The 144,179-nt window shown below is 41.2% G+C and overlaps 1 protein-coding gene across 2 annotated transcripts; it reads left to right on the forward strand.

Moving 5' to 3' along the window:
* Positions 1–26,293: 26,293 nt before the first annotated feature.
* GRB10 (growth factor receptor bound protein 10) lies at positions 26,294–114,416 on the forward strand. 2 transcript variants are annotated; one of them, XM_074146223.1, is made up of 15 exons: positions 26,294–26,381; positions 54,474–54,690; positions 57,482–57,623; positions 87,814–87,970; positions 93,665–93,780; positions 96,580–96,654; positions 99,715–99,852; positions 100,464–100,574; positions 101,650–101,748; positions 104,827–104,904; positions 105,575–105,691; positions 106,579–106,645; positions 107,627–107,714; positions 110,369–110,462; positions 111,257–114,416. In XM_074146223.1, the coding sequence occupies exons 2-15, from the start codon at positions 54,509–54,511 to the stop codon at positions 111,401–111,403; spliced, it is 1,611 nt and encodes a 536-aa protein (XP_074002324.1). In that variant the 5' UTR covers positions 26,294–26,381; positions 54,474–54,508; the 3' UTR covers positions 111,404–114,416. The 2 variants fall into 2 exon arrangements, with proteins under 2 accessions (XP_074002324.1, XP_074002325.1); XM_074146224.1 differs by lacking the exons at positions 26,294–26,381; positions 99,715–99,852 and having other exon boundaries at positions 54,482–54,690.
* The last annotated feature ends 29,763 nt before the right edge of the window (positions 114,417–144,179 follow it).

Genomic DNA, 144,179 nt, shown 5'->3' on the forward strand with positions numbered 1-144,179 from the left:
TGTTGAAAGCCCCAACCAGCCTGGTCTTGAACACCTCCAGGGATGGGGCTTTACTTTCTTTGCTTTCTTTTCAGAAAAATTCTTTACTTTCTTCAGTAAAGAATTTCTTCTTAATATGTAATCTAAATCTCTCCTCTTTCAGTTTAAAACCATTACCCCTCATCCTATTGCTACACTCCCTGATAAAGAGTCCCTCCCCAGCTCTCCTGTAGGCTCCCTTTAGGTACTGAAAGGCTCCTATAAGGTCTCCCCGGAGCCTTCTCTTCTCCAGGCTGAACAACTCCAACTCTCTCAGCCTGTCCTCATAGGAGAGGTGCTCCAGCCCTCTGATCATCTTCGTGGCCACTCCACTGGACTTGCTCCAATAGTAAAGCTTCCTTGATAAGCGCATGGTTTACATGGACTGTGGGCTGCAGCTGTTCCAGGAGCAGTCTTCCCAAGATGTCTTTTACCCTTGTCCCTGAATTAATTGACATAAATCTTGCTGGGAGCTTTGGTTTGGTGACAGTTCATGTCTACTAGAGAGCAGTGGGTAGCCTGTTCAAAACTCAGACTTTTATTTTGAATACATAGTTGATAATTAATAGTGAACAAGACAGAAGCTTGCTTGTGGCAGGAATAAAAGTTTTGGCTCTACTTTGCAGTCTGCTCTCTCTCTCCCACTTGCCCTTTTTTCATCTGCTCACAGGTGGTATCACTTGTCTTATACGGCAGGGATGTTTCCAGATGAACGCCACTGGTTGAGAGAAATGCTGGGACCAGCAAATAGTGCTTTATGTGTTTATATGCTTCTGTTTAGTGTTGTTTCCTTTGTTATGAAGGAGCGGTTAAAATCACTTTCTTGACACTGGCTTAATACTGGTTTCTCTCTTGCATTTGTAATTCTTTTAGCCATATGCACCTCTAAATATGTTTGCAGTAGATTTCTTTCACCTTGCAAAGTTGCTGCTAATAATTACTCACAAGAGGAAATACAAGACTTGAATGCGGATTTGTATGGGACACCCTATTTGATATATTGCATGAGAATAAAGCCATGAGATAAAAGGAAGGCGTGGAAAGGGTAAAGGGAAGAAAGCATTGTGTAACTAGGTGTTGAAGGCTAATGATGCATAATGACCTTGATGATCTTATCAGTCTTTTCCAACCTAAATGATTCTGTGTTAAGTGACTGTTATCTGAATTAGCTCCCAAATTTTAGTGTTTTCTTAGAATCATAGAATAGTTTTGGTTGGAAAAGACCTTCAAGATAATAAAGTCCAGCCATTAACCTAACACTGCCAAATCCACCACTAGACCATGTCCCTAAGCACCACATCTACAGGTCTTTTAAATACCACCAGGGATGGTGACTCTACCACTTCCCTGGGCAGCCTTTTTTAGGGCTTGATGACCCTTTCAGTGAAGAAATTTTTCCTAATACCCGATCTAAACCTCCCCTGGCACAACTTGAGGCCATTTCCTCTTGTCCTATCATCTGTTACTTTGGAGAAAAGACCAACCCCCAACTCACTACAACCTCCTTTCAGGTTGGTGTAGAGGGCTACAAGGTCTCACCTCAGCCTTCTTTTCTCCAGGTTAAACAACCCCGCTTCCCTCAGCTTCTCCTCATAAGACTTGTGCCTTAGACCCCTCACCAGCTTTGTTGCCCTTCTCTGGACACACTGCAGCACCTCAATGTCTGTCTTGTAGTGAGAGGCCCAAAACTGAAAACAGTGTTCGAGATGTGGCCTCACCAGTGTCAAGTACAGGGGGACAATCACTTCTCTAGACCCGCTGGCCACACTATTTCTGATACAAGCCTCGGTTGGTGAAAGTCAATCTTCAAATGGTTAGGGTCTAGGTGTGAAGAGAGGCTTTGCCTGGACTGGGGAAATAATGGAGGAGCCATCCAGCCTGAGAATAGTTATGCTGGCCTTTTGAATGAAATGTCAGGTTGAATGTGTTTTCTACGCTACAGACAGCAAATGTGCAGATTTGCTACTCCAAGTTGATGCAAATCCTCATCACCTCATCTTGCTCTTCTCGGTCTTCCCCCTCCAACTGTTTTCAATAATAAGTTGATGAAATGTCTTCAGTATGGTTTCTGACAGTTTGTTTGTACTCTGCAGGTCCTGTGAAGCAGTAGATGTAATTTGAAGAAAATTTGAAGGAACAAATGGCTTTAGCTGGCTGCCCAGACTCCTTTTTACATCTTCCTTATCGGATAGTAAGTTATGAAACTGCATGTTCCTGTCAGCTTGTAGCATCATATTGCTGTGTGCCAGTGATTGATTGTGCATTCAGACTTTTCATCGAACTGCTAATGGCTGTCTGGCAATTCTCTGGGTTTTGCTAATGTTTGGGAACATAGCATCTGTTACCTTCTTGTATTCAAGACCTGCTGCTGAAAAAATTGGGTCACTAATATATACTAATTAAGATTTGATACCTGTCCTCAAAATAGTCAGTTCGTATTTGGGAGAAGGCACTTGCATCCAAAATAAATGGCAAGCTATGGTACCAGTGAAATGCCTTGCACCAAAAAGTATCACTGTTTGCTGAATGCTATGTTTGTAGGGACAATGGCAGAGACTTTTACAGTGGGTTAAGTCCTATGTTTGTTGAGTCATTATGCTGTATCTAAGCAGCCAATATGGCATATTACGAAGAATATATCAAAAAAAACCCACCCTCAGCTCAATTCAAAGGTGCTAGGCAAAAATGAACTTAGAAGTTCTGTTGTGGTTTTTTTTTTTTTTTTCCCTCCAGGCAGTTGTGGTTGGCATAATGCATGCTTTGTATTTTTTATGGAACTGCAAATTTGTTATTTTGGGCATGACCTGTTTTTTGCCCTTTTTTCTTTTTGTTTTCATAGTTTGCTTACCACTCTAATGATTCAGTTATGATTTTGGGCCCTGCAGATATACAGATGATTAAACAGAGGATCATATGACATTGAAACCTTTTTCTCTTTCTCCCAAGAGAAACATTACTAGTAGCGATTACTACAATTGTGCTACTCATTTGAAAGCAATACAAACAAACCCAACAACAACAAAAATCCCCAACAAACCTCTATAGGATTTATAGATTTTTTTGTAATACTCCAATTTACACTCTTTTTTTCCCCAACAGGAAACTTCAAATTAGTTATAAGACTAAAGTTAGTATATGCTGAGTTTTCAGTTGAATGTACCTGAATGCTTTTCCTGATAACAGGAAAAACATAACAGTTCCTTTCCAACTGGTTTTGCAGCTATAAAAATAGAATGCACTTTGAGAAATCGGGTGTCCTGAAGATCTGTTGCTGTGCTTGGATCTATGATTTTAAAAGAATATGTGAATAGATGTGCCTGGACTTCATAATTTTGATGCACTCTGAAATTATGCTTCCAATTCATTTAGAGCATCATCTGAGTCGTGGTGCGAAGCTGAGGGAGAGGAGAGCTGTGTAAGAGAAACTTGACATTGTAGGCAGTCATTTTTGAGTTGCAAATTCTTCACTGGATGTCAAACTCTCTCATGAAAACAGTGTCTTTAGTGGTTCATAAGCAGTAAGACTGGATTTTTCTTGGTACTTCCCTTTGGTCTTACAAATCCTGTAGTTAATATGCTTTAGTGTCACTAAAGTGACACTAGAAGTGTCAAGGCAACATGAATGACTTAAGACAGTGGGAAAGTGACTCCCTGTTAATTAAGTATTTTTGGTCATAGCTTACTGTGTGTTAACTATCCTAAGTGCTTGTAACTGGTTTAAAGACTAGCTTTGGAAGTCCATTCACAACTACTCTGCCTTCTGTCAGAAGTGAAGTTTGCATTAAAAAACCCTGAACATCTATTTTTCCACCCCTACTAAATCTGACTTAGAAGCTTTCATCACCTTGTCTTTCAAATTTGGCTACGGTGCCAGTATTGTGTTGGTAAAGGGCTGAAAGAAGGTTAAACTAAATATGCTCTAGATTAGAGTGTGAAGAAGTATTCTATTTTTTTTCAGTACATATTCTGACTTAATAAGAATGGAAGGCTATAGAGAACATTCCTCCAGAGTCTCCAAGGTTGGGAACTTAATGCCATGACTTCTGTGTTCAGAATAAATTGACGCGTTGGAGTTTGGGACTATGTTCAAAGCAGACAGCAAGAGAAATGAGAACCTGGATAAGTGAATATGTACTACAGAATATCCTTCAGGATGCCTCATTGCCAACTCTCCTCTACCCTTCCTTTTTCTGTTTGTGGGGAGATGGGCAAGGTGTAGATATATGACTTTTTTACTGGGCTCTTTGTTTGCAGTGTTTGCTGCTTTCAGAAGCTTTTGGGTCTTGTTTAAGAGCCTTTTTAAAAAAAAAAAAAAAGAAAAAAAAAAGAAAAAAACTTTCTCAGGAGTTAGCACATAAACCAGTCACACTGAGTGCATTCTCCTAGAAACAATCTCTAGCTTTGTGGAAAAAAATCAATACTACCTTTTAGTGGCTTTCAGGAGCCCTTTCCAAATTCTCGAACTCTTCAATAAAAATCCAGCAGTGAGAATTGGCAGTGTTTGTCTTCTGTTCCTGGAAATTCAGAACATAGTCCCAGAATTTCTCAGAAAAAATGGGATGATTTACTGTGTTTCCGTTCTTTTGCAATGTGTAGTCACAACAGTATTTATGTGCAGTGACTTGAACTCTTGGGGAAGATTTAGTTCTTTAACCCTTTGATGCATGAATTGTACAATTCTCAGTGACATAAATAACAAAAGGATGGGTGTTTTTCTCAGTTTCTGAAGATAGAATTCTGGGCATGTTGGAATGTTCTGTTCATATTCTGTTTTCTGCTTTCCGTTTATTTTCTCATAACCAAGATGCAGGCATGACTTTATTAATAATTAATAGAGTTTGTTTTTAGCTGAATTCTTGTTAGAGAAAGAACTTGTTCACAGCGTACTCATCCTCTAACTTGGCATAAAATGCTGTACAAGCACTTGGTCTCAAAATAGGGAGAAAATGGAAATTGCTTTCTCCTACGTGTACAGAGCTGTGGATTTCAGGACTGCTGGTAGTCCTCTTGACCAGATAAAAGGAAGAGAATATTGTACATCACACTTGAGAAGCTCTGTGTGCTTCAGGAGTAGAGAAGTAAACACCTAAGAGAATTAATCAGTTAGAGGCTAGCTGCTGTAACAAAAGTCTCCTTTAATGATGTCAGACTTGTGGATGTGAAGATGATGTACTGCTGTTACAGCAACAGTCACATTTCTTTGCCTTCAGCTGGAGGAACAACTAGGCACAAGTTCTTCAGGTGTTAGTGTGGCAGCTTTGATTTGATCCTTGTTTTCCATAAAATGGTTAAATAAGTTAGAAGACACCTTTGGAGGTTGTCTGATCCAAGTCCATGGCATATTGAGATTATTCTTGTTTTCCTAGGGTGCTTTGTCTTGGTAAGTGTGGGTTTTTGGGAGACTTGCTTTTTACATTTTCAGGGGTTGTTTGCTTTGATTGGGTGGTTAGAGAGGGCTTCTGTTCTAGCAGGAAAAAAAAAAGAAAGATGCTGTATCTTAATTCAGAGTTATCTTAGTTTATGTCATAATTCTTATCCCTGTGAAATTCAGATGCCTTTTATTTGACGTAGTCTTATCTCTGCGACTTTAGAGTTGAACAATCCGACATGGGTATACATCCTGCTGTCTGTGTTTGCTTGAATAAAATGCTCAACTTTTAGCACGGCCTGTTGTGATAGGACAAGGGGTAATGGTTTTAAACTGAAAGAGGGTATATTTAGACTAGATATAAGGAAGAAATTTTTTACAATGAGGGTAGTGAAACACCCTCATTGCCCAGAGAGGTGGTAGATGCCTCATGCCTGGAAACATTCAAGGTCAGGTTGGACCGGGGCTCTGAGCAACCTGATCTAGTTGAAGATGTCCTAACTCATTGCAGGGGGATTGGACTAGATGAACTTTGAAGGTCCCTTCCAACCCAAACTATTCTATGATTCTAACTTCACTCCTGAATTCTCTACCTCCTCGCCATGAGTGGCGCAGCGCGATGGGGAGTGGGAGCTGTGGTGAGTTCATCACATGTTGTCTCTGCTGCTCCTTCCTCCTCAGGAGAACTCCTGATGCTCTTCCCCTACTCAGCGTGGGGTCCCTCCCATCGGAGACAGTCCTGCATGAACTTGTCCAATGTGAGCCCTTCCCATGGGAGACAGTTCTTCATGAACTGCTCCAGCTTGGGTCCCTTCCATGGTGTACAGACTTCTTCAAGAACAGACTGCTCCATCGTGGGTCCCTTGCAGAGTCACAAGTCCTGCCAGCAAACCTGCTCCAGAGTGGGCCCCTCTTTCCACAGGGTCACAGGTCCTGCCAGAAGCCTGGTCAAGCATGGGCTTCGTATAGGTTCACAGCCTCCTTGGAGCATATACACCTACTCTGGCATGGGGTCCTCCACGGGCTGCAGGTGGATATCTGCTTCGCTGTTAACCTCTATGGGCTGCAGGGGGACAGCCTGCCTCACCATTGTCTTCAGCACGGGCTGCTGGGGGAATCTCTGCTCTAGCACCTGGAGCATCTCCTCCCCCTCCTTCAGTCACCTCAGTGTCTGCAGAGTTGTTGCTCTTACATATTCTCACTCTTCTCTCCTGCAGTTGTGCAGGATTCTACGCCGCTCCCCCCTCTTCCTTAAATATGTTATCACAGAGGTGCTACCAGCATCACTGACGGGCTTGGCCTTGGCAAGTGGCAGGTCTGTCTTGGAGCCAGCTGGCTTTGGCTCTATCGGACACCGGGGAAACTTGTAGCAGCTTCTCACAGAGGCCACCCCTGTACCAAAGGTAGCCACCTGGCTACCAAAACCTTGCCACACAAACCGAATACATGATTTTTAAGATTAAAAATAAATGACAGCTTAATTTATCTCATTAGGTTTAAACGTACAAGGATGGTCCTTGTATAGAATTCAACCCAGAGTTTGGGTTTTCATGCTAATGGGGCAATATTGAAGGACCAGAGTGCAGAAGCAGGCTTTCAAGGTCCTGGGGCATAGCTGAGTAAAAAAACACCAGAGGCATTATTGCATTGCGTCATTCTTCTACATATTGTATGAAGAAATGAAGCTGAAATGTTGCTACTGCCAATGCAGAAAGTCATCAGATTTGTGAAATATGGTGTCAGTCAACAGATACTTTGTTAACGATGCTCTTGTTTTAACAGTTTACATGTATATGGTGTAGAGGGTTGACGGACTGCAGTAGACATAAAGTATGAAGCAGTGAGAGCATTAGTGAATGTTTTTACAAGACATGTTGCCTCCAGTATGAAGTTATGAAATCTGTCTCTCGTTGTGCAGACTGCAAATGTTTTTCACAGATAGTATTGATGCTGCTTGGTGGTTTTTGTTGAAGCGCAACTGGAGCTGGATTTCTAGCCTCTGTCTATTTTTCTTGGAAAGAAATTTGTTTAAAAATTGTCCCAAAAGCAGTTGGTTTCACTAACATTGAGATAAAAGTGTGGTGCTTACCTCTTAGCGGGGCCATTGGAAGTGCACTTGCCCCTACTATCGCATGTCATCAGAATATTGTATATAAAGCAAACTAATGTCAAAGAAATTTGTATCTCACACTAAGGTTTTATGCAATTGATTACAGTTTCCCTTCTTACAAGAAATGCCCATTACTTACTCTTTTTTTTGCTGTACTGGTTTACCTTTCTACAATTCCAATTGAAAGTCTTTACTTAACTGTTTGCACTTCTGCTTTTGTATTCTAATACACATAGAAGTTGGTTGGCAAAACATGAAGTCTTTTTTGAAATTTCAAGTGGCTAGGTCTGCATTTTTCAATTACATAAGATTTTTCAATGCACCAAAAAGGAAAAAAAGAAGAGAAAAAAGAAAAAAGACTCAAAGCACTCTAATGGTCAATCATACTGTTTACTACTTAGATTACTACTAACAGTTGTGAGGAAACAATATAGGTGTTGCAAATCAAGTGAGGAAATGACAAGTAAAGAAGCTTAATTTTACATCTTCCTGTTAATGGCTTGATGCTCATGTTTGAACAGTGGACTGAACTTATCTTTTAATCTTGTTAGGTCATTATATACAAGCAGTCTCTTAAATTTGTCCCTTGATTTAGTCCTAGTTTTCATACACGTTTAAATCTACAGTTTGCTACTTTTTTACTTAAGAGAAGGCTGAGGGCTGATCTTACACATCTATGTAAATACTTGAAAGGAGGTTGCAAAGAAGACAGTGAGGCTCTTTACAGTGGTGCACAGTGACAGGACCAGAGGCAGTGGGCACAAACTGAAACACAGGAGGTTCCCTCTGAACATCAGGCAACGCTTCCACCATGAGGGTGACCAAGCGCTGGCACGGGTTGCCCAGAGAGGTGGTGGAATCTCCATCCTTGCAGATGCTCCCAAGCTGGTGACTGGCTCTAGGTGGCCCTGCTTGAGCAGGGGGTGGACCAGATGACTTCCAGAGGTCCCTCCCGACCTCAATCATTGTGAGCCTGTGAAAATAAAAACAATGGATCTCTTTAGGTTCTGACTTGTGTACAGCTTTTAAGATGCCACTTCCAGATTGTAAGAACACCCACGCTGATAAAATCAGGCCGTTTTTGTTTTTTTATCTCAACAAAACTTCATGAGACCGTTCTGAAGTAATGGTAACAATCAGTTTAGCAGGCTATATCGCCAAACTAAATCCTGTATATTTTTTTCTTATGAGTGGGATCTTTTCCAACTGAGTAAATATTTAACAAGCTGTTTACCAACTGGTTATTTTGGAGAACTACCAGTATGAGTGTTTTCATGTTAGTAACAGCTCTCACTTAATGGAAGAGAGAAGTTGATGTACGAGTCCTAAGACGGCTTCATACTTCAAACATCTGTGTAAATATAAGAGAATAGAAACCTGAAATGTAAGAAAGCTGAAGTTTCCTTTTTTTTTTTTTTAATTGGCTTTGTTATAGTCAACTGGAATTATGTTAGTGATGGTTTGGGATGTGTGTGTGTTTTTAATGAACCTTCCTCCTACAGATGTTCTGTGCTTTACATATGAGTAAATAATAACCATTGGAGAAGATAATTATTACCATTTTTAAGAGTAAGATAAGATTGCTGTGCATTTGGAGCTGTCACTTTTCAAGAAAGTGCTGTGGCTCCAATAATTCTTAGTCTTGCTGCCCGTGCCAGTTGGCTCAGACAGGCTTTTTCTATCCTTGGAAAAGACTGGAGATACAATGTTGTGTTATACTTAAGTATTTCCAAGACACATATCTAGATACAGACCTTGCTAAAAGTTATACCCAGTAGATTTTCTTGCCTTATGCAGTCTAAAGGGAGACTGTTTGATCAAAGGAAGGACAGTATTTCATAAGTGCTTATGATTTCTTCTTTTTTTGAGTTAAAAAAGGAGGTGGTGGTGGGGAAACCCAAACAACAGCCCCACAACCAAAACCTAGTAATTCTGCATGAAGTTGTTTAAGTGTGATCAACTCTGAGAGCAGAGTTTTTCTGTTTCGAAAAAGGAACTGTGGGTACAGTTTCCAAACACTATTGTTAATGTGATGTGTCATGGTGGGGATCATTTTGTTTCTACACTTGCAGACTGTCTAGTCGTAATGCTGCAACTGAGTCCTGAACTGAAGCTGCTGATTCTAACAACAACAGGTAGCCTAAACTTACCATGGCTTCAGTGGTAGATGTGCCACTTACTTTGTAAAGCCAGGGATGAATGTGTCAAGTCCACGTAGCGCTAGGTATGACTGAAAAGTGTCTTTGCCTGCTACTTTTGCATCCTCTAAGAATTTTTCTTTCAGTTGCTAGTATAATGCAGTCCAAAATACTCTTTCAAAAGTTCTCCCTAGGTTCCCACAAAACTCTGCCTTTTTTCAGGTGTGTTTCTTGTGTGGCAGGTACATTCCCTTCTCAGAGTTGTGGCATGGAGAGCATGGAATAGAACAAGGACTTTGTTCTTGATGAATTGGCTTTGCTTTTTCAGAATGGAATTTTACCAGATTGATCAGCCTTCAGGAATCCTTCATGTAGAATGGGCCAGATTATTGGTATTAATGGCCTTTTATGCTAGACAGTATTGATATTTTAATCTCAGGCATTAAGATACAGTGTTTTTCTTTCTGGTTTTGAAAGAACAACAAGCAGTCAAAGGTAGAACACAAATGCCCGGCAAAGCTCTCAGGCTTTACTGCTGTTTTAAGATAGCTTTGGCTTGGGTACTGGTAAGACCAGTGTGCATATTTGAAATTCTAGCCTCTACAATGAAAAGACAAGCTCTCGGAAACAGCCAGTGGTTTTGGAACATGCTTGTCCTTTGCAAGTTGAATGTTAAACAATGGCTGAGACTCTACTACACGCTGTCTGTAGCTCTTGATGTCTTACATACTGGCTCCATTTTTTGACATAATTTTGGCAAGTGGGGGAACCTGGCAATCCTTCGTGCTAGAGGCCTTAGCTCTAATAAAGCGCTTTAGTTATTAGCACAAGTAAATAGTTGTCCATTTGTGCTTCATTAATGCATATTAGTCATACAGTAAATACTGTCATGCTGGCAAGTTCCCCAGAATACTGAATACTTCTGCACAGTTCAGGAGGGGGTTTCTGACAAAGTGGTGTTGGCACCTTTCTTGAAGAAGTTCTTGAAGCTATTAGTGTAGGAGAGTGACAGACCATTATTTCAGCTCACGTGGGTTTTTGTAAAACTGATACTTCAGTGGAGGCAAAGAAGTACTTTTTTATGAGTTTTATGCTGTTGCAGTAGGTCCTTCTCAAGTTTGCAGTTAACTTTTCTACAGTCTTCAGCTATGTCTGAGGCAGATTGCTTTGGGTTGTGGGGAGTAAAAATGAGTTGCCTGCCTTTCTAATGAAAATAATTAGATATTCTAAAATCCCATAAGATTTTCCAGTAGCGTAAAATTTTAACTATATAACTGAAAAACCTAGCATGTGCAACAGTTTGAAGAAATCCAAAGGCAGTACAATGATCCATGATCAGTGTGTTTTGGTTTCGTGAGAGATAAGAGCCTTAATATAAATGGTATAAAATTGTGAGCTGAAATGTCAGGTATGACTTGTTCTTTGCAACAGCCAGCATAGATTTACCATTTGCTTTTTTGACTTCTAGGAGGACTTGCTCCATAGTCTTAACAGAAAGTGGGCAAGGCTGACCACTTTCTTGTTCCTCATACCCTCATCCTTGTCCATTTTGAAAATGAGTGTGATTTTTGTCTCTGCAGTCATCAGGATCCTCCCCTGCTCAGTGATTTATTTTTTGAAGGCAAGGGGGAGCAGCCTCACAGTGGTATTGGCCAGCTTCCCTAGCACCTTCTAACACATCCCATCTGGCCCCAGCAACTTGGTCCAGTCAGCTTGTGTGATCCATAACCTTCCTTTGCTGTGAGTAATGGTTTAGTCTCTGAGATGCTGATACTGTGCTCAAAGAACTGCGAGATGTGAGTTTAGTAGGAAAAACTGAGGCAAAGACATCATTGATCTGTTGTGTCCTTAGCTGCTGGGTCCCATGAACCAACTAGCATAATATTAGCTATCCTTTTGCCCTCGCTTACCTATAGAAGTATTCCTTGTTCTTGGAATCCTTTCTTTGCTCCAGCTCTTCTGCTTGGGCAGTATCTCCGTATTCTTTCTGTGTAACCTCTTCCTGCTTCCACCTTGCTTGCATTTAACATTTGAGCTGAGGCAGGAGTTGTCTGTCCATTCAACCTGTCTTTCTGCCATTCCCCTGTGACTTTCTGCATGCCATAATGGATCATTCTTGAGCTTTGACGAGGCTGTCCTGGGAAATCAGCTTGTTGTCCTGAGCCCCTTGGTCCTCCAAAGCAGTCTCCCATGGGAACCTGGCAAGCAGATCCTTGAGCAAGCCAAAAATCTGCTTTCCTGTAGTCCGGGACTGTATTTCAGCCAGGAGTCTTGCCCCTTTTGCTTAATCTTGTTCCCATCATCTCAGCATGGTATTGGGCTGCTATCAGCCTCTACCTTCCCAACTGTTCCTTCTTCGTCCGTGAGTTGGCTTTGCTAGCTTGTCGGTCAAGCAGTTTCCCCGATTGTCTCACTGATAACTTGTGATGTGAAGTTATTTTCAACTGACTCCAGAAATCTTTTTATTGTCCAGAGCTGGCTGTAGGTGGAAGTGCACTGTTTGCTTGTGAGTGGCTCAGAAATGTGATTTAGTTGATTTGTCTCCAGTTTCTTCCCGTCCTTTGCATGTGGCTGCAAAGATGGACTTGTTTGGGCTAGGCAAGACAAGGTACTCTGAGCTTTCATCTTCTCCAGGATGATGGGTGCCTTTTCTGGAAACAAGCACTCAGGTGGAAAATGAGACACTTGCCAGTATGACAGAAGCAAAGGAGAACCTAAGGGTGCTAGCCAATCGTCCAGGTGTTTCTTGGCCCACCTCAGTCCTTTGTGGCTTCCCAGCCAAGCTGTTGGCACTCAGTCTCCTGTTACGGCACCCTCCTGCCTTCCCTGGTGTTAACTTTTTCTCCCAAAGTTTACATTTAAGCAGGCTGTCTCCTGTGCTGCCTTCTCTGAGGACCTACTGCCAGCTATATCTCCCCAGAACCATCCTTGGGGCAGTGTGGGGAAGCTACCCCTCGTTAAGTGGCTTATGAGCTTCCACACTCAGGTCTGACTGGTGCTGCCATCCTTTGGTCACGTGTGCCCCTGGCTCCAAGTCATTTGGTAGGGATGAGCATGAGGCATGAGAAGTCCTGGCCAGAATGTTCCTCTTTCCTCTCTGTTGGGCTTCCATCACAGAAGAGTTGCTGGCCCCCATGCCTGGAGCGTGAAGAGGCAGTGCAGGGCAGGAAGCAAGCATGGGCTGACAGAAGCCTTGAAATGCGTGAACTGTTTTATTGATTGTAATGGGACTGTGCCTATCCTGGCAAGGCTAACATCTCACTTTCCTGCCCATGCGTTTTCTGTCTCCTCCATCCCTCTGGCAGGGACCTGAGCTGCCCAGGATTTCCTTGAGTGGTTGTGTGCAGGCTGATGAGAGCAGTGCCTGCAGGAGCTTGGAAGAAGACATCTTGGTGCTCCTGGAAGGAGATCACTGCCTCTTTCTGGAGGACATCTTGACAATGATGATGTCAGGAGGCAGCAACTGTGGCTGGTCTACCTCCATGGGCTCTTTTTCCCCCACAGTCCTTCTGTGTGCTCTTGTACTGTTCCCTTTCTCCATATCTTTCTTCTTCCAGAGCCGCTCTCTTGGGCTCATCCTTCCTTGACTAGCAGGGAAGCAGGAACCCCTTGCCAAGCCAGAAGCAGTTGCCATGGTCACACCACCATGATCACTTGTCATCACCTGTTGGAAAGATTTCTGCAGAAGGTAACTCTAGCATCATGTTACATACATGTTCTTCAGTGTTTCATGTGTTATTTGTACTCGTTAGATCACTTCAGTTACTTGATGTTTTCGATCCCTTGAATGTAGCAGATACTGTAATAAATGGGTAACTTACAGCATGTTTACCCGCCCACACATGCACACTCAATTCCTGTGAATTCTTTTTTGTTCCTTTTTAGATTCATGACGGACTGGGAATTTTTCAAACCAAGTATTAACAACAACGTTGGAGGTAGTTACTTTAAGCCTTTTGTAGCTGAAGGCACTCGTAGAGCCTGTTCTCTAAGGTGAATGTGACTTAAGACTTCAGAGTGCCCATTTCTCTACTTCTGACCATACAGAAGTATAGGGCAGTGTGTTTTAAGTTTGATGGGAAGAACGCCTTCCTATATGTGCGCTGATGAATTTTTCTGCATGATTTTTTTTTTTTTTCCCCTGACATGAGCAAATGGTTAACCAAGTGTGCTAGAAGTCTGTTCTGAAAAAGGCATCTCATGTGATCCTGTTTTTTCTGGAGTCCTTTATGTCCTCAAAATTATGACAAACTGCTGGCTGTTGAACATGAATTGGCTGGATGGTTTAGTTGCAAACCATAACTGCTATGCTGGATGAGAGCAGGTTGGAAAAATAGTTTTCTGACAGCATATCTTTTAAAGCATTACTTGCCCTGCAGATAATAATAAACCCAAACCCACAAGACCAGAAACTTCTCATCGACTGTCTCACTAGCATCTTCTGGAACAGGGCTATTGACACAATAATCCATGTTATTAGGATGCAGGATTACACATATGCTGTCAGTATTGTGGTGGTGTGCTGATGAACTCCCAGGTAATTTGCCACAGTTAACTTTCTTGTTTTAGCTAGATGTAATGGCCTTCACTTCAACTGTATCCAGAAGGTGGCTTGTTCCTCTCACCCACAGCTTGCTTCTGAAGCCTAGTTCAAAGTCTTTCTCTTTTCTTTCTCATCCTATGATTTCTTTGTTTTGATCTCTGGTTTGACTTTAATCTCAGCAGGAATCTTTTCCACCACCTTTATTCCATAGATCTGCATTTTTGGGTTAGAAAGAATAGGTCAAAACTAGGGGAAGCAGTATAATAAATACTGATTGTGCTGTAAAAGTTACCACCCTAAACCTCTGAGTTAATCACCATCTCCATTGAAGCACAGTAGCTGCTCATGTGCAAGCTGCTTGCCCCTTGAACTGCAAAGTAAACAAGTCGCATTCATTTTCCCCTCCCCATCTTCATCAGTGGTTTCAGGGAAGAGAAAAGAGGAGAAAGAAAGGTGTTTTAAAGCCACTTAATACTGATAGAACAGCAGCTCATCTGATTGCACCGCGTCCTATCTTCAGAGTGAACAGTAGAAATCCATTTGCAGAAACGTTCTCGTGCTTAGTAGCTGTAGCGTTTCAGCATTGCTAAAGCCAACATGATCAAAGGTTGCACGTGTGGTGGTATTATAACTTGGATTTCTTGAACTTTTCTTCTGGCTTTGCAATCATTGCTGTGAAATCTCTCCCGGTTTGGAGACCCTGTACCTGGGGAGGTCTCGTTTGGGGTGGTTTGTTTGTTTCGTTTCGTATGCTACCTTGGTAATTTTTGGCACACGAGACCTTCCTCCAGTAGCATGCTGGTAGTTACGAAAACTCTTTGAGCTGCTGAGGCCCTAACATAGCCCAGTGTTGAGGGGATTTGTGCAGAATTAAAGCAGTTGCTGTTGCTAACCGTGTTGAGGCATTGCAGTGTATGTGGTGATGTGCTGTGGGTAACGTTGTTGTATGTGTCCAGGAGGCGTTAGCAAGAAGTGGGGAGAAGCTGTATGAAAGAAGTGGTCAGTTGACACACTTATGTTGTGAACAACTAGTTAAACAGCAAAACAAAAACAAAACCTTCCAAGCGTGAAGAGGCGATTGACATGCTTGCTTTTAGCAAGCAGTTGTTTTTCTTTTTCTGACTGCCAGTTTGTGCAGAAACTCAAGAGTTACACTTTGTATTGGGGTTTTCCTGGGACAGCTTGCTGAGCTTTTGCAAATTTTCTTCTTTTAGAGAATGTTTAAGTCACTAAAGATTTTCTGATAAAGCCATCTTCTTGATGCAGGATAACTGGCATAGCTACCTGCAATTAGCTCACTTTCCTCAGGGAGGAGAAAACATGGCAACCACTATATTAAGAGAGATGGATATAAACTTATATATTTATTAATACTGGAACAAGTGTAGTAATTAAGCACCTTTCATATTGTACCTAGATTTTTTGAAAATCGACAGAGATAGGTAAAGTATCCAGAGCACTGAGAGAGGTTCGCAGGCTAAAAAGTACCTTTCAGCTGCTTGGATTTTACTAGAGTCAAACTGGTTAATACTTTTTCATATTCTGATAAGGACTCTGAAGATGAAAGAAACGAAGTATTTTCTGCATTTTGAGAAATGGGAATGAGACACTGGTGCACTAAACTATCCAGGATAATTTATCTTCTTACTCTTAGCTTAATTTTTGTTTTGTTTTCGTTCCAACTGTTGTGAATTGACAGTTTGTACATAGGAAACACCGCAGTGTAGTTTGTATTAGAAATGTTGACCAACTGTTGCTAACACTTGGGGGCAGTGACTTTATGAAGTCTAATAGAGCATCACTGTTGAGGATTGATTTATTTATTTTTAGAAAACTATTTTGAAAGGTGTGGTGATGTGATTCGTAAAATTGTGAAGGTCAAATGAGTTTCAAACATGACTAAAGAAAGAAATGCAGAAATACAGGCATCTTGTTTTATTGGTAATAGTTGTTGGATCGCTTTCATTTTTTTTTCTGAGGGCTTGCAAAGTAACCTATTACCGCAATGTAAGCAGTACAAAAGAACGATGATTTTTTTCTTTCCTTATACTCCACCATTGTCTTTGCATAAATTACAGTACTGATTTGCTCTGAGAGAGTGGAACTCTGCTGTTTGATTAGGGGAGAGCACAATGGTCTGTTCCAAAACAAGATCTGATGCTGGCTTGTTAATCATGAAAAGACATGATTGTTGTGCTTTACATACGTGTCTGTGATTTCTGTGGTTTTTGTTTTTATTTTAATAGGTTATAGAGCTGTCAACTGAGGTGTGTAAATCTTTACCCCATATCTGAGATTCTAAAATATTTTCTTTTTGTTAAGGCTTGCTGTTCTGCTGATATGTAAATAGTTCTGTATCTAACTGAAAGTAGCTCACCTGAACTACAAATGTCCTTGTCTGAGGTGGGCAGTTAGTTCTGGAGCAGATTGCACCAAGTAACAGGGAAATGGTTCTTTATCTAAGCAGAAGGGTGTGTGGTCAATATGATTAAGATCATAGGTTTGATCAGATGAGAGCCATTTCTAGTCCTAGTTAATTATGTAGAGGATCACTCTTCAGGGTAGGAGGGGAGGGGTATCAAGCACACCATAAATTGCAGCAATTGAGCAAATTGGCTAGGAAGTAGAGAGATAAGGTCCATATCGCTGATAGTTGAAGCTAGTAAGGGTAGCAAGGTAGCCTTGTATATGAAGTTGCTCAACATTACACTTGAGATTCATCAGGTTTTCAGTTTGAAGAAGTGAAGAACAATTTCATTAGCAATCTGAGAGTTACTTTGCTGACTGGTGTCGGTGAATTTAGTGGTCTGTGGGAGCACAGTGTCTATTGCCCCACAGGGGTTTTGTAATTTTATCAGCGCTATTGAGGGCAGCGAAGAATCATCTTCACCCTCAGTTTCAACATAAGCCATCAAGAAGACAAAAGGGGATAGCACTATTGCCTTTAGGAAAGCTGACACAGACGGGATAAGTTTCTTTGCTCTGTGTTTCATGCTACTTTCATTCCTTTTCTATAGTTTCATCAGTCTTGAGTTTTCAGGGATGCCTAGCTATAAGGGTACATGCACTTAAATGTAAGTCAGGTTATGTTGGGCTGGTGTTGCTGCTTCGCAAAGCATAAAGATTTGAATATCTATTCGTAAAGAGAATGCATTTATACGGATATAGTGGTTCCTACATCCTAGGTAGCATCTTCCTTCCCTGCTCTCTCCCCCGGCTCGAGGCACAGACATGTGTTGCTGCAGTGCCAGATCCCGGAGACTGCCAGGTCATCCTTTCAAGCATTGAGCCTTCCGAGGTTAATGCAGGGCATCGTTAGCCTGCGCTGGGACAGACTGTCCAAGGCAGTTCGCAGAACGTCTCCCGTCCACTTGGTGCAAGTGTGCTGTCAAAACCTGACCCCTGAAGCCAGTGTTCTTGGAAGCAGCTGGCCAGCAGCGCGGCTATAACCAGAGCCCTAGTAGGTTTGATGCCAAGTAGAACAGATGAGCTACCTGGTATTTCACAGGTCCGATGAGCATGAGGAGAACAGTGGGTTGGAAAGGATCAAATATCCTGTACCTTCTTTCTGTGTGCTACAGCTTCCGCCAAAAGAACATGTGAAGACTTTTATTTTTTTTTTAAATGCATGCTAAAAGGGAAAAATTTTCAAGGTTTTTTTCTCAGAATGGACAGGTGTGTTAGCAGGTGCATGGCATGCTGAAATTTTCCATAGTACCTGGGTACAAATATTTCCATTATGTTTCTTGTCATCTTTCTGATGAGGAAGGAATATAGTCTGACCACGCACTTCAGAAACTTGGACAAAACATAGAAAGTGACCCTGATAAGGATTCTTGAATAGGCTAAAGGTTTTTTGAGCAACAACACATTGTTATGGGTTGCATTACTCCCTTAAATTGCATGAGCACCATCCGGCATAGTAGTTAACATGTATGGATCGCTAAGTTTGTTATAGCCTTGCTGTGCTTTTAACTCAATTGAAGTAGTGTAGTCTATTAAGTATCAGTTCTTTGATAAGAGAATGATGCAAAATCTCACGGAAAAGTCTCTCTGAAAAGGTATATGACATACTACTTTAGTTTACTTTATACTTTCTCAGAGTAACAAAACAATTTTTCTGTTCAATTCCTATTGGTAAATACAGTTCTCTCTCACTGAAAACAGATTTTTCAGGGACTTTATTGGTCGAGTCGATACTGACTAAAACAAGCAACCTTGGAACATGTAGTAAATTAGGGTTTTGGTAGTTTTGTTAGTGACAGTCCCTTGCCAGTGACAGTGACTTGCTTTGGAAGTAAAGCTAACTTGTAATTAAGTACAAGCTAAGATACATTGTCAGGATCTATGGGCACCAGCAGAAGAAACAGAATTTCCATATAAGAATGTAATTTTCTACTGTGAAGAACTTCCTAATATGAACTTCATTTATTCAGTGGTGTTCTGTTAGAAATGAAAAGGAACTTGGTTTATGTTTTAAAAAGAAGAAGCAAAAAGGCATTTTATTAGGAAGTAACTGCTTCATTTTTTGTAAGTGCTTTCTAGCTGAAGACAGCTTCAAGAAGTGATTGCTTTCACTGAGAACCTTGTGCACTTGTTTCTTTTCTTTCAAGACTTTATTTTAGCTGTAAACTATGTAAACTGTCTCTAACAGCCACAGTGGTTTTAGTCTCATTAAAAATAGAACAAAGCTTTTAGCATTTCTGAGCCTGTCAGTTGGATTCCCTCTTTGCTAGCTGATTAAAAGACAGCAACCATGATGCATTGAATTTTCTTCCACCATAATAAATGGCAGTCTGGTCCAAAAAGTGCACACGGTGGAATATACTATCCATTTTCTCTGTGCACAGTACTGAGAGACCAGCTAAATTCTTGCAGAAGTGGTTAGTTTAGACTAAGAGAGGACTGCATCTCATGAGAGAAATTTAATTTGACGTAGTTCTTGCCAAATTCTAGGTGCACGAGTGTTGAAAACCCTGCTAATGCCAGTTTTGCAAAGACCAGCCTAGAGAAGCTGAATCTGTAATGCTGGTGTGTCTGTGGGCTGTAGGAGTGCATTGCTGAAGCTGTGAGCTAATGCTCTGCTGGCTCCTGCCTGCCTGGAGAGAAGCCTTTTACAAATAAACTGCTGCTACCAGATACTGTTGGAAGCAGCTAATCATGGTCCAGCTCTTTCCAGTTCAGATTTATCTATCTATTTATCTATCTGTTTATCTATCTGTTTATTTTTCGGGGTGGATGGGGGGCAAAGAGACACTTTTTTTTTCAGGAAAAGAAAGAAGAAACTGGCTAGTAGGTAACCACAGTTTTTGGTGTGAAACCATACTGCCCTGATAGCAGTTGCAATGCAGGTAATGGCAAGTCACGTAACTAGTAATACTGCTTAAAATAAAATAAATCTTGAAAACACCTTCAGAAAAATAACTTTCTGGCTCAGCTAAAGCAGTATATTGTATATCAGTCCATATATTTAAGAAAGCTTTTTTCTTTTTTTGGTGTAGGAGAAGAAATACTTTACTAATTTGGGGCAGACATGCTGTGGGGTTTCTGTGTTGACAGCAAGTTCCAAATGCCCAATTTTTTTGTTGAATTGAAGGACTTTCTGGTCAGTGGGTTGTTGAAACCCAGATGGGGGTCGGGAGGGAAGTTCCTCCAAGGTCAGACTGGCAAGCCTTTCTGCCTTCCCCTGTATCATGGGATGTAATATAATTCCTGTGATTCATTTAACAAATCCCTGGTGCTGCAGAGACATAGACCACGGACTCAAGACTGTTTTATCTCGCTTCGTTTTCCTTCTTTCTTTGCTAATTCCTGGTATGTTTTGTTTCTTGTAGCTATTGTATATGTTGCATGGTGGGCTGGTTAAGTTGTCTGAGGGTTGTATGAGTGCGTGGATAGCAATAGGTCTGTGCTCCCTGCCAGGTTATTGCATGTTTTCGGTGATTTGCTGCACGGAGGATCAGAGGTGCTGCGGTGCGTCGGGAGGAATGTACTGCTGCCTTTGCTACTCCCATAATCCCAAACTGGGCTTGTTTGTTCCTGGTCTCCAGGGTTATCGCTCTCAGCCCTGACAGCCGGTACTGTAAAATCAGAAGGATTCCTGCCGTTTGTGGCTTTGCTACTTCAGGAGAGAGAGCCCGACTTTTGACAAAGCTAAGTGGCTTTATTTTAAGCCCTTGTTTGTACAAGCTCTCTTAGCAATGGGAATGCTAAAATTCTGGGTTCATGGTTACTCTGTTGACTTACTGAGCCTTTCACTTGGCTCTTACCTAGTCAAATGACTATAGTTAAGAGGCAGGAAACCTAGTTACAGGTCTTTAATTATGTATTATGTGGGTTGTCTGAGAACGCGCTTTAAAGTTTTTTGCCTGGTGTTCTTCATTTCTGTGACATGTTAAGCACTGGCCCTGGGTAAATGTGATTGGAGCTCTAGGAGAAGACAGTAAAAATATGAACTCTGTTTGAGTAAATTTGAAATCATTTGCAAAGCAGTGACTTTGGACAAACCCAAGAGCCTCACTCTTCCCTCATGAGTGTACTTGGGACAAATTTCCTCAAGCTCTGGGGTGTCAGCAGGCTGAAAATATGTTGTACCAAACAGCTGTCTGGTAGGGGACTGTGCTGCTGTATTTAGCCACTAAGAAGCCCAGTGACTTAAATCTGTTAAGAAAGAAGCATCGTATACATTACTAATTGATCTAGACTGTGGAGTCTGGATTAGAGCTTGAACACTGGTCTGGATCTGTCAGGTGGATTATCTCCTGTAATAGCCTACGTGTTTGCCTTCACAGGGCTAAGAGTAAAATTGAGTGATGGAACAGAAACTCTATAGATGGCTGTGGACACCAGCAAGCTATAGGAAAGTTTGCTTAGGTGAATAGCTGGCTACTTGGCACTTACCATAATGGAGTCTATTCTCCTCCTTGTATGTTTGAACCTTTAAGTAAACCAAAGCTGCAAAATCATGGTGTAAAGAATCAATGCAGAAAGCTACTTTACATACATGCAAATAGTCTTTTGTTTGGGTAGTGAAGGATCATATGAAGTGGTCCTCAGAAGAAATGCTGCCTAATCTGTGTATTGCCTAAGGAAATTCCAGAAGCATGTTAAGAATGGCAGTACTGGGTCAGATAAGAAATGTTCATCTACCTCTGTATCCATTGTCTAAGAGTAACAAGTTGCAGATACAAATAGAGAGTGTAATTTCTCAAAGTATCTGTTTCCTGGTTCAGGAGCACTTGATCCACTCTTTCACAGCCTTTGGTGGACCCATCTTCAGTAAATTTTAAAAATTGCTTTTTTTTGGAAACCACTTACACTTGAACACTTTGCAGTAGTTTGTGCTAGCAGAAGGTACTTTATTTTGCATTACACAAGTTGCCGGAACAGAGTAAAGCTAAGGTGGCTCAAGTAATGACCTGGCTAATTTTGTTCTTACGCTCGACTAGTTTTGAGACATCTACCTCAGTGTGATAAAGCGGCACCACCAAGTAGGCAGCGAGCGCCTGGGGCAGCAGGGGTGCCTCTGTGCAAGCTGAGGCGTATCTGCCCCGATAGCCTCCTGAACTGCAGTGGGACCCGACAGCACGTCTGACTTGACGTTCTGTTGTGCTGGACGGTGTACAAACATCAGAAGTATGTCATGATCTTAATTTGTCGCTGTGGGACTGCTGGCATGGGTACGCGTGACTCTTGCTCAATTGAACCTTTTGTTCAGGGGCATGGCTGTGTGGGTTTGCAGACAGCTACAGTAAATCCAAAACCCAGGGTTTGTCGTCTTGGTGGTCTGGACGTCCTCGGTCTGGCCACGCTCCCAGGAACTTCCGAGAAGCCGTGCTGCCACTTGTAGCCTTCCTTCATCTCATAAGTGTCCAGTGACTGCTGAAGTTAGAAAAAAGTTGAAGCCTTCAGTAAAAGGGGATTTCCAGACCTCTAGAGAAAGCTGCTCTGTCTCTGCTAACGTCAGGTCCCTTTCTTCACAAAGAAAGGGGGAGAAGGGAAGTATAGATGGTACTTTATTATTTGTTCTTGCAGATCTGCTTCTTCCCTTTTCTAAGCCCTATTTACCTACAAGATTATCCTAAATGACTGACGGGATAACCTTTGTTGAAGGAACCAGGATGAGAGAAGCAGCAATAGATGGGTAGCAACATGCTGGTCAGGGTAACAATGCTGTCTCATACTGATAAATACTCTTCTGAGCTAACCTGCAGGTGGGAACAGTAGCACTTGGAGCCGAAGAAGTGATTAAAGAGCAAGTGTGCAGACATCAGAGCTCCCATGGTATATGGCTGTCTGATTCTCTGATTAAAACACCAGATTTAATGTTTTCTTTGATAACTGAAATGCTTATCATGCTAGCACAAACAGCAGCAAACATTGCATGTCATAGTTGAGGGAGTGCAACTTGAAAGGCTTGGTTATAGATTGAAAAAATAAATCCAGATTGTCCTGGTTACTGATACGTAGAGATAACACTGCCTGTGAGTGGACTTTGGCTCTTAATGCGATGCAAGCATGTTGCTTTTTGCGTCGTGCAATGTAGGTTTGCAAAAGGACACGGAGATCTAACCTGTAATGGTGGTGTGTTTGGCTATATGAAATGCTAATGCTTCAAAGGACTCTAAAAAAAAAAAAAAAATCCTGCTTCAGATCCTTCTAGCACTCTTGCTAGTCACTCTGTTAAATCATCCTTGGTCGCAGATGCTGACTGATGGAGAAAATAGTACATGCAAACAAGTCAGTGAGGGCTAATGCTTAGCTGGCTTCTAAAAATACTACAATAGCTGGATGGTACAGTAAGTTAAGTAACATGCTTTAATTTCATATTGAGAGCATTTATTGGAAGAGGAGGGAGAGCTGGGGATTAAAACATGGAGCAAACGCATGGCTTACCGGGAGCCCGGTTTCAGCAGTGGTGGGGGGATGCTGATGGACCAAAGCAGGTGCCCACCTTGCTGAGGGCCTCAACCCTGAGCAGGAGCCCAACAGCAAGACTGCTGGCATGGAGCAGTTCTAGAACTTCTTTTTTTTTTTTTTTTTTTTTTTTCCCTCCCCTCGCCCTTTCTTCTTTTAACCTTGTTCCAGTGTCTGTCTGATCCCTGCTGCAGCTGGCCAAGTGCCACTGTTTGCCTGTGCACAACGGACACAAACAGCTTCTGGAGGGTCATGTGAAACTACCCTGAGCTCTTTAAATCGCACCGCCCTTACCTTTTCTCTTCTGCTGCCAGCATTGCTTTAGCAGGTGTGGCTTTGTTTATGCACGTCTGCCGCTTTACTTTCACACCTGGGTTCTGCTAGCCCTCCGTGCCCAGAGGAAACCTTTGGATCCACACTTTGCTCAAGCCGCGGGAGAAGTCTGCAGGACCTTCTGGGCAGGGGTTTGGGCCTAACAAAATGGGCAGGGGCATCAGCTTTGTAAGGGCAGCACCAGCAATCGTTAGGTATTGAAACCCCTGCTTCTGAAAACTTTGATATATCTTACCATGACTTTGGCTTAAGCTTTGTGAATAAGGCCTGTGATTCTCAGCATTTTCTTGGGAGAGCTGTAAGGTGATTCCAGAGAGGGGACATCCTATTCCTGTCAATTATTGGTAATTGATAGTTAAAAAAAAATCTGGTTTGATTGAGGAGTTATGGGCTTGCAGCCAGCTGTAAGCCTGAAATAAGGTCTTCTCAGTTAAGTATTTGAGTGTTACTGCTGTGGGAAACCCAAAGGTAAAAAGATGCATCTCAGCCCCATCTCACCTCTGTTACTACATAGTACTGCATGAACCTTTCCTTCCAGTAGGGACTTTTATGTGTTGGGACCACTGAAAAAAACATTTAGGTGTGTAACAAATATCTTATAACTGGTTTTCTTGTTCCACCTTTCATTTCTGTTGGGATGCCCTGTTGCTCTTCCCAGCCAAGAGGCAATATGCAACTGCATCCATGCGTTGGATGTCTGGACTTGTTCCAGGGAGGTGGAACTTATTCTGCTGAACTGCATCTGTGGAGTTTTAGCTGCCTGATAAAAATACATGATGTTGAATTGCATGGAGGGAAATGCACAAAGAAAAGCTCTGTGCTAGGAGGAAGGATGTTCTGCTGTATTCTCCCTGCCTGCGATGCTCACCTCTTGGCCTTTGTACTGCCAGCTATCAGCTTCAGCTTTAAGTTTTGACTGGAACTTTTCCTACATAAGCATCTCCTCCCCCTTGTTGTCCTTGGAGCCTTTGAAAGAATTGTGCTGAACTTTCTGGGGAACAGACTCTTAATTTTGTATGTGCTTTCTGCAGTTGCCTTCTCTTGCTGCAAGTCCCAAATTTCCTGCCTGAAATTTAAAATTGAAATGATGTGGGCCAGGTTGGTGCCAGCTGTGTGGTATCCCAGAGAAAATGGAATACATCCAGTGAAAAAGAACTAGCGCTGCAAAAGTGGTAATAACGTTAGGATGCAATACCCTGTGGTTGCAAGGGATTTGACAGAGACAGGAGTTCATGAGTTGCTTGTTCCTAATACGTGTTCAGTTAGCTCCAGTGAAGGAGCTAACAAATATTGATACATTTCAAGAAAGAACAAATCCAGTTGTGCTGACAGGTAGTCTGATTTTTTAATTTTTATTTTTTAATTCCTAAGAAGCAACTACAAAAATTTGTGAGATGAGCTAGATGTGGCTCATGAAACAGCAGCCAATGTCATGAAAATCACTGGCAAGGATGTGAAGAACTATAAGGGAAGGTAGCTGATAGAGAGGCAGAAGCCTGAGTGGTCCCAGTTGTATCTGGCATAGATAGATGGATGCCATATGTATCTTATCATATATTGTTTACCTGTAAAAACCTCCCTTAGTCATACCACTGTTGGCAGTTCTTGTCTTATAAACGCCTGCGGGCTCCTGAATTGAACCCTGATGGTGAAGGCGCTCAAGAGCGGTGCTTGAGTACTTGAATCCAAAGCTCAAGTATCTGCTGTTTGAGACTCTGAAGAAGAGATAATGTAATTTATTTCATACCCTGTATAACCAGATACAGTTCTTATCCCCAAACAGTATATCCATTATGCTTTTGAGCATTAGCTTATATACTGTAAACTGGAAATGTTGGGCTGAGAGCTTGCGGTTGCGCATAGTTGAATTGCCACTTACTGTGTGCGTGTTATTGCTCTGCTGTAATTACAACGTCATTTGCTGTGAAGGTGGTGCCTATGTTTTGACATAAATGCAGGTCATACCACTGTGTATTTATCCCACACTTTGGGCACAGCAGGAACATGTATACAGTCACGTATATCACTGCAACAGAGTTTATGGTTGGTGATATATCAGTGCAGTCAACTTTATGCACTTGCTTCTAGTTTTCCATACCCACCCTTAACTGGTGTATGCAAAGGTATGCCGACTTTGTAAAACTATGTACCTGATGTAAATTTCCTTCTTATACTTCCAAAATGCAACATGACTTATCTTGCTTTTCTTATTTTTTGTTTATATTTCAATTTCCCTACTTTTTCCTAGTAATCGTCTTTGGCAAGATCTGTGAGAAACCATGATAGTTTAGACTTAGCCAAATTCAGTCTGTGTTAAAACTTCTTGAAACCTGATCTTGTGAGAGTTCTAGTATGAAAAAAAAAAACAAACCAACCAACAACAAAAAAAACAGGTTGGCATCCAGAGCCGTGGATGTTTATCTAAACTGAACTTCTGATTCCTCTTGAGGTTTAGTAGTTCACTACTGAATCTGTTTCAGTCCAGTTAATTAGTTACAAACCCCTAAGTCACAGACTTGGAATTAAAGAAAACAAAGCCCCAAGCCATCGCATAATTTGATGCAAGAAGAAACTTTTGTTAAACTAGGAAGTGCATTTACATCACGATATCCCAGTTTGAAACGCAAACTGGTGTACAGATGAGCCAACGACATAGTAATTGGTTCTGGATTCATGCCACATGTTAATGTGACAGTCTAGTGTCCCCTTATAATCTCTCCCCCCTCTCTCTGATATTGGTTCCTCCTTTCAGAGTTACGGTAGGGATTGTTTTTTGTATCTGTGGTTTGGCTCTGTAATGTAGCTTACAGGGAGTACAGAATGCCTGGTTTTGATAAGATTTTCTGCTCTTCTGTTTTTAGGACAATGTAGATCAGGCTTCGGCTCATGGTCGACGGGATCTGGTGGAACCAGGTTTCCAAGAACCATCTAATCGCATCTCCCTGAATCACCAAGGTAAGGAACAGTGAGTGGGAATCCATTCCTCGGGGGGGAATGCAGAGATGATTTTGCCTCCATGTTGCTGTTTCTCCTTCTCATTAAAAAAAAAAAAGTTCTGGATGGTTGGAGGAGGAGAGCTGAAGAAATATTTTTTTGTCACAACTGTCCTTTAAGCTATGGATGAAGATGACTAAGAACGTGCGGTGCGTCTCAAGCCTTGTAAACCAAACTAGGTTAGCTAGCCTGGGTGGCAGGGAGGTTTCAGGAGGGGGGAGGAGGGATGTGCTGAAATTGAATTAAACGTTTGCAATGTTAAAGTTGCATTTATAAAATCTTTGACAGCCATAAGGGTTCAGGGTTCTGGCTCAACTTTTGCAGTAGCAGAAAAGTATGTTAACTTGCTTTGGATGACAGAAATCAGCTTATTCAGGGAAAGAAAGTCCTGAACTAGACGTTGTAATGCTGGTGCAATAGTCTAGGTTCTGTAATTCAACAGGACCATATATAAAAAGTTAAAATAAATCTTAAAAGTCTTTATTTACCGGTTTCTGTCTTTTTAGATACCTAAAAAAGACTGTTGTTATTATAGCAGAGACTTTTTAGCTCAGCTTTATTTTTTTGGCTTTGAAATAATTAATAGTAGAAAGTCCCATCTCAACCAGTGAGCCCCCTTGCCCTCAGGGTTTCTGAGGGCTTAATTTGGAACCAAGTCCTTGAAGGTCATCTTCAAATGTTGTTCTTCAGTGCAACAGCTAGTAGTACTGCAGTCAGCACAAGGCTAATTAAACAAATAAGATCACGAATATATTACTTAAAATATTTGCCAAATATGATGTGCTTAACTTTTCCTTTAAAAATCTGGCTGCTTTCATTTGCCAAAGGCAGCAAGACTGGAATTCCAAACTTGTAGATCCTCAAGATTATTTAAGTTTCACAAACAATTCCCAGAGTGTAATGAGGATTGTTTTTTAATTTACTCCCCTGTCTGCGCACCATGTCTTCAAGATTTTTAAAGCTTTGCTTTCAATTGAAAATAGAAGATAGCAGGTTGCCATCTTACCCAATCTAAAACTTCTGGTGGCACAGGCGGTGTGTTGCGGCATGCTTGCATGCATACAGCACAGAGTCTATAAATTCCATTTTTCGTTTGTATTAGAATGGTACTATGACATTAATTTCTCCTATCCTGGGATCTGTAAATCCTGGAGTAGATCTATGTAGGTGACTTCTGAAGCTATTTATAAATATCCCCCTTTATTTGAGGGATTTTTTGGGGAAACACATCCTGCATGGACAAAGTTCATGCATTAAAGTATGTGTGGCTGCTGCTTATGAAGTCTGATCATTTATTGAAAAGACAGGTAATGCTGTGTGTGTTTTGATGGCAAAATGCCAGCTTTGCAGCCTGACGTCTTCCTGCTTCTTTTTCAGATCCTTCTTTTTCCTCTATTGATATTGTAGTACTGCAGAATGATCCATACAGTGTCACCTGATGTGTGGCTCTGCCTCAGCCACTTTGAGACAAGCGTCTGTATGTGAACTGGCCCAAATTAATTTATGAAACAGCTATCTTTACCCGCTATGCGAAGCATTCTCTTTACTGGCAGTTTGGTGCCTGTTCATAAAGCAAGACCCAGTTAATGTTTTTCCCAATACTTTCTGAAGTAAAGATAACTTTAGCACCCACAAATTTTTCCTGTCAGCTGACTGACAGCAATCAAATCCGGTACTTCTAAAATCGTCCTGATTTTGTTGCTGAAGTAGGTATTTAGAACATTATTAATCTTCCCTATCCCCGTGACCATGAAACGCTGTTATGCAAGTGGTGTGGATTAAGAACTGAAACCTGAGTGCCCAGTGGTGGCCTCTGATGTGGTGCTGGGCTGTAGCACTTCTGCCTTTTTGCAGTGTCGGAGGAAAGCAATGTGCCCTGCAGGCACAGTACCTGCTACTTCAGTATTTTTTTGGAAGTGGAAGTGGCTGTAAGCACGATGTTATGTCACGTCTTGTGTGTTTGTTCTGTCCAATGTGAGCATCTACAGTCTTTCATAGCATATGAAACTGACATTCTTGTCCAATAACTTGAAAGTACAAGTATTTTAAGAGCTGCCACATATTCCAGTAACTGATGAATGAATAGTACGTAGGAAAATAAACATGAAGAGCTTCAGAGGGAGCTCTGACATGGTCTGAACGAGCTCTCATGCAGTCCTATTAGTCATACAATAAATAGGAAGACTAGGTTATTAACATAAAGTGGGTTTTTAAGTTCTGTGGCAGCTGTTTGCTTTGATTTTTTTTTTAATTTTTTTTTTTTATCCTTACACTAACATTACTTTAAGTTTTACTTTCTGTTAAAGTTTTGCTGGCATTGACTTCAATTAAAACCTTAAGTGTGAACCTGTACCCAGAAGTAACTTGCAGGACCACTGCTTGCATTTAATAAATTAATCTCTTTGGTGGTATGTCTTTATTATGCTGATGATAAAGATATTTGCAACAGACTATGGCAAATTTGGCTTTGTGTTATATATAACATTACTTGCTGATTTCAGCTTATACTGACTAGCAGATTTGAAGCTTTTATTCCTGTGTTTCACAAGAATGTTAAGGAAAAATGATAGACTTGCAACAAAACTGGTTTAATATACAAAAACTGGTTTAATATGAGCGGAAATTGTAGCAGGATTAGAATTGGTTAAAATACTTCATGTTAGATGCTCTCTGCATTTTTCCCTTTAGTGTGCTGTGCCTTAAGCACTTCAGCTGAACTCTGAGCAAGCGTACTTACTATGTTATTTTATGTATACACTTCCAATTCATACCTGACCACGTTGCTCAGTGAGCACAGCAGATTTGCCAGTTTCTGTTGAACATTAACTTATAGCCCCCTTTGCTTTTCACTGGGAGAGCTTTGGTACAAGCACTTGCAATTCTGAACCAGACCCTGCTTTCCATGGCCTATAAAAATGGTGATTAGCTTCCTCCTAGGCATCTGAATCCCTTCAACACAAGCTGGAAAAAGAGCATTCAAGTGGAGACTGAGATATCCCTGCCAACTGTCCCCTGTGAATAAGCTCTTTCTTGTGAAGGGTATTTCAAGTACATGTTTCCTGCTGAATCACTCTTTTTACACAAGCAGATGCTTTATAACTGTTCAGCTTTTTATTTTAAAAGAATATCTTGTAAAGATTGGGGAGCAGAGAATACTTCTTGTAAAGTGAGGAGTCTTTAAAATAGGCAGGTTTCATATGAAACAGATGTAAAAAGTCGAGTGCAGATGGAATAGTTCAGTAACTGCTTATGTGTAAGTGTGCTGATAAACTCGCTTACTTTAATGATAAGTATTTTTATATCTAAGCCATTATTTAATATTAACTTCTCAATGATTCTGTTAGTTGAGCAAATTCCATAAAGGTACTAAATGCAAAGAGCAGGAACTTGGATTTCTTACCTCTATTCCCCAAAAGCTACTTCATAAACTCAATGTAATAGGAAAGAGTGAGCTTCATTCTGTTGAACAGCACTAATATTGACTAATGTAAAGGAACAGATATGCCTTAGCTACCTGTTAAAAGTCATAGAAAGTTAACAACAGCCAGCTAGAACTTGGCATCTAATAAACAGCAAGTCAAGTGAGGGCGTGCTTAGGATGGGACAGGTATTGCTATTCTTCTAACTTTTTTTCCCTTCAGAAGTGGAGTGTGGACATGAAGGACACTGTAGCCTCCTCAGACATGTCTCACTTTGCAAAACATTTAGGACTCACAAACTTTTAATATTTTCCAATGACAAGTTCTAAGCAGTGTGTGGCCCACAGCGTTTGTACTGTGTCCAGTAGTGAGGGGCAGAGCTGGGGACCATAGTGGTGATTTTAGTCAAAACACTTGCATTCACAGAGAGATGCTGTTTTTGAGGCCTTTTGTAGAGGTGATGGGCTCCAGCACTGTTCTCCCTGCCCCATCCCAAAGGATGCTGCTGGTTCTCTCTCCCCAAGCACCTTGGCAGTGCAGCCTCGGTTCCTCCTGGTTGAGCACACCACTGTGTGGTGCCACCACAGTTAACCTTGAGTGTGTCTCGCTAGCAAGGCAAGACAAGGCTATCCTATGGATTTCCCTGAACTGCCTAGGAGCAAGCAGCATTGTCACGTGAAGTATGATAGCAAAATACGTGATGCTACAGAATACCGTAAGCCCAACTGAATTTGTTTACTCCCAGACTCTAGGAGGGTTTGACCTGCCAGCCATGCTACTGCTGTTTCTCATCTTGCTCTGTACTTCTGGGTTTTTCTTTGTTGAGGCACGTTTCAGAGCTCATTTTTCTGTTTGTTTTTCTAGCAAGCAGCAAATAGTGCCAACTCCAGTCTCAGCTGTGAAGTTTATGGGCAATACCTTTTACTGGTACTTGACACGTACTTTTTGAGATTGTGTAGCTATTTCTTATTCAGGATTTTGAAGCCAGGCAAAAATAAGATGCATTCTGTCACCTTGACTTTTAGTGGAAGCATTAGACATGCAGTTCTGCCTCTTTCTGTATGCATGTGTCTGTGGGATGCTTGTCGGTGTCTATACAAATGTGTTTTGCCATGGTTCTGTGATGAAAGATGTATCTTCCTTTTATTAATGCATTCACATGCAGCCTTCCTCTCCTGAGGCACTTGGCTCTTGTTGGACTTGATGCTCTTTGTCACAGAAGTTTGCAGACAGAGCTGAGCCAAATACTGTGGTATGCTGGCTCCATAGCCAGGTGGCTTTGGCAGCAGAAAGAAAAAGATGATATGGGTTGTTTTAGCCCACAGCTGTCCTTTGTCAACAGCCAGCTCGTCCTTTGGTCTCTCTTAGTTGGTCATGGTAGGAAATCTTCCCTGCACAGTGAGACGATGAGGATGCTGTGGTTGCAAATCAGTCGGCATTAGGTTTCTGTGGCCTTCCTGTCCATACGTACAGAGAACTTGTTCCCAGCAAACCTGGAGTGATCCAGAGCAGCTGCCAACGTACATCGCACTGCAGCCTACTCTTGAAGCAGATGCTCTTCTGTACCTTGCTGGCTAGTAACTGATACATTAACTTTTATACAGATGATAAAAGTCAGTGGTGGTGGAAGCTACCATTCTAACACACTGCCTGGCTCCAAAAAAATACAAGCCCATGTAAATACATATGGACTTTTGAGTGAGTATGGGCTTAGATGAGATATTATGGTGCTTAATTAAGGTTTAGCCTGGAGAAATGATCTTCTGTAGCCCTCTTTCTCCACCATTGCTATTATTACTTGCTTTTAATATATCTTCTTTTGTATCTGCCTTGGGGATAGGCACGTGAGGTTGAGGCGATTTTTGTTATTCATTCTGTATTTGAGGAGGAGTGCGTTTAGCCAGTGCTACTGCTGATGTGCTTCAGTTGTGGGATCCCACTAGGATGACTCAGTTGTTTGGTTGATCAGAACTAACCCGTGTTTTTGCAGAGTCCAGCTGGTACTGAATTGAAAATGTAGAGTGAAAAACAGATAGTCTTGTTTGTATTGCAGAGACAATACCAAAAGCTGCCAGACATTCATGAATTCTCATGCTTTGTATAAATGTTGTTGTCATTGTCCAGCCTTAGAAAAAATCCCACCATTAGTGCCAAAAAGATTTACACTGACTACCCCTACGCAGAGAGCTGAGCCCCCGCTTCCTGCCTAGCTCATTACAGTACCTTTGTCTTGTTTTGGAGAAGGCTTCCATTGTACTTGGTGATGAATCTTGTTAGCACAGTTACTAGGGGGGCACCCATAATAGCTGTGTAGAAGTTTAACTTCCCTCATTATATTAGTTCCCAAACCTTTGGGCTGACAGAACTCGGGGGGGGGGGGAAATGGAAAAATAAGACAAAGTACAAAGTGGGTTGGTGTTTAGTACAGATAATTTCAGAGATTTTCAGCAGGATACAGGAAGCCAAAATAGACCAACTGATTGAGTTTAGCAGGAAGACTCTGTACATTAATGAAGACTGAGTGAAATCAGTGAAATGACAAGAAACAGACCAATGTTTAAAATGACCAAGAGACCATGGTTTAAAATGTTGCATGTTCAGAAAAACGTATTTGCGGGTGACTGGATTTTCTTTTATTTTTTAATTTTATTTTTTATTTTACTTCATATATCAACTTTTAAGTATCAGCTTTACAAGTCTTCAATTTTGGACACATTTAAAATTCAGTGTGTTCCTCTGAAGAATAAAAAATTCTTTAATATCGCATAGTTGACAAGCATGGGATTTTAAGCCTGTTTATAATCTCTAAGGATTCAGTGTGTCCTTCAGCTAAATTTCTCTGAGGAGGCAGGATTCAGTGCAGGGAAGGAGCCTTCTGTCTTGGTTGTATAGGGTGGAACATAGTTTGCCTTGGGGCCTTTATTCATTACAAGTGGAGAGGCAGAAAAAATTGAGAATTTAAAGTAAGCCTAAAGCAGGATGCATAATACATTTAAAAATTAATCTTCCTTATTTATGTGACTATCAAAGTAAATTTGAAGCCTGTTTTCTTCTGTGGCTGATGGTAATAGCTTTACCATTTTTCCAGGATTGTAATGAACTTCTTGCCGTGTTGGAGGGGAAATGATTGCTGGGGCAGAGGGGTTGCATTGGGAGAGCAGGTGGAGCTGGGCTGGGGAGGTGGACTCTTTGCTCAAGAGAGTCCCTGATGCACCGTACCCATCCCTCGGGGACTGCAGCTGTGTAGGGGTGTAACTGAGAAACTGTTTGTTTTTTTTTTCATATTGAAGATAAAGGTGTTCCTTTCCTCCACCTTCTCTTTCAAGGTAGCTTCAGTTATCATGGGGGCAGGGAGTAGTAAATTCACAAGGTGTGAATTTCGGGTGATTAGATGTTCTGTTAAGTGCTTGTCTAAGGCTTTGGGAGGGGAAGGTGTAAATTGGGCACCTGGGTGGGGTGATGCTGTTGCTTCTGCCCAGATCCTTCACAGTCTAAGAGGGCATTTACCTCCCTCCCTCCCTCCCTCCTTATAGAAACGTTTTGGTTGGAAGAGACCTTTGAGATCATCAGGTCCATCAGATCATCACTGTTAACCTAGCACTGCCAAGTTACCACTGAACCATGTCCCTTAGCACTACATCAAGTTTTTTAAATATCTCCAGGGATGGGGACTCTACCGCTTCCCTGGGCAGCCTGTTCCAGGGCTTGATAACCTGCTACGTGTTCCCTGTTGGAGAACAAGTTACCTTAGGTCTAGTATTAACTTAAAGTGATGACTCTTTAAGAAATTCACCAGAAATCAAATAGGGAGAGGAGACCCTGTGAATTAAACCACAAAATAGAACATCCTTTTGAGTTCACTTTTGTCCCTAATGTTAAAGGGTGCACATTACCTTCTAGCACTGAAGCAGAGCTAAGACTAGGTGTTGGAGCAGTCGTGGTGTTGCACCCTTTGGCTAGGTAATGCACAGGGTAGCCTAGGGATGTCCTCCCTTCTCGTCTCGGGGTGTGCGCTCTTGGGCGTCTTGCGGGAAGACTTCCTTCCTGCGCTGCAGCTATCGCGCAAGAACCTATTGCAAGCCTGTTACGAGTGTCCGCTCCATTAGCGGGGAGGCAAACGTGCACATCGTGTATTTGTTTACTGCTGGCACGCTTCCCCAGAGGTGTATCAGCTCAGCCGGGTGATGTCATCGGTGGCACAAATAGTTTCTGCGCTGGTGCAGCTACTCCAGCTGTGAGGTACTTTAAGCGGTTGTGTCGGGGTGGCTGGCCGCTTGCCGAGCCCCCAGCTGCCAGCAGCCTGGTGCAATGGCCTGGCCAGTGGCCACTGGGGAGGATCAGCACCTCCAGCACCTCACATGGGCTGCGGGAGGCTTCCCCCGAGGAGAGCAACCCACAAGCCCTTTGTGGAGGTGACGTTGCTGGGGCTTGAGCTCGTGAGTCCAACACCTCTGTTGGAAATAGTGTCCTTGGGGAAAATTCGGATACTGGAGGGAAGCTAGCGTCTCAACATCTACTTGTGATGAGGCTGTTTCTTCCAGGTACCTGAGCTGAGCTCATTACTTCCGTGCTTCTCTCTTGTCTTTTGTGAGGAAAAAAAAGCCCAAAATCCTGCAGGCAGCATACTCCCTCCTCTGTAAATGTATTTACTTAGCAACTTGCATCATCCCCATCCTTTCTGTAAGCAGATTGCTAAAGCAGCCAATTGCAATAGATTTTGCTATTCTTAAATTGTTTTATATACATATTTATTTACTGTCCAACAGGTATGGGGAGACTTGTGGTGTCAGGTTGTTCTCTGCCACCTAGGTGGCTTGTTTCTTCCATTTGAGTTAATGATCCGTAATTGAGCTTGGTGATCTGAAATGCCCTCTTCTAATTTAATCAATACAAGCTAACTGTAAGTTCTTGGGATGAGCTCATATGTTTTCTGGTATAGCTTTATTGCATTTATGTTTTGGTTTTTTTTTTAATCTGACTAAATTTGCGCTGTCAAGATGTTAGGAGAGTGGAAGAATGGAAATTAATACTATTAGCAAAGGCTCTTTCGATAGCTTCTGGATGACGTTTTTAATGTCACCAAGTAGAATTCTTGCCTGTGTCACTCCACCATCTTCCTGCACGTCCTTGGGTTCTGCATATTTTTCACTGTTAAGGGGGCATGTTTTAAGTGTATTTGGATTTATGTAAGAAGCTTTTGAACCTTTCGGTGAAGGTGTTATAGCCAAATGTCAAAACATGGCTGTGGGCACTTAAATAGTCTAAATACTAATGAGCTTTCCAGCTAGGAAAGTTGATTTATTATGTAGCCTAGTTTTTAATCATGCTGTAACAATGGCAGTTATTCAGTAAAAACAGTGTCTCTACAGCATCAGAATATTAACTTCAAATTCTGACACCTTAACCAAAATCAAATCCTAAATTTCAAAGGAAGTTTGACATGTAAAGAGGAAGGGTATACTTAGAGATGGAAACAATCCATACACACTGTAGCTATGCTGCCTGTTACGAAATACTGCTTAAAAGAATATTTTCAAAAGTGTAAGTATCTCTAATTTTTGAGATAAAAGTACAATGTCACTATGCAAGGTCAGCTTTAATGGAGAGAGAACTGCCTTTCAGTATCTGTTTACATGGAAAGCTCTAGGGCACTAATCGGGTTTCATGACTGTTGTGTTCAAGTCTGAAATAAAGCTATTCTGCTTATTTGGACATTTAAGAGTGTCGCCTATAAATTGATTGCCATTTATCTGCAATGCATATAATGTTTGAAATTACTGTGATGAGGGGGAGCTGTTTTCTTTTTTAAATCTGTCTACTTCAGTAAAATCTGTATCAAGAGCACAGTGTTTACTGTAAGTGTCTGTGCTTTCTGAGGGCAATGGGGGAAAACAGACCCCCTTTCCTATGAAACTTATTTCCAAGAGTGTGGTAACAGTGGTGCGGCAAAGTGGAGGCAATTATAATGCCAGGAACTACTCCCTGAATTCTTGAAGTTGGCTGGATTTGAGCTTCACAAGAAATGTTTTAATAGCCTTAGTTCACCAGTACATTTAGCAATTTTGGGACTATACATATTTCCCCCCCCGCTTCAGATAAAGCCCTGAGTTACTTGCACCCTCATTTAAAGCACACTCAACTGATTTGTGGCCTGTCTCTGATCAGCCATGCACCTTTGATCTCTCTTGTGATGGCAGGCAATTTCTAATAGCTGACACAACGCAGCCCTCTTGTCTGCAAACAATTCTGGGAGACGTGTATTCAATTTTTAGGTTTTTGTTTTCCCCTGACCTTCAAGGTTATATTTTTGGTCTCTATCAAAGTAGTCACAGGGTGGAGAACAGGCAGTACAGCTCTTGGTTTCCTTCCATTGTTTGTCCTAACGATAAAAGTGTCCTAACCTTTGGTTTCTGTCTCTTCTTTCCACTGCCTCAGGTGGAGCAAAATATAACATAATTTACCTTTTCGTGATCCATCCTCTGAGCAGAGCTTTTGTCATCTTGGGAACGAATACAGAAATACAGAATTCACTTTGCTTCTCTTCTAAAAAATAAAAATAATTAAATAAAAACCCAACCAAACAATATCTAAATCTGTAACATTTCCAGGGGTAAGGAATAGAACGAGGGCAAGGTAAGACTCGTTCGCAGGAGTGAAATGGGGCATATTTGTGATACAGCAGTTCCCCTAACAAAGACTTCTATTGCTTTAGGATTCCTTACTGTTCAACAACTTGATGCCCTCCCTCTTCGGTTGTTAGCTGGTCTTAATTAGAGGAGGAAGTATAAATGCTAAACAAAAGTTGGCTTTGTGCTTAAAAATTGAATGGATTTTAAAAGTTGGCTGACACTTATTATGGCAAATTAAGGTCAAGTAGTCTGGACAAGTATAGGTTTAGTTTAAGGTTTTAATATCCTTTTCTATGTATTAGAACAGTTTTCAGGAGCTTACATACTAGAAAACTGTGATTGTCACACAAAGATGTAGCGCATCTTACAGTTGAGAGGAAAATGCCAAATTCAAGTGACAGTTTAAAGATTATCTTTTTTAGAAATGCCTTTTCTAATCTGTTTTTAAAAGAGATTGGTTCTGCCAGATGACTGGGAAGTTGAGGACTCTGGATTTTAAGATTTTTCCAGCATGGGAATGTATTTTCTTTACTCAAGACACACAAGTTGCATTGGAATGTGCTCATGGTCTGTATCAGCAAGTATAGCTTAACTTAGTTATGTCAAGAGGAATATATACTGTGGTATGTCTGAAAAAATGGATGTCACTAAAAATACCTGGCGAATAAATTTCTGTGGTGTTGGGTGAATGTGAAAGTAGGCTTTCTTACTGGCAAAGTTGTGTTTATTTAAGTATCAACATGATCTTCTGTGTTTAAAAAACATTTAAGGGTTCATGGCTGAAGTCAAACTTAAGGTAGCAAGATTAGTGTAAAATGGTACAGGGTTTGATAACAGCAACACGCTGGTTCTTCCTGTAAGCCCCGCATCTCTGCAGAGCATACTGCCTGTACCCACAGCCAGCCAGTCCTTGCTGAAAGAAGGCCATTTGAAGGCAACGAGTGACCTTGGGCCAGCTGCCTGCTTTATTGATATCAGGGTCTTTACTGGGAGGACTATTCCTTTTTCAGTCATTTTGGAAGATGGAGTAGCAAACCTCCAAAGTCTGCACCGTAGGGTTGCACAGAGACTCTTATGTTCCTATGTGAACGAGCAATTGTGAACTATAGCCATTAATGATGGCAGCAGCAGACCTGACTCTCATGTGTTGTTAGTCATCTATATGTTGGGCCGTTACAAGCCGCTCAGAATAATTGGACTCACCAGAGGTTTTTGATGAAACTGGACTGCAGAAATCATTGCAGGTCACTGCTAAGTGTTCGTCTCTTCACATGAGCACGCAAAAGCAGTGATGGGCTCCCCTCTCCACGGCCCCCTTGGTAGGAGTTGGGAAATACTTGCCGGGTTTGGACACTGTGCCTGTGCAGAGCGGGGCAAAGAGTTAGAAGAGCTTGTTCAACAAATAAGCTGTTACATGGGATGAAACAAATCACTGTAGATGTCTGCCTACGTTTTCCCCATCAGCAAAATGAGGATATTGCTATTGCAAAACTTCTGTCAAGTCTGTGGTTGAGATCTGCTTGGTGTGCATGCTATTTTTGAAGATGAAGTCCCACTTTGCTTACGGTATTAAGTTGAGAACCAGTTCTGAAGAGATGAAATCAAGACTGAAATGTGAACATATGTGAGATTCTATCCTAATATATAGGGTAAACCATAAACTGTTATTGCGATGTGGTAGAGCCTTTCTGTAGATTGACTTGTTTTTCTGCAGCGTATGACATGGAAGTAGTGAAAGATAATGCAGCTTCTAAGTACTATAAATGTGCTTTGATTGAAGGTGCATAATTCTTGACTTGCAGTAGGGAGGGGGTCAGTGAATTAAGCTGAAGAGTAGGTGAAGCTTTCTCTTTGTGCCTATGGGGGTTGAAATTAAAGTTGGGAACAGTGACCTGGCTTGCAAGTTGACCTTGGAACATTTACTAAAAAGAAAAGAAAAAAAAAAAAAAAAGACATTAAATGTGGGATAATGAGATAAGGGAAAGCCACTTGAGGCAGGCATGAACCATGGTAAAAGCCATGGAGTTTCTTTAAGATGGTTTTAGTACGTAGCTGAAGTGAAACTATTGAAAGATATGTAATTCATTTTCATTATTGTAGGAGCCAAGATGTCTACTAATACAGTATTTATGTTTGTGGTAATATCTTTCCACCATTGTGTATCTCTATACACCTTCTGTTTAAAAAAACGACCAAACAAAGCAAACCAAAAAAACCTCTCAACCCTCCCTCTGTATGGCAATAGTGCTGAGCTCTTTGGGCCAGGATACATGTCTCCTGCTGTGTTAGGCTGCTGAAATACAAAACAGATCTCTTTCTGAAGAGCAAATTTAGAGATGAATCTGGCAGATTGTTGGCTCCAAGGCAAATTGAGATTATTGGGGAGAAATTTGTTGAAGGCACTGCTCGGGTGAATGCCTCCTTTTCAGGAGGCATGCAGGAGGTGAATCACTCCTACAGTGAGGGTGTTCGAGCAAGAGGACTTGGTGATCATGGCGCTGATGACTTTGCCCTGAAAATGATGTCCTTTCAGGTCGGCTGTTCTCAGACCATTTACATTCCCCAGGGCCTGGTGTCTCCCAGGGGTTTGGTGGTACAGCTGTGCTGGCACACTTCCTAATGTACTTGTAATAGCGAAAAAACACTTTCTCTGAAGGAAGTTTATTCTGGTTTGACAAGTGAAATGAAATGCAGCAGTAAAAGCATTCTTAAGACACTTATACTGGGCTGAAAATACGGATATTTTAACAGGAAAAGCAGTTGAAATGTGGCGTCATTTCTACTGAATTGGTTGTGAGCAACCTCTCCTTGTATTTCAGGCAAACATGCAGGCCTGTACAGGGTGAGGGCAGTGAATTCAAAGAGGTTAATGTTGAATGTTGCGTGTGTCTCAGCTCCAGCCTGGAATTAGTCCTTTTGATGTTTGTGCCATACAAACACAGAGGAACACTCAGCCCCCCGCCGACATATCTGACGCAGCAGGGATAGAGAATAAACGCTCGTGTACTATTAAGTTTTTGTGGTTTCGAATCTGTGAGCTGGAAGAGAGATTTTTAGTGCCATGGGTGAAATGGCTTTTAAATAGGCTTGAAAAAGACTTAAGGATAAATCTATCCCCAAAACTTTTGCGGATATGATATTACCAGTATACGTTTGTGATCCCTTTACAGTATTTTGTACTTGTAATGGGTCCTTGTATATAGATTTCAGTTATTCTGGAAAAATGCTGCTGTTTAGCATACCTCACTTTGCTTGTATCAGGTCGGTGAATAAAGTGAGTGCTTTTCATGCGTTAATGAATGCCTGACTGAAAAACGTCGGTCAAAATACTTGATGTGTCTCATGCAGGCATCTAGATTACTTCAAAACGCATTTTATTGCGAGCATGTGGGAAGAGAGAATCTTCTAATGCATCCTTAGTTTTGGAGGGGCCAACAGACAGACTAGCTAATGAAGGCAGAATTGAGGGGTGCGATTGACAGAGTGGATGCTGTAGAGGTTAATAGGGTAGAAAAGAGCATAAGTTTCTCTCAATGAAATGGTACCCACTGTGGTGAAAGAGGAAAACAGTAAGAATCTGAAATGTGTTTGAATCAAGTGCAAAACAAAGTGTTGCTCTTCAGCTGATGCAAGATAACTCTCAAAATTAGTTCACTGGAAGTTGGAAGGAAGCCCATGTGGGATGTCCACTCTGGGGGACTGTTGGGGATGGAGAAAACTTTGAAGCAGGTTCTAGTGGTTTACGTAGTGCAGAAGTTCTTACTACAGGTCTTTCCTGTTCTCAAAACGTATATTGGGACTTTATCCATTTTTGATGATTAGAGTTAAGAATGTATCGGTGTGTAAACGAATCAGAAAACAGAAAGAACCTTCATTTATATTTTCCCAAGAAAACTTCAAAATATTTTTAGGTCACTGTACATTCTGATGTTGTGCTACAGCTGCTGTGGCTTGTGCTTTAAGTTGTCCATTTGTCTAATAAAGAAACAAAGTCCGTGCTTGTTTGTTTCTTTTTCTAGTCAGATGGTCCTCAGGTTCATCTAAGAAAAGACTGAGGAACATCAATGAAAATACGCTGTCATTCCAGAGAAAACTCTTTTGAATTTTTTAAAGAGGAGTAAAATAGCAAGAGATAATATTGTAGTGTTGCATTATTTATGGTGTCTGTAGCTTTGAAAAAAATCTTGTGGTCTTAAGACTGCCCCAAAATGGACTGGAACAGTACACTTCTGTTAACTCCGATTTCTTACATTGTCTGTAAAGCACATACTAAGCTTGGGGCTTGTAGTAAGCTCACATAATAAGGGGCGGGGGGGGGGGGGGAACCACTGAGTTTCGCAGCTTACTAAAATAAGCAAAATCTGTAGAAAACCAGTTCTGTTGTAATTTGCTGTCAGTTCTGCACTAAAATTTTTCACCACAGTGCAGCATTGTAACAATAAACCTCAGTCATCACTGTCTTTGAACTTATCTGACTGTGATAAGCAGTACAGTATTTATTTCTGCTTTTATGTAAACACTGTGCTGCAAGTGGTTCGTGACAGCACTTCAATATGGCAAGCTGTGTCATGTGAGGATACTTTAGAAATGCGTAAGTTCAAAGCAGCTGACATTCTTGCATTGAGGATGAAGAAGGTTGCGGCACTTCTCTTAAAGCCAAGAAGCTTCAAGGGGAAGATCAATCTGAATTTGTTAATTTATTTAAGTCTCTTTGTGCCTATTAAAAAAGACAAGATTCTGTCAAGCTAGTTGTATTTTTCAGCTAAAAAAAACAGGACTTAATGGGAAAACCAGCTGAACAAAAAAAATCAAAATATAGCATGAGATGTAGCTAAATTTGGAGTTCTTAAGAGCAAGCAGCTGCTTAAGTAATTAAAGTATATAAGGTGCTACTGACCAAAGCAATTAGTATGTAATTTCATTAATGGTATTAGGATTGCAGTAACAATATTTAAGTCTTTCTGTCCAAATCAAGATTGCAGGCAGTTTGTGACATGTACAAGGTGAGGTTAGAAGCAGTGCAATGTTACGGTATGTTATAGCACCACTGTCCGAGTGGATTTGTAACTGCGCAAGAACATGTCTTAAACTGCCTCTATATCTTGTTAACGCTCCTAATTGGTATACTTTGCTTGCAAGTTTACATATACATGCACTTGTAAATTTTTATGAGCTTGTATGTTTGTAAGTTTATATATATAGAAAAAGGCTTCATGGGGGCTGCTAATTTTTTGTTTATTTTTGCAATTCAGTTATGAGCTTGCTGCTATTCAACAGCAAAAGAGAATTACTCTCTTTGTGTATGTTTTTGCGGTTTGTCCTTAAGTGGCTGAGAAATCCTGGAGAGCTCAGGCACAGTAAAATATTCCAAGTCCCTCTGAAATCTACAGTGCTGCAGATGACGGGTTTCTAAACTGTGAGGTCTGCAACTCAAAGACAAGTGGATGATGTGCCCAGCGACCACAGTTTGATAGTTCCTGTCCTCAAGAATAACCATAAATTTTCTTCAGAAGGTGACAACGAGTTTCAGAGACCAGGCAGAAAAAATACACATTGGCGAGTGAATCCGGAATATACTGAAGTCTGAATGCAGGTCACCTCCAAGGCGAGGGTAGCAGCGCTGAAGAATCATTCAAGTCAGGTAGCTGAAGCAGTGAAGGCTTGCTGCTGGGAGGGACACCAGTGGGTATTACTACCACAGCAGCTAACCTATTAAAAAGCCATCAACATAAGTCCTTCAGAGCACGGAGGCTTTATGGTGACACTTTTGGCTGACCTTAAGCTCTGTCCCTTTCACGCATTGCCTCTTTCTAGGTCTAAGGCTTTCTAGGTCTATAAACACGTGGTGGGAGTGCTTTTGGCAGAGGAACCAGTCTTCTCTGCTTTTCTGGGCTGTATTTCAGATGTGAAACGGAGCAAGGTGAACAGGTTGTCTGACCTCTTGCGAACACTGAACCTGCGCCCACGGGTTTTTCGGGCGTCTTTCCTAAGGGGAGCAGTGGGGGTGATGTCAGAATGCGCAGAGCTGGACCTCAGGGCCCTGCAAACTCATCTTAGTGTACCAATGACATCCTTGTCATGGAACTGCCTCCTAAGAAGAGATGGTCTGTTGAGAGAGTACCTTTGGGAGGCAATGCCTTGTATCCTGCTCCCAGCACTGTTTTGTTGGGCGTGTGAGGAGGCGAGTCCAGCTGGGGGCTTGGGGTCCTTACCCACAGCCCAGTGAAAACCAACCAGGTGAAGAAGAGCAGCAGGCTGGCTTCCCAGAATCACAGGGCACCCCAGGTTACCCAATTGGGAAAGACCACACCTTGTAGAATCAGACTCGTGGGGCTCATAAGGAGAACAGGCATAATGGGTAAGTTGATTTTGATTCGCGTCAAGCTGGGATGAATCTTCTGCGTAGCCCGCCTGTGGTGATGGCTTTTGGGGGAGCCTGATCCTGACTTGTTTTAACCAGTGTGGCTTACCTGCAGGATGCTTCGAGTAGCCGATTTAAAAAAGGAAACTTGATTTGGTGGTTCTAGAAGAAACATGAATACAGTTCTGTTTTTCTTAGGCCTAGATAAATTTAGGCTGATGTGATTGCTTTTCAATGAAGGCTTGAACGGTAAATTCAGATTACTTTTTCTTTGTAAGTCTCACGTGATTGACTGCAATGGTTTGGGTTTTGTTTTGTTCTATTTTGTTTTGTGTGGTGGTTTTTTTTTTTCTTTTTTGGGTGGCTTTTTTCCCAGGATTTCTTTTTTGGTGGTGTTCTTGTTTGGTTGTTGGTTTGGTTTTTGATAACTTTTTTTTCTTTGGTTTGTTTTTTATGTTTGTTTTTTGTTTATTGGGCTTTGGTGGTTTGTTGTTTGTTTTTTTTTTTAAAAAAAAAAAGGTTGGCTCACAGGAGCTCTTGGGGTCAGTGTAGTCACGGTGGAGGGAGGCATCAGGGCGCTTTTATAAATGTCTGGTTTCTGCATGGAGGGTGTGGGATACGGACGCCTTCAGCAGTGGCTTCACACGGCCATTTGGGATGCGACTGCAGCAATATGCTCTGCCATCTGGGCATCCATGCGGCGGGACTCTGGCATTCCCTTCTCGCGCAGCGGAGGTTTGTGCTTCATTATAGCAGTGATTCCTCACAAATTACCCACCCTTTGCTGGCAGGGGCAGGGGACATCTCCTTGTTCCTCACCCAAAAGGGCTACGTGATTTTTCTGACACAACAGCTAGGCTTGCTCAAAAGGAGAGCCTAAAATAGACAGCCGACTCAAGGACAAAGTATCTGTGTGCAGATGAAATTAAATGCATGCCCCAAAATGTTGTTCCCTTAGTAGGGCAAAGAAATGTAGGGAAAGCTTATATCGAGGTGCTGCCAAGGCAATACGAGGACATCTGATGGCAGCTGCCTTGCTCTGTGAAGTGAAGCGAAGGTAGGCAAATGTGCTCATTGTTATTTGTAGAGGTGCTGGGTTTGAAAGTCCCAGGTTGGGGGCTCTTAAGGGACTTTTTTGATGCTGTGTTGGAACTCCAAAAAAACTCTCCCCTGGTTTAATTTCTTGTCAATAATTTACCAAAATGACAATTGGAGTTAATACTAAACTGTTAAAGCAACTGGTAAAAGAAACAAAATTAACCTCGCGTTAAAGCATTTTAGTTTTTCATATGACTTTGGTTCTGTTAACTGAACTCTGACTAGAAGTACCTTAAATATGAAATGTTCCTGTTGTCTGACTTGTAAGTACATGGGTCACAGCTAGGTAACTATTATGTGCTGAAAACGCAATCTTTAATTAACTCTGAGGAATAGCTGATGCATTAATTGCTGTGTGCAACTTTTGGAACTTGTATTACATCCTCTTAAACATGCTTCCTAAGCCAGCAATAAACTTGTTCAAAGCAAGTTTTAAAACTCATGATTTAAAGTTAGTAGGATTAAAGGTTAGCTTGGGTATCAAGTGATGAGGTGCAAGCCTAATTTAATAACAATTATGTTCCAGCATCAGCTCTGCGGACCGACCTCTTCCTGAAGAGCATCGCTAACGGACTTTTTGGGTTAATCCGACCACTTTTCACTCGAAAGCTTGCTTTAAGTTGTGGTGGAGTGGCTTTGAAACAAAATGAAATCCCCCATGCAAGAAGCCTGGGTGTTGCTGGCTGCCAGGTGGGGGACATTCCGCAAGCAGGCAGACGATGCTGGAGAAGGCAGGGCAGCATCCCAGGTTTTGGCTGGAGCTACACAGCAGCACGTTTAGGAGGTTATCCCCGGAGCGGGGGTGAAGCTTGGGCTTTCTTGGCAGGACGGGAGGGACTAATCCCTGCAGTGGTACTTATATCGATTTGCAGGGATTGTTCAACTGGGATTATTCGGCTGGGTATTATGGTGTTTAATCAGGGAGGGAGAACATAGGTTCCCTAAAGAGAAGGAATAGATGCGTTCACTGTGTTTTTAACTTTGCCTTTAATAGCTGTAGACTTGTGAGACACGTGGTAGCTCTTCTTGTCTCTCTGAATTTTTAACTCGTTTTTTTAACTGACTTGTCTATTAGTGTTGGTTTTTTGTGTATATTTGATTTGCACTCTTTTTTTTTTTTCTCCTCTGACACAAGCAATGAGAAAAACTTATCTAAGTTAAACTTAGAGAAGCATTATGGGTAGGAATGTGTATTTAGGAAACAGTAGAATAAATTTTGAAAAATACTAATTTTCATTCATGTAAGCATAAGGCATACACAGTATTTTAAAGCTTTTTATTCAGTTTTCTTAGTGTAAAAGTATGTAATCTTAATAAATACACAACTAGACCTGACCTTTGCTGTGTCAAATTGAAGCTCTTGCTGATACAGCATATCCTCTTAAAGCCATTCACCTGTAAATATGACTGTCTAATATAAGATGCAGCCTGCCAAGCATTTACATTGTGGTTCGCGAGTTCTGACATGGAGGTACCTTAATAGCTCAGTAGGTTAACACGGTTTTCCCCATTACCTGGAAAGCTCAAGTGGTTTTTCTTTGGTTTTGCGTGGGCTGCCCAGGCTAGGAGCTGTTCTGCTGCCCAGGTGTTACCCTGACCACGTCCTCTTGAAGAACCGAGTAATGGCCTTTTCTGTAATTGTCATTTTGGGCTGTATTGCCAGAGCTTTCCTTCTGTGAGTTTTGCTGTAGAGTTTGAGGCATCCAATTAACCTTACCAGGAAGATAAGACTTGAATCGAGAATCCTTGGGTTGGTCAGTCAGTTTGTCTGTGTCTCATGCATTCACTCATGCTCACTCTCTTCTTCTTCTCCTTTTCTTTTTTTTTTTTTGTCCTGAGTAAAGAAAAGACCACAATAAGGCTATCAGTGCGTGACTATTCCTTGCACAATTATGACTTAAGCTTTAGGCTTCCCTCTGTTCGTACCTCCTTTGGGTCAGGAGAATCAGTCTTGCCTGCTCACCCTGTGGCATATCGTGTCCTTCACCACTGCAACCGTTTTGTCCTTCTCGTGGGTTTTTTGAGGATTAGCGTACTCCAACCCCAGGTTTGACCTTGGAAGGAATACCCTATTCCACCCTCTGTGGTGCTGCTTCTCTCCTCAATTAATGTTATTTTCTATCCTCTGGGTATCTGAGGTTGTTTTGGTTTTTCTTCTGTCTTGATAAACCCAACCAAACAAATGCTTTCCTTTTAAGGTCTTTCTCAGTCTTTTTCTTAAACTGATGAACTAAAAGTAGGTAACAAGAAAACGGTACAGGGAAACCACTGAACCTAATGTTCATAGAAGAGAGCTGCAGATGTTACCAGTTTCTTGAAAATGAATCTTATGACTGGATTTTGTAATCGACTCAGGAATGACAATTTCCCAGAGGCCTACTTAACCTCAGATTCTGCTTTTAGTGATCTGTGTACTTAGAATTTACTACAGAGCAGTGGTTCTGCAAGCACTGGCCTGCAAAGAGGGATTTGAAAGGCTGGCAGTTGCTGGTAATTGCTGTTATCAGGAGCTCAGCCATCAGCGATGGCTGGAGAAAGGACAAGGGTGTGTGGTGTGCTCACCCAAAAGGAGCCGGTCTGTTCTGCTGTGCAGTCACACGCAATCAGCTGGTGTCCTATTTGACTTTGGGTTCAAACTTTCACCGGATGCTTTTTTTAGGAATGTATGCCTTTCTCCTACTTTTTTTTTTTTCTTTTTTTAAGGCTGCAAGTTTCCTACTAGAAAATGGGGATTGGGAAGATTGAATCCCAGCTGTGTGTTCTCTAAATAAGGTGGGGGCTCTGGAAAGGGGACTGGCCATAACTTACATATTTTGTCTTGCCTCTTATACTTGTAATAAAGCTGATATTTGTATGCATAATCAGCATTCTAGGTATTTTCCTTGGGTTTCAAACCTCCCTCTCGTAGAGATGCCATTAGTGCTTCAACACCTGTGCAGGCCTTGAAGTGAGGGCTCGGTGATGGTGGTGATAACCACCTACAGCAATAGTCTCTTGAGGTGAGAGAGACCACTCCACAAAAGGACCAACGTGCCTCTAGAGTTCTTGGGTTAGAAATGGGAACATGCATGCTGGGAGGTGCTGCTGGAGGTTGCTTGTGAATAATTGCAGCCTCATCAAAGGGCAAAACCATTAAAACCTTCTTCAGAGACGTGCTTTACCTTAGTTTGTCTATAGAATTAAATAAACGAACCCTCTTTATCCACCCCCCTCCATCCAAATGCCTAGCTTTCATCGTCTTTACTCTTCATGATGTCAAGCATTAGATGTGTGAACTGGAAAGGAACTGAATTTTCCTTTTTTTTTTTTTTTTTAACTCTCCATTTTTTTCCATCAGAACTCCTGAAACTTGTTTTATGTCATAAGGACTAGTCTGAGGGTACAACTTAATTCCTTCCTGCTGTAGGGCACCTATAGCCAGTTGCTCCTGTTACTCATTAACGCTTTGATATTTTTTTTTTTGACTAGCACCTTTCATATGTATCTTATTCCTATAGTTGTTACCTAGCAACATTAATTTTGTTCAATTTATTTTGTGTCTTCTATTTCAATAAATCTGTTAGGTATATTTTAAGAATGTTTCTGGAGTCCAACCATGAACCCTTAGTGAAGAGGTGTTTATAAAGTGAATTCTAGCCAGTACCTATAATTAACGTACATACATTTGGTGTTAGCCATCCCAGTCTTACTGGAAGAAATGGGAATAGATGCATGTGGGATTTAAAAATTACCTGGAGAACACTGGAGCAGTCAAGAGTTTGCTCTTAGCTTCTCTGTGTGGCATTTCAGTGCACTCCAAGAGCGTAGATGCCTATCTCAATTTCATGCTCTTTTACCAACCAGCATCTCTGCTTCTTTCCCTTCTTTGCATGGCATGGTCCATTTAGCATTTTGGAAGCTTTACATGCACTGATGTGACATTTTGTAGGCCAGCAACCATAGTTACAGTACAAAGTAGAGGGTTTCACTTAAGCAGATGAAAGTTAGAAAATAATAAAGGTAAGGCCTCTTCAGTGCAAAGTCCCGTAAGGGGACTTACAAGGTACATAAAGTTCTGGAGTTCTGGGGTTCAGGCTTGTCATTTTTAATTCAGACTATGACCACTCTGGAGCTGGTGATGTCTCTGGGACACAAAGTTGGGTTTGTGTCTTCTGCCTTCACTTAAAACAAACAAAAAAAAAACCTCTAAGCTTCTAATGTTCAACCAAGGCAATCTTGATATTTTTATAATTGGGTCCGGCAGCAGACCTGAAGAACAGCATGAAAGCATAGGGCTTGCAAAAGTTTTTTATATTGTCGTCTTGTTTCTTGTGCAAAACTACAGTATATAAGTAGTTTTTAATAAAGTAGGAGGGGTGAGATTGCATGGAACTGGAGCTGGTGTTGGGAGCTGGAGGGTGGCAGTTCAGCTGTAGCATCTCTGTGGAGGTCACCGTGGAGTTTTTTAAAAATATAAGAAATCTGCTTATTATCATCCACCTTCTGTTGCATGTGTGTCTCAGGTATAAACGCTGCCAAGTACTAAATGCAGGCAGCTGTGGTGGGGCTGTAGGTAACTGTTTCAGTATACAAGAATTGCAAGTCCAAGCAGGCAAGTGGTGGCGTTAGTGGAAGCTGAAGCAAGGGTATGGAGGGAGGTGAGACATTTGTCTAAACATAGCAAATGTAGTTACAAGCTCAGAGGGAGAAAGTAACAGAGGAGTATGAGCATTACCTATGGCGGACAGATGTGTGTATCATTGCAACTGTGTGTTGTCAGTAATGGTATATTTTCAAAAAGCTTTGGTGGTTGGAACTGAAAAATCCTATCAAAACGGCATTTGGGCATGGCACTGGAGGGGCATGCTGCAGGGCTCTTGTGCAAGGGATTCCATTAATAAGGGGTTACCTTGTAAGAGGAGTTTGTACGCACATAGCACTGTGGTAATCCTTACCTGCATTTTTGATCATAAACCATGATATTTCCACAATACTAAAAACCTTGCAAAACGTACTTGTACCACCAATATGAATTAGAATAACTTACATGTGGTTTTAGGAGATTTGAAACACTATGTCGAGGTGGGTACCGCAAGTATTTTAGGTGTGGTTTTTTTCCCTTCTAAATGCTGGTAAGTCTTTCTGGTCACTTTAATGTAAATGTATTTTCCCTGTATTGCCTATAATTTACATAATGTTTCACTGCATCATCAATGCAGGATGCTAGTGTATATACAACTGTACATTCCTTTTCTTTCACTGTTTCCGTCTGTCTCCTTGAGGGTTACTTGCTGTGTGCAGGAGGGCCTGCTAACCACTTCGATACCGTCCTCTACTGAGCTAAACTTGAGTGAAATCTTACATATATATTATATCTTAGCTTCTTTGCTTTGTCAAGCTGGATCTTGAACATGCTGCACTGAAACTCATTTTGGGGAACCAATTGTCAGAGTTAGGCTGTCAAGCAGGAATAGGTGATCAATCAACAGCTGCCTTACTGTAATATCAAACACTTGTTTATATACATGCTGTTAGGCTTCAAATAGTATCAGACTTAGTTCCATGGTGACAGAAAAGTGATATAGCCTTTTTATAAATCTTCTGCTGAATAGCTAGTAGCACTCACATCAGTCTTCTTTGTGAACTGGTAGGAGGGATAATGCTGGATAATTAAACTCTGAAATAAGCACGCAAGATGGAAATTATTTATGTATGTATACAGTTTTTTAAAAACTCTTAAATCACAGCTCTCTTAAGTCCTGTGATGTATTCATATGTATTCCCTATGAACTGCAGACCATATGTAAAAGGTGTTTATTGGGCTGCCATTTAGAGACATGAAGTGCATCCTGGTCTGTAGTCCAAAGCCGGGATTCTTTCCATGTTCAGCTTTTTTTTTCGTAAACAGAATTTCTGCAGTGCAATGAGCCTCTTGACAGCCATGGAAATACCTGCTTTCTTCAGGAGGCTGGCAAGGATGAAGCTGAGCTGAGCGCAGCTCATTTCAGCTTTATGTTGCTTCAGAGTACCCTGCTTAGTCCCGTTAGCTGAGCTTTACATGTCAAGGCCAACAACAACGAAAATAAGTAAATAAATTAAGATCTGGAGGACAGAGAAGGGCTGGAAGCAGAAAGACAAGCCAGACATGGCTAAGGACAGAGTAAAGTTTGCTCAGGCCTAATTTTAGGGGTTATTGTCCCTCCTATGATATGCCTGAAAACATTCAAATGTTAGTCAAAGTGCTGTTGTTTTTGTGGAGCATGATAGCTTAACTCACTAGCTCAATAAAGGTTTTATAACAGTTTTCTCCTTTCCTTGAATTGAACTTTTAAATTTTTTCTTGTAATTGAAATCATGATTTACTTTACCAAAAATATTACTTGCAACATCCAGTGGAGCTCGTTTGTGAACAAAGGCAAAGTTTAACAAGTTGTGGGCAAAGAAGCAAAATGAAGTTCAGACAGCTACAGCTGCCAGTGTGTGCGCTTTGGTTCTAGTTTGGGAAGGAACACTGCTCTCAAAGTGGAGAGAGAGAGGTGGCAGAGAGCATCTGTCATTCTCATTGGCCAGTCTGGCCCAAGCCATGACACCTATCTACCACCAGAAGTATGTCAGAACTAGGTTTTGCCGATATTTTCCTTTAAAAATGACTTTAAACAGCAAAAGGCTGCTTGCATGTTTGTGCATGGAAGCGATAAGCTAGCCTCTATGCTGTTCAGTTGAGAGATGAAGAAAAACCAGACCTCCAATATCCACTTTCATGCTCCTTGATCTTAACAGCAGAATTCAAGGCAGAGGAAGGAAAATAGCCTTTAGTATCCCTGGATGCGCATGTCGGCAAGATAGCTGGAGAGCTGGAGGCTCCTCAGCTACCTGCAACTGTGCCTGCTATAACCTACAAAGGTGATTCTTCCAGGTTAGTTGCAAAATGCGTGTCCGTGTGCTTAGAGGACCAATGTGATGCCATGTTGGCTCAAAGCCCAGTGATTTGCAAATTTTGCTGTTGACTAGCACTTTTTATTTTTTTATTTTAATTTTTTTTTCCCATGTGGGATGATCTTGATAGAGGCTGGATCTCCCTGCTTGGTAGAGAAAGATACTTTGTAGGATTGCACTGTATATGAAATAGCCTTCTGAATAGTATACCTGCAAATGGTTCAAGTTGCTTAGAAATCCCACGAATGGCTTATTTGAGTTTTATTTAGTTAAGCTCTGTAGAGAGCCATCACAAGTAGCATTCCGGATTACTTGGCAGGCTGAGACATCTGCTGGCACTTCCGAGGTAGGCCACAGCATTGAGGTTTCCTATTGCAGCATGCTGAAATGTCTCCAAAACGTAATGGTATGTAGTAGTAAATGCTATTGTATAGAGATGAAACTGTATAAAATTCAAGATTGCAGGCTTTGTCTTCAAAAAGTTTAAGGATTTGCACTCCTGCAAAAGTTTTATAGCAAGACTGAGAACTATTATTAGCAGTGCTGCACCCGTGGAGAAAAGGAGCTGACAGAGGAGTGAAATCAGATTCTGGACTTCAGTACAACGTGTTATTAGGAAAACTCTATATGCACCTTGTCAGTGCCTGTCCTGTTGGAAGTTGAACTTAGTTTTGTAATTGATATGCTTAAAAGCCTGCTAATGGTAATTCAATGCTTTAAACCATGTACTTGGTTTGCTTAGTGTTTTGCATGAAGTGCCTCATTTTATGCATATTAGAATTCAGATTGCACCTTTGTGCCTATTTGATTATTCAGGGGTAGGTTGAGCTGACTCTTAATCATTCCTCCCATGTTACGATCATCTGAAAACGTAATGATCTTGTACGCTAATAGCTTTGTCTAAGTTGTTAATAAATTAGCACCCTCGGGGACCAAGCCACACAGACTTCGACAGAATGTACGCCTTGACTTGACTTTCTCCCCTTTCTGCTTTTCACCCTGCTGAACAATTGCTGTTAGTTGCTGTAATTTACGCCCTGACTCTGTGGCTAGGGTCTATCTTTTATGTCTCCTTCATCCAACCTCTAAGCTTTTACTTGACGGCCATCCGACACCCTATAGCTTGGTCTTCTGGTGCTTTAGATAAATGATAAAATTCAAAAGCCTTGTAATTCAGCCTCTCCCTCTTTATACTCCTACTCCTGTGGTTCCCTTGTGATTGCTCAAGAAGTGTTTTCGGTATGTCCTCTCCAAATAGGATAAGAATCTGGAGGATGGAATGAAATTTAAATTGCAACTCTGTCCCAAGATCCCTAAAAATAGCAAGAAAATTATTGTAGGCTTTGTCCAAGCAAAGCAAAGTCTAGATTATTGAAAATGCATGGACTAGCTGGCAGAGAAGATAGTGTAGTCTAGTGAAGGTGACTCTTAGTAGTGGGGTAGTACCTGTTTAGTACAGAGACTGAGTGAAATAACCATAAAGAAAGGAAAGGAGGAAACATGTTTCGGTCGATGGGGGTTTTTGTGTTGTTTAAACACATGTTCAAACCTAGAAATCTTGCATGTATGTTTTCAGTGAAGGCCAAGTGGCTTTTACTTTACTAAAGGGCCTACCAACTTTCAGTGAGGAGCATAGTATTTCAAGTCATTAAATAGAGCTCAGACATAGGTACATGAGCAGCACCTATTTAATTCTGAGCAGATCTTTGGTTTGTCCAACACTGAGAACTGGGGTTGTCAGCATCCAAAATAATTGCTGTGTAAATGCCATGTTCAGATCCCGTTGTGGTTATTGAGGCACGTTGTTGGTGGGCAGAAATTAAGCAGTGCTGTTTCAGATTATATCCTCAAGAAAGATGATATTGGTACAAAATTGTTTATGGTGATGCTCCTGGTGGTTCATTTACCTAGAAAACATGGCAAAAGAATGGGTATCAGAAAATTTTTGTGGTGAAAAGCATATTTTAACTGCATAGCCCTGTGTAAATGTTTACTAGCTCCGTTGCTTGGCTCTACTTTCCATCCGTGTCGTGAAGAGTTTTGTGAGATACAAGGTTTGCAGGCAGCAATGGTATATTATAGCAGGCCAATTACAGCTGGAAAATAAGGACACATTTTGGGACGCACAAAGTTGTGTGGGGTCTGAGGTAGCTGTTCAGGCAGTGGCTGTGCAGTAACCAGAAGCAGATATCGATGTGTGTGTTCGTCAGCCTGCTGAACTCCTGATAGGGAGTGACGTAATTTGTGGCTGGGGGAGTAATTACAGTACTCTGCAATAGGAGTTCAGAGAGTGGTTAGTGCAAAGGGCTCGCAGAGTTTTGTTGTCCTGCAGGGTAATTATGATCCTTAAGGAGGAACGAATGAGCACAAGTTACTTATTTACTGTGAGGTAAGGTGGCGTATATGGAAAGGTTGGTGCACTTTTTAGGGACTGATGTTCCTCCAACCACCCACACCACATCCGTAGTTGATTTACTTTGAGCTCTTTAAGGCAGGGGTCTGTCTATCACATTGCAGGAGCAAGGTTACAGGTATTTTTATAAAGCCCTCGGAGTGACAGTTAAAAGCTAGCATTGCCCTTCAAAATACTGTATCACAAGAATACAGAGAAATAGAGATGGAATTTTTAACAAACTATAATGTTTGCTTTCTGAGGTGTACAGCAGAGGAGTGTGTCTTCCACCTATTGACTTCTGCAACACTGTTTTTTTTCTTTTAAATTATCGGGTCTTAAAAGAGGGTTTACTACACTGTTTGACTTCATACGTTGACAAGTTGAACCAAGGTATTTGTAAGTGATATACTTTTGAAATGTATGTCAGTTTATCAGTAAACGAAGTGGTGTTTCACATTAGCATTGGCATAATTTAAAATCCCACCAAATTTTGATTATATGTATAGTAAATACTGTAGTAGAAATAATTCATTCTGTTAGTAGTTTTTCGCCAAGGCAGATCAAATAAATGTGCATTGCTGGCTGTTAGTAGCTGCGTTTTACTGCTCTAAAATAAATAAATGTTTTCTGCAATAAAAAATTTGCGATGTAAAAATATAAATATAAAATTATGTAATAACTTTAGTCTTTGGGCTTCACTGAATTTCACTGAATTTTTAGAGTTGGAAGGGACCATAAAGATCATCTAGTCCAACTCCCCTGCCGAGGCAGGATTGCCCAGAGCATGTCAGAGCATGTTACTCAGGACTGCATCCAGGCGGGTCTTAAAAATCTCCAAAGAAGGGGACTCCACAACTTCCCTGGGCAGCCTGTTCCAGTGCTCTGTCACCCTCACCGTAAAGAAGTTTCTTCTCATATTTGAGTGGAACCTCCTATGTTCCAGCTTGTGCCCGTTGCCCCTCGTCCTCTCACTGGCAACCACTGAAAAGAGTCTGGCTCCCTCCTCCTTCAACCCACCCTTTAGATACTTGTAAGCATTGATAAGGTCTCTCCTCAGCCTTCTCTTCTCCAGGCTAAAGAGTCCCAGCTCTCTCAGCCTTTCTTCATAAGGGAGATGCTCCAATCCTTGAATCATCCTCGATGATTTCTGGCTTTCCAGACTTCTATTTGTCTGGGACTTCCAGGTGTGTTATGCTGCCTTTATTCTTTTTTCTTTTTTTTTTTTTTTTTTTTCAGATGACGATGTGGACCTAGAAGCTTTGGTAAATGACATGAATTCGTCATTTGAAAGTTTATACTCCACCTGCAGCATGCAGTCGGAAACCACTCCGCTCCTTCACAATGGTCAGCTCAACCGCAGTCAGCTGCCGTCCTCGGGATCTGGCGCCCTGCAGCCCATGTCTCCAAGGCAGAAGGTGCAGCGGTCTCAGCCTGTGCGCATTATGGCAGTCAGGTAGGAATGAGGGACATGCCTCATTTTTGTTAAAAGTTGTCTAGAGCTACCTTCAAAAGAACTACATTTTCAAATAGGAGATCAACTTCGGTAGGAGCCTAGCTTAGACTGGACTTTTGCATTGGAAAAAAGATGTAACAGGTAGGTGAAGGACATCAACTTTCCATGTATTTTGTAAAATGCATAAATGTCACATTTTCACCCTTTTTTTTAATCAATTTGATGTACCTGTAGTAGCAGACATGTAGAAGTGTATTGTTGGTACCAATTTGCAGAAATGGTGTTTAGATTTTATATCTAAATGATATTTAGATTTATTTCCAAACTGTTAAAAACTGTTCTCTCAGGCATGGTGCCTACTGACAGCTGCTTCATTTTATAAAACGTAAGAGATCAAGTACATTGATAAGGGTGCATTCAGCTAGTTTTGATATACAAAAAATACATCTCTTTATGGAGGTTTCATGAACAGTCCAAGACAAACAAACAAAAAAGGAGCAGATGGTAGTTATTTTACTGTTTTTCCTAGAGCGCTTTCAGCTCTTTCACTTATATGAGTCATTACTTAAAAAAAAAAAAAAAAAGGGGTTTTAAGTTGTCTTCCTGTTGTCAGTACGGGGGCTTGAATTCAAGCTTCAGGTGGAGTACTCTTGGTGGTGATGGGAGGTCTATGGATGATGCTGAAGTTCTCAAAATCTTCTTTTTAGGCAGCAGGAGGAAAGGAGCTCCTGTCAGCATGAGTAGGTAAATTGCCTGAATCAGATTTGGAATTTTCCTTTCCTTGTATTTAACAGTGTCTTCTCCAAAAGAAGTGAGAATTAATAATGATAAAAGAAAAATCCCAGAGAGGAAAAGGGTTGCTCCTAATTATTTACACTGTTGTGTTTCCTATAGGAATGGTATTCTTGAGGCAGGCAGCTTTTCCATATGAATGGGTAGCATGCAGTAACTGCAATACAAGCAAGTCAGCTAATGATGCAATCACTTGTACAAGTATTTAATATTTAACCTTGAATAGGGCCGTACTAGAAAAAGCACTCTCTGGAGTACTATAACTGTCGATGTTCTGTAAATATCTTAATCAAAACACTTAATTTAAACTATTTTTGGCATTTCAAAACTTAGCAACTCTTTTTTTTTTTTGAGAAACTCTGCCTTTCTGAACTCTGTGCTTCCATATGCACAAGAACAGAATGTGTTTATCATAAAAGGAAATAATGGTGAAACTTTTATTCAGGGTTATCTAGACCCTTTCCCATAGAGGGGAATGTCTGTGTCTTTTTTGCAGCCAGAACAGAAGGGTTGACACTAGTAATTCTCTTAAGAGCACAGTTTTATGTGTGTATCAGTCATGAAGTAAATGATGCACTGCAGCAGTATAGGCAGAGCACAGCGCAGCGTAGTGAATTCTCATTTTCAGAGAAACCACAGCTTTCTAATTGTGTCAAGTCTGTAGTTCCACTTCTTACATTGGAGGGTAGTGAAAAACTTGCAATACAGAGCACTGTTCCACAGCTGCTGAGACAAGAAGTCTACTGGGCTGAAGAAATCTTACACTGTCCTTTACCCTGTGCTGCAGGGAAGTGCACACACGGGTAGCACAAAAAAAAAAGATGGAGCAGGTCAAGTAGTCGTTTGCATGGTTTATAGTTATGGTTGGAACCTGCTATTTATAGCAAAAAACCCTGTAAGGCTCATTCGTGGAACACTAAGGCAACTAAATTGCAGGATAGAGTTACCTGCGGAGCACATTTCCCAGTAGTTATTTTATCAGCCCCTGGGTTCTGGTAGGGGCAGAGACAATGAGCGTGCCCAGGGTGGGACACGCTGCCGGAGGCAAACCCAGCAGTTGTCTCCCAGGCAGCTCTGTTAAGAAGGTGCTGCTTGCTGAAGGCAGGGCAAAAAATGAGAGCAAATGGAGTTTTTAATGATTTACATTCCAAATCCAGGAGTTAGCGGATTGTCTCTGGAAACTTCCACGGTTGCCACTAGATGGTGCCTTCTGCAAAGGCTTTGCAAGCCAGCCCTCTGCAGAGTCACTTAGTACGTCGTCAATGGTGATGCCCTAGCAGTAGGGAAACCTAAAGCAATCGGTGTGGTGATGAACAGGTCTTACATCTTTTCAAGCTTTTCTGTGGCAACTGGTAGGCTTTAGCTTTCCTTCTTTGGTGTGGGCAGTACAGGTGTATTGTAAACTGGAACTTGAAACTGTTGGTCCTACGTAGGCTCGTGAGGCGTATTCTCAGGAGATGCAAACTTGCCTGAACAGTAACTGTACAACTGGCATAAGGTGGGAGGCTGTAATTGCAGTTTATTGCTCAAGCTGAGTCTTTGCATTTCTGGAATTTGGTATTGTAATGAGGTGACAATATTGGTTGCAGTCTCGGCTTAGAGACTTCACAGGGGTACACCTTTGTTTGCAGATCCACATGGAATTTGGCTCCAAGTGATTGCCATTGTGCTCTCTTTCACACTGGTTTGGAAGAGCTTAACTGACTTTCTGGCACACACAGCTTAAACTTGTAAGCTAGTGCTTACAACAGCGAGAACAGATGGATATTGCAGTTTATTTTATGTGCAACAAAACAAACATAGATGCCTGACTGGTCATTTTCTCATGCACTTACCTACTTTGTGCTTTCAGTTGCTGTAACTTTATAGTAGTTGCTTAGAAAAAGAGTAGTTTTGGTTCCTTTTCTTTAGTATCATTATCGTAAATGGTGGGGCAGGACATCCAGGTCTAGTGGTGCCAGTTTGCTCCTCTTAATGCTTAGTGCTTCTGTGTTTATAGGCGACTTCAAGAAGAAGAACAGCAATTCAGAACATCGTCTTTGCCGGCCATCCCAAATCCCTTCCCAGAACTTTGTAGCCCCGCAAGCTCTCCAGTGCTAGCCCCTGGATCTTTACCTCAGAGTCAACCTGCTAGTAAGCATGTGAGTATGGGATGTAGCTTTGGGTCATCCATTCACGTTCAAACCAGCAGTGGACTATTTCATTTTGAAGGCAGAAAGAAAGTTTCAAGATAACTAGAAGCACTTGTAGGCTTTGTCTGTGAGTAGGGCAGCACTGGCCGAGAGAGTGTCTTCAAACAGGCTTCAGACCTTTTTTAAAAGGCTTGTAAAAATGAAGCAAGTCTCTTTCAGATATGTGCATGTTGTGAATATAGCAGTTATGCCTAATATCTTTCAGATTTTGTTATCCTAGGGTAATGACTTACTAATTCAGAAGTCAAGTTAATTAGCTTAGAGTTGGAGGAGGATCTGTGCATGTTATGCTGCATATTCTAGGTGCCACAAAGCCAGTGAACAGCTGTTTTCTTTAAGGACATGGTGCTGCTTATTTTACTGTTTTTCATGAAGCTGCTTAAAAAGCAAAATAATGATCTTAGAGCATGTAACCAGGCCCAGCTCCTCATAATGGGACTTATGGGGAGCATTGTCCCACGGAAAGTTTGTTGAGTGACTCTCTGGGTTCTTGGCAGTGAAGATAGCACAGACCGAGCTCTCATGTGGGCTAGAGCGATAACCTCTGATGCTGCAAACAGTTTTTCTTCTCAGTCCTACTCCACTCTCTGAGAAACAACCATCTTGTTTTGTATCAGTCCTTGAGCACATTTAAAGACTAAAGCTGGTCTCAAAAACCTTTATTTTGTAAACTGTGCTGACTTGCATGGGGATGAAAGATGGGTTGCTCTTACTGACTATTGGCTTGAGTACCCAAAAAGATGATGCTGTTCTGTATCACTGCTCAGTTAGTTTGTAAGTAGCTCCTACATTTGCTCTGACTTATAAAAGGGTTTGGGTGGGCAGTTCAGCTACAAGCAGTAGACCCTACTGTACACTCTCTCTTTTCCTGTATTGCTTTACATCACCACAAACAGCTGTCTGCTTTCTTGAAAGACACAGTGCATCTTAATAGAATTGTCTAGGTTAGAAGGGACCTTTCAGATTGAGTCCAACCGTCAACCTAGCATTGCCAAAATCACCACTAAACCATGTCCCTAAGCACCAAGTCTACCCATCTTTTAAATACCTCCAGGGATGGTGATTCCACCACCTCCCTGGGCAGCCTGTTCTGATGTTTGATAACTGTTTTGGTAAAGAAATTTTTCCTACTATCCAATCTAAACCTCCCCTGGAGCAACTTGAGGCCATTTCTTCTTGTCCTGTTGCTTGTTACTTGGGAGAAGAGGCTGACCCCCACCTCGCTACATTGGTTTTACTGTATTTCTTATATGTACAAGACAGATAATTTTTTTCCTAGGGCCTTATTTGGTTGAGTCATCCTGTTAGAAATTTAGCAGGACCTTATCAGAGGCCTGGGTAGCAGCTAAGCAGAGAGGCTGTTTAGCCAAAGCAGTGCTAATCTGACTCTGAGGAGACAAAAGCAAGGGACAATTCTGCCTCCTGGCGCTGGCCAACAGGACAGCAACATAGCTGCCTTGCTGAGACAAACCTTTCCAAATATTTTCCAGATTCAGCGATTCTTTGCCTGTTAGCTGTATCTTTTACTAAAATTAACCAAGCCACCCTAAAGATCGCTCTATAAAGTCTTATGAAACCCTAAATGATCTGTGTGTCAGTTTTCAATGGAATTTAGAAACAAGTGGTTTAACAGCACATAAATATAAAAGTAATCAATCTTTTAATGCATGTAAGAAGATGGCTATAAAGACCATTATAGAAGTAGATTTCTTTCCCTAAATTTTACTTTGTAATGTAAAAAAAAAAAAGTTGATGTACCTAATTTTTAAATGGTAAATTTTGACAATCCTTTTGAATGCCTAAATTGAAATAAATATTTATATTGTGTAGATATGTTTGCTGCTGAAGTTATTAATCAAAGACAATCCATTAAAGTGATAAAACCTTTTAGGATATGAGATGAGGAAGGAAGTAAAGCATGTTGGACAATAGCAGCTTGTTCTGTAGATGCAGACTGCTCACTTCAGTTTATTGACTTATTGGAGGCAAATAAGAAACACTGGCTGAGGGTGAGGGAAGGATACGAAAGTGTTCTTTTCCTCTCTAATGAATTATCTTCCTCTCTTTAATAAAGGAATAGAGAAACAGAACTGGGAAAAAAACCCTCTAGTTTTGAAGTATTGATTGCCAAAAGTAAGGAAAAAAAAGAGTAGGTTCAGTTTCTTCATGAAGGAAGAAAACTTTATTTTTAATACCTCAGTTGTAAACATGGAGTGTTGTTGGATCACAAAATAATCTGTCCACCTCCTCATAGGATGTTAGTTGTGTTTAATCCAGTTCTAGTTCCCTTCAGTGGAGTCTGCTAAACATAACAGTAAAAAATTAGTAACTTAAGAAATGTTATACATCTTTCCAACTTCAGCCCATTAAAAAAAATGTGAAGTTTAGGAATTTGAGGAAATTTTTTTAGGACGTCCTCTTGCTTAGATAAATGTCCATAGATAGAATATAAACTACTGGTTAGCAAAATAAGTGATGGACTTAAAGGACTGCAACAGCTCATTTTAATGGCTGGCAGTTAGTGAAATGAGCTGTGTTTTAAGAAAAATATAAATACATCATTAAATACAAACCAAGGTTAAACATAATGATGCTTAATTTCAGGCTCTCTGCTTGCAGATTATAAACAAGAATTAAAATCGGAGATTGGAATGAGCCATTCTGATTACATGGGATACTCGAGGTGTTAGTGAAAAGTAATTCCCTTCGTGCTTCTCGATCATCTTTGGGTAAATAGGCAAATAGCAGCTGGCAGTGCTGGAGCTCTCATCACACAGGGCATCATGGCACATGCCTGGCGTGGAGGAAATGCTGCCTTTGGTCAGCTCATATCTAGGGGACTTGAGAGGGACCCAGGTTAATGTAGTCTGAGGGGGTTTCAGAATGGAGCAGGTATTTTGTTTGCTGACCGTGTTAAAGAGTGGGGGATCACTGGGAAGCTGGGGTGTCTGATACGACTGCGTAAGAAACAAAGTGTCATTAGTATTGTTCCTCGTGGAACAACTCAGTCTTACTTTTTAAGAGTGTTAAAATATAACTCTGCAATGATAAAACTTAGTAGTGGTTATGCAAGAGGAATTTAAAGATATGGTTGTGTTAAACACAGAAGAGTCTCATGTCATATTGCCAGGCCTTGGGCATAAAGAAGTGCCAGCTCTGTTCAAGTTTTACTAAAGTAGAACTCTTTCCCGGTATATTGTTCCCTATAGGAAAAGGATGCATGTGTGGATGAAAGGGTGAGTAAATGAGTTTTCAGGTCAAAAAGCTTGAATTATATTTGCAGCTGAAAACATGGATGTTGTCTTTTCGCATATGCAAAATTTTATTCCCATAGCTGGAGCTTGAGACACAGATTTCTTGTTAAGATGCTTCTGATCCTTTTCCTTATTTTTTTTTTCATGCATTGCCACTGCTTTTTTTAACAAGCAGTTTGCAAAATTGCTTATGCACTGTTCTGCACTCGTTTCATGCTCTTTCTTGGCTTAGCAAAGAAAGGTAAAAGCAGTAAAGCAATGAAAAACAGCTGTAATAAACCTTTCTTACATTTTTGTGGTAGATTTTTTTTTTTGTTTTCTCTTGATGATGACGCACTTTCTTTATCTTACTCAAAAAAAGTGCACATATCAGGAATAACTTCTTTTTTTTAATACATATTCTGAGATCTGTTCGGTAATGGTACTGATGTCACCACAGCAGGAAGCAGTATGCCACCTCTAGCTCTGCTGCCAGTCAGGCACTGAATACTGCTTTTAAAGCTGATGGCTGCAGGAGCATACTGCAGCTGCTCCCCAGAAGACTGCAGAGAACAGTGAGAAATAACGGGTCTTCTGTACGAGCACAAAACTAAAAACATGTGTAGGCAAATGGGATAGTCATTTAATGGGAAGATCAATATAGCAATCTGGGAGGTAAAACTGGAATGTTAGGCTTATTGAAACCATTGCAGATTTAATTCTGGATAATCTTCTCTGGTTTAGAAAAAAAGCCTAAATAAAAAGATATTGTAGATACTTTTTTTTTTTTTTTAGCACGTAGGCAGGTTGAGTAACTAACAGATAATTTAGGAGTAAAAGACTTAAAAGAGAAATAATTGTGAGCCTTAAGGTTATGTTTCAAAGGCTGTCCTGCACTGAGCTACCTCCACAGTGGTGGGGACTGGACTAATACAGTTATGTGACCAAGCACATCTGGTGGTAGAGGTTAAGAAATGATTTGTAATTAAACAGATATATGCTCCTTGGGAGTTCAACACTATGATCCTTTATTACAGTTCTGCAGGTGGAAACAGCCCACTTTGAGCTAAGCTTTATGGTGAGAAATGTCAGATATCAACCTGCTGATAGCAAATGGCACATGGTTCTCTAAAAATTGTCACCACTGAAGTTTCAATAATGTAGTCAAGCAGCTGGTGAGTACCTGGGTAAAAAGTACCAACCAGCTGTGCTACCAGCTACTTCGGATACTAGTGTGGTGAGTATCTGCAACACATTCTGCAGATGTCTTGTGTTTGGAGAAAGTATGACCCTTCAAGCAGTAGCTGCCAAAAAGCTCTTAAGTTCTTGAATCGAGAGCAGCATTGTCCATGAGCTTGGGCAAAAGGAGGCTGACGGGAGAGGAGGTACCTGATCAGTGCATGACCAAGTGTTTCCTCCTTTGTCATGTGCCTCTCTGTGCTTCAAGTACCACGCATCTGCCTCTCACCACGGAGCCTGACCATGAGCCAGGAGAAACTTCAGCAGACCTCTGTGAGCGCTGTAAGCATTCCAACTGTCTGCTGGGAAGGGCAGGTAAAGGCAGGAGCAGGAAGGACATTTTCTGGGTGGCACTATGGGGCATTGCAAGACCATTTGATTATTCCCCCCCCCCCCCCCGCCTCTTTTCCCCTCATCGTTGTTCTTAAAGCACATGCACACCTACAAATGTGAGATCAGTCCATGTCTGAGGGGGACAGTGATTGCAGGCTGGGAGAAGGGACAGCTGAAAGTTTTTAAAACATCATTTACTTAACAGGATAAATATGTTTGTCTAAGAAAAATGGAAACCAGAAAATTACACCAAACCAAGACCAAACATTTGTCCAGAAGATTGCTAAAAACATCAGACAGCTAGGTTACCGCTAATTGAAGTCCATCTTTGTGTTGCTGGTATAAACTAAGAACTGGTTGGTAACTTAGGTTATAATTTCTGGTTGTGTACAAATATTTTGGAAAAAGCATGCAATAATTACATGTAGGTCACTGCAATGCCACAGGATATTAGGCTAAAGTATCTTGTGTGAGTCAATGAAGCTTTCAACTGTAAAAATAGGGCAAATTTCTCACATCCCCCCCCCCCCCCCCTACAGCCCAGGCAAACTTCCAAATAGCAGTTTGATGTACCAAAATTATTTACTCTTTTCTAGCAAATTAAATTCACAAATGGGCATGAATTAATGCCATTGCTCTTTCCAAATTTACTTACCCTTCAAGGGAACTCCTGTAAACAGACTTCTTAGTTTTAATTGTTTTAATTACATGTTATGATGCACTTTTTTTTTCTTCCTGTAAAACTCTTATATTGGCTCTTTTGAAGACAAGGATGTTGATTTCCAAAAGAGAAGCTGTATAAAAATATGAACTTTTGTATAATGAAAACTTTATGTACCAAGTTAGATTTTTGCATGTGTGACAAGCAAATTTTGTACTTAATCCTGCAGTTGAATAACCTTTACCAACAAGACATTTTGAAATAAGTACTAACATCAGGTTGAGTCAACAGGACTTTACTTTCTCTAAACAGGCCAAATCCTGTAGCTGGATTAAACTGCACAATTCCTTATGTCCCCATCCAGGTACTCCCTTTGACCCAACTTTAAAATGCGGGTTTACGTGGGTATCTGCCATGATATATCACGTTGTTTTTCTCAAGTCTTTCTTTGAAGCAAGGCTCTTAAGCTAAATAAATAAATCATATATAGATTGCTCTGTGGTGTGTTTGACTCGGATGCCTTTTTTTTTTTTTAAAGAAAGTTATGATTATGTTTGGGAAAAATTGGGAAAGATCAGGCCCCTGCTGCGGAGCTGTGATCTAACTGTATGAAAACAGGCCCTGTACTTCCTTGGGTGCCCTTCTCTTGTTTGGAGAAATGGCATTTTCCTGAATTAAATGAGCTGAATTTGATGGGCAGTGTAGGAAAGATGTTGAATTACTTGTTGTGTTGTCCCCAGTGTCACGCGAACGTGTTGTCCTCTTACTCCTGAAGAAATCTGGGGGGGTGAGCTCACATGGGTTTGAAAGTCTCATTTGCTCATTACTGAAGAAGAAGGTAACGAATAACTGAAGACTAACGAATCTGCTGGACTGAGCTAGAGACAGGCAGCTCTCAAGGCTGTTAGTGCTGGGCGCTTGGGGGGTCTGCAGGCTCTGGAGCCCAGCACGTGGTCCGCTGGGGATTGGGATCAGTGCGGAATCAAAGCTGTTTCTCTTTCCTCACGCCCGTTACAGCAAGGAACTTGGTAATAGGAAGAAATGAGTCCTTGTCTTCTTGCTTTTGGAAAGTGCCAGAACAGTAGTTACAGTCCCAATGTGAATTACTGGAAATATTAAGGACATCTCGCGCTCAAACCCGAAAGTATGTTATTTGTTGGGATTTTTTTGTTTTTAATGACACAAACCTGGCCCCTCTCCCAGGAGCATTTTTGGCTCCCTACCCGTAAGCAATGCTCCGGCAGTGGGAGCGTGCTGGGAGGGGGGGATGCATGGCTGGGACCAGCCGCAGGGTGCCGGGGACGCGTTGCCCAGCCAAGGGTGGTCTGGCACAGTCGGTGGGTTGGGACCAGCCCGACCCAAACCTGCCCTGCTGCATGTGCGCTGGTAGCCCCACCGGGTGTTCAGCCACACAGTAACGCTTGTAGTTGTTCTAAGAAGCCGTTTTACAGTAGTAACTCCAGTGCAATTAACCTTTAGGACTGCCTTGTGTAAATACTGAGCGATCTGTGTAGTATATGCTGTAGTAGCTGGGCATTAGTATATTCACACTAGATTTTTGTGTGTGCATCTTAGGTGTGCCCTTGCACATTTTTGTTGCACAATGTTACTCTTTTCATTAATAATATTTCATTAATGGCACAGTGAGAACAGAATTTAGCTGTTCTGTGCTTTGATCAGGAATTGACAGAATTGAGAAGCTATCAGGCTGAGAGTGCAGGGGAAAATGGGAAAACATAACATGAGTGAAATTGTAATTCTCTCTGTGCCTAGTGAGGCGGGCAGGAGTGGGTTTGGGCATAAACATCAGTGCAGTAGGGAATTAAAAAAAACAAAACCTCAGAACTATATTGAGTGATTGTAATTATACCGTAAGTGAATGGCTGAGATGAATCAGAGATGTCATGACTTTATACAGATAGCCTTTAAGGAGTTGCTCAGCATAGCAGGAATAGCTGTGCTGAGTCTCAGCTCTCCTTGCCGTCTGTGCTGTCTGCACTCAAGGCGAGAGTTCAGGTCAACTTCAGACATTGTGGATAGAAACTTTTTTGGGCCTCTGCTACCCAGGAGTACAGATGCAAGAGAGCACCAACTTATAGGTTAGAGCCTCTGCTGTGTGTCCTCTGTGACCTTGCAGCCCCATGTTGCTGCCAGCAATCGGTGGGAGAGGTGACCACGAGGTCCTTCCTGAGGCGAGCTGAGCCCATGTCGAGCTGCATTGGCACCTGTGGCCGAGCTGCAGGTGCCTCAGCCCTGATAGATGCTGAGGACATACGTAGTGCAGGACTGGGAAGATGCCCAATTTTTTTGCTTGGTTGCTGGCATCCACTTCTAAGGACTGAAGGCAAAGCCAGTGTTTGGTTTGTTCGTTTCCAAACCATTGACAGAGTGGCTGCTTAAGTACCAGGAGTAATGCTGTTCAATCACAGCAGGAAGAAGCCTTCTTTGGGCTTGGTGTAGTTACCTGGACAGTGAACTGTGCCCACATGGAAATCTGTTTGAAACTTAGGTCTTCACTTAGGTGGTGTTTGTGTGTAGACGCACAGGGGAAGAATGAACTTGCAAGTTCGTTGGCATGGTAATGGGGTGTTTATGCATTGCTCCAGAGCTTGCAGATGTGGGTTTTGTTCCATTTCCTAAACAGAGGGGAAGTTAGTTGGAATTTAATAACATTTTTGCATTAGAAGAATACCACTGAGCTAATTAAATCATTGTGGGATGAGTTTCAATTCTCTGTTCTCTTGATTTATAGTCTCCGTATTGCTATCAAGTTCTTAATGTATTATTCTTTCTTCTAATAAGTGTGTCGAATTATTGTACTAGAAAGTGATTTTGTTTAATTAATGCAAGTACCTTCAATCTTTTGCTTCAGCCTGGTTATAATCTGAACATCATTTACAAAACTTACATAAAAGCAAATTTAACCTGGACTTGTTAAAAGGCAAGCCATCACTGATTCATAAAAGCTGCATGTTCCGTGTTCTCCACTGGCATCAGTACTGCTTGCTCTCTCCAGTGGTAGACCCTGCTGCTGTCATGGCAGGGTTGCTGGAGCCAGTTTCTCCTGCTGCATTTCCAGTACCTAAAGGGGGCCTATAGGAAAGATGGGGAGGGACTGTTTATCAGTGAGTGTAGCAATAGGTCGAGGAGTTACAGTTTTAAACTGAAAAACTGAAAGAGGGTGGATTTAGATTAGATATTAGGAAGAAATTCTTTAGTGTGAGGGTGGTGAGACACTGGAACAGGTTGCCAAGGGAAGTTGTGGACGCCCCATCCCTGGAAGTGTTTAAGGCCAGGCTGGATGGGGCTCTGAGCAACCTGGTCTAGTGGAAGATCTCCCTGCCCATGGCAGGGGGATTGGAACTAGACGGTCTTTAAGGTCTCTTTCAACCCAAACCATTCTATGATTTCAAGAAGCGACAGAGTTGGAAATACTTTCACTATGGCATGAAGCATAAGTCTTTGTTTTTTCTCCTGTTGCCGAGGGGCAATGAATAGCACTCAGAAGCAAACTGGTTTGACTGTTAGCTAGGAGTTTGGATGTGAGATCCCATGTTGAGCATGGGATGTTTCTGGGGAATGTGGATAAAGCAACTTGGACTCAGCAGACTTAGGACCAGTGAAATTTCATTAACAGAAAAGCAAAAACTGTTCTGCAGGTTTTTATGGGGGGAAAGGGGTGAAAGTAGGAGAGACTGCTTTTGTTTCTCAGCAAACAGATGCCACTTAAAAGCACCCAGATCTTTCCACCCACCCCTTTTATCTGCCTAAATCTCTTGTCTGGACAGAGTGAGGAACTACTCTGCTTTTTGGGGATATTTAGAGAGGGACTATACCCACTCTCAGTGGAGACTGCTTTAACCCTGCGCACACCTGGCGTCAGCAGTGTGCACCACCCACATCTAGGAACATCATCCCCATCCACGCCTTGCACTTGTGGAATGGCCCAGCCATTGCAGGAGGCATCGGGCTTGCTGAAGCACACTTGGTGTTGGGAGTTGGGAATAATGTCTGTGCCCTGCAGCCATGGGGGAAGGCTGGCCGCTTCACCGTAGGGTGACCTTGCACATGTTCTTCCTCTTGCCTTCTAGGTTCACCTTTAAAAATCACATTTCCCCACTGTCCTTCCCAGAATAGGTAATGAGAGTAGGAACAAGCCATCCCTAAGGAAAAAACAATATTGCTTAAAAAAAAAAATAAAATCAGGAATTGAGGTGCAAAACCTTACAGAAAAGAATATTCTAAGTTAAACAACAGTGTGCTGATAGTAAAACCCGAGGATTTAATTTTACAGACAATTTGCCCTGGGGTGTCTGCGAGTCATTTTTGAGCTTGTCCTTGCCTGTAAACTGTTAAGAGCAGCTAATTACTCTGAATTAACTTGCTTGTCATATTGTTGCTGGTCACACTTACTTTCCCTATTGCTTACTAAAATTCCCTGAAAGCGAGCCAACCACAGTATTTCCAGACCTTATAAATAGCTTTACAGATGTTTGTAGCAATTCCCATTCCCCAAGTACTCAGTTATGTAGAGCAAACTATAGACTTGTGGGCATTTGTTCTGGTTCGGTTTTGGTGTTGGTGTTCTGGGATTTTTTGGGTGTGGTTTTTTTTTTGTTGTTGTTGTTGGTTGGACTCGATCTCAAAGGTCCCATCCAACCAAAAATATTCCGTGATTCTGTGACTAAGTCTGTGCTAAACAATGGGTATCTGGTATGTGGTTTTAGCATTGAAAAATACCTGACATGCTTCAGATTAAGAATATTCTTTACTGAGTTGTCTCAAATTCCAGAATAGTGTTAAGTGTTTTAAGAGTGTGTGTGTATGTGTGTATATATATATAGATGCGAAGATGAAAAGATTGCTTGCAATACTGTTACACACCTTGCAATTGATATGGAGCAGATTGAAAAGAAGTAGACATTAAATATATTAAGATCATCCTCCTCCTCATTAGGCAAAGAATTGTAAGCTAATTAGCAACATTTACTCATACAAATAAGACCTTGTATTTGATATTCTCAAAGTATTTTTCTGTGTTATATGCTGGTTTGTTCTGTGGATTTTTTTCACTGCTGACCTTTGAACTTTTTTCTTCAACAAACTATCTAGCTTGGCAAAGCTTTTTAAAGCTCATCCAAGTGAGGCTGAGCCTTGCCTCTTGTATTACAGCCTTGTCAAATGAGCGTCTTCTGTTAGGCAGACACAAATAATGTCCGGCTGAAAAATGTCCTTGCTATGCTTGAAGCTAATGTCATTCCACTTCTAGCATTTAAAAGGTCCTAAATGTATTTGAGAACCTACTACTGTTTTCCTCTTTCGTCTGCTTCACAAGAGGCATCAAGGCTGGGTTTTACTCCTGAATGTGGCTATTTGGTGAAAGCTTTATTTATGCTTTTTGCTTTTCTTTGAGCATAATTATTATTTGCATCCTAGTCTGCTGGGGGTTTGGGTTGGTTTTTTGGGGTGGGGTTTGGGTTTGGTTTTTTTTTTTGACTGCACAGATGAGAAAGGTAATCCAGATCCCAAATCTTTCATTGTCTGCAGAGAAGGGCTGTCATTCCAAGGGGAGTGGAGTGCTTGTCAGCTGGGGGGACAGGAGAACACCAGGGATAGAGAATGTATACGTCTAAACGTTTGTACGGTGTGACACATTTCTTAATATTTTTTAGGATATTAATAAGAAGGGAAAATCAGGAGGCAGCCAGCTATATTTGTGCAAATGTACCTTCACTGTAATTTCCCTTTGCTCTCAGTGAACATTTAGTTCCGCGTTACACTGCATGCAAGTTACAAATGAGCATTTGCTTACAGGCTAATTAAGCATAGCTTAGAGCAGTACTTAATTGCAACACTTCAAGCAATACAGAGGAACTTGAAGGCAATCTGGCTAACGAGAAATTAACTTAGTACTCTGCCCAAGGTTGCACTAGCTTCTGTGTCTGTAAGGTTTCATTACCGCTTGCCTGTTCTTATGTTGCATGGAATAGCAGTTGGGCAATCTCCAGAAGTCCCTTTTTGTCTAGGAGAAACCTTTAGAATTTGAACTACAGCAGGAAATTCTGTGAGAAGTGAGGTGGAGCAAAGGCATGATGGAGTCTTTAGCGGGTAGTGAAATTGCTTGTGCAGCAGATGCAGCAGATTTGAGTGTCTTTAGCAGTTCATCCATCGAACAGATGTCCAAACGGGTCTAAGTTGAAAGAGTCTGCTATGTTGATGTATAACCATTAAAATGAAAGAGCTGAATGAACTTTCTATAAAGTTTTCTGTGTGTTACTTTTATCCATTAAATAAATAAATAATCCAGTAATGCTGAAGCTGATTAAATAAATTTTACGGCTCTGTAAACATGCTCATATCAATTTCTCCTCTTTGCGTCTTTCTTAAGCCTTCTCTAACATGCAGCTGTAAAAACTGTGGTGGTGAACTGATTCTCCTCTAGGATTATGTGCGTGCAAAGGGCTTGTTTTTCCCCTAAGCCAGAGCCTTGCAAGTGCTAATCGCCCTACATTCAAATAGCAGCTATTAAGGAAGGGGAGACCCTAATAAAATTCCAGCAAAAATAATATAATAAAATGTTGATGGTGCCAGATGTATTCACAGTGACTGCATTCCTTTATGAGTTTGCAGCAACCTCTGCTTCCTATGTAATTGATTTCATCTCTACTACAATAATGTCTTTTCTGAACATACATCTGCGAAGTATCTGGAGAATGCAACTTAAAGGAAATATCTGAGTATAAGTACTGATGGAGTGTAGAGGAATTAGTTGCTTTTTTTGGACTGCCTCATTATTCTCTTTTAAAATCTGTGAGTGTAGGGAAGTAGAAACTAATATTTTTTTATTTTAAATTGTCTGACAGTATTTAAGTGGTATTTCAAATCAGTAAGGACTCACTGAGTTCAAGAAATATGTTAGAAATATTTGAAGAGAAAGTATTTAAAGTCTGAGATGGTGGTAGCTCAGATCACACGGGCACAGTCGAAGCCAAGCAGAGCTCTGACCCTGATATAAAAGGACTTCTCTTATTTGTGTACAAAACCATTTCAGTTGGTGCAAAACTTTCACAAGGCCAGTTTTGCTACAGTGACTTAACAGACCTTTTGAAAGGTTGTTGAAGAGTATTTTGTTGTTATGTGGAGTGATTCTCCTTTTCTAGTACAACCATAATAAAGTATTTTTGGGAAAGACATATTTGACTTTGCGTAACATGGTTGCAAGTTGGGTCTGTATGCTGCAGCTGAACTACCACTATCTGGAATTAAGTAGCTCTATTGATTGCACATTGAACCATAAAATGTGTGCATTAATGCAAGACAACCTTAGAGGTCTTTACCTACAACAGACAAGCAGTAGGAATAGCCATGCTTTTCATATTATCTGCTATGCAGTGGCATTTTTTAGCTGCTGGAAAGTGGTGTGTAGACTAATGGACATATCCAGCATAGTTGTTTTTCCTGGCTATAGGCAGCCCTTTCTCAAATCTCAGCTTGCACAAAGCAGAGATGAAAATCTTTAACTTTGGAGGAGGGTACTGGAATTTCTTGCTGAAGATATTTGTGTCTGACTTGGTATCGTGAATGTTCATATCAGCGATTGGCTCGAACTCAATATACAATTCACATATAAGCTCTGACACGGCATTGGGCTTAATCAGACTTCAGTTATCAGATCCCTGCTGTCAGATTCGAGGTAGACGTGACGCTCACAATCTTTTACTGGCCTTCTGCTCAAAGACCTCTTCAGGTAGCTGCTTGCTTCATGTTAAAAACAACAGCAGCAAATGCTATTTTGGGAAGGTGCTGCATTCTACATTTTGCTTCATTAGCATCATGTCTAACCATGAGACCTCTGCATGTGTTCCACTCCTCCCCGCCCAAAGTTACGTTGCCCCATGCAGGGACAACAATTTATTTACAGAATTGTGTCTGTTTGCCCTTAAGTCTATTCCATTGTAAAACTGAAACAAAACTTTCTAACAAATACCACTACTGAGCAAAACTTAGGTAATACTTTTTTTACATATAATGATAAAGAGACCAGGGAATGTAATATTAGGCAACCACTTATGGTGGTTTTTCACAGTGCCAAGAAATACGATCATCTTGAAACACCCTTTGGGTGGGAATTATTTCTTGTGAACTATGGTTATATAAAAATTAAATCTCTGATTTGGGTTGCTTGGCTGGGTATCTGCAGTCAGTGGTGAGCTAGAGTAGCTTTTGAGTACATTCATGCCCCTTTAGGGTAGCAAAACTATAGAAGATGATAGGTTTCACTGAAGTGCCTCTTTCTCTTTACAAGTAGCTACAGTCGGAACCTGAATCATTAGTGTGCTTAGATTGGCTTAGATAGTGTGAATCACTAGATGTGCTTAGATTGAGGGGGCTAGTAACAGCTGAAATGACTACCACCTCTGTGTAGTTTGGGTGGAAGACAAAAAGCCTTAAACTAGGCAATGATGTGTGTGATGGAGAATATACTTCCCTTCCCCTAAGTCCCTGAACTGTTTTATTAGGACCAAATCTGGCCTCATTTCTAAGTGGGAAATGTTTGTTGACCATTCGCCTGCATGGCCCGCCTCCACATCAGTTACTCCCCCTGGCAGAAACAGCAGTTTGTTTATCGGGAGAGATGCTGGCAGCTGCAGGGCTGATTTTTTTCCATCATCTGTTAAGGGCCTGTGAAAAATGATCAGTTTCTAACCACATTCTTCTTGTGCAAATTAAAGTCAGGGCTCTTCCACACATCTCTGTGATGTTTTAACTTCAGAATGCGGTGTTCAGACATCTGAGGTAGCCATTTTCAATAGATGAACATATGTAAGATTTGGGGAGGGAATACAGACTTTCATGGACGGATACTTTTAGCCATTGGTACTTGACAAACGATAGTGATGCCAATTCTTGTGAAAAAAATTTTTTTTTGGAACAAATTGGAATCTGTGAGGCGGGGAGGGGAAACATCTCTTCAAGAGCCAATAAGCCCATAGGGGAGAGTAATAGCAGGAGTTTTTAAGGAGAGGGTTGTGGAATTAGGCCACCATTTCAGAAAGTAAATGACCTCTAATTTGCCTGCTGATTTTTGTGCTTAGGGAAAGCTACCTTCACCCCTTGTTTTGAGTAGAAACCCAAATGCAGCAAACATAAGTTGGTTTGTGAAGAAGGAAGGAGGGTTAATTTCCTCAAATTAATTAACTTTGCAATGGACAATCAAAGTTATTAGGATGTCTCTCTGATGTTTCAGTTGAAAAAGCAGAATTTGTCATCTCAAGGTGATTTCCGTGTTGAACCCCCGAATGAAGCTACGTGGTAATTTATCTAATCCAGTCTGTACACATGGAAAATAATGGTCTTTACAGAGAAGGTTAAGTCCTTAGGCTTAACGCGGCACAGTCTGTGGAAGGGAAATGTGTCACTTGACACCTAGAACGGGGTGCACCTTTTCACTTATTCTTGAAACACAGTTTCCATGGTATAGCTCGAGTAAGTTCATGCACTAGCTATTTTGTTATGCTTTAAAAAGTGAAATTCATAGAGTGGATAGGTTGGCAAAGCCTCAGTTGATGTGAGCCAAGCAAACTTGGGTTGTTTTCTGTACAGCTGGGTGCACTGAAAGAAGAACCTGCAGAGCTCTGGCAACGAATCCACAAAACCACTTATTTCTTGCAAGTTACACTTCGGGTCTGATCAGCGTCTGTTATGTTGAAGGGTATATGAGCAACAGTTGAACTGAAAATAGTTTCAGTACGGAGTATTTTTTGTTAATACCCTGCAGCTAGCCAAAAATTCTTACTTTTGCCATGTGTAATCTTCTGCAACAAGATGGGGGAGTGGTGGAAGAAGCAAATGTTGTGACACTTTTCTACGTTGTACAAAAGGCAAGATAGATTCTTCTCCAATAAGAAACCTTATGGTGGTTATGCTAAACCACCATCCAAAACCACAACCTTCTGAAGCTGGAAAAGGCAATGAAGTTTTTCCCATGTGTAGAATTGTCTCTATGTGAATGAATAAAGAATGATAAAAAGTGTCATTTGCTGAAGTCAGCAGATTTGTTTTGGACATAGAAATGCAGTATTAATTATTAATAACTATTAATTATTATTGCCAGTTATAATTAATAGTGCAATATGAACTCTTTTCACTTCAGAATGAATTAGTTCTGACATGTACAACTATGTATTTAACTTAAGAAATTCTATGTGGTGATTAAACGGAAAAAGTAGGTGATGCAATTTGAAATCTATAGAATGAAATTCAAATGCATGTTACTAGTTTATATAAATGCAAGACTGCAATAAGCATATGGTCTAAAAGAAGCAGACCTAAGTATGCAGATTCATACCAAAACCAAGCTGGGGGGGCGGGGAGGGGAGGAAACCCACTGCTTACATTCATATATATTTGTTTATAAAGTAAAGTTTTGTCTAGAAGGGACTATTATTATGTTGCCCAGGATGCTAAACTGAGATGTTTACGTATCTTCCATTATATGTTGATCTGAGTTGTACTCTTGCTCTTTAAGCCTAGCCTTCTTAAAGTTCTTATATATCTGAGTCTGTTTGCCAAATGCACATTTTTTATAATGTTTTATTTTGGATGGGAATGGAATTAACTCACTCATGGAAATAGAAACTTCGGAATAAGAAAGATGTCCAAAGGTTGATCTACCTTCTGCCAGTCAATCTGGAAAAAAAATGAGCTTGTGAAAAGGCAAACTAAACCTGACATCAGTGCCTTTACATTCTCGTTCAGTTTCTCTGTGGTTCAGTTTAAGAAGGTTTCAATGACCTAGATTTTTCTCAGCATAATTCTTAAAGAAGATCCATGATGTAAATACAGAGCCATCAAAATCCTTTAAAAAAAATGTCATTTGTGCCAGGATGGAAATAAAGTTACTGGTATCTTTGCACGGTGGATTTCTTTAACTTAGTGCCAATAATTTAGGGAGAGGGGGAAGGGGAAGAAGGGAGCGCTCTTGAAGGTAATGGCTGTTATGTGTTATCTATAATACATAAAAATATAGAGTCAACTCCCTTGTCATTGCCTTTCTGAATCCTGAAAATGTTTGATTTCTCCACGATCTGCTACAGTAGTAAGGCCACTGTTAAAAAATTTCCCATTTAATACTGTGCAGAATTGGTTTCTAGGGATTGTCTCTTGTCTTAAAGAAAAGATTTGCCCAATATTTGGTCTTTCCTCTGGGGATCTTTCATACTCATTTGCCTATGCTAAACAAAGAAACTAGGCATGTGAGCTATTTGAATATAGATGTCTTTCTAATACAGCTAATTATTTTAAATGTTTAATGGGAGCCTTGTGAAAATTGTTGCATAAACTTTTCAATTAGAGAGAAGGCTCATTGATTGCATTTGCGCAAGATGTTTAATTGGGTGGACAACACAGGGTAAATACATTTGGAAATTTTCTCAGATTACCTACTTTTAGGGGGCTGCCTATGGGGAGGAGAAAGCTTTGCTTCCAATCAACTTCAAAGATAAGATAGCTTAATTGGAAGCTGACTGTGCCTTGACAGCTTCAGAGCAGCAGTGCCTTCCATGTAAAATAATCTGAAGCAGATGCTGAATGAAGAAGTAGCATTTTCTTTCATGCAAGCTTTGGCATCAGATCCCTAGCATTATGTTATCTAGTTCTATATCAGGAAGCATTTTTTTTTTATTGTGACATTGGTTTCGGCACAATACCTCATATTTAGACTTACACAGTTAAGTTCATCAGCCCTTGACACACGGACTTTAAGTGTTTCTGAAACACTTAACAGGAACTTTGAACCACTGTGGCATGGCTTGGGAAAATACTGATGAAAGATCCTAGGGTTCCTAAACTACGATCAAACTTCACTAGGTTTTTGGTTTTTTTCTTTTAGTTAATACCATGGTATTTATGTAACTCTGCACTCTTTGTATAAGAGATTACAGGCTGGAGAAACGGGCTGCCGAAAACCTCATGAAGTTCAACAAGGGCAAGTGCAAAGGCCTGCACCTGGGGAGGAACAACCCCATGCACCGGTACAGGCTGGAAGCCAGCCAGCTGGAAGGCAGCTTGGCAGAACAAGAACTGGGGGTCCTGGTAGACACCAAGTTGAACACAAACCAGCAATATTCTCTTGCCACAAAGAAGGCTGATGTTATCCTGGGCTGCCATAGGCAAGGCATTGCCAGCAGGTCAAAGGAGGTGATCCGTCCCCTTTATTCAGCACCGTTGAGGCCATGCCTGGAGTACTGGGTACAGGTCTGGGCTCCCTGGTACAAGAGAGACATGGACATAACGGGAGAGCATCCAACAAAGGGCCACAGAGATGGTTAAAGGACTGGAGCATTTCTTCTATGAGGAGAGGCTGACAGAGCTGGGAATTTTTAGGCTGGAGAAGAGAAGGCTCAGGAGCATCTTATGAACATATATAAATACCTGAAAGGAGAGTAGAAAGAGGGTGGAGCCAGGGTCTTTTCAGTGGTGCCCAGTGGGGCAACAGGCACAACCTGAAACACAGGAGGTTCCCTTGGAATATCAGGCAACAGTCTTTTAACTGTGAGGGTGACTGAGCCAGTGGCACAGGTTGCCCAGAGAGGTTGTGAAATCTCTATCCTTGGAGGTATTTCAAAGGCGTCTGGATGTTGTCCCAGGCAACGGGCTCTAGGTGGCCTTAATTGAGCAAAGGCAGGGGACCAGATGACCTCCAGAGGTCCTGTCCACCCTCAACCCTTCTGTGATCCTGTGATTGTTCTTAAACTTTTACAATAAATAAAAAAAAAAGGTTAAAGGCATGATGATTTTGAAATAGATCATCTCTGTGTTATATCTTTAATATTAAGTTTGGAATCATGAGGATAAATGAATTAAGAGTGAGCTTTACATCTATTGAGTTTCTAAGAAGAGTAATCTTTTTACTTGCCTAGTGTGTGCCAGCGTTATCAACTTAATCCACTTGAGTAAGAATTCTGTTAAAATTTACTTTATGGGGGGATTTCTATGTGGAATGTTTGAATCTTATTTGACTATCAGTAGTACTGAAATTAGGCAATGGCAATCAAAGTGTAGCTAAATCTCTCTTCTACTTAATACATCAGCAAAAATAGAGAGGAGCCAGTTGTCTGATTTATAAATGCTGAGAACCTGGACCAGAGCACTTAGAAGATGATCTGTTCTCATGGGAAATCCTCAGCCTTGGAGGCACTGAAAATGAAATCACTCAAATGCTTATTCAACTGATCATAAGGGATAGCACAGCTTTAGAATAAAAGATTACCAGTTGGCAGAAAAGATGATGGAAAAGACTGTGAAAATGAGGTTTATATGATTCAGTGAAGCTTTGCACTGAAATCTGCTTGATAAGTGTCAGTGGAATACTGATAGTGATGTACCCATAAAGGTGAAAGCCTGGTCTAGGAGTATGATGTGAATCACTGGGGGGATGGGGGGTGTCCAAGGTAAAAGGAGTTGCTTTTGAACAGGTAGCTGTGTTGGTCAGCAATAGAAAGCAATGCTCACGTCTTTGTGGTGTGACCTGCGATGGGAGTTGCAGAGAGCTGACGTTTGTCTTCAGGGATGGGCTAAGGAGAGGAGGGTGATACTTCAAACTAGGCTGCTGAAAACAGTGTGGAGAGCGAGAGAGAGGAAAGGCTGTTACTGTTCAGAGACAGTGATGTGGCCACAGGTCTTTTAAAGCAACTTGTGTGCATGCCTGCTGAACGTCTTATTCATTGTAGCTTTAGCAAAGTAACCTTCTTTTAAAAAGTTGGAATTAAGGCTGTAGACTTCCAGCTGAATGATACCATCTATAATGAGCTGACTACTTCCCATTTGAGCCGCTGCTGCTCCAGGAATTAGTGCTTGGAAACCTCAGTACACCTAGACCATAGGGGAGAGCTTCTAGAGGACATTGTTGCGAGTAAGACTGTATAGAGGGCTGTTTAGTTGCCTTTGTTTCTCGGCTTTTGGTAAAAACTAGTTGAATCCTTTCAGTTCCTAATAGGCTGTGTTCAGATACTAAGCTCTCTGTTTCTATAATGTCATGTAATGCTTGTTCGGCATCTTTTTAATTAGTGACATTTTATTTAGTCCAAATTAAATATGCCAGATGTAGCTGATTTACTGGCTAACAATGATGAGTGAGGGGAGGGAGGGAGAGCTAACATTATATAGCCGTCTGTTCTCAGGGAAGTTTTTTTTTTTTTTATTTCTAGTTCCACAAGAGAAGTTGGAGTGGTAACCATGGCAGCAGGGAATTTGTCCCTGTAAGCTAAGCAAAGGGTTGGGTTGTGTGGGGTTTTTTTGTGTTTGTTTTTTTGTTTGTGGTGCCCCTACTAGGAGGAAGGGATATGCAAAATGGTCTGGAGCAAGCCCTGGAGAGAGAGCTCGGAGTAGATAAGTCAGAGGCGCTTGCCATGGAGTTAAAACTAGCATGTGTGGATGGATGGATGGGTGCAGCAAGGAAGCAGAGCAGTGAGAGATATGAAAAATTTCTTGGTAACTTGAATCTGTACACTAGGTGTTTTGGGGCATGGTGGTTAGGCGCTGTATGCTAATAAATCTCTTGTGTGGTTGTGTTTGGGTTTTCTCCAGTATTTTTCTCACTTTTTTCCACTGCAAATGAGTAATTCTTAGCAGGTTGGAAGGGAGTGAGATGTGCTTGGGGCTAGTTGCATTCAAGAGAGAATATCTAGCTTAGTCATGATGACATAACCCCAGATTTTGCATTAGCCTCAGAAACTTTTGATATATCAATCTTGAACTGGGGAGGGGGGAACTATTGTTTTCCTCTGATGTCTAAATCTACTAAAAATTAAACAGCAGAGCAGTTTCGTGGAGCAGTTTCACATTAAAGCAATTGCTGAAAGTGAGAATTACAGGCGCATGGAGGAGAGGATAACGTCAGCCCTCTTCTCCCACTGACATAACTTTTCCTGGGCTAAGATCCGCAGGGGGTTAATTCTCGCCACACAGTCGATGCTTACACAGTTGCGCAGAAATACTCTCCCAACATGAGCAGCTCTGTTAAAAGCATTTATTGTGTGCGTGTGACAAACTGACCCATAAAACATCCCGAATGTTGCAGGCAGCAACAATTAGCTGATACTCGCTGCTTGAAATCGTCGGCTTGCAGAGCCGGTAGCTTGGGAGATGAGAAGTTAAGTGATACTGCCGAATACTGTACAGCGAGGAGGCAGCTGACGGCCGGGCATTAGGGATGCTTTGCCATGCTGCTGTAGTTAAGCCTGTCACCCACTCATTATAAAGCACCCTGCTTTTTTTGCCAGAGCAGTATGAACTCAGGCCTATTGGGAAAACCTATTGTGGGTTGCGACTGATGCTATCGGAGTGCAGGAAGTTTATATTTCCAAGGTGCACATGAGCTTTTGGAATTTTTCAGCACACAGAGGCCGTTAGGCTGCGAGTTTCATAGTGTATTTATACTTCAGGTTCCCATCATCAAATGGTCATCATTCCTTGAGTGCCTGGAGGTTATAGCCAGTCTTGGTTAGGAGTCTTTCTCCATGTTTTGTCTTTTTTCCCATTAGCTTCTGTTACCTTTTTCACTGCCCTAAGTTGCTCTCATCTTCATATTTTCATGCTTTCGTTGGTTGTAGCCCATGTGATATACCATACTTGATTCTTCCCTGATCAAGCCATGCATATTAAGTTCATAGAGTTTTTTTTTTAAAGTTTCATTTTTTGTTTTGGTTTCCAGCTTCCCCCTCTCTCCCAGTAGCTTTGATGTAGCTGCTGGGTTTGGGATGTCAGTGTTGGTTCATTGGGATGTGGAGGGGAATAAAGGGACTCTTGTGAAGACAGATAATTGATTATTGTTTTTTTAACATAGTACACCTCTATATGTGTCATGAAAACTCTTTTTATCCTGCTGTTGTCAATTCTGGCAAGACTTGTCAGATCTAGGAGCTGGGCTTTCAGCTGAGACCTTGCTTTCATTAATTTTTTTAATTTATTTTAGCCTTCAGGGCTGTAGAGAAAACCTTAGGAACTCTGCACTTGTGAGCACCAGGGAACAAATTTAGAAGCCGTTAAATCTTTGGCTTTTTCATTCCTTGTGATTACTTTTGGGGGAGGAGGGAGGAAGAAACAGGAGTGGGAAGAGAGTCTATCTTTTTCTTCCTCTGTATTGCATTCTAAGTTTGTAATTTCTGTCCAGCTCTGCATCTTATGCTTGCTTAGATTCCTTTGCTACCAGACTAGGTAAACTGGATTGCAGTTGTTTAAGACAAATTTCCTAACTACTGGTTCTTAAAATAATGTGTTTGTTTTGTCATGTCTGGACATTCCAAATATAGCTTATTTGGCATCATCCCTGATTGTTGGGCTGTTGTTGCTGTTTTATTTTATTTCTGTAATTATATCAACCACAGTCAAAATCCCAAGGTCCCATTGTATCAGATAAGAGACAGTCACTGCACCAAAGGTTTTCCCACACATTAAAAATATGTGTATTTTCAAATACTAATCCGCAACTTCCAAAGACATCTTCAGAAGTGATCTCTGATCCCTTTCCTAATAATACGTGGCTGGGCCAGTGCATGCAAAGGGAGGGCTGGAGCCAAGTCTACCTATATACACAACCCTTAATGGTTCCTGTGTTCTGCTCTGCAACCTCTCTGCTCCTTTCCCCTCAGAAAAGCGTGCAAGGGAAGGGGAATTTTGTGGATTATCCATGTAGAAGTTGTACTTGGACAATAGTAAATCAGAGCAAGCAGCCAATTGTATGTTGCCAGACTCTATGCTGGAATGGCTTTCTGGCTCATAGGGTGGCCTGGGCACTCAGATGGCAAGTGCCTCAGCTGCAGTTGTCACCATGTTGTACTGGGAAAGAAGGAGCCATCCAAGTCTTCAGGACCTGCACCATTTTTCTAAATCCTATGGGAAGCTGCTCCCTGGAGCCTTGCTGCGCTGTCTGCCAAGTTTCAAATTAATGTGGTTCTTGTGGTTGAAAGCCTGTGCAGCAAGGAAGATATGGTAATAATTCCTTTTCTACAGAGTAATTTATAATGGTAAAACAATTTAAAATACTCAGTAACTAGCCTGGTTACTTAAGAATTTTAATCAAGAAATTATTATGGTTTTGCTTTGTATTACCCTTTCTAGGGCTGTTAGTGACTCAAATTGTGTTTGCAAGAACTTTTCTACTAAACCTTTCTCTTTGAGCAAATTCAGCCAATAAATAACACATTCTGTAAGCACAGCTAAGGAAGATTGCAAACTATCTAGGGATAAATTGCACAATAAAATTTATGAAAGATAAAGGTTAATGCAAGCAACATCACTTAATGTCTTTCATTACATAATCAAAGGAGTGTAACAGTGCCTGTAACTATCTTTTTTTCCATACATAAAGGATCTTGAAACTAGAAAGGATTTTTGCATGAAAAGCAATTGGTGTTGGGAGGAGCTGTGCGGAGAGAAGGGAGCTCATCTACAGACTTATAATCAAAACTAATGGGAACTGCTGGGTGGGGGAGGATGCAGGCGCAGAAGAAAATCTAAGCTGTTAGTGCTGTGACCACAGGAAGAGTCTGGACCCCCAGATTCGGGACTGGGTGAGCTGGTTGTTGCTGGGCTGCCTTCCCACTAGTGTGGACTGGTACTGTGTCAAAGCCTATCTAAACTGCTTCCCAAGTTTTCTCTCTTCCAGCACCCTGCAAATACCCAGAAGCTTCAGCAAAATTCATAAAGGCCTATTGTTACTCTTAAAAGGATTGAAAATTAGTCTTTCTCCTTTCTTTTACCTAAAAATGAGAGGCAAACGAGGAATTGAGTGGGAAGACATGAAAATGTCAAACGGGTCAAATGATTTTTCTGAACATGTGAGCACTAAACCAAAGTGGGAGAGAGTGAAACAGCTTTTGGGGATACTATAACAAAATCAGTGTGTTGTCTGTATGCAGGCATATATCACTTAAAACTGTATTCTGCTATTTATTTGTAAAACGTGGAAATTATAGGGTAGCAACTTACAGTTCCCAAACTTTCTCCCTCTTAAGTATGTAAGCACATGTTGGAATAAATCTTTTGTTCATGCAGGCAGTGGTTATGCCTTGAGAACACACTCTGTACAGTCTTTTCTTAAAAGTAAATTGCACAGTTCACACCTTTGCATGTAAACAGCTGAAGAAGCTGTTTTGAAGAAGCTTCGATGCAGTTGCTGTAAAAGCCTAAGCCTATACGGAGGGCATTAATACTTTAAGTTTTGAGAAGATGGAAACAGATAACGAGTATAAACTTCATCCAGTGTCTCCGTTACATATAGCCATTTTCACACATAATTTTGAATAAGAGGAGGAAAAGCTTTGGCTTGTTTTTACGATATTCAAGTTTTAACCTTTAATAGTACCCCAAATGTGCTCATTGTATTTGTTCCTTTAAATGTTCTTTGTGTATATGCAACATCACACACTTTGCTTATTTTTTTAAGCTCAAATGTCAACAATTGCAGTGTGTAATTATGCCAATAGTGCAGAGAGACATGTTTGCTTGATTAGTCACCGCGGCCTGAGTTCAGCCAATATAGCTAACGGCATCCAGCTGAAGTCCGGAGTCAGGAGCCTAGATTCCCTCTGCAGCTAGCAGAGAGACACAAATGCCTTTGTCATGTGCTTTAGCTCTTAAGTTACCTCATCTCTCTCCCTTAGCTTCAGAAGGAATTTAACTCTCTAAAATTACCTGGGGTGAACATGGGCCTGGGTGTTCGTACATGACCAGTTCAGAAGCGCTAACCCTCCAAATATAGATGCTGACTTGAACCCGGTGCTAATCCTGCTCTGCCCCTCTCTGCCCACGCTGCTGCGATTCCCAAAACCTCTCGCACTGGTATGACCCTCACAGATTATTTTACTTTAGTATTGGTTTTTGATGACCACTGAACATATGATGATACTGTGATTCCCCTTCAAGTCAAGTTATTCCTCTGACCCAGGAAAATGGGTTTAAAATTCAATAACCCAGCAAAGAGGGACAGAATTGGGGTTTTGCACATGGCCAACTTAAGTCTTTTTTTTTTTTTTTTTGATTGCTGTTCTGAATAGGAAAGTCAAAGCCTAAGATCTTGATCTTATAACAATTGTTCTCCTTCGTTGTTCATAGGCTTTTAAATGTGTACCTAAATATAGTATATGCCAGAGGAGAGAGTTAATGTTGCTATGAGAACCTTAACCTCAGCATTTCCTAGGGTTTTGTGTTTATATGTAGGGAGAAAAAAAAGCAAAGATCAAATAACTCACAGTTGTTTTTCTTTTATAAGGAAGTGCTCTCTGATGCCTTGTGTATAAGTGATCCTATCTGCAGTGTATTCCTGTTACTGCTGCTGTTTGTCTGAAGGGCTTTTTTCCTGCACGAGCTGTGAAACAGAGGAAGCAAAAAGAGCCATAGGGTTGACCTATATATTTATTTCATTGCAGCACTTGAAATTCCCATGTCTTATAAAGCTGCCTTAATGCTGCTGGGCAAGTAAGAGGGAACTGGCAGGTGCTCCAGTGTGTAGATGTGGTTGACCGAGTTGCTTGCCTGTCAGGTGTGCACAGAGCATGCTCAGAGGCTTTTCTTTATCACAGGTTTGCAACTTAGGAGGCCAAACCTTTTTTTGTTGCCTCTTCAACTAGGCAAATACCAGTTCAAGGGTAACATGCATGCAGAGCTTGAGTCTTCAGCAGCTTTGAGTTGACTGATCCTAATTGAAAGCTTCCCCATTCCTCCAGTGACTCTGACTCTGCTCTTGTGAGCCATGAGCTTTGAGTATAGAAAGCTTTCAGGAAAATGATCTCATCAAAACAGGGTTCCAGTGAAATGAGCAAGTACCCGCCTGGCTCATAGGTGCCTTCTGCAATAAATCGCTCCTTCTGCTTGCGCAAGGTATATGCATTTCAGTTCAATTTTCTTCCTATATACCTCGCTGATGGTACAGTTCTCATGTCTGAACAATCTTGATGAGTGAAACCTGGGCATGAAAGTCAAAACTTGCTGGGCTGACTTTCTGCAGCTCTTGGTAGTGATTCTTCAGGGTATTTAATGGCTTTCTGCGATGTCTCTAATCTTCATCTCTTATAAAGGGAAAATCTTGCAGAACTAGTGTGCTGAAACCTTTTCTCTGTTAGATTTCGGTCAGATTTCTGTTAACTGGTATTCTCTCCTTATACCTAGTTTGGAGTCATAATCCAGGGTAACAAAGGTTGGTTTACACTGATATAAATTACACCGTGATTAATTTCAGATTGTAGAATGCAAATTTGGATCCATTTGCTGCTGGAGATTTTCAGCATGTCACTTAAATCGTGAATTTTTATGATAATTGTGTATAGTCGTAGGTTTTCTTTTGCAGAAAAAGGAAAAAAAAATAGCACAAATAGAAAATTGGAGACATAATGTGACCATGACACGACTGGGGATTTTTTTGTCCTCATCCCTAATAACGTTTGCATTACTTGATGCACACAAAATACTGCAGTGAGGTTAAGGAACTGAGGCTGGAAGATGAAACAGCCATGAGGGTACTCAAGATATGCGACCCATTATATGAAACCACTGAAGTGATGACTATTAATGTTCTTTTAAATTTTTAATTTTTAAGTCTGTCTGTCTTTCAAAAAAGAAAGAAAGAAAAAAAAAAAAAAAGCTTGGAGGAAGAATTCTTCCAAGAACAATGGTGCAGTCTGTTATCTGCTCCTTTGCACTGTAAAGCACTGAATGTTCAGCCAATATAGTGCTCTGGTTGGCTTAGCATTCTTAACTTTAATTTTGAATAGAAGGTGCCTTGTGCTGCTGACGTAATTAGGGCCTTTTGTAAATCACTGTTGCAGGCAGTCTGCTGTTGCATTTCACTGCATTTCTTGGAGGGATGCAGGGCAAAAGTGTCAAGACTAACTTTCTGAACCCCTCTTCAGGCTAAAGTGTTTTCATTATTGCAGTATTTTGTTCAGATTAAATTCTGCTTCTTTTTTCTTTGTAGATAATAAGCCCCAGATCACTTTTGCAAGTGAAACAGTATTTCCGGTGGAAGAAGTTTGAACAGGGAGCCCTAAACATATTAAAGTAGGAGATGCTTCCTTGAAAAAAAAGAAAAGAAAAAGATAGGAAATGTGAGGGGTTTGGATTTGACCAACTGACTTTAAGTCAAGTCCCCTCTGTGATACAGGAGTATTGTTATCTGCCTCTTTTGTCACGGAAACTGTCAGAAAGCTTGAGCTGAAGCTTTGTCGTCAGGCTGGTTTCGCATTTGTGGCTAGACATCATGCGTTGTGTGGGGGCATAAAATGCCCTTGCCTTTCGTGTAAGCCTCTTAGGAACCGTTGCAGCCTTGCCCCCGCAGAGGCATGGGGTTTCATCTCGCTTCTGTCTCTCTCCCATCCTCGAGGGCAGGGTTCAGTTCAGGCCGTTACATCCCCTCCTGATGTAGTCTTTTATATCCATGATGTCAGAGGCGATACATGGCCTTGTGCCGTCCTTGATAGCCAACACGAAACTATTAATAGCCGGTGAAGTTAACTTGCTCATTTCTGCGTTCATGCCGTTCACCCACCGCACTCCTGTCCCTGAGCTTTAAAGGCATCGCTGAAACCGCTGAATGAATGTACCCGCGTTTGTAACGTCGCTCCCGTAGTGGCTGTGGTGTGGGAATTGCAGGGTGCTGCCTGCAGGGCCTGACTCGCGGGAGGGGGGAACGTGGCCTTGCAGCAGTCGCACGCCAAAAGACCAGCCCAATGTTGTACAGCCCATACCGGCTTTGAGATACACCAGGATAGCTGACATCGGCTCAGACTCTGGAGAGGGAGAGAGGGACACCTACCCGTGACCCCTTCATACCGAGGGAGCACGGCAGGAATGGGCATAAAAGACAGCTGCGGCATTCTTCCAGTGGCCGTGCTCCATTAAGTCTTCCTGTGCTTGGGAAAAGTCTGGTGGTTGTCTCACAGCTTGCTCTTTTCCACCGGTGAGGACTTGAGAGGCACCCTCAGCAGAACAGCTTTCCTCTCTTCTGGGACTCGTCAGTGGCAGGGATGAGGTACATCCTGTCCTGTCTCGCTGCCTCCTTCCCAGCAGAGAAGGAAAAGAGGAGGATTTCGTGCTTCAGGTGTTCCGAAAGTGGCAATTCCCCTGGCGTAGGGCTGGCGCGGGCTCCCTGGTGAGGGCTGAGGCAGAGCGCAGGGCTGTGCTGCTCGGTGACTAATGAATGAATGAATGAATGATGTCACCAGGTTGGTTCCTGAAGCAGGAAATCCATCCCAAATAGTTCAGTTTCAATACGGAAAGTGGAGTCATGTGCACTGAGTAAGCCGAAAGTAGAAAGGAATTCTTTCAGCACCACTTTTTCGGTTGTGTCACTCCTTTCCAATCTACTGAGAGGGAAAAAAAAAAAAAAAATCGAGTGGGTCTCAGTCCCTCCCCATTCCCCAAAGAAACCAGAACAAAATAGGAACTTTCTGGCTTGTTAAACACCGGCTTTTCAGTCTGATTGTGCATCCGGAGAGGGGGGACGAGAGCCGCGCTCCCCTGTTGGCAAACCAACGTGATTTCTGTCGGGCACCTCGGGCACACGGTCCCTCCCGTGCCCCCCTCCCTGCTCCGGGGGCGCTGGGCTGCGGGGCGGGCCGGGGCCCCGCTACTCGCCTCGCCCCCTCCGCGGATGGAAGGCGCTGCTCCGCTGTAAAATGGGTGCCAGTTACAGAAAACAGACTTGCTCGCAGGACAAAAACCGGAGGCACCACCCCACCCCCCAAAAAAAAAAAAAAATTCGGGGTGTGTGAGGATGCCTCTGAGTTGGTTAAGCGTTGATAGGAGGGGGAGCGCGGCTGTAACGCTGTACGGCGGGCATACCTTCCCCAGAGCTACAGCAACCGGGATTCCCCCCCCTCCCCCCCACGTCCCCTCCCCTCCGGAGCCTACTTCTGAAAGAGCTGCCTCATCCCTGCTGTCAGATGAAGCCGTTTCCTGAAGGCGCGGGTTTGAGTCACTTGGGCTCGATGAGGCTTTAACTCCTCCCTCACTGGGCTTGAATTTGTGAGCCTGGGGGGGGGAGGGGGGAGGGAGAGGAAGGGGAAGGCAGGGAGGAAGGCAGGCAGGGAGAGAGGCGGCGGGCGCTGGGGCTGGGCGTGCGGAGCCGCCGCCGCCCCCCGCCCCGTCCCGTCCCGCAGCGCCCCCCGCAAGCCCCGGGTCCGGCAGCGGTGCGGGGTGCGAGGCCGTCCCGGAGCCGTCGGGAGGAGAAGTTCAAGTGCCGAAGTTGTTGCAGGCAGATGACATCAGCCGCGGGCAGGCCGGGCTGCGGGCAGGCGCGGCGCCGGCGCTGGGGCAGGCAGCACGCCCGCTGCCGCCGGCGGGGCTGCGGGTGTCCCCCGTCCCCCCCCTTCGGCCTTTCAACTTCGGGGCTGCCGGAGGGGGTCTCAAACCCCCGTGGGTGGTCATAAATGCAAAATTCCTTTGTAATTTTTTTTTTTTTTTTTTGAGGTGGGGGGGGCGGGAATAATTTGGAAGTCTGATAGTGTGTGGGAAATGATTACATCAGTCGGAGGGAGGGCTAGGATTGGTCTACACAGTGTGGTTTGATTCACTACCGCAAAGATTGCGTGTAACCCTTTGAGTGGAGCTCTGGCAGAGTTGTTTCCCTCCCCAGAAACAGTCCCCATAGCAGGGGCTACGTGACAGGTACGGTACCAGCGCCCGCCGGCACCCTGGGCGCCCAGCCGCAGGCTACAAAGGGTCGGCGGAGGCAGAGAGCAAACTCTCTCCCAAGAGGCGATCTCTATTTAAAATGCCATCTTGTTCTTCCGACTGCTGCCTTTTACGTGCCGTTGAGGTAAGATTTTCCATATCAAATTACCCTCCGGGTTTTTGTTAGATTCGCCTTCTCTTCGCTGGGATGTGGAGCATTCTTAAACGCGGAGTTGATTTAAATCTCGGACCTGCACGTTTGCCCAGAGAAATAATTTTGCAGCAAGTGTCTCTCGCTTGAGCAGAACAATGCAAAGAGGAGAGCATCTGTATAATTCAGGAGGTGGGGAGAAGGTTCCTGACTTGTTCTCTCCTCTCCATTAACATTTAGGATGTGCAGCATATGCACATTTGGTTTCGAAACTACTTTCAAGCTAGGATCAAAAGAGAAGTCAGGGCAGGGAGAGAAATGTGTGGATTGTGCTAGCTAATTGATCCGCCGACGAACTGCAAGTGGGACATCCCCAAGCGAAACAATCAAAAGTTAGTGGGGAGCAAGAGACCCATTTTTAATCTTTGGGGTCTTGGCCTGCTCCTGTGTAAATGTTCAGAGGCCTCCGATGGGATCGCAGAGAAAACTGTGTGTGTTTGACTGGATGTAATTTCTCTCACCCACTGTTGCTGAAGTACCCTCTTGATATTGTTTCACGTTTGCTTACCTTACACAGCTTTATACAGAACCTGCTGTCTCACTTTTTCTGTATATGTGGTCATATTAACCCTGCTGAATCTTTGTTTAGTGCAGGGAGGTGTTGGGGAGGGGGGAGGGGACATAGGACAAGGGGGCATCAAGAGAAAGTGTTATAAAGTGAATCATCCATGTCATTTGTCCTGGCTGCCAAGGTGCTTGGAACTGTCATGCCAAGAGGATGCTTTTTCTACGGTAGCTGTGTGGTTTGCCGATGTTCAGAGCTGTTGATCTGTAAGTGTACCCTTTATGTTGCAGGATGTAAAAGTCTTTAGTGAAGATGGAACAAGCAAAGTGGTCGAGATTCTAGCAGACATGACAGCCAGGGACCTCTGTCAGCTGCTCGTTTACAAAAGTCATTGTGTGGATGATAACAGCTGGACTCTAGTGGAGCATCACCCTCACCTAGGATTAGGTAGGGAACGGTCAAAGGGGTGGCATGGTTACCTGGGAACATAAAATATGTATAATTCGTATTAATGTGCTTCCAGCCTGAACGTTTTCTTTCCACTGCTTTTATTTGTACAATTAGCTGAAGTCACATACGTGCTTTTTGTGTATTACAATTTGATGTGTTAAGCGTCTAAGCCATTTTAAGTCCTTCCCTTATTTCCCATCCTGTGGTTTTTTATTACAAAAAAGAAAAATAACTGTCTAATCTTCATGCTAGCGCTCTGTTGCTACCTTGCTGTGTCTGAAGCTATTGCAAATAAACAGCTTAGGCAAATTAAGCTTGATCCTTAGAGTACTGGTCCTGTGAAACAGCTCAGCTCATCACCAGCTGGGAGACCTGGGTGAACAGACTCAGCTTTGCATACCTACAGTAATGCTTATGAAAGCTAGACACGCTGAGGTGGGGGAGGGGGGTGGCTAAACTTGACTTCAGGCAGGGAAAAAATGGTGGCACCACCCGCAAATCCATGGGCAATTTCTGGACCAGCAGTGGCATCTGCTCTCCAGGCGGCAGCTCCTCCACCTGATTGAAATTAAGGTGTCATGGTTACAGTTTCAAGAAGGCAGCAAGAGGAAGAACTGTGGGGAATTAAATAACACCGTGAATTGGTTTAATTACAGTACCTGAAAGGTTCTCATGTTATTCAGTCTTGCTTTTCCTGTTATTTTGTGGCACTGATTAGTTGCAAGGTTCTGCTGTGCAGCTTGCAACTGCATATCGCTCAGATACGCTGTCTATAATTCTGCATAGCACACAATAAAGCTTTAGAAAGTGTAACATTTGGAATATTAGTCGATATACTTCACGGGGAATTTTTTCTAGAAAATAGAGGAAGGCAAATCATAAGCTGCGATCATCAGCACTGGAATTGTGAATGCTATCTGTAGTTAATAAAGGTTTTTTATGTCTAAAAATGTAATTGAGAACCCTTACAAATAAAAAAAGGAAACAATTTGCTGGAGATATAGTGCCCTAAACCGATACTGTTAAATGCAGATAAATTCACTGTTCTACAGAATAGCACTCAAAAAAAATAATCATAGAATATCCTGATTATTTAATGGTTTTATTGGGTATCTCTGCTAATATAGAAGTATGTGAAAAAATTAACATGAAACACTCATTTATATACGTCTGTGATTACACTTTGAGTTCTGGGGACATAGAATGAGGTGAAGAATTAAGGTATAAATTACAGAATCTTTATCTCCGTAGCTTAATATGCCACATGCGCGCTTCTAACAACCTTTACAAATTTTCAGTTTTATCAATGCTCATTAAACTACCAGGCTCTCTTTTTCTATATTCTCTTTCCCATCATTGCTGATTACCAAGGTATTGTGTAAACAGAAGCCTTCTCCTTTGTAACCAACATCCTTCTCCTGCCAGATTCATTCAATGATGCCACAATTCAGTGTTTGTGACATCACAATAGCTTCCATGGTGACTAATTGTGCTGTCAAACTCTGGTGTGTGACATCTCTGAATGAATCGGGCAGGAGGCTGATTAGGAAATCAAAAGCTTCTGTTTACACACAAATAACTTGGTAATTAACAATGATGGGAAAAGAGCAAGATACTTATCGGGCTGCATTTATATACGTGGGGACCTGTCTGCTTTGGACCTCTGTTTCACACTGCAGCACAAAGCGGGGCCCCTGCTGTCCCAGAGAAACAGGGGTGTGCAGGTTGGGGCTTCAGCAGCCACCAGACTTGGTTCCGCAGGGACTGCTCCAGGGCTGTCCTCTGTAAGTCCACGCAGTAGATCTGTGTGAAAAGTAATGCAGCCTGTGACGGTGTAAAGCGAACAGACAAAGGAAAAAAGTATTTAAAGCGTCAAAAAAAGAGGTAATGATACAAATTTCACATGTTTGAAAGGATGTGGACAGAAAAGGGAATGGAAGAGTTCATTTAACAGGTGACAACAACATCCAGTTTCTTGTATTTAGGGACTAAAGTAAACGCTGTGACGTATTCAATAAACTTTAAATACCAGCTTTCATGTGTACACCCAATTTTGGTTGCAGTATGAATTTTTTGTTATACATCTGCGTATTTCTAGCTTCTCAGTAGCTTAAATGCTTCCCCGTGTTTCAGAGACTGTTAAATCAAGGTAGTAATTTGTCTGCACCTTAGGTGAAGTTATTATCAGGTGTCTGATGTTCCATATTTTTCCCTCTAGAAATAAGATTGCTAGTATAAGTACCAAACAATGGTGAATAGATACTTAGCAGTATGGAAAGAAATATGGTTTAAGAGCAGTGAGAATTTTCTGTTTCCAGAAGACATTATTTCTTACTCAAGACATCCTTGCTGACTTAATGCTGTAGGCGGTAATCTTGAAGCCCACCAAAAGAGGCGAGTTCCTTCCTCCTGCAGTCTTTTTCCCCCCCTCCCTGGTCTTGCCTAATATTACTTTCCAAAAGAGCTCAGTTTGCAGAACCAGTTCATCTTTTTGCTATTGGGCAAGAGCAAATTTTTGAAGCCAGCTGCACATTTATCATTGTGGTGCTCTTCTAGGTCCCAGTTTTTAAGGAACCTTCACCTGACTGCTTTGCACGCGTAGTCAAGTGTATTTCAAATAACACGTGTGCTTGCAAGTAACTTCAAACAGCTGTTGGACTGCACAAAACATTTGTGTTCTCACTGGAGGTAACGGTGTGACAATTTACCATCAAACTTGCTTAGGTTTGACACGTGGAAATGGTTCCTGCTGCAGTGTACCACTAGTATCTAAAACACTTTGTGGTCAAGATTCAAGCAGTTTGTGAAACTTGAATTGGTCCCATTATTTCATTTGCAACTAGAAATACGCCTAACCTGTCCATAAAATGTGGTATTCTCCCTGTGCTTAACTATCCATGCTTAACTATCATCAGTTTAGGATGGGGACTGAGATATCTGTATTGGACATTAAGAGAAATAATAATAATAATGAAGACAGACTGTCATGATAGTATGTGTCTGGACACTGTAAGAATCTCTGCCCACAAATCTCATTTTTCCAGCTCCAGAATTGACTGTAAGTCTTACTTAATGCAGTTGAAGCAGGAAAGAAAAATAGTAGGGCTCTGAAATATATGTTGGGTGAGAAGAAAGAATTGCTGCATAGTTTTGTACATAGATTTTCATGTTTACATGTGCATTGAATTTGATTTGCCTTAATCTGAATGAATTAAAAGTGGAACATTTAGACACAGAGCTTGCTAAAATACGAAAACAGGGCGGGCTATTTCACGCTTTGGCCCACCTGTCATTGGTAGTGATTTTGCAATTGAGAATTTTGGGCCATGCCTGCAAGTTGTTCACGATGGAATCCAGCTCCTTTTCCCCTCTTGTATCACTTCTACAGTTCTGTAGAAGTTTAGATAATAATCCAGGGCAATTTTAAAAGGGGGGGGATTTCTGGTCATTTCAGCAGCAATGCCACTTGAAGACAGACTGACCTATTGAACTTAATAAACTGACATACGTGCTTCTAGTTTTTTAGCAGGAAGCTCAAAGCAGGGCTGAGGTTGAGTTTCTGGCGTGTCAAGTGGCGGTTCATCCCATTTGTACTAACGGAGTGCAAATTACCAAGGACTTCCCAAGTTAACAACTTCTATGAAGTAGTGGCAAACCGACCAGGAGTAGCTTCCTTTTTACATGCACGTGCTATGAAATGCTGCACCTTCTCTTCAAGATGCCTTTCACCATCAAAATGAAAATGTAAACATTAAATCAGCGGGAGTATTGCCACAGATTCTCAAAAGGGTCTTGGTTTAGTAAAGAAATACATCTAGGTCAGTTGCCTAAAGCCTGTAAGAAACAGTCTCTGGGTATATTTACACATATTAATAATCAAAATACAAAACAAATTGACAAATGTTCGCTCATCTATACTGCATTTCCTCAGGACAGAATGAACAGGACATGGTTTGTCCCGGCCCTCAGGCAAGCAATCTTCAGTGCATTAGGAATGTGAAGACCACAATTTTGTGCGATGACAGAAGCAGGCAGTAGCAGGACACATGGCCTTTCAGGGTTCCTATTGTGACGAATATTCATACAGACATAATTAAATGTTTTTTGGAGGAAGCATAATTTAGAAATCGGAAAGACCCTCCACCCTCATAGCCCTGCTGTCCTCATGACAGCGTGGAGATTTGACTTAACCGTTTGCCCAAAACCGAAGTAGCAACAGATCAGCAGCAATACCTGAAACTTCAGCTGTGAAGCCTCTAGATAATGTGGAGGTTTAGGCGATGAATGCTCAGATGGTGCAAAATGTCCTTAATTAACTGCTACCAACAGCAGTATTGTTGCATACGTTAGTCAAAGAACTACTCCTTAAGTTATGGCTAATGCCCTAAGAAACAGCTCTTTATTTGAGAGCAGGCCAGTATGGAAAATCTTCAATGTTAACCCCTTGAAACACAATTTATAGCAAGGCTGGACATCTCATATGCATGGTAAATGCTGAAGTCGTCAATGAGCTGATGGTGACTGACAATCTAAATGCAGGTGAAAAAGACAATGGGATCATTCAGAGAGAGGCTAAATTTTCAGTCAAAGAACTTATATCAATCTGCTAAATTGAATAATTCAAGTGACATTCAAGAGCTTGCTACTTTTTGAGATACCAGTGATTGCTTGCTTTCTATCCTGAAAACACCCCAAGAGAACTTGGGTGGCAGCCTGGCATTTCTAACTGTGAGAATGCAAGGATGCACGAACACGGAGTGGGGAAGGGACTCTCCAAACTTCCTTGGGCAGCAAGTCACATGCATGATGGATAGAGCTTTGCAACACTTATTTTTTGTTTGACCTCATTTTTTATTTCCTTTTATATAAGGGATGAAAGTACTGACTATTAAAACTTTTGAAAAATACCTAAACATTTTCTCGTAAACCTTAGAAGATTTGCCAAGATAGTGAGTTCATTAAGTAGTGCACACTTAGCCCAGTTGCCTTCTGTCGAGTTATTGCTTTCAGTGAATTGGATTTGTTAAGCTATCTGTTCATGCTTTGATGTGCCATTCTTTTGACCAGAGAAGTGGTGGTTGTGGGGAGTTACCTTGTAACCAAATCTAGAGCAGAAAATTGCCCTGTCATGTGTACAAAACATTTGTCTCTGTCAGTATTCCTGTAAAGTAGATCCTGTGACCTCTTTCATAATAAACCCCATTGTCTAGCATCTACAATAAAGGCCTGAAGTTCACCTTGAAATGAACTGATTTATGTAGAGTGTGATCAAATAGGACACTGTAGTTCTGTGATGATTCAACACCTAACAGTGGCCTTGCCACAACTTTTTTCTCCTTAAATCTGTCCACCTTGCCAGTTCCACAGCATATAGCCAGCATCAAAAGAAGAGGTTCATGTGTATTATTTAGGCTACTGCACACACAAAAAATCTTATGTTCTTTCCTTTCTCAAAAGTCTGTGCTTATGAAGCCGTGATGTAGGAAATCTTTGAAGAACACTGCCATATAACGTTAAAATTTGTAATACTTAAATGCCTCATGGAAGTATGGTGTAAAAGCTATATGTTTTGTTAACTTCTTAAAAGGTAACAAAATTACACTTGGTTGTTTTACTCCTATTCTTTGGAAGTTGGTCTTGCTGCTTCTGCTGGTTGGCTATGTGTGTTAACATCATGTTCTCTTTTCACAGAGAGGTGCTTGGAAGATCATGAGCTGATAGTTCAAGTTGAGTCCACAATGGGAAGTGAAAGTAAATTTTTATTCAGGAAGAATTACGCAAAATACGAATTTTTCAAAAATCCCATGGTGAGTCTCGTTACTTAGTTGTTTACACCACAGAGAGAGGGATGGATTGCAATAGCATTGCTAGGCGCTGTTATGTCTTAAACATCTATTAAAAAAAAAAACAACTAACAAACAGAATTCTTTCCAAAGAATTTTTAACCAGTGTTTAAATTCCTCGTACTCTCCTCCCAGCCTAAAAACCTCAAGTGTTTTCAAGTTACCAAATATACTTATTTCAAAATGACTATTGTTATGTTGGAGAGTGACCAAGACAGGGAAATCTTTGTTGGTTTAGGAAAAACAATCAGAAGTGCAATTTACTCATTATCTTCAAAGTTACTTGATTTGAAGCAAATTGATCGCATAGCATCCAGTATCCAAACCTTTCAATTTCTGACTGTAATAATTAAAAAAAAAAACCTGACTAAACCCTAAAGCACTTAGTACATACAAGGAATTTCCAGTTTATCGTTATGTATATTGAACATTGTCTTACCTGTGGCTGTGCTTTACTAGTGTGCTCTGCCTTCTTTACTGAACATAGTAACTTGCTCTCTCTAGGTCCTCATGTATATCCATGCTTGAAAAGAATTGTATGTCATAGCTATACTTATTCCTTGATTTGTAAGATCCTTTGAATGTTGTAATTTTAAACTGCTTGCAGTGTAACTGCTTATTTGGGGATAATTTTTCACATTTTATCTAAACAATTAAGTTGGAACGAACTGTTGACATGAACCGGTGTCAGCTGGTGCCACCCATCTAGATAGCTGGAGAAGGATAATGCAGAGGTGGTTTAGGTTATAACAGATTTTGGGTCAGTTGGGCATTTGTGGTGCCAGAAGAAAAAAGATCCATAAGGTCACACGCAAATTCATTGCTGAAGTTACTGCGGATGATAAATTCATTCCTTTCCTCATAGACACTAATGCACAGTTGCTACATCCTCGCATGTGTGCTTGCACGTACATTTGTCATCTGCTAGTGCTTGTTTCAGAGGCTGTGCCTTGACTTAGTGTGTGAAACATTTCTGTACATGGAGTGTTTGTAATTCTTCACTTCTGTTGATCTTCCCATCTGATAACCTATGAACATCTGAGTGTTGTACAGAAATTTTGGTATCATAGAAGCTAGCACATCGGTTTCATGTGGTATACTTTAATTAATAACAGAGCATGGGAGTAAAACCCAGAATGCTTGGCATTCAGTCCCAGGCTCCTGCAATCAGAGAATAAATCATTCTTTTGGTGTAAGAATGCGAAGGCTCCCTATCCGTTGCATTAGCTGTTGCCATATGGCACTGTTTCTACTCGAGAGGCTGGTAAATGTTAGCTTTCATAATTCATTGTGCAACTTACCTGGCAGAAGGGCGATTCCTCTTCAGCCCTTCTCTTTATGCCCTAAAGACTGAAATTTATATTGCCTGAAGAGTGACAAATGTTCTAAACTGGAAACGTTTTGTTGTGATTCATCTTGTTATAATCAGTCATTGTTTTATTTCAGGCATTTCTGCATGTCTTCATGCTTCAAATAATGTTTAAAAACTTCAAGAATGACTTCATGTAATTACTGTGTGTAGTAAATTCAGTGTACCAAATTATACAGGCATTTTAAAACATGGCAAATGAAAAGGGGAACTGGAGGGATAAATCTGAAGTCAGGTCATCAGTTTAGCAGTCAGAAAACTGTCTGACCTTAGTCATGCAAAGATTCGGTATGAATGAGATATTGTACTGGATGCTTGAAATCCAAAGGCACTGTAGAAGCACCTGCTTGTGTGTTAAACAATATTTGCTTCTGTGTTTGTGGGATGGGGGAAAAGGCGGTAGATGTCTGCTTTAAGATTATTCAAATCTAGCACGTGAAGCAGGGCATACGACACAGAGCCTAATTATTGCATGTGTCCTCATTCAGTTTTTATTATTTCATTTCATGGCATGTATGCTGACCTATCCTTGCAACAAAAAACACTGGGCTCTGTAACGTTACCCTGAAACATAAACATGTAGGGGTAGATTTTGCAAAGGACTTTTCTCTTGACAGATTGAAGGGTTTCAAGCCCTGAGCATAACCTGGCTGTTGAACAACCACGTGAAAGCATCAACAGTCATACTCTTTCTCATAATTAACGTCTGTGAATGGCACTTCATTTGGAGCCTTCTGAGGGACTGAGCAGCTTTTAGGGTCAAGCAGATACAGTACTGAAGAACTGTATTTTGGACAGGAAGAGAGTGCTGTCAAAGGTAGAGGTGTACATCCTGGAGATCCTGCAGTGTCCCTGCCTGAGACTTCTTCTAATGCATTTGCATCCAGCTTATCCCTGTGAGGGCAGAGAAAACTTGTTATTACTCTTGCTCTCCATCTTCCACATGGAGTTGCAGAGAGTTTGTTTGCTGAACAACCTTACTGGATGGAGAGGAAAGCACAGAAGTTTGGTGGCAGAATATGCTCTAAGCAAGGAGTCACCGCACATCCAACCTGCAGGACCATTCATGCTGTCCTTCTCTAGAAAGTAGAGGGTGTTAGGGATCCCCAAAAGCCCTCAGTAGAAGAGGAAGCAATGGGAAAACGCACTTAGCAAATGCTGCATGTTAGATATTTTAAAAATCCACATTCTGTCTGCATTGGCACTTGGTGAGCAGAAGGAAGGGAAGAACTGCACTTGGAAGCCCTGGTATTACTTTCTGTGTCAGGAGATATCCAAATTGATTTAAGAGTGATAGATTCAAAAATTAATGACTACAAGAAAATTGCACTTGTTCTATGTAAAAGTATTCAAATATAATGTGACTTCCAATTTTCTTCTCTTTTTGTGTCTAGAATTTCTTTCCAGAGCAGATGGTTGCCTGGTGCCAGCAAACAAATGGCAGTATCCCACAGTCACAACTTTTGCAGGTACTGTAAGCTATCTGTATGGACAAAGAAAGTTTTGGAGCTGGAGGGGAGAGGTTCAGAGGAAGTAAGGGAGAATTCAAAGGTCTGGAAATAGCTAGTCAGAGAAAGACCAGTATAGTAAGCTAGCATGCGGTACAAGTGTTGAAAGTATCTGACAAAGATCTGACCCGGTGGCATTGAGGTGTAAGTTATAAACACAATGTATTCATAGCTATGTTCATACATATTTGTTCCATTAATATTCAACTTACTCTGTGGGTACCTGGTTTGGCCACCTAGTGTTGTTCCTAAAACAGTCTTAGCAGATAAATTTCTAGAAAAACAAATATACCTTATAAAAAGCAAAACAGAAGTACTCTATACTCCACATCATAGCATAGGAGAAAGTGTAAAGATATGTGTGTAGATTAGAAGATGGGCTAGAGATGCTGAGAGGTTTTGCTTTTGCTTTTAATGTCCCATGTTTGTGCCTGGTGAGAATTAACAATAAGGATCAATTTCCCCATGGTTCAGCCAACTAGCTGCTTCTTTATATAGAAAAATAATTCCCTAGGAAGTAAGTGCAAATAGTTACAGAAAATTGTATGTACTATTTGCAAAGCAATTCCATTTAAAGCTCTCCAAGTTAAATTACAGGGGTGTGTACCTTATGCATATGTAAAGTTGTGTAACCTGCGTGGCAGTGGCATGTGCACTGCATTTCTACTGAAGTTTTGATGTCGCTGTACAGTTTCTTGCTTGCTCCTGAAGGAACTGTGGTGGTGGCACAGTTGTTTGGCCTCCAAGGATGGTGCTGAAGCATGGGCTACCTCTCTGACCAGTAACTCATTCACTTAAACCGCTCAATTTAAGCACTTGGATCTAAACCTTGTAGTCTAAATTTTTTTCACTTTAGTTGTTTTCTCAAATGGGGAACATTCAACTCATGAGGCCAAATTAAAACATGGTTTATTAAAAGTGTACTGTATTAAGAATGTAAGACCATGATGCCTGGAAGACAGTACCACAAATAACAGACAAATTATAAAGCAGAAGGCACAAATATGTGAAGAAAGTATGCATACAAATAACTGAGGTTTTAGCTTGATTTCTGTCATTTTGTATGTTTGCAAATATGCACTGACTCTCTGTTTAAATACAAGTTTCCACTGACTTTTGAACCAGTGCACTCGTTTTGTCCAGTAACCACCTCAAAATCCATCAAGTACTGGCTCCAGGTTCACTGAGAAGAATTTAAAACAGTAGCATCCACTCTCCACTGGGAAATGAAACAAAAATCAAACCAATTCGTGGAATGAAAAATGAGTGTCACGTGCAGTGAGGTTGCAGTCAGAAACCCAAACTGTCGTGACCAGGCATTGCCACAGACTGGTAGGAACAGAGGTCTTCACACCTTGGACCCTTTTTCCTGCAGTGTTAAGTGAAGAATTGAGTTTGCTTGTTAACATGAGCAGTGGGACTGCCTGAAAGAGCAAGATGTTCTTGAAGGTGGAAAAGTTTTGAACCTAGGGTAACTCAAGCAGTAGGGAAAGGAAAACCTTACAAGCTTGTCAGATACAAGAGTTTGCTTCTGGGAAGGCTTAGTTAGGTACAGTCCTGGAGAAGCATAAGTTACAGGGGTTTAAGAGCATGAGACGTGGGGGAAAGAGGATGGGTACATTCTCTTTGGTTTGTTTTATAACCTTAAAAAAAACAATCTTCCTTAAAGCATTTATATTAAATACCCCTTTTCTTTTAAAAAAACCACACAGCCATTTTTCATAATTTCAATGACAGTTGTAATTTGTTGAAGGTAAACTTCCTGCAGTCTATTGGTCATTAAGTGTGTTGCATCTGAGGCCACCTCAAACATTGAGCAAGTGTACTGTTTTTAATTACACACAAAATACGGAAGAGTATGAAATATCATCTCACGATATCATATGCAGTAGCATTAAAAACAGCGGGATCTGGTTTTCCTAGTGTCAGCCTGGCCCAGATATGCAAAAAAAGCTTGCATTTTAGTTTACTTTTGGTTTATGTAGCTGGACAGAGAGAATATGTTCTTTTCGTCTTTCCCTTTCACAGTTGAGAAGTAGATTCACACTACAAATAGCAGGAAAATTGACTGTTCTTTTCCATTCTGTTAGATGAGAAGGACCGGAAAAAAAATTAGGTTTTAATGAGACTAAGAATTTTGACACAGGACACTGATTTTTGGTTTTGTTTCCTGTGGGCATTGTCCACCAAATAACACCAAAACACAACTTCCAAGAATTGCAGAGGCTTCTAAGCCAACTGGGTTTATTCCTACAGTTGAATTTATTAGTTTGGCATTTAACTTACTGAGGAAGTCAGTCATATAAAAATCTGGCCTGTTGTAATAAGGGAGCAATCCATCAATTTGCTAACCATAGTTAATACTTCCTTCCTGATGTATCGCAAATCAAATGACTCCATATGTGGTCCCTCTAATTATGTCAAGAACTTAAATACTTCTGGATCTTGAAGCCTAGTATAATTGCTGACACTTGCTTGACTGCTCTGTGTTTCATTTTGAGTTAAATATTCTGTTGTCTGTCATACCTCTTGTCTTGCGACAGGTGCATGTGCTATATAAGACTCTAATGTGGGAAATCCTGAAATAGGCTGTTTGCATTCTAGAACCTCGGGATAAAGTTGCAGATTTTGGCCAATGTTTTCAAGTTAGACTAGTTGCCAGAATTGTTGTGACAAGGTATTATTTTAACAGTTAATAAGCTCGCTTTGTGACCCTTCGGGCCAAGTGCAAGAAGAATGGGGATACAGAGAAATGGTTTGCCTTTTGGAGATTTAAGTATTGACACAGAGAACAGAAAGATGTCAGTGGCAGGAGGAGTTAGCTAGGTAGATGTAACGAGAGGAGAAGGGATATTGGTTGTAAATCAGTTTAAACGTCTAGGTCAGTTTAAGCATAATGTGTAATTACGCCCCAAGTCATCAAAGTGATTTGCCATTTGCTTCTCTGTTCTGCAAATGCAGTGACAATTTTATGAACCATCCATAGTACACAATCCTCATTTACATTTTCCTCTCCAACAGAACTTTTTAAACTCCAGTAGCTGCCCTGAAATTCAAGGTTTCTTGCATGTGAAAGAACTGGGTAGGAAATCATGGAAGAAATTGTATGTGTGTTTGAGGAGATCAGGACTTTATTGTTCTACAAAAGGAACTTCAAAGGTAAGATTAAAAAAGAAGTTGCACAGTACTAGCATGTGAAAGCATTTTCTGCTTTTACAGTGGGTATTTTTTGCTGGTTTTTAAATATCCGCACACAGTGTTCCCTTTTTTTATCGCATAGAAAAGGATAAGCAAGCCATGATCAAATGACAATCAAGCCCTGGGCTCTCAATGCATGAAAATAGCTATATAGCATTGTTATACAATAAAACCAAACTAGCCAGACGACATAATTACAGCTACTGAAGTCATGCTAACAAGGTTAGCAAGAGAAATCATGCTCTCCAAGCACACGGTTCATCAATACAGTTTAAATGATACCTTAAACAATATTTTCTATTATCTAACTTTCAGATTCCTTGGGAGCGATGTAATAGGTTATGCCATTTTTCATGTGATGTGTTTGAATAATTGTTTTGTCAGCTTCCTGTATAAAGCACCTTCTGCTAGTGGGCTGATATTGAAAAGGTGACACACTGTCCACTTCAGGTTGCCTGAGAGAGGAGCACAGTGTTGGTACAGTGCCCTCTGTTGGAGGTTGGTCTTGAGGGGCTGCAAAACTTCTTCCAAAATCTTGCACTTACCTATGATAAAACACATTATTTCCCCAGGAGCCAAGACATTTGCAGTTGTTGGCTGACCTAGAAGACAGCAATATCTTCTCATTGATAGCAGGCAAGAAGTTGTACAACGCACCTGCAGAGTATGGATTTTGTATAAAGGTAATTCTTCTCGTAAAGTTCTTCCGAAGTTCAAGACAGTGTTGGTAGCTCAGTGTTCCCCCCCAGCCCCAGCTAAGTGGGATTTGTATGTAAAACTCTGCAAGCATTTCTGACATGAGGACTTGATCTTTAACGTCTTTCATTTGGCAGGCATGTCCTGTGAATCTTGCCATCATTTTATGTGACACTTTTAACACTTTATCTGGTGCTCCTTTGGCTTGGGAAATTTCTGTGCAAGATGAGCTCAGTGCCGAAGCATGGTGTGCCTGTGAAGTGGCCCTGGTTCACCTCACGGATGAAATTTTTTTTCCAAGCACTCTAATTGAATAGGAAAGTTTGTCTGGACAGCGAGCACCAAAACTATATAGCAACAAAGGATCAAGCTCCGATTGGGCGTAATTTTACCGTTATAGTAGGCCAGAGGCTTGCATTTATTTAAAGAAGATTGTCTTGGAAAATGGAAATAAGAATAAACAGTTGCCTTTGAGAATTTTAAAAACTATTGTGCAGATGGATAGGTTTGGAAAGTATTTCAAAGCTCCATGTAACTTTCTGAGGAGAAAATAATGCTGGGAGCTGGTATTATTGACAGCAGTGAAGCAGCCTTCTTCCTAGCAGCCATTCCAGAACTGAACACCATGGGTTTGCTTCAGAGGGTAGAGGCTGGCTGCAGGACAGATCCTGAACTGATAAAGCAGACTTTCAGTAACCTTCAGTTACGGAAACTTTGGTTCTTCGTCTCGAAATGGGGGCTTGTAAAACTTCTCACAGTTCTAAAAACAAAAATCCAGACACCTTGGTTCTGGTTCTAGCATGGCCTGAGTACCTTATTCCTATAAACTGCCAGAACTGCAGGGTATTTCAAAGTAGGAACTGACATTTATCTTGCTGGACCCAGCTGAGAAAGTGATCTCTTTCAAAGCATGTTCAGCCTCCCCTGAGCTTTAATTCAGGGTGGTGTGAGCTTTTTCTGGCCAGTTCTTGGACTAATACTATACCTGCTTTTAGTCAGCAGTAAACTTAGTGGTGTTGGTTTTCTACTGAATGTAGCTGACTTCTCTCTGATACTTGATAGCCCAACAGAGTGAGAAATGAAACTAAGGAACTGAGGTTGTTGTGTGCTGAAGATGAGCAAAGCAGGACGTGCTGGATGACTGCCTTTCGACTCCTCAAGGTACCTAATCTCTTCTTTGTGAATAGAGCTACACCTGTAGTTAAGTTGCATTCGTTATTGTGTTGTTCAGAAAATACCTGTATGTTCTTAAACATTACCTGTCTCCAAACTGATGCAGCTAAGAGCAAGATGCCAGATAGACCTGTCTCTTCTAAGCTTTTAAGCACCAGACTGAGCTCAATTCCTTCCACATATGAATGAAGTATAATTTTAGTTTTGGAGCTAAATTTATGATCTGTGAATGAATCAAAAAAATTGCTTAACAAGCTATTTGCAAGTTATCAGAAAGCTAAAGAAAATGTTTTGATAATGGTAAATGGTTATCTTAAGTAGAAGAGAGTGCTATCTAGAGACTTTGCAAATTTTTCAGTTTTCTAAAGGTCCTATTAAAAAAAGTAACAAAAATAAGCAACCCTATCTCTTGGTGAAAGTTACCATATCTGAGAGCAAACAATGAGATTTCTTGATAATATAGTAGGAGACTTCACAGTTTTTTTGAAACAAAATCGGCATGGAGGGAACTGAGGAGAAAGTTGACTATTTTGTGCTCTTTGAAGCAGAAAACTTCCAGATCTTCAGAGGGGAATGTGCAGAAGTTTTGGGTTGGTTTTAAGTCTTTCCCGGAAGATGCTGCCTTGAAAACTACTGGTTTCTTCTCTGAATCTTACTACATCTTCTCTCATATTCAAGTGAATATACACATATATTAAAAATATAATAAATACCTACAGATAATGTACTGCCCGTGAAAATCCCACCTCTCTTCCATGCAGTTATCCTACGCTCTAATATTCGGTGTCAAAGTGTGACAAAATGTGATTAAAAAAAAAGACATGCACAAGTACTGAGGTACTTGATACTAGACACGTATCTGCCAAAATAGGATGGAGAACCTTGAGTTCAGTCCACTTTAGCGCTCTCTGTAGCAAACCGACAATTTCAGATTTGCTGTTCCCTCCTGCCCCTGAGGTCAGCACACCGGCATCCTGCTGGTGGCTGCCGTGTGCCGGGCTGTGCCCAAAATGGGATGTGTAACCGATGAGCACTAAGAGCACTTCATCTCTCTGACCTGAATGGACAGAGTCGCCACTCCTGCCAAAGTAGCAGCCCACATCAGCAGATCCTTCACACTCCTCTCTCCCAAAATCCCCTTTTTCCCCAACTGCGTTTCACACCTCCCTGCTGAGGAAGATGCGCTCCTGCAGCACGCATCCAAGGAGCTGGAAGGGAGCGGGAGCATCAGAAAGGGTGTGAGGTTTTGTCGCTTCCCGGTCCGTGGATGACATTGACTAGGAGAAGCCACAAAGATTCCCATTGCTGCATGAGCATTGTTTATTCCTCCACTCCCTTTCAAAAAAGTTTCTCTTATTTGTTTATCCTCAGGAGGTGGCAAATGTTTGCTACAACTACCTGTTCCTCTCCCCACGCAGGCTGTCCATCATGCAAAACCCTGTAAGTGTAGGGAAAGCAAATTGGACTCCTGGGCCTGTGGGTATGAAAACACAATGCCTGTTCTCCATCTACATTAAGCGGTCACCTTCCAAACCACAGTACATCTCTTTGAATGCTCTCCAAATATTATCTCATTTTTTAATTGTAAGAGATTCTGTGTTGCAGTACAGAAATTCCTATTTTAAGTTTTTACAAAAGCAGGTGCACTACCCATAGTATGGGCCAGGATGCAAGGAGCAATCCCAGTTACAAGATGCGTATTTGATTTCTGTGGAGTTGATACCACAGTTGGCTGTCACAATCTGCTTTCCAGTTATTTTACTTGACTTGACTCCTGTTTAATACACGCTAACAGTTATAGTAAGAGTTCTAGTCCCCAGGCAATTCCAACTGTTTCTTCTCAGCTGTCCTTTATTTTCTGTATTTACACAGAATTTTGCATTGTGAAGAAAGTCCTCAGAGGATCAGATAATTGTAGTGAATTGTGCTTTGAAGACACTGTTTGTTCTAAAGAAATTAGTTGCACTGGTTAAGGCACTGATGTTCCTGAATGGCAAAGAAAAACCTTCACAGTGTACAGAATTAGCTATTCTTACCAAATATGTAGACATGCATCTTGATGTGACCGTTCAGAGGAAGCTTTCTTTGCAGCGTGGCAGCAACAGTACTGTATGGCAGTAATTTCTGTATACTGCCATATAACATTCACCCTTAGGCAGCTAACGCTAGCAGGGAAAAAAGGGTTTGTTTTTAAGGAACACTGAAAGATGATTAAAGGTGTGTAGTCAGGGAAAATTAAGGCTGTGCCCCAAGGCTGCGGCCATGACCCTGCTTTTTATTGACATACTGATTTAGCTTTCCATAGTCATATATTACCCTATTTACAAAATTATATCTACCATTTCAATTAGAACATTCAGTAAGCAATGTTGCTATACTTTAGCACTGTGCCTTTGGGGAAGGCACTGAGTAGGTGTTTTCCTACCATCTTAGCTACTGGCGTTGCTAAAATTCATCATGTTCAACAAGGAGCATGACTGGAATTCAATCACCTTATTTTTATAAGGATGGGAAGAGTACCAAAAGTGTTATTTCCTGGTGAAATTTATTAAAAGAGCCAATGAATTACACAGAATCACAGAATCTTCTTGGTTAGAAGGGACCTTTGAAATCATCAAGTCTGACCACGAAAAAAATTAGAAAGGTTATTATTTTTTATCATTATGAAAACTGATTTTGAATGTCTTAATGCAGAATTTTTTAAGTTCTCATTACTAAGGGTAAAAAGAAGAGGAGTTAATATGTGTGTTTTGACTCGAGTGAAAACTTGTATTCTACAAGGAAAACATGGTGATAGCTGAGAGTGGCAGAAATTTCTTGTGTGTTTCACTCGGGCTTGTAAAAGTGCTGTCTTTTAAATAAAACTTGTCGTGCATATTTACTGCTCAATTGCCACCTGCCAATCACTATTACTCAATGCAAATTGCTTTGGGACAGCTTCTGATCATGAAAATAATAAATGAGTGGCACATTGTGTGTAAGTGGTGTGGTTTTATTAAATCACTACATTTTTTTCTTAAGGCATATATTTGAATAATAATAATGTCCTTGCATTTCTATTGGCAGTATGGAATGCTACTGTATCAGAATTACAGAATTCCCCAGCAGAGAAAAGCCATGCTTCCACACTTTTCCACTCCAGTAGTAAGTAATGAACTTTACCTCATTAATGTATGATGTTGGAAAAGATACATTTGCTTTTGCATTTTAAAAGTGGAAAATTTTACTCTAAGAAATGTAAATTCAGCATTGTGTAGCAAATCAATGTAAAGTTCATGTTTTGCATGAGCACAGTTTACGTGGTTGGCTCTCCATTATCTTAGGCTTACATGATCCTCATGATTGAAAAATCTTGGATACGTCAGGCACTTTGAGATGTACAGTACAGAGACATCTGGCTGTCTCTGCAGAAGCCAGCTTAGGTCTGGCAAAACTCACACGTAAATTTCCTAAAATATGTTGGGCCAAGAGCTGACTGTTAGCTATCTAAAAGTGAAGATCCTATATTTGGATCCCAACTGGCCCTGAAAATGACTGGAGTATAGTAATAGGGCAAGTGGGCAACTTAAGCAATAGAGATTTTATTCTTGGCCTTTGAATCCTCTCCCTCCCCTGCGGCCTAAAAAGAAAAGCCATTTATTTTTGTGTCTGCAAATCTTTTGGAAAGGGGGAAAAAAAAAAAAAGAGTTGTATTTTCTGTGCTGTTGAAGGATAACTTTGGACAGTCTTCTGAAACCAAAACATTTTGAAATGAAACTCTCAAGCTGGCTTTTTCTTTCCCTGCTTTTTGAAACAAGTGAAAATTCCTTTTCAGAGAAGTGTATCTGAAAACTCACTAGTAGCAATGGATTTTTCGGGGCAAATAGGAAGAGTTATTGAAAATCCTGCTGAAGCACAGAGTGCTGCCTTGGAAGAAGGACATGCTTGGAGGGTAGCTATCTTCTCTTCTTTTCTATTTTTGTAATTAGTAAGTGTCTGTTGAGAGCCAAAACACAGAGTGTGCTATGATGTTAGTGCAGTGCTGGTCACAGTATAGCTTAGCTCCGACCTGAAGCAATCACACTGCAAGCATGCAGATCTGAAAGTCAATATCCATCTTTAGCAAAACTGTCACATTCACAACAACCTTCTACCACTGCTTCTCTGTCCCCCTAGTGTCCAGAGGAAAGTTGAGGGGGAAAGCAGACCCACCAGAACTTTACTGCCAGTTTGCAAAACCAGTCTCTGAGGAGGAATATGTCAAATTAAATGCTTCCCCACATGGAAGAGGCTGGGGCTCTGACTAATGGCTTGCTCCCAGTAAGTTTAATTGCAGAATATACAAGAGGCAGGACCTCTTGCAATGAAAACTGATGTAACTTGTTTATAGTGTCTTGTGGACAGACAGCTGCAGTACAAGTTTTCCCACATGCTCGTCTCTTAGGGAATAGGAGTCATTACTGAAGCACTAGCCGGTGCTTTATGTACGGGAGGGAAATACTGCTTGATTTACTGAGTGCCTGGTGTTTTGCCTGAGCAGAAACATATCAGTCTTTTCTTTTTTCTGTCATTTTTTTTTATTTTACTTTTTTTTTCCTTTTTTTTTTTTTTTTAGATACTGAGCTTTCATCATTAACATCTGGCTTGTGTTTTAAGCCAACTGAAATGAGCTGCTGCTTGTAGATTAGCCCCCTTCAAAGTTGCATTTCTTTTTCTCATCCTTGCATTAAACTTGCCCAGCCCCCAGTTTCCTGTAAATTAAATCTGTATTGCATGTGCACTAATTCTCTTCTGTTGAGGCTTTAGTGTGGATTTAACGGTAATTCATTTTCTCTGTAGAAACGTAGCACAAGAATGAACATCTTGGGTAGCCAAAGTCCACTCCATCCTTCCACACTGAGTACAGGTAAATTCTGCTGGTTTGTAAGCATAGTATCAGAGGCCTCTGTGGGTAAATCAAAAGTATATTTCATATACAGACAGAGATAGAGTGCAGTTGTGTAGTATTAATGCTTCGATGTCAAATATAATGTTTATGTTTATCAGTAGCTTCTGTGTCATTAAAATGCTTACCTATAGAGACATAGTAGAAGGAACTCGTATTCCTTTGAAGGCACACTTTTCTTCAATATTAATCTTTTGAAACTCAGATTTTATAAAAATAGGGACTCCATAAATATTTCCATTTAAAACAATCCAGAAGTCAATTCTTCGTTTTAGACAAGGAGAGTCAATGAGTGATCTGTTAGTCTTTAAAGAGTAAAAATGAGAGTCTTCAAAATAGCATTCATTCCATAATAACTGAATAATGTAAAATACAGATACCTGTAATGTAAGTCCTGAGCATCTCTTTGGGACTGTAAGTTTATTAATATCGTGGACTACTTAGAGGAAACACAGCTATTCTGTGTTTCTATTCTGTTGAACAGAATTTAAAAATACCATTTGAAAAATAATAAAATAATAAACATAAAAATATTTTGGGGTAATTCCACCTTTGAAAGCACAAGCTAAAGTGCTTTTCATTATCTGAGAGTTAAAGGGACTTGGTTCTAACTCCTTAGCTTATACCTTGTATTCTAAGAATTGTGTAGTCTGAACATTTTCAATAAGCTATGAAAAGGTAATATTATAAGAGATTTCTCTAATTAACCTAATCGTACAGCTGCAAATCAGAAAATACATGGAGATAATGCCTGTCTACTTGTATATTAAGTAGATGCAACAGCTGGTGCATTTTTTTTTCATATTGAAAGATATTTTATATTCTGTAACAAAACTATACCCACTTTTAAAATGTTTAAATAATTAGCGTGTGGAAAAAGCTGTTGCACATATTACTGTTTTTAACCATCCTCTTTTCCCCTCTTTTCCCTCTTGCCTCCAGTTATTCATAGGACACAGCACTGGTTTCACGGCAGAATCTCTAGAGAAGAATCTCACAGGATTATTAAGCAACAAGGACTTGTAGATGGGTAGGTATTCCTGTTGCTTTGTCTTTATGATCTGATGGTAAGCATTATAGACAAGAGCACAACTTCTGCTTTAAGAGATTACAGGTTTGTGAGCACTTCTGAGTAACCTGATTCTTGAGTAGTCCCATTATAGCCTGCCAGTATTTCAAACAGTCAGAGCACGTGTTTATAGGAGTGGGTTCTAACTCTTCATTTGAAAAATAAAATCTTAAGAATACACTTAATTTTTTTTTTCTTTTTTCCTGCAGAGGCAATCAAGTTTTGGAGAATGTTAGAGTTTGGAAATAATTCCTGTAATCTGCATTGAGGGTGTATTTTTCAGGCAAAGCTGTACCTAGCCATTTGCCCATAAATTTATAATCAGCCATTTAATGATGATTTAATGAGCCAGTTAATGATGATTTCTCATTATTTATTACTGTTCTAGTGCAAAGAAATGAAAGTACCTGTTCCAGCGCTCTCTAAAATGTCTGTAGTTGAGATTTAAGTATCTTCTGAGCATCTCTGTTTCCCTTATTTGTATGTAGTTATGGTTATTGAAGGGAAGTTGCTTAAACTGCACTCAGCAGTTCTTTATCTGTAGGATGGGAAGAGCGTGGTGGCCTTCAGTTCACTAATTTCGCTGCTGTCAGGGTTAAGGTAGAAACTTCCATGTTGGCTTCTCGGGAAACAGTCAAGTTCAAACCTTTCTTCGGCATTTTATGATTCAGGAGCATCACTAATCTTTGTGAAGAATGCAATACATTAGAGAAATAGAAATTGCTAGTGCCTGTACATATTCATCAAGCAGTGGTTTATTATTGTTTTGAGGTTTTTGCTGGGCTAAGGCTATTCGGTTTTAGCTTAGCAGGTCAAAGAAAGAAGAGAGGCTGTGTAAGCGAAGGAGCGCTGCTGACTTGGGTTTCTGGTTCTTTCACACTACAGATCTTCTTTACAATCTTGAGCTTATTTTAACTTGTTGCCTTGGGAATCTAGCGGCCCATCCTTCTTGGGGTTTTCAAAAACATGGTAATGCGTTTGAGGCGGTGTTAAATTTGTGCCTAGCCGGTTTACTCAGTGTGGAAGGTGAAGATTGGGTCGTTTGGCTGTAGCGAGGTCAGTCAGCAGTGGCAAAAGAACCATGTTACCTACGTGCTCTGAAATCTAAGGATCATGGTTTTCAGGACAGAAGAGTCTTGCCCGTGTTTTCCTGCTCTGTGTGTTCTTGAACAAAAGAAGGTAGAAAGTTAACAGTCTTCTGATGGCTCATGTAAGGTGTGCAGCAATGTATATATGCAGCTGATACTGCTATTATTCAACTGTTTCTGGAAGCTATTGCTGAGGATGCATCTATCTTTATATCATATAATGACTATCTTTATAGTCATTGTTTGTGTGGACAGCCTGTTTGCCAGAGGTTGAGAAACACTTGCAGGATCAATTGTACTGAGCTTTGCTTTGTGCCACCAGCTTATGATACCATGCATTATCCGAAATGGCTAGAGGAAAGATAATTTAGAGATACCTGCATGAACTGCAGAAGCCACAGGGCAGGTAAGATCTTCCTTCCTGAGGTGGATCCTAATGTATAAAGTCTTAGGTCCCTTCTCCACACATTTGGTCTTGCTAGGACTAAAGAGGAATGCTCAAATACCATGCATGGTTTCCGGTGGTGGCAAGGCATGCCTCTCTCTGAGTGTTGGACCGACCCTGGTTATGATGGTGCATTTTTGTGGTATTGACATTTCTCAATCAGTCCTGAGGAGCCGGAGGAAGTTCTTTCGGGTTCATAAGACTACAAGCAGTTCTTGCAACTCTGTCTTGGAAAAGTGTGTTCCTGGCTTAGTGGTTAGCAATTAAGAGGGCTTGAGGCCTGCCCCAGTACTGTGCTTGGCCATCTCACAAATCCACTAGTGATTAGTGCAGGGAGCCTTATGCCAAAGGTATATTCTTGTTTCCTGTGTCATGGAGAGGTTCTCCTTCCTTAGTTCATAAATGTCATGAAACACATGAGGAAACATTTTTTGACTAGATTTTTTTCTCCTCTTCTAAGTATGCATTTAACCATTGGAGTGGTGTTGCTAGCTATACTAGCTAGAATGTATTCTTTTCCAGTGATGCTGAGGGAAAAATATTGTGACTGTTTTAGAGGAAAAATCAGTGTGTGTTTTCCCCTTCTTGATAATGTGGATGCTACTTAAGAAAGTGTTGAGCTGTTTCTGTGCAATTGCACCCATATGGCTTAAACGTACTTTTGCTAACACTGGATTTCTGTAAACTGATGCAAGACACTGGAGAGTGGGAACAGATTCTCATGTATTCCTTTCCCATCTACAGAAGTACAGATTTGCTTTGGAGTTAGATAAGAACATTTTCTTCATGAGAGTATGTATCAGTAATGGAAAGCTCAGTTAGAGAGACCCTTAAAAAAAGGCTCATACGTACATTCATAGGGGAAGAACTAGCATCATGTATCTTTCACTTTTTGTCTCTTCATCTATTAGTGTTGCATGGCCATGGTATAAAAATTGAAAGCAAATTGCCAGTTATGGAATCGCCTGCTAGTGCAACTAAAGAAGAGTAAGGCAATAGCACAAAATGACTTAGTAGTTCTGATTATTTATGAAGAAATGGATTGTGGTATTCAGTGTGTCCTTAAAAATGTTCTCTCCTAGACTATTTCTTCTCCGGGACAGCCAAAGCAATCCAAAGGCATTTGTACTTACGCTGTGCCATCATCAAAAAATAAAGCATTTTCAAATCTTGCCGGTAAGTAGATTATTTTTTATACTTATCACAAAAAAAGACATTTTAAATCATAAAGCCTTGCCAACATCTGAAGAGACCTCTTACTAATTACTGATGTAATTAACAGGGATGTTTCCATTAGGAAGTATATTAGCAAGTATTCTTTAGAATTTTCAAATGTCTGATTAAAGTTCTTCGTTAACATTGCCTGGAAAACTAGTTTAAGTCACTAAGCTGTAGAAATAATGCATAGAACTTGGTCTCTGTGACTGACAGCAGCAACAGCGGCAGTTGTCTCCCTGTCACTTAGACAATCATAGAATAACTTCGGGAAACTCTTAAACGTTTTATTCTAGAGGTTATCTAATAACGTTGAGCTTAAAATAACATTATACTGAGATGTCCAGAACCTATTTGATTTTTATCTTGATCAAAAAGAGCATCAGAAGTTTAAGATCATGTAGACCTCTTTATTGGTCCAAACCCTCTTCCCTTGCTTCACCTGCCAGTTTTGCAAACAGCTAACAAATATCTTTGGAGTATTTTTGTTTTATGTAATGAAGACCAGTGCCGTCTCTACAACTTTCAATTACTCTGCCCACGAGCTTTCACTTTCATAAAAAAAACATTTCCAGTTGGGTTAACAGACGTTCTTTTCTAGTGCTGTGCATGGTTTCCTGAAGATGTCTGGGCACTAAGTTGTGTGGGCGGTGCCCATCATTTATTCTAAGTCACACACTTGTATCTTTATGTTGTGCCATGCTCGCATCACTTCATGTGCAGTCCGACTTGACAAGCATGTTTTGTTTCCCCAGTGTGAAGATGATGGACAGATATTTTTCAGCCTGGATGATGGGAACACCAAATTCAGTGATCTAATCCAGCTTGTTGAATTCTATCAACTAAACAAAGGAGTCTTGCCCTGCAAACTCAAACACCACTGCATCCGAGTGGCCTTATGACCTCAAATCTGACTCTCACTGAAGACTGGATTTGCTAGAAGAGTAATTGTAAGAGAACGTTGACACTGGGGAATTGGCAGATTTGTAAGTTGGTAAAAATAAATAAAAAATATTATGCACCTTGGGACTCTGAAAGGGATGGATTCGACAGGTGCCAACAGACCAAGATTGCTGGTTTGTCTAACACCTAAGAGTGATTGCTGCTGAGTGTCCCAGCATCCCAAAATGGGGGGAGGGTATGTAAAACCATGAGTAAATTTGAAACAAAACTGGAAACTATCTTGGCTGGGCCACTTAACAGGAACAAGTGTGAAGAGAAATCTTTGAAAAGAACTCTTGCCCTGGAATAATCTTGACAATTAAGACTAGTGTGTTTACTTTTTGTATTGATCACTTTTTTTGCACTCCTACTTTGTTTCGGATATTGTATGCAGCCTATATTAGGAGCTGATGTGGCTTTTAAAATTCATGCAGGAGTTGGGTATTAATCTGCACCCTAAAATGTATGGAATGCTTCAGCCTAAAAGGATCTAGAAGAAAATCAAGAAGTGTGTGTGTGTGTGCGCGCGCGTGTGTCTCAAAACTTCTCTGGAGACCTGAGGTTCGATGATCTGCAGATGTCTTTGAAGAAGCAATGAGGATACAATTCTAAAAGAACATACCACCATATACGTACTCTTAAAACTGTTGACTTGTAGCATCATGGCTGTAGTATGTTGATGGCATATTAGTGGCATCCAGTCATGCAAAGACTGTATTAGATTCTATGCACAAATTTTTATTATTGGAGTGGTGGTTTGTTTTTTACAGCCTTTTGACTGTTTTCCTGAGGAAACTTACTGTTACTAAATAGAATAGGACTGGATGACTACACTTGTATTTGAAACCACCATTTTTTGTGAGAAGATCCTTCTGCGGGTAGTCTTAGTATGACAAAATAATAAAATAAAATAAAAAAAAAACAAAAACAAACAAACAAACAAAAAAAAACAAAACAGTGTTTTTAGCTTTATAGCTCCTTGAATTTTCAGAGTGTTTCAAAGAGCTCTTTCCATATAGTAAAGCTACAGTGACACAAAGCTCTCCTGGGAATTAGGGCATAAAGAGAACTGTACCCCTTCTGCTTTCTGTAGGGCCATGAAAGTTTACATAGTGAGAAAGAACATATTGGGAATGGAAACACATTTGATTGTGAACTAGCTGCTGGCAGTATCATCCATCGAGGTAACTGGTGATCCCTGTGTCATACACACTAAAGCACGCCAGTACCTATGGCAGACAAGCATGGATCTTGCTCTGGTGCTGGTTTGTCATCAGAACTACTTTATTGTTAATGTTTAAATCAATTATTTAATGTTTACACAATAACTCTTTCTGATGATGAATCAGTGTTAAAGTTAGACGAGTCCCACCATGATCCTCCAGTTGCAAATATCATGCTTCCAGCAACATGGTTGGTGCAGGAACTGATCCTGAATTTACTTCCCAGTCCTTGGTGCAGTTAGCCACAGCGAGGAGTATTCCACCCTGGGAACTTGCAGAGCAGCGTAGTGCAGAATGGAGCATTCTCAAGATGGGAGCTGATTTACGCAGGCTAGTTCATCCTTACTAATATTTGCCACTGGGTTTGAAATCCTAGCCATCTGAAAGGGTAAAGAAGGAAAACCAATCCTACACCTTTAGGTCTTCATGTAGTGTTGAGAATAGCTTAAGACAAACCATAACCTGCCTGAGTCGTCCATATCAGCCTATAACTATGTCAATGGTATAGAAACACTGTATTTTAGTTTACAGAACACATTTAGTATTTTTTTTCCATTTAATGTCTAGATATTAAAAATGAAGAAACTTGATTTTGTTTTTAGTAGAAGCCTTTTTTTTTTTTTAATTGTACATAGTGAAATGAGTGTTCCTGCTTTCTAGACAATGTATTTTAAAACCTTAAAATTAAGCTAACTTAAGTCTGACTTCACTTTGCATGCTTCTATTTGGCCCCTATTAGGAGAAAAAAGATATTTGTATTGACTACATTACCAGTTTAATAAGACCATTTATGCTGTAGTTTTAAGTTTTTCTGTTTACAAAGCTTAGTGACAACCATGCATTTTTCCCAGTAGGCGGATAGTATTTGCAGTGTTTCATATTTATAAAAAAAAAAAAAACCTTGCATCTTATTTAAATTGAGAATAAAAGTTTGACTATGAATCATGATTTTTGTATGTAGATGGTTGACTTAGTATTTTGTACTTTTCCCAGCTAAAGTGAGCTGTTTTGAGAAAGTGACCACCTTCAAAGTGGCAACAATCTTACTTAAGCAGATCACTGCTTTGTCTTCTTTCTGCTGGAAAACAGTCAATACCACCTTAGTTTTCCAACAGACTCAGCTGGCTGCCAGCTCAGAATACCAAGGACTGAAGGACATTTGACTCTTATTTTTGTATTTAAATGACATGAATGTAAAGGGGATGCTCAGGGTTGTTTTGGAGCCTGTTGAATTTTTATCTTTTTGCCTGTGATTTTATTTTCTAAATAAATACTTCATGTAGCAATCTTGAATATGTTGAGAAGGAAAATGCCAAACCATTTTGGTAATGAGGTTACTAGTTAAGTTATGTTACGATAGGTGTTAAAGTACAAAAAACTTTTTATTTGTTAATTAATCTTGAAGAAACACGTGCCTCAGTTTAGATGTTTTGTCTTATCTTTTCTGCACTAAATACCTGACAGTTTGACCAATCAATGCACCTTTCCAGTGGCAAGACTTGCTTATCGTAAATTATATTGTCACAATGCAAGATTTAGTGACTGTAAAATGGAATAAAGTTTAAAGTTTCAGGGAATGCAAAAGGTATTAACTTAAGAGACAAAACCTTTATTCAATATGCTTTGCTTCATACTGTAAATAGCTTTTTGGCTTGTGAACCTAATTGTAATCTTTCAGGTATTTTTGTACAAATAAGGGACTGATATTCTGTTTCTTGTAATTAGAAATAAACGTTAATACAATGCTATTCCTTTTATATTGGAATGAATGTCTTCTTTTGGATATATCTGTACACCATGTATCTCTTGCCTTAATTCTGGGTTATTTGGGGTGGGTTATATAAAACAGTCTTTGAGAAGAGTTAAGAGGAAAGCAGAATCCCCAAGATAGCTTTATTCTGGCTGTTCTGTCTTATGATTCCTATTAGGACAGACTGTCCTTTATTTGAAAAAAGAACTTGTTCACCCCTTTTGTTTGAGGAAGATTATTGGGGATGTCCTGCTATGATAGTTACAATATTCATTTGGGAAGGTTGCTAGAATTAAATCAGGAAATACACCATGAGCGTCTTTTGGGTCATAAAACAAAGCTGTAACTCACTGAAAATGTGCACTCTGAATAAAGCACTTTACTGGCCTGATAGCTGTTGGATCAGAAAACTTTTCAATAGTACTTTCAGAAAGCAATTGCTTACCCCCGTAACCCTTGCATTTGGGTGGAAAAGCACATCTGCACAAAATATGCTTTTGCTTAAAAAAGCCATTTTTTTGAGGGGGGAGATTGGTGGTTCTGCTGGTAGTTAGAATAATAGAAGGTTGGAAATATTTCTCTTTTTTGTTGGGAACAATGCTTTGCTGTTTCTGCCTTGCTGATCCACAGAAAACATCAGGCGCATTCCACTTCAAGCCTTGGTAACACTCTGGCTTCTGCATGCTACGTCTTCATGTGAGTTTGTGTTGCACCTGGGGCGTGAGTTACGTGTTAGCATTATGAAATTCATTCATCAGCACATAAAGGCAGAGAACTTATTTTGGGTTTTGATATTCCCAAAAATTTTTCTATGTGGAGATGCATGTTAAACTTGAAAGCACTTAGAGTTCACAAAGTTTGCATGCAGCAACTTACTCTTTCACAGAGTTGAACAAAGGGTGCTGCCTGCTGACAGAAAGGTTTGAGGGTGCCTAATTCTTATTTAGCTAAGGAAAGCTGTGCTAACATTGAAACCAGCCCTCTCTGTAATCATTAAAAGTCAAGGACTATAATTCCTATAATTCTACACAAACCTGTAAAAAGCAAACAAACAAACAAAAAAACTAAGCCCAAACCCCCACCTTACTTTATTGTATATATTATGTTTGGAACAGGCAAGAAGATGGCATGAAAAAAAAGCAGCCCAGTAAAAAGGTAAAAGGTAAGCCTGCCCAGTGGCAGGGCAGTATTGTCGGCATGTTTGTCCAAACTACCCACAACTGTGCCAAGTGCAAAATGATCCCTGTGGAACCTGGCCCTAGCCATTAACAGCAGGTACACGTGCTATCCGAACGTCACCAGTACAAAATCAGCCTGGATCAGAAATGGGTATGTGGTATAGATTTGAATTAACTGCCCGATAAAAGGTTTGTGCTGCTTTTACATTAGTTGCAGGACAACAGGCATAATCAGACGTCTGATCCCACATGAAGCCTTTTAGCATGAAGTTCACCTGGCAAAACAGCTTAAATGTGTTTGAACCTGTGAGTAAATTTGTGTCAGACTAGTGTTACACAGCATGTGGCTGCAGCACTTTTATCCTGGTCCTCAGAACCCTACAATTAGGTTTATTTTAACACCAAATCACAGCTTCAGCCTGTACCCGCAAAACCAGATGAGAAAAACATCACCAGATGAGCCATTTCTCTTCGAGTAAGTCGAACTTTAGATGACTTTGGGTTTATGTTATTGCTAATTTAGTGATGCTTTAATCTGCTTTGTTAATGTCCAACTTGTATATTGCTTTGTGTCTCGGGCATTGTTTCTCTAACATCTTAGAAACTTCAGTAACAGTATCAGCAGATGGAGAAAAGAGGTATCTTCCTTTGAAATATCCTCATTGCCTTAATTTGGGTTGCTTCTGCATCCTAAATCTTAGGTCTTCCTTCCTTAACTTGGAGCACAATTTAATTAGTATTTGAAAACCTAATATAACCACAACTATGTCCAAGAGCTATATGATTTTCATTAGATACAGTGATTAGTCACATCTGAGACTTCAAAATAAATTAGTTTGTGTAACACTCACATTGCAAACTCCTAGCCCAAAGACATTCTGCTCTAATTGCTCATCATTTCTGCACAGATACTAGCAGATGTTTTAGCAAGAAAGATTGGTTCATTACAAGACACTGAGCTGTGATTAACAGGGTCTTACGACGCTTGTTAGTTACCCGGGTTTGCATGCTTTGCTAGAGTCAGGTGTTTTCCATCTGTTGGCTGCAAGACTCTGGTGCCACAATTGGGGAACAGGAAGGTGAAATTATAAACACAGCTGCCAGCTCTGAGTTAAAGTACAGCCTGGGTTTAGGGGCTCTAAAGCTCAGCTGCAGTCAGAGGTGTAACTCTTAAGAGAGCTCAGAAGAGCTAGACTGGGAGGGAAGGGAAATGGAGTGGAGTGGAGAAGAGAATTGCTCTTGGGCAATATTATCCAAGTGATGGTTTGGGTGTGACTGGGAACACAGTAAAGACACTGGTGTGATGCCCAAGTGCTGCTCACCAGTCCCTTAGAGTCAGTTTCCCCTCCTCTTCCCTCAGAATTGTGAAGACACATCTACGTGAAGACTTCCATTTTATTTTCCTTTTGAAACACATTCTCCAGAGGTGTGAGGATTGACATTTTGGGTTATCAAGTAGAGAAATAACTGGGGAATGGGTGTTCTCTATAACCTGCCCGTTCTCCAAAACAATCTGTCCAACTGCCATCAAAAGAAAAGGAAGGTGAAAGTATGGTTCTGCCAGCAATGATGAGAATGGTTAAAGCAAATGGTTAAGTTCAGTACTGAAGATGTACAATTTCATTATCCCACAAAGAATGCTAGATACATCCTATTTTGAAATATTTTAATTTAGTTAGACCACTTCAGTACTTTATCTCCTCTATAAGACTTCTCTTGGCTGCTGAATTTCTGCAGGATATTAATGTGCTCTGCCTGACTTACAAACTTTTAGTTTTCAGGTTAGTGTAGTACTCTCACAGGTCCAAAGACAAAAGCAGATACAGAAATAAGGCAAGCTGTGAGGATAGGAGCTTCGTAAAAAATTACTCCACAACACAGCTAGTCATGGAAGAAAACAAATTGATACTTAATAGAACAGGTGGGTAGAAGAACTAATTTGTTTTTTCACTAAAGACTATGAGGTTTGTGAAAACAGCTGGCTAGACAAGGATGAAAATCGTTGAAGGGTTTAAAAGTTTGCCTCAAAATATTTACAATCAAATTCCGGAACACGCATTTGACTTGCTCTAGAAAATAGTGTGCCTGAGAAGACATTGCATCCTTTTTGTTTCTATGCACACCTTCACAAACAAAATCCTAGAAGATGCTGTCCTGGAAAGGATAACGGAACAGGAACTTCTAGGACAGGAGCAGGAAGTGAGGATTAGGGTGCAGTAGAAATGGAAGAGATATAAGGAAGAACGAACAGGATGGTCAGAGAAAAATGAAATATAGTAAGATGGTTCAGCTGACTAGAAAGCAAAGACTGAGAATAGTGAGAGACTTATAGAAAAACATAGGCAGCTGAGCAGAATACAAAACCTTTAACTACTATCTCCAATACAGAAGTCACAGAGCATCACCTGAAATGTGCAAGGGCCCAGTTCAGGAAAAACAGAAATATTTATTCCTGTAAGCTCTAGTGTTCTCCATCACAAAATGGTGAAAGTTCACATGTGTTCATGAAGGGCTTAAACATGATAGAACGAACTCAGCTGATGGACAGTAACTACAAAAATACCATCTTTCACTGCAGAAGTCCATGGACCATATCACCAATTGTCAGGATAATCCTTTGGGAAAGAATCATTACTTGACAACCCATATTTGTACTCTTTCTTCCCTACATGCTCACTACTAAGTATTAGATAAGGTATTGGGCTAGAGATATTTTTTTTCTCTGACCCAGTGCATGTGTCCACATGAGGGCCAGCTCATACAGAAACAACTGGAGGTAGCACTAACAGCTGAGGAAAGACCAAGAAAGCCTGTGCTACGATCAACTGCAGGCTCTCTTTGACTGCTTTAAGACTGCCCTTAGAGAAGCAGTCATGTAAGCACTGAGTTTGCTCCCTACCACTCCAGAAGGCGATGCCTCCAGGGTCTGTGGCAGCTGTCCCCCCCAGCCCTGCCTCCGGGAGGGTGTGCTGGGGGTGCGGGGGCTGCCTGGTTCAACTGCTGCAGCAGAGCAGAGGCCATGGGGGCCCTGAAGCTGTACATGTGTAGTGTCCAGCTTCATTTGGCCCCAAAACAGGGTGATAAACAACAGGGACTGAGCCAGGCTTATGCCTCGTCTGCTAAAGTGTCCACTGGACTGGGAATAGATGCTGCCCACTTGCAAGCCAGGCGCAGGTATCTTGTATGTGTCTTGTATAGTTGTGCATAAATGGCTATCTCCAGGTCTTTTTGTCCAGCGGTGCATTGTGAAGGCTTCTCCCTGGTAAAATGCAGCTTTTCCTCCCCCCGTGTGGGAGCTGAGGATGAGAAAGGGGCACACAACTGCTGAAGCCTGGCGTTTCTTCTCGCTGGAAGCTGTGGTGTGGCAGGAGGGAGAGGGCCATGCTGGGGCCAGCAGACCGGCCAGGCCTAAGGGGGCCAGGGCGGCCTGGAAGCCTCTCCCCCCCCCATCCACTGCTGGTCAGGCAGGGAGAGAAGGGGAAGAAGGCATGCTGGCACCCTCCCTGGTTACCTCATGGGGCATCTCTGGGGAGGCCGCTGCCAAAAGGCCTCCCAGGGCGGCTGGGTGCAAAGGCCTGCCAGGCCACCCTCCCGCCCCAGCCAGCCGCTCACCTGGGCCCCCAGGCAGCTGCTGCCCTCTGAGAGGCTCTGAACCCTTCCAGCCCCCAGCAGATAGGAGCTTGTGGCGAAGAAATCCCATTTTACTAATTCCCAGTCGCCGTTTCTGACTGGTTTAAATCCTGGAGTGAGTCAGGAAAGGGAAAAAAAAAAAGTCTTCCAAGAGGGAAGACAAAGAAATAGGTAGGTAGATAAGTCTGACACATCAGTGCAGGCCAGCTGAAATACAGCCTGGACTTTGCCTCATTCCAGAGCTGAAGGATGCCGGGTTCTGCATACCAGAGAGCTCCGTCCCCCCAACCCTCCTCCTCCTCCTCTTCCTCCACCGCCCCCGGCGCCACGCCAGCCCAAGCAGGCCAGGCCGGCAGAGGGCGGCCACGGCCGGGCCCCGAGATAGAAGTCCGGGCCGGTTGGGTCGCACCCTCCGGCGTTAAACACGCCGGGGATTTCTTTTCTCTTTCTTTCTTTGGCTTGCGTTGTTTCGTGGCGGCAACCCACCCCGGGCCTTGTCTCCCATGAAACAGCAGTAAAACGGCTCTCAGGGAAGGGAAGGCTAGGTGCTTGCCAGCCCCCCGGGGCACTTGCTGCAAATGGCGGCGCAGGCCGGCCCCGAAGGCAGCGACGTGCACGTCCCCTCCCCTCCCGTCCCGACCCCGCCAAAGGAACCGTGCCTCCGGTTTGTGAGGATTTCGCCTCTCCGCAGTGCCGGGGGCAGCCGGCAGAGACAAGAGAGCCGACGCCAGCCATGCCCCTATGTGCAGCAAGGGCTGCCGCTGCCCCGCGGCCTGGCTTTGGGGTGACCTTACTTGTCCCACTTGCGTGAATTTCCATCCCATTTCCAAAGACATCTCAGTTGTGTAGACATTTTCCATCAGCATAATTCCCTGGTGTCAAATCAGCAGATCTGCCGGGCCTGTTGGCTCTCCCTGTCCCACCCCTCGCTGGCACCCAGTCAGTATATTTTTGAGTGGGTGAAAAGCCCCCCCTTGTCCCTCCCATCCTAATGCTTGGGAACCACTGCTGAATGAATTCACAAGTTTTCTTTTTTTTCCCCTTGTTGAGAAAGAATGACTAATAAAGCTGATGAACATAGTACTACACGTGGTTAATGATTAACGAAAAAGTGCAGGACAAGCGCAGTAGCAATAAAGACCTGATAGTTACTGGAAAAGCCCTAGAAATTTCTTGAGAATAAAATTCCTTAGCTGCTACTGATGACCTCTTCCTCACAGGACAGGAGAATAATAGGGGACTACAGAAAATACCTGTTTCCAAAGTACCTGGAAAAAGTGTGAAATCTCCAAACCGGTAAGGAAAAACTCACTAATGTCTGAAAGTGAAGTTACCTCTGTAATTTCACCAAATAATCCGATCTGACAAGTCTGTATAATTTCTTAAATATTAAGCTAGTGAGCATTTAAAAATGCAGTATAATATGCTAAATGTAATTCTATTTTAATTGATGTGCTTAAGCCAATTTTTTTAAAATAGCCAAGAGTTCATGAAGTATTTTAAAATCAAAACTCTGCAACTCACAATGTTTTTAAGAGAATCTCTTCTTAACTGCTTCTAAAAATTGACTTGAGGGCACTGCTGGTGAAGTGAAGCAGTCTGGAGGAATGGCAGTACCTCTCAATGGTGGCATACTGGGCAATCTAAGAGCTGAATCCCAGCTGACAAGGGAATTTTACCAACCTTTTCAAATGTGGTCAGAAAAAAAGTGCTTGTTTGCTTGAAAATTTAGTTCTCCTGTTCCTGTAGCTTGGTTTCATTGTTAATGATGTGCCCCATTGGCCTTGTCTTCTTGTAGAAGTTCTGTTTATGACACAGGGGCTGGAGTGATCCCCATACATTGACATTACAATTTTATGTGTGGCTAAATGTAGAATGGCAAAAATTATTTCAACACTGGTAGGGTTCAGGGAGCAAGAAGATGATGAAATTGGAACTACTGTTTGCAGAGAAACAGTTGGAAAAGGAAAGGGGAATAAAATGACAATTTTTACCATTTACGTTACATAAATTTACTGTTTATGTCAATGGTAAATACAAGGAAAAAAGAATAGATACCCTAATGAAAGTGTGATGAAAAACAAGTTTCCTGTATATGTGATGTGTGCTGAAAGGTTTCCTCAGGAGAGCAACACTGGAGGGAAGTCTGACATTCAAAGTGTGCATTCCCCACCAGTAACCCAGAGGAAAAGCTAAATGAGGAAACTGGAATGTCTTTTGCAAGAATAGGGGATTTACTGAGACCAAGGGCATGGACTGTGGATTTTTAATTATACCACTATATCCTTTCTGCACACGTAATGGGGTAAAACTGTTGCTTCACTGATAAAATAGAGACTCTCAGTTCTTCTATCTGCCCCATACTGCAAAGTTAGTAGAGTCAAATAGCAGGACTGGGGTAGGTGGAAGTTTCATCTGTTCAGAAGATAATACAAAAGCTCTCTTAACAAAGAGGTTGCTGAAACCTCATGTTTGGGAGTAAGGAGACAGAACAGAAGAGTTTTCAAAGGTGGCTGCAAGCTGGCACTTTTATCTTGTGAAAGTGCAGAAAACTTAAAATGTATTTTGCCTTCCTGCTTTGCCGGTCAGCTGCCTTCTCTTGAACTGTTTCATGGTAAGCGTGCAGAGCCAAGATAAGTAGGTGAGGTCATGGGCAATGGTGTTTGAGAAGCTGAGTTGTTACACTGTGGTGGAAAGAAAATTGCTACAGGTTTTTTAAAATTGTCAGAGAGTTTTCTTTGGATGGTCAGTTGATACATGTCCCTGGGAAATTGCTCAGGTGCTTCAGTCTTTCCCATATTCTCCCCTTAATGTAAGTTTCTTACCCTGTTCCTTCCATTAAACATCAAAAAGTGGTCACTTCATTCTTCTGAGTTACCAAAACCAATACATTTTTTCAATCACAGATGATACATTGCATAATCAGCAAAAATGTATGCCCAACAGTTATTTTGTAATACCATCATTTGTAAGTGAAAAAAATTAGCCCAACCTGTACAACAAACTCAATTTACTTCCAGCATATCCTAATCACAATCCTGTTATTCAGCTCAACTATGTCCATTGCCTCTGCATGTACACCGGCCTCCGGTGTTCCCCTGATGAGTGTCTCCCCATCTAACCAGTGCTCATGTATCCGTGTTTTATTTCTTGGCAAAAATATCTTTCCTGTAGAAAATGTTTTGATTGCAACAACTGTTTTTTTGTACATTTTTCACCTTCTTTCTTGATCCTGTGCAGGTTGTATCTCTACCTATTCACAAACAAACAAGTAAACAGGAGAAGAGATCTTATGGTAAATAGTCATTACTTGAAAGGCAAATTGGGATTTTAGTATTAGTTTCTTTGTCAGAGACCTGGCAAGAGCATTATGCACTAAAAAGGTTGCTCTTAAAGTTTACTACTAATTAATACTGTACCATTCTTTCCCTCTTTCTTTTGAAAGGAATATTTGCTTTTAAAATTCAGGGAAAATTTGCTGACCTTTGTGAAGGTGTAATAGATTTTATTTTTCCCCTTCCTGGTTGTATGTTTTCAGAGGAATTGGATGGTTTATAGGGAGTCTAATGTAGTTTAATGTTGTTATTCTTGTATTATTTTTATTCTTGCATTACTTTAGTTCAGATTTTATTCTTTGCAGTTTCAAAGGCAGACAATTAGAGAAATTCTTTCTCTAAGAAGATGATGACTGATGTGAGGATTAATGGCAGTACATAATATTTTTTTCCATTGATTCTCCGTAGTAAAATGTGCTGTAAGTCTGGATGTAGGAACATGGGGTGACCTGAAGGCAAAGATGTGACTTCAGTACTGTGTAACCTATCAAACAGACTCTATAGAGGATGTATCTCTCAGTCTGTTACATACAGCCTATATTTACAAGACTGGATATGAAGCAGAGAGGTTAGGAAGGTTTTGAAGTGGTATAAACAAAGACAAGGCAGAAAGGTTTCAGTCACTGAAAGAGGTATAAGGAGAGAGGACATGGAACTCTTCTGATCTTAACACTGGAGAGAGACAATTGAAGCCATAGTAGCAGTAACTCTGCATTCCAGTATAAGCTGTAATATATATAACCCTAAGTGAGGGTTATTATTAGCATTTCAGAGTTGCAAGCCAGTCTTGCCAAACTTGGGTTTGTGACATCCCTTATGCTTCTGAAAATTCTTTGTCATATATATGAAGTACCATCTACTTCATCTACTGTCTGATTGCTAGGGTAACGTCAAGCACTGGTGTTAGCAATACTGTCATGTAATTTGGAGTTCAAGGGATACAGCAGCATCTTAAAATGCATAGAAGGATGCTGCAAAAAGGAAGGGAATAATCTCTTCCCCCTTGGTGAAAAATTGATGGAAAAGAGATCCTAGAAAAAAAAAAAATCACTGGAGTGTGTTGTTTAGGAAGGCTATAAATTCAGTATCAGACTAATGCTACTGTTAAATTGCTTATAATACCTACTTGTGTTTTGCCCTCATTTGCACTCAGTTGTGCTGTTGACAAACTGTTTCATTTAAATGAAAAAACCTCACAGTTTTTTGATTTTATTTTCTCTGAAACATGACAGTGCAGGTATAGTTAATGTGAAATAAAAGGAAGCAAGCATCATTACTATGACTACTTAGTTGTGTAAAAAAGTGAGATGGGAAATTACAGAAATACTACATATGGTGCTTCTGCTTTTAAAAACAATCTGAGCTCAGAAAATCAGAAACAATCCAGCTACACATAGAACCAAATATATGAATTTCAAGGTAAATATGCATTTCCAGATACACTGGACAAGCGGAAGGCAGCTGAAATGCCAGCATGCTGGGGAGATGGCTGGCAGAAACCTTAGAATCTCAGAGAGTACTATAAAGGAACTGATCCTTCAGTGGGGCTCATATTGTCCCTTTCTGTGCTGTTCCTTTAAAGGGAGGGGGAGAAAATGAATGCAAAGGATTTGGGAGGAGGTGACATTTCTTTAATGGCATCCTGTGGGTGCATTATCTTGCAGAGACCTTCTTCTTTGTATCTCACTCTGATTAGCACGTTTCTTTGTGCAGTTTTAAAATGCTTGGACAGTTTTCCCTGAGGAAATACATGTGCCTTCCAGCAGTTTTAAATTGCTCTTGATTTGTTTGATATCCTTATACATCTGCAAACCCATCAGAATCTTGCTGAGTTCTTGACTGTAGTGCTTCCTGTGGTAATTATATTTTCTGCAGTTTTAACCACACATCATGTGAAAAAGTGTTTCCTTCTGTCTGCTTTTAATCTGCTATCTTTTAATTTCACTGAGTAGTCCCTCTCGGGCTTCTGAAATTTGAAAAACAAAAAGAAGTTCTTTATCTTCTCCCTTTACTCTTTCTTTCCCTTATCCTTTCCTTGGCTTCCCTCATGTTGTTCCATTTTCAAAGCTAACCAGGCCCACTCATTTGAATCTTCCCTAGAGGAGGGGATAAGTGCCTTTGAAGAGAAATCTTCTCTTAAACTCCAGGAGGGCAGTGAGTCTTTTTGAAAGTGAAAATCTGAGAGAATGTTGAATATTCCAGAACTGTTCCAATAATTGATCAAAAGTCACTAGAATATTTTTTGTATAATTCACCACCAACTTGTTCTTATTGGATCCAAACTTCTGGCTATTTTGATCTACTTATTAAACAGAGGTTTTCATTCAATGGTGGCACCGAGGTTGTTTAGACTAAGACCATTATTTTGGCCCTTAAGATTTTTGGAGGCTTAATTCCACCCTCCCTCTGTATGCTATGTTACTCCAGAATTAATTTTACTGAGTTTCCTGAGACTCTGTACTGACTATTCAACACCTGACATTCCTAGCTCTCCTCTCTAGTTCTGTGGCTGCATCTTTAATAGGGAAAAAAAAAGAGGGGGGCGATAGGGGGGATGATGGGGTGATATCCTTTCACTGCAAACTTTCATATGCTTACTAACAAATACAAAAGCCCCCAGGTAATGTGGCTGTCATGTAATTTAGGTAGCTGAGGTGGAGGAGGCTACCAGACCTCCTTGGCAGGAACTGTGATTGAGATGGGACATAGAAAGAATGGACCAGGAGGAATACTCACTGTAGTGATGGCTACTCACAGGTCTGAGACAGGAGATGATGAGTAAGCCTGTACTGTAACAAAAGATAAACTAACATCTAAGAGAATTCGTGGGAGAGAAAAAGGAATATTGTGTGTATCTTTTGCCCATCGATATTGATACCGACTTAAGATTTCCCATTAGATGTGATAATATTTTCTCCCCAAGCATAAAAGACCAGCTAATTTTACAGAATTTGCATAGGAAGTGGAAACACTCAGGGAACAACAGAATGGATCTTTGGAAGGAAAGACATGATGGCTAGATAATATCTTTTTAAAACATCTGTCATGAAAGGTAGAAACTAGGAAGGTGTTAACAATGTCTTTACATTAAATATTAAAAAGTTAATAATTAAAAGCACCCTATTGATGATTTAAATCTGTGGGGAAAACAACCCTCATGTCAGTAAATTTCCAAAATAATGTGTAAATAAAATTTAATGTTACAATGTAAATGCAGAGGAAAGGCTTGGTTGTAGAGAAATAGCTTGGAAATCTGTGCTGTACTGAATGCTATTTAGTATTAAGGACCAATGATAAACTGGGGTATACAGTCAAACTTTGTAACAAATGTAGATACAGAATTATCATTGGCCAGAAATATAAGTCCTGAGATCAAATAAACTTGTTGGTATTCATTCACCTTAATTAACCAATTCAACTGATTAATTCAAACTAACGAATTAAGTAATAGAAAACATTTGGAAAGCTTTGTAAACAATAACAGCATAGGAATAGCTCTAGGGAATGTGCGTACTCTAACAGAAGACATTTCAGACCCCAACTAGAGTGCAAGTACAGGCATCCCTGGGCACTCACCAGCTGGCAGCAGGGCCCTGCTGCAGTCCTGAGTGGTTTCACCACTGGCCATGTGGCCTGAGCCAGCAGAAAAAACAGCCAGCTCTAACTGGATGCTCACGTTACACATACTCCCATGTTTTTCCTGTATTTCTGTTTTTCAGCATTTTGATCATTTTGTTCTGGCATAATCTTCTGCTTCTTCGGTATTCTTTTTCCTCCAAGGAAATTTATATTTAATGTTGGCATCTGTCCCTAGAATCCTTCTTTTTATCATGTCCTAGAATTTATTTAATTATTTAGGGATACCTTCCTTGTCATGTTTGTTGAGGATAATGACATACTACTGTACAGCCTTTACTCAGGTGGGTATGTAAACACATGCTTAGATATGTTAAACTCCTGTTACAAGATCTTTCCAGGCTCTCAGAAGTCCTTTATTTGCTGGTTGCTAACATGACAGGTGCCGCAGGCTCTCTCTCTTGTTTTCTGTTGCCTTGCACATGCCAGAATTTTTTTCTTGGCACTGCCAACTGGGACGATGACTCGTACCCTCATGTGCCTGCCTTGCCAGCTTTTAAACGGGCCCATATTGCACCGTTCTTTAGATACCTGGAGACCAGGTGCAGAGGTGTTGATTCCTGAGTAAATATTGCAGGACCACGGTTCTGAAGCCTGCCACACCCGCTGGAATAGGTGCCTTATTGTGCTTGGCTACTGAAAATAATGTTTATTATGATGCAAAGTTTAAATTAAAAAAATAAAACCCAAAGCCTTACAAATGTGTTTTGGGCTAATGAAAGATAAGAAACACACACACAAAAAAAGAATACATTATTATGATTATATACACATGTAAGGATTCGCTGCAGTTGCATCAGCAGCTTAGCTAGTTATAAGGCTGATTTTAAGAATATCTGCCCACGCCACACAACTTTTATGTGAATCCGTGCCCTGGATTGTTCTTACGCCTACTTCTACCTCCTCCTTTTCAAGGTTACTGATGCCTATTTCTGTTGTACATCCTAATGAGTAAGCTCCCGGCTTTGGGTGATTTCCTTTCTAGCACTACCCAAGAATCTGAGATACAAACATATTTTTTGCCCATTTAATCTTCCGTTTAAAAAAAAAAAAAAAACAAACAAAACTTTTGTTACCATTACAGTAATTTGTTACGATGTTGAATATTGTTCTGTTCGGCTCAGCAACTATTTAACTGTGTACTAGTCCTTAAATGACTTTAAGATTGGTGAACTACTCATTTGCTTCTACTGTGGCTTCCTCACATGTTTCCTTCCAAGGTTAAAAAAAAAAACAAACAAACAAAGAAAACAAAAAATCTCAGTCTTTGTTGTTATAACATTTTCTTTATGTTGGAGGTTTCTTTGGACAACATTTTTCTAATTTTTCAAGAGCAGATTTCTTATCCTTTCTAATATGTATTTCTTAAAAATACATTGCACCCTTTTGGAGCAACAATTTTTAACGTAATACCTCTTTATGAGTAGTCATTTTAAAGGCACATAAATTTGGGTGAAATTTCATAGCCAGGAGAAGGAGTTAGGTATTAAATGTTATAGGGAAGCCAGTGTTATTAATCTTACAGAATAAAAAAACTTTATTACAGATCAGTAAGTACTGTCTGTTAACTCCTTCTTTCTCACCTGTTCTTATTTATCCTGCTGTTGAAAATGGCTGTTAAAAAATGTTTTAGTTACCTTTTTATTTAGAAAATCACCCCTAACTCTAATGTTTCGTTGTTTTTGAAAGTTAAAATGATCTTGATGTTCTGCAGGTTCTGTGGTGGACCTATTGGCTTGTTTGTGCTGTTTTGTTAGGAAAAGTGTATTCACACACCTTTGACTTATTTTGCTTGTTCCTAGCGTAAAGTGTAGCCTCCGCAGCTTCATTCTTAAAAAGAACTTGTGATGGAGGCTATTTGCTGCACATTGCTTTTAAGTATTTATTTGTAGTGTATATATGTTTGGTACATAAAATGCAAAAACTTGTGTGAAGAAGGGTGATTGCTGTTCTGAAGCTTTGAATGTTATTACATCACTTTATTACAACATTATTATGCTACAAAGAGTATCACATCTAATATAGCTGACCTTACCACCAGGTATTGATTTGTCATCTTTTTTGCAGTTTCTACAGCTCAGCACCACTCCATGTTAGAAGTGAATCCAGTAGTTGTTTTCAGAAGAGGGTTGGTCTTTTGAAAAAATACAGTTCCTACAGACTACTGGTACTTAAACAACAGAAGTCTCTGATAAGTAGTGAAGATGTTTTGAGATTACTAAGATGATACATCAACATTTGTTGCATCCAGAGCAGCATAAAACACCATCTTGCTCAAGAGAAGTATCTGTAAGAGGAAAACAGAACAAATGTAGACCTAGAAACACCATTCATTTATTTGAAAAGCAGCGGGAAGGTTATCTTTTCAACCAAATATGAATATAAATGGCTTATTCAATAGGTATTTAACAGGACAAACAGAGAGAGAAATATGAAATGAGTAGTGCTAGATGATGAAGTGCTGCTGAGCTGTGAGTATAGGAAGTTGTGTCCTCTGCTGTAATTTGTACATTTTTCTCTGCTACACTGCACAGTGCCTCTACACTCCCAGTTCAATCCAAATTTTCAGCCCATTTTTCCTGGAATGAAATAATTAAATTTAGATGTCTGATGAGGATGTGAATATGGCTTCATTGTAAGAAACCCCACAGCTCCGCCTGTCTCTATTCCAAATTCAACAGGCAGAGCCATAGCAAGTGTTTTGAGTCTTAACACATGTTCTGGATCCCTTATTCCCCAGTCTTCTTCAACATGCTAATTGATGATGCTTCTGGTCACCTTGCCATCACAGTTTTACAGCTTGTCTTATGGGTAGCAGCAGTAGCAGCCAGCAGAGCTGTAAGTTGCAGAGCTGAAGAGAAGTGTATTGTCTTGAGGATCCAGAAATACTGTCAGGCTTTTTGTGACAGCTTGCTATCTTAGGATTGGTAGAAAACAACTGTTTTAACTATCCATTGAATATATAACACTATTTCTCACGTGGTTTTTTTCAGTGAAGAGGGAGTGTCTTCCTTTGTAAAGAGGTCATGTAATTCATCCCTTTTTTAACATTGCATTAAGTTATTTCCTTTATCTTAGCAATGTTGCAAGCTTAGAATATGCTTGACATGCATTGTACTTGCAGTTGAGTAATCTTGAGTTAAGTTTTTTTTTTTTTTTTTTATATAGTAGATTAATTACTCCAGTTACTCCAATTGAAGACTGCAGTTACATAACATGTAGACTACTGGCCTGGGTTTTATGAGTTTGTTATTGTGTAAGATACAGTAAATAAATCATAATTTTGATGAAAGGTTACTGGGATTTTACATGCCAAACACACATATTAAGAAACAAACTTAGCAACCAGGGTAAAATATTAACTGCTTGTAGATCATTCACAAGTCAAGAGAATGTAGATGAAGAGCAATTTTCTCAATTTTTGCTTCAGTGGGCAATAAATAGGTTTAGACTGTTGTATTTTTGAAGGGGGGAAACAGAATAAATACTCCTAGAATTCAGCAGAAGCTATAAGAAGTAAGGTATTTTGCTCCATAGTATGTTGCAATATATGTAACATAAAATCTGGTAGTGATTCTCCTTCCCTCAGCATACTTCCCCTCCCTTCTGTATTCTCTGAGCAATAAGGAAGAGCAAAAAATGATTTTTCTTAAGCACTTCCTGCTGACAAAAGTTAGCCTGGTGGTAGAGATGGGAGAGATTTCTCTCAAGACTATGCAAATCAGGATTGCTCCTAAATAAAAGAGAGAGATAGTTTCTTAAAGAGTTAGCAGGAAGAAAAGCCCCAGAAATCTCAAAACTCCCCAAAGTTTCCTAGGCTGTCTTTCAGTCTGTGCAGAATGTCAGACTCCTGTAAAGGCAGGTTGCTTCTAGACTGGCAGCTTCTGACCTTAGCACAGAGAGGTTCAAAATCTGTGCCTTTGAGCAGGGACAAACTCTGCCAGAGTGTGAGTGGGGAGGTGCTGCCACTTAAAACCTGGCCTAGAGGAGTTGGAGCCAAACGTGGTAAAAAATTAAAATAGGCTGGAAGAGAACAACCCTTCCTAGTAAAATATTTTATGGAAGCTGCCCCTGAGGACTTACCCAGAACTGCACAGCATATGGAAAAGACTTGCAGCTGTACTTGAAAACAAGAACTTGAACTAACGTCTCTGTGCACAAAAGTAATGAATGTATCGGACTACCCTTATTTAACTGCCTGTCTCCTCCAGTCACATGTAGATCCTGTCTAAATGAGAGCCTGTCTCTCCTAATGATAATGTGGAAGCTGTGATTATCTGAGGTGTGGAAGTGAACAGTATCATAAGGAGAACAGATGGCAGGCAGTTCTGAGTGGGGATATGGCTGGCTGCGCTGTGGTGAAGCTACCTGCAGCAGCTTAAGCTGTTATCTTTCCTGGCTGACTGTTTTGCCTCCTAGCTGGAGATGATTGCCCTTCTTTGCGGAGTTGGCAGGATGGAGTGTGTGAACACTTGGTGGCTCTGTCACCCAATGCTACAGGGACAGGCAGGTTCTTTTAGGGATCTTTGGTAGAATGAGGACTGGCTACAGGGTTGTAGTTACAATTAGAGCTTTATTGTTACATAAAATATTTAATTATCAGGATAGCTGATTGTTATCAACTATTTCTAGCATTTAGTGTCAGTGTAGCTTATTGTTGCACAACGTTTTTATCAATTATCATACTTTCAATTATGCAAAAATTCTAGTAATTGGTATAGCTTTCTTACCATCTAGAGTTACCCAGACTTTTAGTCACCTCAGCCCTCTACAGATGGGGTCAAATTCTTAATAATCAGTGCATGATAAAATAATCCTAGTCTACACTCAGACCTTACCCAAAAGAACATGAGTCACTCACTCAGTCTTCAGAGGAAGAAGACAATGGTGGATGTGTCTCCAGACATAATGTCTCCAGACCATTGGGAGATAACAGGTTTTGCCATCCAGCAGCAGGACTTGCAGCTGCTTGATTTTATAGGCAATATCTCATGCGCTGTTACACTTCCCTGTTCCATAACGGGTGTCACCACATCCTGGCAGCAATGCTCGGTGGGCAAAGGGTCTTGTCACAATGGTGATGGGGGATCTGACTGTTGCTATAACGGAGGTCATCACATCTTGGTGACAACCGCAGTGTTGAAAAGGGGAAGAGAGAATGAGGTGATACGTGATCAGCACACTTACATTTTATGGCCATTTGTCTTAGGAAATGGTGTTGAAGCAGGGCATACTGATCACATGGCTCCAATGGAAAGTCTCATCTTAGTGTAAATGCGTCTTCCTAAGCAAAAATCACACGCTCCGCTAAAACAGTTGAAGCGTGTACATATATCACTGTCACCTCTGAGAGGGAGACAGTAACCCACAGCAGAAGGTAGCAAATGTTACCTTACTTCGTGCTTCAGCTGTGAATGAGTGTCCATGACCAGGGAAACCTGGGCGTTGGAGATAAAGTTCCCACTCAGCTCTCCAGACCCCTAGGTCTGTGATATATGTAAAGTAATTTCACTTTCTTGGAGAAAGTCCATGTAGCCAGTAACTTTTATGTTATATTAAGCATAAATTCTCCAGAAAAATGGCATTGGTTTTTTCTAGGAATATGCTCATGTTAGCACGGGACTGAAGGGAAGTCAAAAACACCTGTGCAACAAAGCTATCAGGGAGGAAGGGCAAGAAATACCAGGATGATCCCTTGCCATAGTACTTGCTATAGTCTCAGACAATTGAGCACCAACGTGCTCTTTAAAAGGAGACTCCAATGTTGTCCTCTTCCCATCAAGAATGACTCAAGGCTTATAGTGGTGGCAAACGCTCATCCGAGCTTATTGCAAGAAGTGCATGGTAGTGCGTGGTCCTCATGACAATGCATTAATCATAGCCAGTGGCAAAATGTCTTCTGGACCAAGCATTTTATGATCAATGATACCTTTGTAAACAGTGATCTAAACAAATCACTTACATAAGAACAAACACTGCATTATGTTCCCTTTGTATCTCAAGCCGTCTTGTTCCTCATGCCTCACCTGGGTCTGTCTTTCCACCCACACGTTCCAGTCATAAACTAACTGCTATAATTTGCTTTTCTGACATGAGGTCTTAATAGCACATTTAAGCCCTGATAGCAGCTCATCTGTCGTCTGCAGCTTCTGTGAGGTCAGTGGTTGAGAAAATTCTTTCTCTGAGTAATACATGGCTGGACAAGTGCCTCAGCAGTACCTACACCCCTAGGTAAGCACTGTGACAGAGACCGGCTCCAGGGCAGGTAAGACTGCGCTGGGAGAGGGGATCTGTAGCTAAAAAGGCTGATGGAAAGCTCTTTTTGGGGCTTTTTTGACGCCGGGCAAAGCCTCCTCCTCGTGCTGGGGGCTGCCAGCCGGTGGGCGGGCTGCTAAGACTGGGCGGAGCCAGCGCCTCCCGCGGTTCATCACACCGCCGGCTTATAAGGAGCCCCAGGGAGGGCAGAGGCACCGAGCAGTAACCAGTGCTTGGGTGTGTGTCCTGGTCAGTGCCTCACGTGGCGGTAACTTGTACGGCTGGGTCCTGAGCCTCTGCCATTGTACAAGGTAAGTTCAATTCCTTTTAGTAGTCAGACGACTAGCGCGTTCATTCCAACTGACCCTTCCACTGTCTCTTGCTTGCACACATCCAGCTATGGGTAGAACTAGGTCAAAGGCTGTTGTGAAGAAAGCTGTGGGCACCCAGACAGAGGCCCCACACAAACACGTGGGTGTCCAGGCCTCTGGCTGCAGGGAGTGCCGGGGCCTGGCCCTTGCCATGGAGGGGAGTGGGGACAACACCTGTGTCAGATGTGAACAGGTGAATGATCTCCTCAGCCTGGTGGTTGAGTTGAAGGAGGAAGTGGAAAGGTTGAGGACTATCAGGGAGTGCGAGAGGGAGATTGACTGGTGGGCCCACTCCCTGAGAGTAAGGGAACATGTTGAGGCCTCACACACACCAGAGGACCCTCTCCCCACTTCTCACCCGGCAGTAGAAGGGGATCTCAGAGAAGAAGGGGAATGGAAACAGGTCAGGTCCCTGCTAGGCGAAGCAGGCAAATCCCCTCCCTCCCCCTCCCACCTCCCCAGTTACCCCTGCAGAACTGGTACGGAATCTTGAGGAGGAACTGGCTGTTGGAGAGGAGAGTGGTACATTTAGGCAGAAAGTGCCAGAAAGACCAAGTCGCCGTAGACCTGGCATCACAACTAGTTCCAAAAGGAAAAGCAGAAGGGTCATCGTTGTGGGTGACTCTCTATTGAAGGGGGCAGAGGGACCAATATGCCGTCCTGACCCGCTTCACAGGGAAGTCCGCTGCCTCCCTGGGGCACGGGTCAGGGATGTGTTGGACAAAGTTCCTACTCTAGTCAACCCTTCTGATTATTACCCCCTGTTAGTATTTCAGGTGGGCAGTGATGATGTGGGAAGAAGGAGCCCAAAATCAATTAAAAGAGATTTTAAAGCCTTGGGAAGGGTGCTTAAGGGATCAGGAACACAAGTTGTGTTCTCCTCTATCCCATCAGTGGCTATCATGAGTGAGGAAATTAATAGGAAGAGACAGCAGGTCAATTCGTGGCTTCCGGACTGGTGTTATTGACAGGGCTTTGGGTTTTTTAATCATAGGTTGCCATATGAGACACCTGGCATGCTGGTGGCAGGGGGGATGCACCTGTCCCAGAGGGGGAAAAGAATTTTGGGACAGGAATTAGCAGGACTCGTTAACAGGGCTTTAAACTAGGTATGAGGGGGGAGAGGGGGATAACTGGGCCTGTTAGGACTAAACTCAAGGGAAACACACCAGGGCTTGAGGGATGGTGGACTAGCAAGGACTCTTACTCTATCAATTCATTTCAGAGAAGCGATAGACACCTAGAAATTATGGAAACACCTGAGAGGGGCCTGGTAAGAAATGGGGCCCACACTCACAAAAAGATGTTGAAACCATTAGATTGTCTGAAGTGCATCTATAGCAATGCACGCAGTATGAACAACAAACAGGGGGAGCTTGAAGCCATGATGCACCAGGAAAACTATGACATAGTGGCTATCACAGAAATGTGGCGGGATGCCTCACATGACTGGAGTGCCACAATCGAAGGCTACAAGCTCTTCAGGAGGGATAGACAGGAAAGGAGAGGTGGCGGAGTGGCTGTGTATGTTAGTGAATGCTATGAGAGCTGAGAAATTAAGTATAGTGTTAACAGGGTCGAGCGTGTTTGGATTAGGATAAGGACAAATAAAGGTGATATCGCTGTGGGAGTCTGCTATAGACCTCCCAACCAAAGCAGTGAGGTGGATGAAGTCTTCTATAAGCAACTGGGAGAAATATCGCAGTCGTTTGCCATTGTTCTTGTGGGGGACTTTAACCTCCCTGATATCTGCTGGGAATACAACACGGCAGACAGGGAACAATCCAGGAGGTTCCTGGAATGTGTGGAGGATAACTTCCTCATGCAGCTGGTAAGTGAGCCGACCAGGGAAAGTGCCCTCCTAGACCTGCTCCTTGTGAACAGGGAAGAACTTGCGGGGGAAGTAAAGGTTGGAGGCCATCTAGGGCACAGTGATCATGAGATGATTGAGTTCTCTATCCTTGGAGAAAAAAGGAGAAGGGTTACCAAAACTGCCACCTTAGACTTCCGGAGGGCAAACTTTGACCTGTTCAGAAGACTGCTACACAAAATCCCTTGGGAGGATGCCCTTAAGGATACGGGAGTCCAGGAAGGATGGACATACTTCAAGAAAGAAGTCTTAAAGGCACAGCAGCAGGCTGTCCCTGTGTGCCAAAAAACAAGTAGGCGGGGTAGGAGGCCAGCCTGGCTAAATAAGGATCTCTTGCTGGATCTCAAAAACAAAAAGAGAGTCTACGACCTTTGGAAGAGGGGGCAAGTCTCTCATGAACACTGTAAAGATGTAGCAAAGCTGTGCAGGGAGAAAATAAGGAGAGCCAAAGCGCAGCTAGAGCTCAACCTAGCTGCAGCTGTTAAGGATAATAAAAAATGTTTCTATAAATTCATTAACAACAAAAGGAGGATTAGGGAAAATCTCCCTCCTTTATTGGATGCAGAGGGAAACATAGTCACAAAGGATGAGGAAAAGGCTGAGGTGCTCAACGCCTACTTTGCATCACTCTTTAGCAGTGGAACTAGCTGTTCCCTGGACACCCAGCCTCATGAGCTAGGAGACAGGGAGGGGAAGCAGAATGAGAACATCACAATTAAAGAGGAAGAGATCAGTGACCTGCTATGCCCCTTGGATGCACACAAGTCTATGGGACCGGATGGGCTATACCCAAGAGTGCTGAAAGAGTTGGCAGACGTGCTTGCCAAACCGCTTTCCATCATTTACAGGAAGTCATGGCTAACTGGGGAGGTCCCAATGGACTGGAGGGTGGCAAATGTAACACCCATCTACAAGAAAGGCAAAAAGGAGGATCCAGGAAACTATAGACCTGTCAGTCTAACCTCGATACCATGGAAGGTCATGGAGCAGGTCATCTTGAGTGCCATCAAAACCCACATAATGGGCAACCAGGGGATCAGGCCTAGTCAGCATGGGTTTATAGAAGGCAGGTCCTGCCAGACGAACCTGATCTCCTTCTATGACAAGATAACCAGATTATTGGACGAGGGAAAGGCTGTTGATATTGTATACCTGGACTTTTAAAAAGCGTTCGATACTGTCCCCCATACAATTCTCGTGGAAAAACTGGCTTCACACGGCCTGGATGAGCATACGATCCGCTGGATCAAGCAATGGCTGACTGGACAGTCCCAAAGAGTGGTGCTCAATGGATTTAAATCCAGCTGGTGGCCGGTCACAAGTGGTGTGCCTCAGGGCTCAGTGTTAGGACCATTTCTGTTTAATGTCTTTATTGATGATCTCGACAAGGACATAGGGTGTATCATCAGCAAGTTCGCAGATGACACCAAGTTAAGCGGGAGTGTTGATTCCCAGGAGGATAGGGAAGCTCTACAGAGAGACTTAGATAGATTGGATCATTGGGCCAACATCAATGGTATGAGTTTCAACAAGGGCAAGTGCCAGGTTCTGCACTTGGGCCACAATAACCCCAAGCAGCACTACAGGCTTGGGGAAATGTGGCTGGAAAGCTGCCTGGAAGAAAGAGACCTGGGGGTTCTAATTGACAAGCAGCTGAATATGAGCCGGCAGTGTGCCCGGGTGGCCAAGAAAGCCAACGGCATCCTGGCTTGTATTAGAAATAGCGTGACCAGCAGAAGTAGGGAGGTGATTGTGCCCCTGTACTCAGCACTGGTGAGGCCACACCTCGAGTATTGTGTCCAGTTTTGGGCACCTCAATACAAGAGAGATATTGAGGTGCTGGAGCGAGTGCAGAGGAGGGCAACGAAGCTGGTGAAGGGCCTGGAAAACAAATCATATGAAGAGTGGCTGAAGGAGCTGGGACTGTTTAGTATGAGGAAGAGGAGGCTGAGGGGAGACCTCATCACTCTCTACAACTACTTGAAAGGACACTGTAGAGAGGTTGGTGCTGGTCTATTTGCACAGGTAACTAATGACAGAACGAGAGGGAATGGCTTCAAGCTCCAACAGGGTAGGTTTAGACTGAACATTAGGAAAGAATTTTTCACAGAAAGAGTGGTCGGGCATTGGAATAGGCTGCCCAGGGAGGTGGTTGAGTCACCATCCCTGGATGTGTTTAAGAGCCGTTTAGATGTGGTGCTGGGGGATATGGTTTAGGGGAGAAATTTGTAGTGTAGGGTAGATGGTTGGACTCGATGATCCCAAGGGTCTCTTCCAACCTGGATGATTCTATGATTCTATCTTTTCAGCTCACAGCAGAAGCTATTCCTATCTCTGTATTGGAAGAGCCTGCCTACTGTGATTGCAGCCTGCTCTCACTGTCTCTGTGACTCTTCACAGCCTGTCAGTTTTTCTATTGACACTTTTCCAGTTCATCACAACCTCTCTCTTTTCTATGGGCTTGCTTCCATAAGAGTAAAGTGCTTAGGCTGCCTCAAACCAGCAAGTGGTATGTTAAGTCCTCCGAAGCTGTGTGTTTGAGTCTGTGTCCATGTTCACTTCGTTAGCAGTTCCTTTTTATCCTTCTTTGGTTTACCTTCACATGTTCACACAGACAGCAATACGGAACTGAACAGGGAAAACAAGTCACACATGAAATATTCATGAAAGATAAGATAGATACTTTCCCAGTTTGTCAGCTCTGTCTGAGATTCATCTCCTGGCTAATCTGTTGCAAAGTCTACTTATGTTCTCCAGGAGACTTACGTTTTTATCCTTGTACGATGCAAGTAATCCATCTATTTGTGTCTGAAGGCTGTATTTAATTCTTACTGTCTTCCAAAGGAAATGCACCCTCTGTTATATGCAGAAAATTATTTGTTGCACATTTCTGCTAAAATATTCTCTTCCATCTTGTCTCATCTTTATGGCTAATGCAGATTTGGACCTTGTTTATGAAACATATAAGGACTTTTCATTCCAGTATGTCTGAGTGATTCTTAGAGGTTTTTTCTTTCCTTTTCCTTTTTGTAGATTTTGTAATTTTATTTTCCATTACTGGTATTATTACATTCATGAAAGAATATATTGTGAAAGAAAGACAAAGACAGGGTTCTAGTACTGAGATTTTTTCTGAAGGAGCAACAGCAAGGGAAGCAGGAAAAAAGGCCTGCAGCCTTCAAATAGCATGCTCAAACTACGGATAAGGAGTAAACCAAATTCTAAGCAACAAACTGGTGCTTTTACTTATGCTTAGGCAAAGGTGACTATTACTTTGACATCAAATTTTGCTAGTACAATTCCTAATTAATTGTTTGAAGTTATTTTCTCAGTATCTAAGATATTGAATGATATGTTGAGTGACTTTAAAACTCTTCACATTATAGCTTAGAGCAGGTTTGTTTCAATGATGTTAGATTCAGTGATCTACAGCACAAACACATCTTGACCACATTTAGTAACTATAGCGACACTGGGAGGCTAGCGTGTGATGAGCGTCACGCTGAGGGAAAAATAAAGTTGGGAGCAAAGCCATCTAGTCATAACTGGAATGAAGGTCTCAGAGAAGAGACTCAGAGAAGGCTGAGATACTTCGGTCACAACAACCCCAGGCAATGCTACAGGCTTGGGGAAGAGTGGCTGGAAAGCTGCCCAGCAGAAAAGGACCTGGGGGTATTGGTGGACAGCCGGCTTAACATGAGCCAGCAGTGTGCCCAGGTGGCCAAGAAGGCCAACGGCATCCTGGTCTGTATCAGGAATAGCGTGTCCAGCAGGAGTAGGGAAGTGATGGTGCCTCTGTACTCGGCCCTGGTGAGGTGTCACCTCGAGTACTGTGTTCAGTTCTGGGCCCCTCACTACAGGAAGAGCATTGAGCTGCTGGAGCGTGTCCAGAGGAGAGCCACCAAGCTGGTGAGGGGTCTAGAGAACAAGTCATATGAGGAGAGGCTGAGGGAACTGGGCGTGTTTAGTTTGGAGAAGAGGAGGCTGAGGGGAGACCTCATTGCCCTCTACAACTACCTGAAAGGAGGGTGTAGAGACGTGGGTGTTGGCCTCTTCTCCCAAGGGAATAATGACAGGACCAGAGGAAATGGTCTGAAGTTGCTGCAGGGCAGGTTTAGATTAAGTATTAGGAAAAATTGCTTTACTGAGAGAGTGGTCAGGCACTGGAACAGCCTGCCCAGGGAGGTGGTGGAGTCGCCATCTCTGGAGGTATTTAAGGAAAGTATAGACATGGCACTTCAGGGCATGCTCTAGTGCCTGAGATTGTTGGTTTGTGTCTGTTTGTGGGTGGGGTGAGGTGTGGTTGTGGACGTTTGGTTTGGTTTTGGTGTTGGTGTTCTGGGATTTTTTGGGTGTGGTTTTTTTTTTTTTTTGGTTGGTTGGACAGGATGATCTCAAAGGTCCCATCCAACCAAAAATATTCTGTGATTCTGTGAAAACAGCCTTTTAATTTCTAATCTGCATTGTATAATGACGGAAGAGGTGAAAACTATTGGAAAGTGGGCGTGAACTGTTTAAGTCCCTCTGCTTTGATCCATGCCTATGTACGTGGACTGACAATGGGACTGCAAAGCGACTGATAACAGATTGTCTGCATCATTCTCCAGTGCTGCGCTGGAGCCTCCTGTTCAAACACGTTATCTCTCCCACCTTGTTTGCAAACCAAAGCGTTCAGCAATAGTAATAAATTGGTACCATTACTGCATGGGGACAGCATCTTTATATATCATGATCAGGGTGACATACCTCCATGTGCAAAAACATGTTGAAGTCTGTCTCACGTTATCTGTGAATACTATGATGTGTTGGTTGCTTATGAACAAGCCCCAGCCTTTAAACCTTTTAGGATCATCCGTTATTTCTCACACATTGGTGTCTTGAATGTTGAAGCAGTTTGGCAGTAAGGGGGAGATCTCTATTCATTGTGCTTTAGCGATAAGAGAAGTTCTTCTCTGTGAAGGAGCCAGCACACTGAAGGATCTGCAACAAATTTGCAGGGCCACAGCAGGGCTGCCTTAGCCAGCACCCATTGGGGAAAACTTAATGATCTTGCTTTTGTCCACCACAGAAAGATTCTGTTAAGCAAAGATTTGTGTATTGCCAACAGTTGATGAGGAGGATTATGAAAAGTAGTATGAGCCACAAGAATTATTAGAACTATAGAGAGATATGGGATTATGCTTTTTAGAAGGGCATTGCCTATTGTACCTCTCACACTTTAATTCCTTTTTCTTCCTAAGAAGTAAATAAAGGGAAGATTTTAATAGAAAATGCAATTATTGCCTGGTCACAGCAACTTTTAAGGTAAGTTAAGGTACAGTGGGAAAGTAAAAACACAACAGATGACTCTGAGGCAGTATTTCAACAGTCTGATTGATTAAACCAGCATTTTAATACTCCAGTCTTAATTTTAGTTTCCATTTTTAATTACCTTTGAAAGTTATTTACCATTTGTAAGCCATTTGGATGAAAAATTGAAGCTAGATTTGAGTTATCTTTATGTTTACTAGAGACACTTTCAGTTTCTATATCTCTTATACTCTTACAACATATTTTGAATTTTCAACCTTTGCAGTCAAATTCAGGGAGAAAGAAAAAAATAGGAAAAAAAACTCCAAAACAATTATTTTCTTATGGGATCCCAGTTTGCCCAGGCTGTAACCCTGCGCACTCAGGAGTTGATTTGCGGTGAAAAACAACTGAGAGCCAGCTGCAGCTGATCGTGGGATTTCTTGATGCTTTCAAGATTAGAGACTGATCATTACAGCAGACACAAGCCAAGAACTGAAAATGCAAGTCCGATCACAGAGTAACATCTAGCACAACAAGCACAATGAGACCCTCACGCCTTTCTGTGGATTTTAGGTCCTGTTTTTATTGTGAATAGGCTCTTTCAGAATTGTAGCAGTGCTATAATCGGCCTTAGATCGTTGTAACAGCAAACACAGCCATGACAGTTTTAAAATATATGACAGCCAGAACTTTCTCCTCCTTAACAAAAAAGTTGGCTGCAATACTGCAGCACACTAGAGACCAGCCTGGGAGCAGTGGCCATCCCAGATCTCCTGCCACATTACCTGGCTGTAAGCTGTTCAGGACTATGAAAAGCTGATAGTATTTTTTTTAAAACAAACTTGAACTAGATAAAAAGGACAGGCAGTTACCTGGACTCATCTAGGAAAGAGAACCACCCATATGACTTTTCTTTTAGAATAGGGAAACAAAACTTACTATTGCTTTTAAGTATACACATGATGAAAGAAAGAAAGAACCTGGAAAAAGTTATGTAGAGCATATCTGAGGATGCTAATCCCACATGTATACCTGTTCAGAGCTTGCAGTCACTTGAGTGGTGTTTCAGCCATATCTGTGTTTCTTTCCTGAAAATAATGTTTCACAGAAGTGGTTCAAAGCACTTGCTTTTACAGCAACAGCCACAGGAGATATGTCCCGGAGTGTGTAACACAGACAGGGAGCATGTGATCAGACACTCACTGTCAGACTTGTTAATGGAGTTGATGGAAGGAAACACACACCACTTCACAGTTAACGGAGGCAATGGCCGTTTCTCAGTCGAGTCCGACTGCCTTTTGGGTGGCTTTTTTTGCAAAGTATATTTTGGAGGAGGTGTGGGAGGAGGAGGAGATGCTGCTGCTGCATGTTCAATGCAAAGCACTGGGCTGTGATAGGCTGAGGGGACGTGGATACTCTGCCTATATATGCTGGCAACTGCATCCTCCGTGCTTTATAGCTGTCACAGAGGAGCAGAGAAAGACAGTGAGAAAGACAGAGGAGAAGGAAAAACCTCACCAACTCACTGTAAGTAATATTCTTTGTCCTTAAAGCTTTGTAGTTATTGAATTCAAGTAGGTACATTTGGATTAGTGCAACAATTGGTTACTTAGAGTGGCAGCTCAGCTAATAAACAGCCAGCCTGTGTTATTTTAGGGATAATCCGTGATACTCAAAAAACATTTCTTTTTAACCTAAGTTTGCACAATGTAGTGTGCACCTCTCATTTTGTGTTTGCTTGCTTTTACATATGATGTATGTCAGCTATAATTCTTTATGTACATTTATGCATAATCCCACGTATCCAAAAGTTTGTATCTTGTCTTTCTAAGTGCAACAGTTCTGAACAACCAAGCAGACCTTGAGAAATTCTCTGCCAAATATTTTGAATAATAAAATTTTCAAGATAAATTCAATGCATGACTTTTTAGGGGGAGGTTTTCTTCAGAAGTAACCCTTTACCATCACTACAATGAGACCTCAGAAGGGGAAATTACTAAGTTGCAGATGCTGTGCCAGTGACAGCAATGAGTAAAACCAGCAACTTTTAAATGGAAAATGAAATTTTTAAATGAGATGTAGAATCTATAGCTTCTGTACCTAATTCTTGGCTTGTGCAAAGGCAGAAGTACAGAGTAGATTCAGTTCCTTTTTACTCATGCTGAAAAAAAAAAAAAGATGCTACAATCCTTATTCAGGCAATACTCCTGTTGCCAATGGTAGAAGTTTAGCTTAACAGTGGCAACAGCTTCAAAAACCTTCAGTTGGGTTCAATAGCAGAAAGTCCTTGTGGCTTCGGTGGTGTCACTGTAGCCTTTAAATTACATTATATTCTGCAACAATCATTTGGCAGAATAGAAACTGCATTTGCCTTATTTATTGGAAAGATAGACAGCTGTTACTTTTTTTGAGCCAATGCAGCTATCAGTTAAAGGTGCTATCAATGTGTCTATGCATTCTTCCTTTCTGTATTTAACAATAGAGTTACTAAAATATTTTATTATGTTAGCTGTTTATTTTACTTTGATGAACTGGAGAACAGGCACTCAGAAATTTATAATACATTGAATATACCTCTCATTTTTTCTCTTTTTCCTGTTTTTTCCCTTTTTCTTCCTCAGAACAGACTTCCTGGTAGTATTTAGATATCTTTTAAATTCATATTTAGTTCATGATTCTAAAATTATAGACATAATCTTAGATATTATACATAATATCTAAAATATAATATTATATCTATAATAATGTTATAATCTATATATTAGATTATAATATATAATCTTATAATTATAAGATAATATTATGTCTATAAATGTATTTATACATAATATTATATCTATAAATGTATTTAGAACTTAGTTGTGTGTAAACTGCTCATTTGTATGGTTCAGTAAAAATAGAAAATGATTTGCAAATGAACACTATGCTGAATATACAATCCAAAGACTAACAACAGTTTTCAGTAACTTCACTGAAATAAAATGTTTCCATGTTCTAATTTCAGGGCAGGGGTAGAAGTTTAAACAAAGCAGCAAAGGAGATGTCAACTTTAGATTGTGTAGTGTATTTGTCCATGGACAAATTCTAGGAAAATTAAAGAGCAAAGAACTTATATATGAATTAAAAAAAAAAAATTATATGCATACATTGATATAATTTAAGGCTTAACATGATTGTTCTTGGGTTTAGCTGAAGTTAAGAGCAAAACTCGTTCTTCTCCAATAAAGTAGGACTTGATCTGAAGATGTATGCAGTGGTGTCCATATCCATCGATTCCTGCAACAAAAGTACTCAGACATAATATATGTTTGGTAAAATTGTATTTTATCAATCAGAGTGAGGCTGTCGATGAATTTGAATACAGACTGTGCTTACAAAGTGGTGGTGGTTGATAATTAGGCAGGATGCATCCTGAGAAGCTGTGTTATCCCCACTTGGGGTTCAACTAGCAGATGTTGAATATGCTGAATTCATCCTGGGAGGTGTGGGATCCGTGAAAGCACGCAGCCTTTATCACTCTTTATGGGCTTTCAAGAAAATAGTCCGCTGTTAAATACTTCAGAGAGAGGCTCAGTTTCTCTGAAATTTCCATTTAGTTTCGGATACTCGGCCTGCATTATTCTATGGTTTAAGTCCCTTTGAGTTAAGTGGATATTTTGAGTACACCCTGATTGTAACAGTCAGCCCTTCAGAAATTATGGATGCTCTCAAACAGTGTTTTCACTGTAGACCCTAAGGTCTGAGTTGTCTGAGGTATTTTGCTTAGAAAATCACATTCTATATTTTTAAAATACACCAGCACAGAAGGAAGGCCTCTCTCTATGCATTGTGTTGTGCATTGTACATGTGTTGTATACATATGTGTGAGGTAGAAGAGAGAAATATTCCATACTGGTAAAGAGGTGAAGTAATTTGCATTTTTATAGTACTAACTGGTAAACAATTGTCAGATATTCAGTCTACTGGAAGTGGCTTCCATAGCCAGTAATACTTTCAAGCAGATGAAGTGAGATCTGTAATGGGAAGTTGAGGAAGAGAATAAAAATAGGGATGAGAGTGTAATTGGGTCTTGTTACTCACAGAAAAACAGACTTAAAATAGGAGGTGAATAACTAGCAAATAAGACCTCAGTGATTATCTAAAATGTATATTTTGTCAAACTGAGTTGACAAATTTCAGTTCCATGGTCATAGGCT

The sequence above is a fragment of the Numenius arquata genome, chromosome 4 (assembly GCF_964106895.1).
Source record: "Numenius arquata chromosome 4, bNumArq3.hap1.1, whole genome shotgun sequence".
NCBI classification, from domain to species: Eukaryota; Metazoa; Chordata; class Aves; order Charadriiformes; family Scolopacidae; genus Numenius; species Numenius arquata.

Coding starts and splice junctions, on each gene's coding strand:
- GRB10 (XM_074146223.1), top strand. CDS start 54,509: ATGAATTCGTCATTTGAAAGTTTATACTCCACCTGCAGCATGCAGTCG. Junction 87,971..93,664: donor TCACCCTCACCTAGGATTAG/GTAGGGAACGGT, acceptor CTCTTTTCACAG/AGAGGTGCTTGGAAGATCAT. Junction 100,575..101,649: donor AGTATGGATTTTGTATAAAG/GTAATTCTTCTC, acceptor GATACTTGATAG/CCCAACAGAGTGAGAAATGA.